The following is a 123150-nucleotide window of genomic DNA, read 5'->3' on the forward strand; positions in this document are numbered from 1 at the left end:
ACTGGTACGCAAGATTACAAACTTAATATAAATATAACCTTTGAATTCTACAAACTTGGAAAGTGCTAATTTAAGTATTTCAGGAAGTGGTAGGAAATAAGTCTTCGTTTGAAGTCAGGGGCTCTGCTGTACAGACTTCTAAGGGAAGTTCATTCCACCACCTCAGTGCCAGAACAGAGAAGAGCCTTGAAGTGTACTTAACTCTCATTCTGAGAGAAGGTGGTACCAGTCGAGCAGTGCTGAAGGATTTCAGACAGCGTGGTGCAGTGCAAGATGTGATGAGGTCACTGAGGTAAGATGGTGCTTGTCCATTTTTGGCCTTGTAGGGAAGCATCAGTGTTTTGAATCTGATACGTGCAGCTACTGGAAGCCAGTGAAGGGAGCGCAACAGTGGGGTGGTGTGGGAGAACTTGGGCAGATTGAACACAAGTTGTGCAGCTGCTTTTTGGATCATTTGCAGTGGACAAATAGCGTTCAGGGGAAGACCTGCCAGCAGAGAGTTGCAGTACTCAAGTCTTGAAATGACAAGAGATTGAACAAGTACCTGGGCAGCCTGTGTGGACTGAAATGGTCGAATCCTTCAGATGTTATAGACAAGAAATCGACAAGAACGAGCAACATTAGTGACATGTGGAAAGAAGGACAGTTCATTGTCCATAGTTACCCCAAGGTTACGAGCAGTGGCTGAAGGGGAGAGCAGAGAGTCATGAAGTGTTATTTGGAGATCTTGACCTGGAGATGAATCACCTGGGATGACCAGCAGTTCTGTTTTGCTGGGGTTGAGTTTTATTTGGTAAATACTCATCTATGAAGATATGTCTGTCAAGCATGCTGAGATCCGAGCGGAAGCTGTGGTATCTGATGGAGGGAAAGAAAAGATTAGTTGAGTGTCATCTGCATAACAGTGATAAAAAAAACCATGTGAGGATATAACTTGACCAATGGAGTGGGTATAGAGGGAGAAAAGGAGGGGACCAAGTACCAAGCCTTGTGGGACACCAGTGGTGAGTGTGCATGGAGCAGATGTGGATCCCCTCCATGTTACCTGGTATAAGCGACCTTCCAGGTAGGAAGCAAACCATTCCCATGCTGTTCCGCAGATACTAAGGCTCATGAGGGTTGACAAAAGTGTCTTGTGGTTGACTGTGCCAAATGCTGCTGAAAGGTCCAGGAAGATAAGAACAGATGACAGCTTGGCTGACCGAGCAGCATGCAGTTTCTGAGAAACAGCAAAAAGGCTGTCTCTGTGGAATGTGCCACTTTGAATCCAGACTGGTTAGGATCATGGAGTTTGTTCTGTGAGAGATAGACAGACAGTTGGTTAAAAACAGTGTGTTCCAGAGATTTAGAAAGAAAGGAGAGAAGTGATACCGGTCTGTAGTTGTTGATGTCTGATGGATCCAGAGCAGGTTTCTTCAAGATGGGAATGACCCTTGCTTGCTTGAAGGTAGTTGGTACATAGCCAGATGTTAATGACCCATTGATGATTGTGGAGATGAGGGGCAGGAGATCCTGTGTGATGGTCTGAAGCATAGTTGAAGGGATTGGATCCAGAGGACAGGTGGTGGGATTGCAAGTTTGGATGACATGCAGTGTCTCCTCTTCTGTTAAGGTTGAGAAGCTTGAAAGAGACGTAGTGGATTGTCGGCTGTGTTGTGTAGTCATTGTTGGGGAGGAAGTGAAGGTCTGGCAGATTTTCTTAATCTTCTCATCAGAGAAGGAAGAAAAGTCATTAGCTCTAAGCCCAAGATGGAGCAGGCTGACCCGAGGGTCACCCTCGCCTCCAACAAACGGGCTGTGGTGCGTAGGTCCTGAAGGCCTACGGTTGGGGGGACGGTGAACACCTCATGCTACAGTGCCCGTCCCTCCCCCGCACCAACAGGAGGCCAGGCTGTTGACTCTGCCACAAGTTGTGCTTTAGAGCATGGCCCCCCTCCAGCAGATGTCTCCCTCCACTTCCGCCCAAAGTCTCGGTACGGATGGGGGAGACCCGCCGCTCTCAGGAGGTGTCAACGGCCGCAGTACACTGCTCCGGCCGTTCGGGTCCAGGCGGCTGGTCTGTTAGCCCTGCCACGCGATGTGTTTCAGGGCACAGCCTCCCTTTAGCGGTTCGCTCCTTGTCTTTCCACCTGAAAGATTGTCGCGGATGGGGGAGATCCGCCAGCTCTTGCGAGGTGTCATCGGCTGCTGCGGGACACTGCCCCAGCTGCTCTCAGTGGGTCAGAGGCCAGCCGAGGGGTTGGTTCCCCTGAGGAACCTTCTGTGAGAACCCAGTGGGTTCTGCATACTGTAGAGAAGGGCTACGCGATTCAGTTCGTGTCTTCTCCTCCCTGGTTCAACGGGTTGTGTCCCACCCTGGTGGGACCCAAGCATGCTCTGGACCGGGAACAGGAGGTGCACACTCTCCTGGGGAAACGGTCCATCAAGGTGGTTCCCCATCAGGTTCAATAGTCAGGCTACTACAGCCCGTACTTTGTTATTCCGAAGAAGGATGGCGGGTTGCGTCCCATTCTGGATCTTCGCTCCTTGAACCGCTCACTTATGAGGCTCAGGTTCAGGATGCTTACTCTCAAAGAGGACGTGACTCAGGTCAGGTCCAAGGACTGGTTTGACACGATAGATCTAAAGGACGCATATTTCCACATTGCTATCCTTATCGCACATAGGAGGTTCCTGAGGTTTGCTTTCGGGTGCAAAGCTTAGCAATATCAGGTCCTCCCGTTTGGCCTAGCACTCTCCTTGGCCTAGTACTGTCACGAAATGCGTGGATGCATCACTGACCCTGCTGTGGCTCCAGGGCATCCGCATTTTAAATTATATCAATGATTGGTTGATATTGGCTTATTCAGAGCACCAGGCAGTTCGGCATAGAGATGTCGTTCTCGCCTGCATGAAGGAACTGGGGTTCAGATTGAACATCGGGAAGAGTGTACTTTCTTCAGTACAGAGAACCACTTTTCTGGGCGTGGTGTGGGACTCCACCAGGTTGCGGGCATGGTTGTGAGGAGGGTAAGAGAAGGCCAGCCACTCACTGTAAAGCAGTGCCAGAGGCTGCTGGGTCTCATGGCAGCAGCGTCCAGTGTAATCCCACTCTGCCTCCTCCACATGAGGCCCCTCTAGTGGTGGCTCTGTGGCAGAGGGTTCTCCCCCCTCAGAGGGAATCCGTATCGTACCATCAAGGTCTCGCGGCGTACACTTCGAGCCTTGGATGTATGGAAGGACCCAACGTTTCTGTCCCGAGGCCCTGTCTTAGAAACTCCTTGTCATCACGTAACGCTTATGACGGATGCTTCCCTCACGGGGTGCGGAGCGGTCATGAGTGGCCACTCCGCCCAAGGTCTGTGGAGTGGCCCACATCTTTCGTGGCACATAAATTTACTGGAGATGATGCCGGTGATTTTGGGGTTGAAACACTTCCTCCCAGACTTAAGGGGCCACCATGTGTTTGTCCGCACGGACAATAGAGCAGTGGTCTCATAAAACAACCACCAGGGGGGCCTCTGGTCTCGCCCCTTGAACAAACTGGCACGAATGGTCCTCCTGTGGTCCCAGGACAAACACCTCTAATTGAGAGCCATTTACATCCCGGGACAGTTGAATGTCAGAGAAGACGCCCTGTCGAGACAATGACCGAGGCCTGGGGAATGGCGACTCCACCCTGAGGTAGTGGAGCAGGTCCACTCCAGGACATCTGTGATGCTGCGGGTTGGTCCAGCCCGCTAACCATCGTTAAGGTTTTATGACCTTGACCTTAGAGCCACTCTGGGCTCCTCTGGCCTACGTGCAGGTGCGGGGTCCTCACACATTAGGCAGGGTCTGGTTAGTGTGGCGTGGTTGGACACTTGTTCCCAAAGTGAGTTCTTCTCTCTGTACAGATGCCAGCTTCGCTACCACCGCAGAGACATTTTGTAGCTTCCTGGTTTACGCGACGTCGCCGCCAATGACGTCACGACTTGCCTATTGGTCAGATAGTTCAGAGTGCGGACAACGCAGGGGCGTTCCCAAAGCATTACGACGCAGCGTCTCGTTCTTTCTGGGAACTAGGGTTATATTCGTAACCTAGAGAAGTTGTCTAGCCATCATAATTTTTTTATGCCAGTCCATATTTTTGCTATTCGTTAAGTCATGGGGTTTCCAGACCAACAAAACATGATGAAAAGTAATTTCCTGTTTTTCGTCACTAAAACAATTAGAAAGTATTAAAAAAAATAATTTTCAGCATAATTATTCCTCATCTGGTCCCGATTACTAAATTCAGATTAATATTATGGGAAGGTGATAGATAAGTGGTTAAGGCATTGGATACCAAATTGTCACTTCTTAACCCTAGAGCATGGCCCTTAACTCTATAGCTTCTCAGTCGAATAGATAAATGTAACTCTGGATGAGGGCATCTAAGCAGCTTTAGTTGTATTAAGAAATGTTTTATGCTTTTGGCATTTTGGGTGATTGTGTTGTGCCTATGAAATAAAATATAATAGAATCAGGCACATTGCCTATGTAGATAAAATGGTACTGTCCTAAATGAAATCCTGGTATAGCACTTTATACCCACTTCATGTTACTTAAATTTATTCAGTTAACTAATTAAGTTCAATCAAATTCAAGTTTGCAATAAATATATACAAAAGCAGTAAAAATTTTATTTGTTTCCTATTATGGTTATGACATCTAACTGCCACAATAAAAAGATCTGTTTAGCACTAACTACAGTAACAAAAAAAGTTCACACAAACCATAATTTTAGCTTTATTTTAATAACATTGGTTTATTAAATAAAAATAAATAAATTGTAATAAGCATAATTACTGGTTACACTTAGGGCTAATTGCACATTAAATACATATTTTGAAATAGTGGTGTGCTTTAACATTGTTAATGCTTTAACATTGTTAATGCTTTCCCATACTCTTTTACAAAGCCTGACATTTGGCATATTGTCATCATTTGCATTCTATATCGCATTATATTACATTGGATTCTTTGCATTAGTTGTGTTCCTGTCATTCCAACAGAATTTAGTGTTTGTTTGAAAATTATTACCAATAGCAATGGAATGAGTATCTGATATTGTTGCCCGATCTGCAAACCTGCAGGATAAATTATTTCACTGGCCATATGATGTAAAATTACCAATAAATCAATTAAATACGTCAAACATATGCTCACTTTACTTGTGCTTTACCCATCATTTGCCTTTTAGTGTTTTTTTCTGGCTTTAGTATAATGATATAACACTTTGGAAGAAATATGCAAAACAATAACCCAAAGCTTGAGGCCAAAATGGCAAAGATCTCTACAGCAACAGTGAACTTTCCAGGAGAGCTGACATAAGCCGGAATAAAAGTGATCCATACTGCACAGAATATAAGCATACTGAATGTGATGAATTTGGCTTCATTAAAGTTATCAGGCAGCTTTCGTGCCAGAAAAGCCAAAACAAAACATAAAAGAGCCAAAAATCCTATATAACCCAGCACAGCCCAGAAACCTATAGGTGAACCCAAATTACATTCTAGAATAATTTTTTCTTTGTAGCTGATTAGATTTTTGAAAGGGAAAGGAGGGGATATTGTTAACCAAAGCACACAAATAAGAACCTGTATTAAAGTGAATACAACTACACTGAGTCTCTGTTGTAAAGGACCAAACCATTTCATGATATTACTTCCTGGAAGTGTAGCCCTGAAGGCCATTAAGACAACTATGGTTTTCCCCAGAACACAGGAGATGCAGAGGACGAAGGTGATCCCGAACACTGTGTGCCGCAGCATACAGGACCACTCAGAGGGCTGACCAATAAAAGTAAGTGAACAGAGGAAACACAGAGTCAGTGAGAAGAGCAGCAGGAAGCTCAGTTCAGAGTTGTTGGCTTTGACTATTGGGGTATTTTTATGTCTAAAGAATATTACTGATATTACCATTGTTAGAAATGCACCAATAATAGAAACAGCTGTTAGCAAAATTCCCATGGTTTCTTCGTAGGAAAAATATTCAATTTCCTTCTTTACACATTCAACTCTTTGAGAATTTGACCAGTAATCTTGGGAGCATTGCTCACATTCAATGGAATCTGTCCGATACATTGAAGGGAAATAAACCATAAAAAACACATTAGATGTACAAGGAAAATATCAGCAGCAAAGTATACTAAACCTTCCTAGACACCATTTGAAGAATCTCTACTGACAAAAGTAATTCCAATATATTTTGCAGTTATTTCCTTTTTCTTTATTTTTGTACCTGTCATATTGCTGATCTCTCCTTCGGCACATGGTATGCAGTCAAAGCAACAGATAGGCTTTCCTTTCTGTACAGCCTTCCTCGTACCTGGAGGGCAGTTCTCACTGCATATAGATATAGGTACCTATGATTTAGAAAAATATTAATTTGCTTAAAAGGTATAGACAACAGAAATAAAAAAAATAAGCATTGGAAATTTAAATTTAATACAAAAAAAGAAACTAATTCTTCCTTCACTTACCTGATTGGTATTTTGTGCCCACACTATAGAGGCCATATTTATTGTTAATTGATCATTATGTAAACTGGAGTCATAAAGTCCAACAGTAATAAATTCATGTTGATCATGTTTATTTCTTTGCCAGTTTATTATCTCATATTTAGCAGGAGGGTCACCGTTTTTATCAAAATAAACTTCTTCCCCTTCTTTGGTTTTGAAATATACTTTTTTGAGGTGTTCTAGAAACTGAAGAAATGTACGCATATTACTCATAAATATGTAATTTACACATTTACCCTGAACTACCTAACTAAATATATATACGTATATATTTACTTACTGTGAGAGGATCGGGCTGTTGTTTTGTATTACATGTTTTTTCGCACCCAAGAAGGCTGTGTAGTGTATGAGCAATGGCATAAACACCTTTATACACGTTACCAAAAAATGGCATTAGGGACATGTCAGTGAAAGTGTTTTCCACTTCAGACAGCTGCTCTTCTCCTGTGCACACTGGCAAACCTTTTGAATTGTTCTGCATTGTATATTCACAGTCAAACAAAGCTCTCCAGAATTCAGGAAAAATAGCACTGCCTACAGATTTTAATGGTTTTACATCTAGAATAAAATCCTGCAGACCCGTCACCTTTGTTTTAGGGATTGCGAGACCTATAGCTCCTTGCAGAATATTGTACTTGTCCAAATTAGCAAGCATTGGGTCGAAGATCCAGCCCTCTGTGCCAACCCACTGATATCCAGTTATGTTATGCTCAAAAAATATATGCAGCAGACTCTCTAAATCCCAGGTGTCGAGAAATCCAACTATTACACGAGAAGTGGAGATTTTGATCTGTTCGATTATTCTCAACACTCTGTCATTTGAGTATGTTCGAAAATATGGAAGGGAATATTCTAAGCAGATTCCCAACTGTACTGCAATTTCAGTAAATGCAGCCATTCCACTGTTCCCATAGTCGTCATCTCTTCGTATTGCTCCCACCCAGGTCCAGCCAAAGTGTTTAACCATCTCTGCAAGAGCTCTGCTCTGGTAATAATCACTGGGGATAGTGCGCAGAAATGAGGGATATTTCTTCTTGTCACTGAGACATTCACAGGTGGCACAGTGACTGATCTGAAAAAAAAAGGACCACATTGCTCTATTATTGATTATAACATAAAATTTGTTAAAATAGTGGGTGCATACTATTTTCCATCAATAACCACTTAAACAAATACTTACTATAGGAACACTGAAAGGCCCAATACTGTTTGCAATTGCCATAGACACTGATGAGTATGTTTCACCTATTATGGCTTGGACCTGGGCTGGTTTTGTACAACGATCATTTGAAGCATTGTTTTCATTGTTCTCATTGCCGTTAACAAGTGCCATGGCTATTCTAATCCCTTGAGCCGCAAAACCACAAGTATCATAGATCTTGTATCCGAGAGAAACACCTGGCAGTAATGAAGAACTGTTGTTTATCTCCTCTACTGCAAAGATCAGTGTCTGGGAAAACTGCAGTGCTCTCAAATCAAGGCTGAGCAGGAAAGTAAGAGAAGCAAACTTCAAACATACTAAGTCTAAATCATATTACTTTTCAGTATGATTCTAAATGTGTGCTAATTGTTTCTCTTTCCTATGCTGCTTACCTTATGCACTTTAATGGTGGTGGCATGACCACATAGGATAAGTCAATGGCCTCCCAAATACTATGGAAGGGAAAAGCCCCTCCAATAATGACATCACCATCCTTCCAGATCTGTGGGTATGCAGGCTCTCCTTGTTGGATACATGTGGTCCCATTTGCTCTGGAAAAACTTATAATTGCCAATACTACATGCAAGAGTGTAAAGACAGGCTCCATCAACCTCTTTAGATGTAAAATATTAAGAATGTTTAGCTGAAAGTATAATGTGATGTTTTGTCTGGTTGATCGGAAAAGATTCCTGGTATTTATACAGCTATAATGAAAATTCTCTACGGTAAAATTACACATGCTCAAAAAAGGAGGTGTGACTTTTAAACCTGAGCAGCTTCAATCTAAAAGAAGTTTGCCTCTGTATATGGTTTTGGGGCTGGCAGGGGGAAGGGCATTAGTTTCAAGTTTCTTTTTTGTGTAGTTGATAAAGAAAGCAAGCCACAATGCTAGGTATTCACAACATAAATCCTTTAACACTGCTGCAAGACCTGGATCAGACGATTTCAATTTGCAAAAGGTTTTTATTACAATCTTTGAAGTTGTTGTGCCAGGAAATTTGCTAAGAAAATGAATACACACCAATCAGCCATAACGTAAAAAAACAACTTGTGTAGGCCCCACTTGCATAATACCACTGCCAATAAGCAATACTGTTGCTATGTAGGCTTTTTAACAGGAATTTTACATTTAGGGCCCAGCATTGACTTGCATCAACTTGCTGGTGCTGGGATTTAATCTTATGACCTTCCGATCCAGATACCAACACCTTAAAAGCACTAACTTACAACTGAGCATTTGAGAGTTAAGGTCCTTGATCAATGCCTTAACCACTAAGCTACCACCTCCTACATGAACAAATCTTAATTACATTTTTTTTGCATTTACATTTCTGGCATTTGGAATATGTCCTTATCCAAAGTGACCTACATTCATCTCATTTATACAACTGATTCAAAACCATTTCACAGGGGCCCAGGAGTGGCAGCTTAGTGTGAATGGAATTAGAGTTTTTGTTGGTAGACAAGTGTAGCTGCAGCTGCCCAGATCCATACACAGTAGGCTGCAATGTGCCTTGTGTTCTGACACCTTTCTGTCATAGACAGCATTCGCAAATTCAACGCCAGAGTAGCTGTTCTATGGCATTGGAACAGATTGAGTAGTCTTCACCTAGTCTTCACACATGAATAAGGAAGCCTTGTGCACCTATTGAACTGTCCGTGTTTACTGTGATCACCTCTAGTGGACCACTTTTAAATGTAACCCTTATGACCTGACATTTTTGGAGATGATGGCTGCACGGTGGTAGCGACGCGTGCTTCTGGTCGTTCAGGTAAGCGCTGTCTAGCTGTTTTTCTGACTGAGTAATAGCTAGCAAACAAAAATATCGGAAGTGTGTTCATCCGTGTGACCGTTTCATTACGGGGAAGGATACGCACGATCAGTGTGTTTGCTTGGAAGTGGAGCATGCTCAATCGGCTCTCGAGGGAGACGATTGCTCGCATTGTAGCCACATGGCTATGCACACGCTTCGCTCTCGAAAAAGAGCGCTCTCCCTTGTGGCTCCGGTCCCGCTCATGACACGGGCCGTATCCAAGCTGGATCTAGCTTGGCCGGTTGAGAAGCAGAAGCAGCGCGCACCCAGTAAGGTGGATGAGTGCTTCCTGCGCCCCCTGTCACTGCCTCTGCTTTCCGTTCTTTCCTGACCTGTGCACTGAGGTGTCCAGGTCCTAGGAGACCCCGTATGCTGCTCGCACCTTTTCTTAACAGTCCTTGCTCTACGCGAATGTAGTTGGGGCTAAGGAGTGCGGCTACGGGACGATGCCATGTGTGAAATAGACACTAGCCAGCTATCACTCCCCTAGCATTGCATCATTGCTAAAGGCCTCAGTATTCCCTACTAAGCCATTGCGTGCAACATCAGCCTTTGTGTGGAAGGCTTTCTCGGCAGCAGGCCAGGCTGCGGGTTGCCTCCACACCATAGGTGTGTTGCAGGCATACCAGGCTGACCTGCTACTAGATTTGGATGAGGGACTTATGTCCAGGGCCGGCAATATTAAGCAGTTGCGTCACGCTGCCGCCCTGACCCTTCGGACCACCAAGCACATGGCGTGGGCCGTTGGTCGGTCCATGGCGGCCCTGGTATCTGATCTCCCAGATAAGGATAGAGCTGTGCTGTTGAATTCACAGATGACTCCTCCTGGGCTGTTTGGCGACACTGTAACGGCGGTCGTGAAGAGGTTCCAGCAGTCTAAAAAGCTGCATTTCAGCAGGACCTCCCTCGCCAATCTCATGGGGCTGTTTGGCGGCAGCCCCAGCCCGGTCCTTCTGGGCACCGCAAAGCCCAGAAACAGAGCGTTGCCACCCGATCTTTGCGGGCCGGGCCTAAGGGCCCCCAGCGACGCCTTTACATTTACATTTGCAGCATTTAGCAGACGCCCTTATCCAGAGGGACGTACAAAAGTGCTTTGAGTCTCTAATAATGAATAAATCTACACTGGTATGCAAGATTACAAACTTAATATAAATATAACCCTTAAATTCTACAAACTTGGAAAGTGATAATTTAAGTATTTCAGGAAGTGGTAGGTCTTAAGTCTTCGCTTGAAGATAGTCAGGGATAATCTAGGGGAAGTTCATTCCACCACCTCGGTGCCAGAACAGAGAAGAGCCTTGAAGTGTACTTAACTCTCATTCTGATAGAAGGTGGTACCAGTCGAGCAGTGCTGAAGGATCTCAGACAGCGTGGTGCAGTGCAAGATGTGATGAGGTCACTGAGGTAAGATGGTGCTTGTCCATTTTTGGCCTTGTAGGCAAGCATCAGTGTTTTGAATCTGATACGTGCAGCTACTGGAAGCCAGTGAAGGGAGCGCAGCAGTGGGGTGGTGTGGGAGAACTTGGGCAGATTGAACACAAGTTGTGCAGCTGCTTTTTGGATCATTTGCAGTGGACAAATAGCGTTCAGGGGAAGACCTGCCAGCAGAGAGTTGCAGTACTCAAGTCTTGAAATGACAAGAGATTGAACAACTGTGTGGACAGAAATGGTCGAATCCTTCGGATGTTATAGACAAGAAATCGTTAAGAACGAGCAACATTAGCGACATGTGGAAAGAAGGACAGTTCATTGTTCATAGTTACCCCAAAGTTACGAGCAGTGGCTGAAGGGGAGAGCACAGAGTCATGAAGTGTTATTTGAAGATCTTGACCTGGGATGACCAGCAGTTCTGTTTTGCTGGGGTTGAGTTTTATTTGGTGAGTACTCATCCATGAAGATATATCTGTCAAGCATGCTGAGATCCGAGCGGAAGCTGAGGTATCTGATGGAGGGAAAGAGAAGATTAGTTGAGTGTCATCTGCATAACAGTGATAAGAAAACCCATGTGAGGATATAACTTGACCAATGGAGTGGGTATAGAGGGAGAAAAGGAGGGGACCAAGTACCGAGTCTTGTGGGACACCAGTGGTGAGTGTGCATGGAGCAGATGTGGATCCCCTCCATGTTACCTGGTATAAGCGACCTTCCAGGTAGGAAGCAAACCATTCCCATGCTGTTCCGCAGATACCGAGGCTCATGAGGGTTGAAAAAAGTGTCTTGTGGTTGATTGTGCCAAATGCTGCTGAAAGGTCCAGGAAGATAAGAACAGATGACAGCTTGGCTGACCGAGCAGCATGCAGTTTCTGAGAAACAGCAAAAGGCCGTCTTTGTGGAATGTGCCACATTGAATCCAGACTGGTTAGGATCATGGAGTTTGTTCTGTGAGAGATAGACAGACAGATGGTTAAAAACAGTGCGTTCCAGAGATTTAGAAAGAAAGGAGAGAAGTGATACCGGTCTGTAGTTGTTGATGTCTGATGGATCCAGAGCAGGTTTCTTCAAGATGGGAATGACCCTTGCTTGCTTGAAGGTAGTTGGTACATAGCCAGATGTTGATGACCCATTGATGATTGTGGAGATGAAGGGCAGGAGATCCTGTGTGATGGTCTGAAGCATAGTTGAAGGGATTGGATCCAGAGGACAGGTGGTGGGATTGCAAGTTTGGATGACATGCAGTATCTCCTCTTCTGTAAAGGTTGAGAAACTTGAAAGAGACGTAGTGGATTGTCAGCTGTGTTGTGTAGTCATTGTTGGGGAGGAAGTAAAGGTCTGGCAGATTTTATTAATCTTCTCATCATAGAAGGAAGCAAAGTCATTAGCTCTAAGCCTAAGATGGAGCAGGCTGACCCGAGGGTCAACCTCGCCTCCAACAAACGGGCTGTGGTGCGTAGGTCCTGACGGCCTCCGTTTGGGGGGATGGTGTACACCTCATGCTACAGTGCCCGTCCCTCCCCCAGCAGGCCAGGCTGTTGACTCTGCCACAAGTTGTGCTTTAGAGCACGGCCCCCCTCCAGCAGATGTCTTCCTCCACTTCTGCCCAAGGTCTCGGTACAGATGGGGGAGACCTGCCACTCTCAGGAGGTGTCAACAGCCAAAGTACACTGCTCCGGCCGTTCGGGTCCAGGAGGCTGGTCTGTTAGCCCTGCCACGCGATGTGTTTCAGGGCACAGCCTCCCTTTAGCAGTTCGCTCCCTGTCTTTCCACCCGAAAGATTGTTGCGGATGGGGGAGATCCCCCACCTCTTGGGAGGTGTCATTGGCTGCTGCAGGGCACTGCCCCAGCCACTCTCAGTGGGTCAGAGGCCAGCCGAGGGGTTGGTTCCCTGAGGAACTTTCTGTGAGAACCCAGTGGGTTCTGCATACTGTAGAGAAGGGCTACGCGATTCAGTTCGCGTCTTCTCCTCCCTGGTTCAACGGGTTGTGTCCCACCCTGGTTTTATGACCTTGACCTTAGAGCCCAAAGTGGCTCTAAGGTCAAGGTTTTATGACCTTTACCTTAGAGCCACCTTGGGGTCCTCTGGCCTACGTGCAGGTGCCAAGGACATTAGGCAGGGTCTGGTTAGTGTGGCGTGATTGGACACTCGTTCCCAAAGCGTTACAACTCAGCTCGAAGTTCCCGAATCGGGAACGTCTCCAGGTTACGAATGTAACACTGATTCCCCCAAGGAACGAGATGCTGCGTCTCCATGGTACACTTCCTGCATCCCTGCGGCACTTACCTTCTCTCTGTACAGAAGCCAGCATCGCTACCACCGCGCATACATTTTGTAGCTTTCTGGTTTACGCGACGTCGCCGCCAATTACGTTACGACTCGCCTATTGGTCAGATAGTTCAGAACGCGGACAACGCAGGGGCGTTCCCAAAGCATTATGACGCAGCGTCTAGTTCCTTTGGAGAACGTCTCTATGATACAACTGTAACCATAGTTCCCCGAGGGAACGAGACGCTGCGTCGAAACGCTATGGGAACGCCCCTGCGTGACCACGCTCTGAACCACGTGTGAAATCTAGCCAATAGGCAAGCCGTGACGTCATAGACAGGCGACGTCGCGTAAACCAGGAAGCTACAAGATGGCTGTGCGGTGGTAGCGACATAAGCTTCTGCAAAGAGAGAAGGTAAGCGCCGCAGGGATGCAGGGAGTGTGGCACGGAGACGCAGCGTCTCGTTCCCTCGGGGAACTATGGTTACGGTCGTAACCTAGAGACGTTCCCCTTCAGGAACTCGAGCTGCGTCGAAACGCTATGGGAACGAGTGTCCAATCACGCCACACTGACAAGACCCTGCCGAAAGAGTGAGGGCCTCGGCACCACCACGCAGAACAGAGGAGCCCAGGGTGGCTCTGAGGTCAAGGCCATAAAACCAGACAAAGGTCAGCGGGGTGGACCAACCCGCAGCATCACAGTTCCGGAGTGACACTTCAGTGGATCCGGCCGCAGAGGCCGCCACACTCCGGCGGAGCGAGCCCTGACCGCGATCGGAGCGGGGACCAGGACTCGCAGCCAAACAACTGCACCCAGAACCTCCAAGGACTCGTCCTGTGGAGATAAGCACCCAGTGCTCGCACTGGACACAGCCGGGTCTCGTAACCCCTGGTCGGGGGCTATAAACAGAGGAGGGCAGAATGCCTGTAACACGACAGTCGCCATCGTGGGAGGGAGCACTGGAGTGGAGAAGGGCCTCTACTACCTCGTTAGAGAGAACAGCCGCCATGAACTGTGCCCCCTTAGGGGCCACAGCCTCCACAACCCCGGGCGGGGGCGAACCAGGGTTCCGCCCACCCTTGAGGTGCCACCAGGAGGAGAAGACTTCCTCCCGGCGAACTCATACCAGAACTCCCGAGAGCAGCGCGACTGGGTGGAAAGGCGTACAGGCGTAGCCTCGCCAAGATCGTCCCATGGCAGCCACTGTCTCGACAGGGCGTCTGCTCAGACATCCAACCGACCCGGGTCGTAAACGGCTCTAAATGAGAGGAGTTCGTCCCGGGACCACAAGAGGACCCCCTGCACCAGCTGATTGCAGGGGCAAGACCGGAGGCCCCCCTGGTGGTAGATGTACGAGACCACCGCAGTATCGTCTGCGCGGACCAACACATAGTGATCTCTAAGGACTGGGAGAAAGTGTTGTAACCCCAACAACACTGCCAGCATCTCTCGGCAACCTACGTGCCACAAGAGACGCGGGCCGCTCCACAGACCCCGGGCGGAGTGGCCACTCATGACCACCCCCCACCCCGTGAGGGAAGCGTCCGTCGTTAGCATTACGCAACGACAAGGAGTCCCTAAAACGGGGCCTCGGGACAGAACGTAGGGTCCTACCATGCAACCAAGGCTCAAAGGGCACACCGTGAGACCTTGATGGTACGATACAGACTCCCTAAGGGGGAGAACCCTCCTGCCCCGGAGCCACCACTGGAGGGGCCACATGCGGAGAAGGCCGAGTGGAAAAACACTGGACGCTGCCGACATGAGACCCAGCAGCCTCTGGAACTGCCTCACAGTGACTGGCTGGCCTGCTCCTACCCACCTGACTGCAGTGAGGATGACTACAAACCGGGCGGGAGACCGTGCCCGTAACCCGGCCGAGTCCCACACCACGCCGAGAAAGCAGTCCTCCGCGCTGGGGAAAGTACACGTTACCCGGCGTTTCAGTCTGAACCCCAGGACCTTCATGCAGGCGAGAACAGCATCTCAACGCCAAACCGCCTGGCGCTCTAACGAGCCAACATCAACCAATCGTCGATATAATACAAAATGCGGATGCCCTAAAGCTGCAGCGGGGTCAGTGCCGCGTTCACGCACTCTGTGAAGGCACGGGGTGAGAGCGCTAGGCCGAACGGAAGGACCGATATTGGTAAGCTTCGCCCCGAAAGCAACCTCAGGAACCTCCCGTGTGCGGTGAAGGACGGCGGCATGGGAGCATGCAACCACCAGATCTAACGTATGACAAATCAGTCCTCGGACTCGACCTGAGACACGACCTCTCTAAACGAGAAACCTGAACCCGAGCCTCAAAAGTGAGTGGTTCAAGGAGTGGAGATCCAGAATGGGATGCAACCCACCGTCCTTCTTCGGAACAACGAAGCACGGGCTGTAGCAGCCTGACTCTCTGAACAAGGAGGAGGGAACCACCTCGATGGCCCGTTTCCTCAGGAGAGCACGCACCACCTGTCCCAGGACCAGAGCCTGCACGGGTCCCACCAGGGTGGGACACACCCCGTTTAACCGGGGAGGAGAAGACGCGAACCGAATGTACGCAGCCGAATGGCCCTTCTCCACAGTACGCAGGACCCCCGAGAGACTCCAGGCAGCCCTCCAGACTGACAGAAAGTCTCCACAGGGAGAACCAACCCCTTTGGGGCCGGCCCCTGACCCACTCAGAGCGGCTGGAGCGCCGCACTGCAGCTGACTACACCTCCTGCGAGGCGACGGATCCCCCCCATCCACAGCGACCATACGGGCGGAATACGGGGAGCAAACCGCTGGAGAACGCTGCGCAGGAAATGCACAACCAGCTCACTGGGTGCGCGCTGCTTTTGCCACACGACCGGCAAGCTAAATCCAAGCTAAATCCGGCCCGTGCCACGACCTCAAGGAGCCCCACATACAGCACAGGCTGTGAGGAGTCCGCAGGCTCGCTAGCATCCATCATCTCATCCTCCTTGGAGAGAGAGACATGCAATGCTGCGCCGCCCGCACCGGGAGAAGAAGCAGCCGCCAAGCATGCTTCCCCCTATTTCCCGAAATTTCATCCACCTCGGAGGAAGAAATACGGAGCACCGCGTCACACACACCGGGAAAGAACCGATTCCAAACGAGCGCTCTCCCCGGGGAACGGGAGCTCACTAGCAGCCGAGAGCGCATAGCCACACGGCTAATGCTAACAGCCGATACCATCGAGAGCCGAAGCTTCGAGGGAGAGCGCCCACCTCGGAGAGCGCTCTCCGAAATTCTCCCACCTCGGAGGAAGAATACGGAGCACCGCGTCACATGCACCGGGAAAAGAACCGTTTCCAAACGAGCGCAATTCCGGGGGACGGGAGCTCGGCTAGCAGCCGGGAGCGCATAGCCACACGGCTAAAATGCTAACAGCCGATACCATCGAGAGCCGAAGCCGCGAGGGAGAGCGCTCACCTCGGAGAGCGCTCCCTGAAATTCCCCCACCTCGGAGGAAGAATACGGAGCACCGCGTCACACACACCGGAGAAGGAACCGCAAAACGAGCGCAATCCCCGGGGAACGGGAGCTCGCCTCGCAGCCGGGAGCGCATAGCCGTACGGCTAAAATGCTAACAACCGATACCCTCGAGAGCCGACTAAGCACGCTCCTAAGCTAAGCAAACAACACATCGGCTGCGTGTCACCCCCCCCGAAATGAATCGGGGCAAGCAGGAAACACGCAGACGGAATTCTGCCTGCATATAAGCTCATGACTGCACAGATAACACACTCAAAGCGCTTACCTGAACGAGCAGAAGCTAATGTCGCTACCACCGCACAGCCATCTTGTAGCTTCCTGGTTTACGCGACGTCGCCTGTCTATGACGTCACGGCTTGCCTATTGGCTAGATTTCACACGTGGTTCAGAGCGTGGTCACGCAGGGGCGTTCCCATAGCGTTTCGACGCAGCTCGAGTTCCTGAAGGGGAACTAGGGTTATATTCATAACCTAGAAAAGTTGTCTAGCCATCATAATTTTTTTATGCCAGTCCATGTTTTTGCTATTCGTTAACTCATGGGGTTTCCAGACCAACAAAACATGATGTAAAGTAATTTCCTGTTTTTCGTCACCAAAACAATTAGAAAGTATTTAAAAATTTTTTTTTTTGCAAAATTATTCCTCATCTGGTCCCGATTACTAAATTCATATTAATAATATGGGAAGGTGATAGATAAGTGGTTAAGGCATTGCACACCAAACTGTCACTTCTTGGCCCTAGAGCATGGCCCTTAACTCTATAGCTTCTCAGTCGAATAGATAAATGTAACTCTGGATGAGGGCATCTAAGCAGCTTTAGTTGTATTAAGAAATGTCTTATGCTTTTGGCATTTTGGGTGATTGTGTTGTGCCTATCAAATCAAATAAAATAGAATCAGGCACATTGCCTTCGTCGAGAAATTGATACTGTCCTAAATGAAATCCTGGTATAGCACTTTATACCCACTTCATGTTACTTAAATTTATTCAGTTAACTAATTAAGTTCTATCAAATTCAAGTTTGCAATAAATATATACAAAAGCAGTAAACATTTTATTTGTTTCCTAACATGTTTATGACATCTAACTGCCACAATAAAAAGAACTACAGTAACAAGAAAGTTCACACAAACCATAATTTTAGCTTTATTTTAATAACATTGGTTTATTAAATAAAAATAAATTAATTGTAATAAGCATAATTACTGGTTACACTTAGGGCTAATTGCACATTAAATATATATTTTGAAATAGTGGTGTGGTTTAACATTGTTAATGCTTTCCCATACTCTTATACAAAGCCTGACATTTTGCATATTGTCATCATTGGCATTCTATATCGCATTACATTACATTGGATTCTTTGCATTAGTTGTGTTCCTGTCATTCCAACAGAACTTTAGTGTTTGTTTGAAAATTATTAACAATAGCAGTGGAATGAGTATCTGATATTGTTGCCCGATCTGCAAACCTGCAGGATAAATTATATCATTGGCCATATGATGTAAAATTACCATTAAATACGTTAAATACGTCAAACATATGCTCACTTTACTTGTGCTTTACCCATCATTTGCTTTTTAGTGTTTTTTAATGGCTTTAGTATAATGATATAACACTTTGGAAGAAATATGCAAAACAATAACCCAAAGCTTGAGGCCAAAATGGCAAAGATCTCTACAGCAACAGTGAACTTTCCAGGAGAGCTGACATAAGCCGGAATAAAAGTGATCCATACTGCACAGAATATAAGCATACTGAATGTGATGAATTTGGCTTCATTAAAGTTATCAGGCAGCTTTCGTGCCAGAAAAGCCAAAACAAAACATAAAAGAGCCAAAAATCCTATATAACCCAGCACGGCCCAGAAACCTATAGGTGAACCCAAATTACATTCTAGAATAATTTTTTCTTTGTAGCTGATTAGATTTTTGAAAGGGAAAGGAGGGGATATTGTTAACCAAAGCACACAAATAAGAACCTGCATTAAAGTGAATACAACTACACTGAGTCTCTGTTGTAAAGGACCAAACCATTTCATGATATTACTTCCTGGAAGTGTAGCCCTGAAGGCCATTAAGACAACTATGGTTTTCCCCAGAACACAGGAGATGCAGAGGACGAAGGTGATCCCAAACGCTGTGTGCCGCAGCATACAGGACCACTCAGAGGGCTGACCAATAAAAGTTAGTGAACAGAGGAAACACAGAGTCAGTGAGAAGAGCAGCAGGAAGCTCAGTTCAGAGTTGTTGGCTTTGACTATTGGGGTATTTTTATGTCTAAAGAATATTACTGATATTACCATTGTTAGAAATGCACCAATAATAGAAACAGCTGTTAGCAAAATTCCCATGGTTTCTTCATAGGAAAAATATTCAATTTCCTTCTTTACACATTCAACTCTTTGTGAATTTGACCAGTAATCTTGGGAGCATTGCTCACATTCAATGGAATCTGTCCGATACATTGAAGGGAAATAAACCATAAAAAACACATTAGATGTACAAGGAAAATATCAGCAGCAAAGTATACTAAACCTTCCTAGACACCATTTGAAGAATCTCTACTGACAAAAGTAATTCCAATATATTGTGCAGTTATTTTCATTTTCTTTATTTTTGTACCTGTCATATTGCTGATCTCTCCTTCGGCACATGGTATGCAGTCAAAGCAACAGATAGGCTTTCCTTTCTGTACAGCCTTCCTCGTACCTGGAGGGCAGTTCTCACTGCATATAGATATAGGTACCTATGATTTAGAAAAATATTAATTTGCCTAAAAGGTTTAGACAACAGAAATAAAAAAATAAGCATTGGAAATGTAAATTTAAGACACAAAAAGTAAACTAATTCTTCCTTCACTTACCTGATTGGTATTTTGTGCCCACACTATAGAGGTCATATTTATTGTTAATTGATCATTATGTAAACTGGAGTCATAAAGTCCAACAGTAATAAATTCATGTTGATCATGTTTATTTCTTTGCCAGTTTATTATCTCATATTTAGCAGGAGGGTCACCGTTTTTATCAAAATAAACTTCTTCCCCTTCTTTGGTTTTGAAATATACCTTTTTGAGGTGTTCTAGAAACTGAAGAAATGTATGCATATTACTCATAAATATGTAATTTACACATTTACCCTGAACTACCTAACTAAATATATATATATATATATATATATATATATATATATATATATATATATATATATATATATATATATATATATATATATATATATATATATATTTACTTACTGTGAGAGGATCGGGCTGTTGTTTTGTATTACATGTTTTTTCGCACCCAAGAAGGCTGTGTAGTGTATGAGCAATGGCATAAACTCCTTTATACACGTTAATAAAAATGGGCATTAGGGACATGTCAGTGAAAGTGTTTTCCACTTCAGACAGCTGCTCTTCTCCTGTGCACACTGGCAAACCTTTCGAATTGTTCTGCATTGTATATTCACAGTCAAACAAAGCCCTCCAGAGTTCAGGAAAAATGGCACTGCCTACAGATTTTAATGGTTTTACATCTAGAATGAAATCCTGCAGACCCGTCACCTTTGCTTTAGGGATTGCGAGACCTATAGCTCCTTGCAGTATATTGTACTTGTCCAAATTAGCAAGCACTGGGTCGGATATCCAGCCCTCTGTGCCAACCCACTGATATCCAGTTATGTTATGTTCAACAAATATATGCAGCAGACTCTCTAAATCCCAGGTGTCGAGAAATCCAACTATTACACGAGAAGTGGAGATTTTGATCTGTTCGATGATTCTCAACACTCTGTCTTTTGAGTATGTTCGAAAATATGGAAGGGAATATTCTAAGCAGATTCCCAACTGTACTGCAATTTCAGTAAATGCAGCCATTCCACTGTTCCCATAGTCGTCATCTCTTCGTATTGCTCCCACCCAGGTCCAGCCAAAGTGTTTAACCATCTCTGCAAGAGCTCTGCTCTGGTAATAATCACTGGGGATAGTGCGCAGAAATGAGGGATATTTCTTTTTGTCACTGAGACATTCACAGGTGGCACAGTGACTGATCTGAAAAAAAAAAGGACCACATTGCTCTATTATTGATTATAACAAAATTTGTTAAAATAGTGGGTGCATACTATTTTCCATGAATACCCACTTAAACAAATACTTACTATAGGAACACTGAACGGCCCAATACTGTTTGCAATTGCCATAGACACTGATGAGTATGTTTCACCTATTATGGCTTGGACCTGGGCTGGTTTTGTACAACGATCATTTGAAGCATTGTTTTCATTGTTCTCATTGCCGTTAACAAGTGCCATGGCCATTCTAATCCCTTGTGCCGCAAAACCACAAGTATCATAGATCTTGTATCCGAGAGAAACACCTGGCAGTAATAAAGAACTGTTGTTTATCTCCTCTACTGCAAAGATCAGTGTCTGGGAAAACTGCAGTGATCTCAAATCAAGGCTGAGCAGAAAAGTAAGAGAAGCAAACTTCAAACATACTAAATCTAAATCATATTACTTTTCAGTATGATTCTAAATGTGTGCTAATTGTTTCTCTTTCCTATGCTGCTTACCTTGTGCACTTTACTGGTGGTGGCATGACCACATAGGATAAGTCAATGGCCTCCCAAATACTATGGAAGGGAAAAGCCCCTCCAATAATGATATCACCATCCTTCCAGATCTGTGGGTATGCAGGCTCTCCTTGTTGGATACATGTGGTCCCATTTGCTCTGGAAAAACTTATAAATGCCAATACTACATGCAAGAGTGTAAAGACAGGATCCATCAACCTCTTTTAGATGTAAAATATTAAGAATGTTTAGCTGAAAGTATGCTGTGATGTTTTGTCTGGTTGATCGGAAAAGATTCCTCGTATTTATACAGCTATAATAAATTCTCTACGGTAAAATTACACATGCTCAAAAAAGGAGGTGTGACTTTTAAACCTGAGCAGCTTCAATCTAAAAGAAGTTTGCCTCTGTGTATGGTTTGAGGGCCGTCAGGGGGAAGGGCATTAGTTTCAAGTTTCTTTTTTGTGTAGTTGATAAAGATAGCAAGCCACAATGCTAGGTAATATTCGGAACAGAAATCCTATAACAGTGCTGCAAGACCTGGATCAGACGATTTCAATATGCAGAAGGTTTTTAGCATAATCTTTGAAGTTGTTGTGCCAGGAAATTGGCTAAGAAAATGAATACACACCAATCAGCCATAACATCAAAACAACTTGTGTAGGCCCCACTTGCATAATACCACTGCCAATAAGCAATACTGTTGCTATGTAGGCTATTTAACAGCAATTTTACATTTAGGGCCCAGCATTGACAACTTTTTGACAACAAAGTTTAACATTTTTCAACTTGCTGGTGCTGGGATTTAATCTTGTGACCTTCTGATCCAGATGCCAACACCTTAAAAGCACTAACTTACAACTCAGCATTTGAGAGTTAAGGTCCTTTATCAATGCATTAACCACTAAGCACCTCCTACATGAACAAATCTTAATTGCATTATTTTTCATTTACATTTCTGGCATTTGGGATATGTCCTTATCCAAAGTGACCTACATCTATTTTATTTATACAACTGATTCAAGACCATTTCACAGGGGCCCAGGAGTGGCAGCTTAGTGTGAATGGAATTAAAGAGGATTTGTTGGTAGACAAGTGTAGCTGCAGCTGCACAGATCCATACACAGTAGGCTGCATGTGCTTTGTGTCCTCACACCTTTCTGTCATAGACAGCATTCGCTAATTCAGCACTTTATTCCAGAGCAGCTGTTCCTTTTCAGGAACTCGAGCTGCGTCGAAACGCTTTGGGAATGCGCCTGAGTGTTCACGCTCTGAAATAATGTGTTTAATCAGTCAAAAATTTTATGCTGGCCATCACTGATAAGGTGACATCACAACCAGGAGTATAAAGCGCATATGAGCGAGGGCAGCGGCAGCTTCTGTTGTTCAGAATGCGCTCAGTGTGTTGTGTTGTCTGTCAAATTGTTTGTCAGATTGTTTGTCAAAAACATATATGTTCCTGTGATTGGACCCCGCTAGTCGGTTCTCGAGAGAGCCGGCTGCATGTCAACTGCCAACAGCAGCAGTTCCTGGGCTCGCAAATAGACCTCACAAAGGCTTTTGAGACAGGCTTGTCCCTTTCTTCAACCTTACCTGCTTACCTGCCTTTTGGCGGATTCTTCCCCTTGCTACGAGAGCATTAGCTCCGCCTCTCTTACTCTGAGGATGAGGGGTGTGTGTTTTGCAAGCTAGGCTAAAAAAATAAAAGTAAAATAATAATAATAATAATAATAATAATAATAATAATAATAATAATAATAATAATAATGCAGTAACCAACCTCCATGTCGGGATCTCCCGTTCTTTCCAGATCGGTACAGATCGGTATTTACACGTTTGGGGCGTAAAGTGCATGGGTATGGATCGATGCTGTGGGTTGAAGAGAAGCTTGCGAGCTATCTCTTCCGGGATCACTTCCTCCATCAAGACCCCGACATGAGTGGGAGGTGCCCCGGGCAGCCATTTTGTTGAGCTTCACCATATGGTGGATCTGGCTCTCAGGACCCCTTTAAATGGCCCCTTTAGGGCCATTAGCTGGTCTATGGCTGCCCTGGTGTCCACCCACACCGCTCACATGCAACCCACAACCGCAACCCACACCTCCCACTGGGAGGTGCAGGAACGCAGCATCACGTCTCGCTCCCCCCCTGTGAGGGATCCTGTGGGGCACTCGGAATCTGAGTCTCATGAGGTGACAGATCTAAGGATTGTCATCTTCAATAGGAAGGCTCCGACGGGAAAGTCCTTACACGGGACTTTTTGCGGATCTGGCTGTGGAGGGGTGTGCCTCACCGCTCTATCTGGTTCCCGCCCTGTTCCGGCCCACTCAGGGACCTGGTACGTTAACCCTGCCACCCTCGGTGCTTCAGGGCACGGCCAGCTCCAGCGAGCTCTCTCCTTGGTCTCCACCCGGCATCGTTGTGGTCCAGGAGATTTTGCCACCCCTAGAGCTGTCCCAGGGCACTGCCCCAGCTCTAGGCACACCAGAGGGCAGTCTTGAGAGACTGATACCCCTAGGGCACTTTCTGGCAGCTTGAAAAGCTTTTCCAGATGTGTCTCAGTGGGTCCTGCACAAGCCATAGAGCTAGGCTACTCGATTCAGTTCAGGTCTCCTCTGCCTCGTTTTCACGGAGTTCTTCCCACCCTGGTGGGAGGCCAGCATGCTCTGGTCATCTAACAGAAGTAAACTGTTAAACCTCCTGAGGACAGAGGCCATCAAGGTGGTCCCTCCATCAGAATGAGAGTCCGGGTTATACAACCGGTACTTCATAGTTTCCAAAAAGGATGGAGTGTTGCATCCTATCTTAGCTCTACATCAGCTGAACTCTCTGTCAAGAGACTCAGGTTCAAGTTGCTGACCCTCAAGCAGGTCGTGCTTCAAATCAGATCCAAGGACTGGTTTGTCACAGTAGATCTAATGAATACATACGTTCATGTATCCATCCTACCTTCTCACAGGAAGTCCCCTAGGCTCGCTTTCGAGGCCGAAGCTTACCAATACCGGATTTTCCGTTTGGCCTTGCCCTTTCACCCCGTACCTTCACAAAATGGGTGGATGCGGCTCTGGTTCCCCTGAGGTCTCAAGGCATTTGCATCCTCAACTTCATCGATGATTGGTTGATCCTAGCTCAATCAGAGCAGTTGGCAGTCCGGCATCGAGATGTTGTTCTCCCACATGAAGGCGTTGAGGTTTTGCCTAAATGCCAGGAAGAGTGTGCTTTATTCATTACAGAAAAACACCTATCTCAGTGTCATATGGGATTTAACTACTTTGCGTGCGCAGCTTTTCCATGCCCGCATTGTGGCCATCCTTTCGGCCATCAGGAAGGTCAGAGAAGGGCAGCCTCTGACTGTAAAGCAGTTCCAGAAACTGTTAGGGCTTATGGCAGCTGCGTCCAGTGTGATTCCACTTGGCCTGCTGTACATGAGACCCCTTCAGTGGTGGCTCAGGACCCGCGGGTTCTCACAGAGAGGCAACCCCCTATGCACCATCAAGGTCACGCGGCGATGCCTACGTGCCTTAGATGTTTTGAGAGATCCCTGGTTCTTATCTCTAGGCCCTGTGCTGGAAGTCCCTGGTCATCGCTCTGCCAGAGGTCTGTGGGAGGGGCCCCATCTACAATGGCACATCAATTGCCTAGAGATGCTGGCCGTGCTTCTAGCACTGAAGCATTGCCTTTTAGACCTCAGAGGTCACCACGTGTTGGTCTGTATAGACAAATCTGCGCTGGTCTCCTACATCAATAATCAAGGAGGTCTGCGTATGCGCCCACTGTTCAGGCTGGCCATCCTCCTTTGGGCCCAGGGGAAACTCCTCTCATTGAGGGCGGTTTACATCCCGGGCCGGTTGATTGAGGCAGCAGACACCCGGTCGAGGCAGGGGTTAAGACCTGGGGAATGGTGGCTCCACCCCGATGTGGTGGAGGAGGTTTGGGAGAAATTTGGAAGAGCCCAGGTGGATCTGTTCGCATCTAAAGAGATGTCAGACTGTCCCCTCTGGGTTCAGGGTTCTCCAGGACGGAGTCAGTCTCCTCCAGGTAGCTTCAAGGTGGCCACGCAAACCATGGTTCGCGGACCTGGTAACTCCCCTCGAGCACCCTCCGTGGGAGATTCCTCTAAGGAGGGATCCCCTTTCCCAGCTAGGGGGTGCCATATTTCACACCCGCCCAGAGCTGTGGAGGCTGAGGCTGTGGCCCCTGAGGGGGCACGGCTCTGAGGTTCTGGTCTCTCCACCAAGGGGAGGTCATTTGCTGCAGGTGGCGTCTGTTCTGCTCGTGGTGTGAGCACCAACTGCTGGATCCAGTCCACTGCCCGGATGGTTCAGTGCTGGATTCCTTCTTTGACAGTTCACCAAGGGGTTGGCTCTGTCCACCCTAAGTCTACGTGTCCGCCATTTTTGGCTTATCATGCCCATGGCCGGGCACTCTCTGGCAGAGTCCAGATAGTAAAGCGTTTTTTCCATGGCTGAGGCCCCCGGTATGACCTAGAGTGCCTGGGTGGGACCTGACTGTCGTTTTGGGAGCTCTGTCTGAAGCCACACCTCTGGCGTCCCTGCAGCGATTCCTTCTCTCTTACAGAAGCTGCCACTGTCCTCACTCATATGCGTTTTATACTCCTGGTCGTGACATCACCTCATCGGTGACGGCCAGCGTCCAATTTTTGACCGATTACACACATTATTTCAGAGCGTGAACACTCAGGCGCATTCCCAAAATGTTTCAACGCAGCGTCTCATTCCCTCAGAGAACTAGGGTTAGATACGCAACCCAGAGACGTTCTATGGCATTGAAACAGATTGACTAGTCTTCACCTAGTTTTCATACATGCATCAGGAAGCCTTGTGCACCTATTGACCTGTCCGTGTTTACCATGTTCACCTCTAGTGGACCACTTTTAAAAGTATCCACTGCATATTGGGAACGTCCCTGGAGACCTGACATTTTTGCAGATGTTATAACTCAGTTGTCTAGCCATCATATTTTTCTTATGCCTGTCCATGTTTTTGCTCTTCGTTAATTCACAGAGTTTCCAGACCCACAAAACATGATGGAAAGTAATCATCGAGTAAATTGAACGAGGCAGAACAAATGAACAAATGCAGATTGATTAAAAACTAAATATAGTCATGTAAAAATACAAACCACATTTTATTTTTCATATCACAGATTTATTTATGTAACATTTACAACCACGCAATTTAACTTTTGTCAGTTTACTTGTGTAGATAACAATTATTTCCTGTGTTTCGTCACCAAAACAATTAGTAAGTATTTAAAAAATGTATTTTCAGGATAATTATTCCTCATCTGGTCCCGATTCCTAAATTCATATTTATATTTTGGGGAGGTGATAGATATGTGGTTAAGGCATTGAACCCCAAAATGCCACTTTTTGGCCCTAGAGCATGGCCCTTAACCCTATAGCTTCTCAGTCGAATAAATAAATGTAACTCTGGATGAGGGCATCTAAGCAGCTTTAGTTGAATTAATAAATGTCTTATGCTTTTGGCATTTTGGGTGACTGTGTTGTGCCTATCAAATAAAATAAAAAACATTTAGGCACATTGCCTTTGTAGATAAAATGGTACTGTCCTAAATGAAATCCTGGTATAGCACTTTATACCCACTTTATGTTACTTACATTTATTCAGTTAATTAATTAAGTTCTATCAAATTCACATTTGCAATAAATATATACAAATGCAGTAAACATATTATTTGTTTCTTATCATGTTTATGACTTCGAACAGTAACAATATAAAGATCGGTTTAGCACTAACTACAGTAACAAAAAGTTCACACAAATCCTAATTTTAGCTTTATTTTAATAACATTGGTTTATTAAATAAGTAAATTAATTGTAATAAGCATAATTACTGGTTACACTTAGGGCTAATTGCACATTAAAAACATATTTTGAAATAGTGGTTTGCTTTAACATTGATTGTTAATGCTTTCCCATACCCTTTTACAAAGCCTGACATTTGGCGTATTGTCATCATTGGCATTCTATATCGCATTACATTACATTGGATTCTTTGCATTAGTTGTGTTCCTGTCATTCCAACAGAACTTTGGTGTTTGTTTGAAAATTATTAACAATAGCAATGGAATGAGTATCTAATATTGTTGCCCGATCTGCAAACCTGCAGGATAAATTATTTCACTGGCCATATGATGTAAAATTACCATTAAATCCATTAAATACGTCAAACATATGCTCACTTTACTTGTACTTTAACCATCATTTGCTTTTTAGTGTTTTTTTCTGGTTTAAGTATAATGATATAACACTTTGGAAGAAATATGCAAAACAATAACCCAAAGCTCGAGGCCAAAATGGCAAAGATCTCTACAGCAACAGTGAACTTTCCAGGAGAGCTGACATAAGCCGGAATAAAAGTGATCCATACTGCACAGAATATAAGCATACTGAATGTGATGAATTTGGCTTCATTAAAGTTATCAGGCAGCTTTCGTGCCAGAAAAGCCAAAACAAAACATAAAAGAGCCAAAAATCCTATATAACCCAGCACGGCCCAGAAACCTATAGGTGAACCCAAATTACATTCTAGAATAATTTTTTCATTGTAGCTGATTAGATTTTTGAAAGGGAAAGGAGGGGATATTGTTAACCAAAGCACACAAATAAGAACCTGTATTAAAGTGAATACAACTACACTGAGTCTCTGTTGTAAAGGACCAAACCATTTTATGATATTACTTCCTGGAAGTGTAGCCCTGAAGGCCATTAACACAACTATGGTTTTCCCCAGAACACAGGAGATGCAGAGGACGAAGGTGATCCCGAACACTGTGTGGCGCAGCATACAGGACCACTCAGAGGGCTGACCAATAAAAGTAAGTGAACAGAGGAAACACAGAGTCAGTGAGAAGAGCAGCAGGAAGCTCAGTTCAGAGTTGTTGGCTTTGACTATTGGGGTATTTTTATGTCTAAAGAATATTACTGATATTACCATTGTTAGAAATGCACCAATAATAGAAACAGCTGTTAGCAAAATTCCCATGGTTTCTTCATAAGAAAAATATTCAATTTCCTTCTTTACACATTCAACTCTTAGTGAATTTGACCAGTAATCTTGGGAGCATTGCTCACATTCAATGGAATCTGTCCGATACATTGAAGGGAAATAAACCATAAAAAACACATTAGATGTACAAGGAAAATATCAGCAGCAAAGTATACTAAACCTTCCTAGACACCATTTGAAGAATATCTACTGACAAAAGTAATTCCAATATATTGTGCAGTTATTTCCTTTTTCTTTATTTTTTGTACCTGTCATATTGCTGATCTCTCCTTCGGCACATGGTATGCAGTCAAAGCAACAGATAGGCTTTCCTTTCTGTACAGCCTTCCTCGTACCTGGAGGGCAGTTCTCACTGCATATAGATATAGGTACCTATGATTTAGAAAAATATTAATTTGCCTAAAAGGTATAGACAACAGAAATAAAAAAATAAGCATTGGAAATTTAAATTTAATACAAAAAAGTAAACTAATTCTTCCTTTACTTACCTGATTGGTATTTTGTGCCCACACTATAGAGGCCATATTTATTGTTAATTGATCATTATGTAAACTGGAGTCATAAAGTCCAACAGTAATAAATTCATGTTGATCATGTTTATTTCTTTGCCAGTTTATTATCTCATATTTAGCAGGAGGGTCACCGTTTTTATCAAAATAAACTTCTTCCCCTTCTTTGGTTTTGAAATATACCTTTTTGAGGTGTTCTAGAAACTGAAGAAATGTATGCATATTACTCATAAATATGTAATTTACACATTTACCCTAAACTACCTAACTAAATATATATATATATATATATATATATATATATATATATATATATATATATATATATATATATATATATATATATATATATATATATATATATATATATATATATATATATATATATATATATATATATATATATATATATATATATATATTTACTTACTGTGAGAGGATCGGGCTGTTGTTTTGTATTACATGTTTTTTCGCACCCAAGAAGGCTGTGTAGTGTATGAGCAATGGCATAAACTCCCTTATACACGTTACTAAAAATGGGCATTAGGGACATGTCAGTGAAAGTGTTTTCCACTTCAGACAGCTGCTCTTCTCCTGTGCACACTGGCAAACCTTTCGAATTGTTCTGCATTGTATATTCACAGTCAAACAAAGTCCTCCAGAATTCAGGAAAAATGGCACTGCCTACAGATTTTAATGGTTTTACATCTAGAATGAAATCCTGCAGACCCGTCACCTTTGCTTTAGGGATTGCGAGACCTATAGCTCCTTGCAGTATATTGTACTTGTCCAAATTAGCAAGCTCTCGGTCAAAGATCCAGGCCTCTGTGCCAACCCACTGATTTCCAGTTATGTTATGCTCAAAAAATATATGCAGCAGACTCTCTAAATCCCAGGTGTCGAGAAATCCAACTATTACACGAGAAGTGGAGATTTTGATCTGTTCGATGATTCTCAACACTCTGTCTTTTGAGTATGTTCGAGAATATGGAAGGGAATATTCTAAGCAGATTCCCAACTGTACTGCAATTTCAGTAAATGCAGCCATTCCACTGTTCCCATAGTCGTCATCTTTTCGTATAGCTCCCACCCAGGTCCAGCCAAAGTGTTTAACCATCTCTGCAAGAGCTCTGCTCTGGTAATAATCACTGGGGATAGTGCGCAGAAATGAGGGATATTTCTTCTTGTCACTGAGACATTCACAGGTGGCATAGTGACTGATCTGAAAAAAAAAGGCCACATTGCTCTATTATTGATTATAACATAAAATTTGTTAAAATAGTGGGTGCATACTATTTTCCATCAATAACCACTTAAACAAATACTTACTATAGGAACACTGAACGGCCCAATACTGTTTGCAATTGCCATAGACACTGATGAGTATGTTTCACCTATTATGGCTTGGACCTGGGCTGGTTTTGTACAACGATCATTTGAAGCATTGTTTTCATTGTTCTCATTGCCGTTAACAAGTGCCATGGCCATTCTAATCCCTTGTGCCGCAAAACCACAAGTATCATAGATCTTGTATCCGAGAGAAACACCTGGCAGTAATGAAGAACTGTTGTTTATCTCCTCTACTGCAAAGATCAGTGTCTGGGAAAACTGCAGTCCTCTCAAATCAAGGCTGAGCAGGAAAGTAAGAGAAGCAAAATTCAAACACACTAAATCTAAATCATATTACTTTTCAGTATGATTCTAAATGTGTGCTAATTGTTTCTCTTTCCTATGCTGCTTACCTTATGCACTTTACTGGTGGTGGCATGACCACATAGGATAAGTCAATGGCCTCCCAAATACTATGGAAGGGAAAAGCCCCTCCAATAATGATATCACCATCCTTCCAGATCTGTGGGTATGCAGGCTCTCCTTGTAGGCTACATGTGGTCCCATTTGCTCTGGAAAAACTTATAATTGCCAATAATACATGCAAGAGTGTAAAGACAGGCTCCATCAACCTCTTTAGATGTAAAATATTAAGAATGTTTAGCTGAAAGTATGCTGTGATGTTTTGTCTGGTTGATCGGAAAAGATTCCTGGTATTTATACAGCTATAATAAATTCTCTACGGTAAAATTACACATGCTCAAAAAAGGAGGTGTGACTTTTAAACCTGAGCAGCTTCAATCTGAAAGAAGTTTGCCTCTGTGTATGGTTTTGGGGGTGGTAGGGGGAAGGGCATTAGTTTCAAGTTTCTTTTTTGTGTAGTTGATAGAGAGAGAGAATGCCTTAGTGCTAGGTAATATTCAGAACAGAAATCCTATAACAGTGCTGCAAGACCTGGATAAGACTATTCCAATTTGCAGAAGGTTTTTAGTAAAATTTTTGAATTTGTTGTGCCAGGAAATTGGCTCAGAAAATTAATACACACCAATCAGCCATAACATCAAAACTAATTGTGTATGCCCCACTTGCATAATACCACTGCCAATAAGCAATACTGTTGCTATGTAGGCCAAAATAACAGGAATTTTACATTTAGGGCCCAGCATTTGAGAGTTAAGGTCCTTGATCAATGCCTTAACCACTAAGCTACCACCTGCTTCATGAACAAATCTTAATTGCATTATTTTTGCATTTACATTTCTGGCATTTGGAATATGCCCTTATCCAAAGTGACCTACATTTATCTTATTTATACAACTGATTCAAGACCGTTTCACAGGGGCCCAGGAGTGGCAGCTTAGTGTAAAGAGGATTAGAGTTTTTGTTGGTAGACAAGTGTAGCTACAGCTGCACAGATCCATACACAGTAGGCTGCAATGTGCTTTGTGTTCTGACACCTTTCTGTCATAGACAGCATTCACAAATTCAGCACTTTATGCCAGAGTAGCTGTTCTATGGCATTGGAACAGATTGATTAGTCTTCACCTAGTCTTCACAAATGCATCAGGAAGCCTTGTGCACCTATTGACTTGTCCGTGTTCTGGTATGAGCGACAGGTAACATGGAAGGGATCCACATCTGCCCTGTGCAGACTCACCACTGGTGTCCCACATGGCTCAGTACTTGGTTCCTCCTTTTCTCCCTCTATACCCACTAAATTGTTGAAGTCATATCCTCACATGGGTTTTCTTACCACTGCTATGCAGATGACACTCAACTAATCTTTTCTTTCCCTACATCAGATACCACAGCTTCCGCTCGAATCTTGGCATGCTTGACAGACATATCTTCGTGGATGAGTGTTTACCAACTTAAACTCAACCCCAGCAAACAAAACTGCTGGTCATCCCAGGTGATTCACCTCCAGTTCAAGATCTCCAAATAACACTTCATGACTCTCTGCTCTCCGCTTCCGCCACTGCTCATAAACTTGGGGTAACTATGGACAATGAACTGTCCTTCCTCCCACAAGTCGCTAATGTGGCTCGCTGCTGTCGATTTCTTCTCTACAACAGCCGAAGGATTCGACCATTTCTGTTCACATAGGCTGCCCAGGTGTTTGTTCTGTCTCTTGTCATTTCAAGACTCGTCTACTGCAACTCTCTCAGGTCTTGCCTTGAACGCTATTCGGCCACTTCAAATGATCCAATACGCAGCTGCACGGCTTTTGTTCAATCTGCCCAAGTTCTCCCACACCAACCCACTGCTGTACGCACTTCACTGGCTTCCAGTAGCTGCACGTATCAGATTCAAAGCAGTGAGGCTTACCTACAAGGTCAAAAATGGACCAGCGTCATCCTACCTCAAAAACATAATCACATCTTGCACTGCACCACGCTGTCTGAGATCCTACAGCACTGCTCGACTGGTACCACCTTCTCTTAAAATGAGAGGTAAGCATACATCAAGGCTCTTCTCTGTTCTGGCACCGAGGTGGTGGAATGAACTTCCCCTAGATGTCTGTACAGCGGAGTCCCTGACTATCTTCAAGCGACGACTGAAGACCTACCTCTTCCTTAAATTAGCACTTTCCAAGTTTGCTTTGTAGAATTCAAGAGTTATATTTATATTAGGTTTGTAATCTGGTGTACCAGTGTAGATTTATTCATTGCTATAGACTCAAAGCACTTTTGTACATCGTGGAAAAGGGCGTCTGCTAAATGTATGTCGCAAATTTAAATGTAAATGTGTTTACCATGTTCACTTCTAGTGGACCACTTTTAAATGTAACCACTGCATATTGGGAATGTCCCTTGAGACCTGACATTTTTGGAGACGTTATAACTCAGTTGTCTAGCCATCATAATTTTCTTATACCTGTCTATGTTTTTGCTCTTCATTAAGTCACTGTGTTTTTATTATTGAGTAAATTGAATGAGGCAGAACAAATAAACAAATGCAGATTGATTAAAAACTAAATATAGTCATGTAAAAATACAAACAACAATTTTATTGTTCATATCACAGATTTATTTATGTAACATTTACAACCACACAATTTAATTTTTGCCAGTGTATTTGTGTAGATAACAGTCATTTTCTGTGTTTCGTTACCAAAACAATTAGAAAGTATTCAAAAAATGTATTTTCTGCATAATTATTCCTTGTCTGGTCCCGATTCCTAAATTCATATTTAGATTTTGGTGAGGTGATAGATAAGTGGTTAAGGCATTGCACACCAAACTGCCACTTCTTGGACCTAGAGCATGGCCCTTAACTTTATAACTTCTCAGTCGAATAGATGAGATAAATGTAACTTTCACTCTGAATGAGGGCATCTCAGCAGCTTTGGTTGTATTAAAAAAATTTCTTATGCTTTGGGCATTTTGGGTGACTGTGTTGTGCCTATCAAATAAAATAATAATACAAATATATATATTCCATTTGGATTTAGGTGTGCATTCATTTTTTCTTCTTTGGGCATCCAAAAGACGGATAGGAAGATGGACGTACAATTGCATATTTTAATAAATGTATTATAAACATTATCGAGCACATCATTATTCATGATTCTTAAGACATATTCCTATTATGCAGACAATTAAATAATATACAATTATTAAAGAAAAAAACATTTAGCAACTATTGGTTTTGTGTTGCTCGACTCATGATGGCCTTTTTGGTGTTCCGTTCAGGATGTAAGAGTATAATGTAGCACTTTGGAACAAATATGGCTACCAGCAGGCCAAAACTAGATGCTAAGATAGCAAAGACCTCTACAGCCACAGAGTACTTCCCTGGAGAGCTGACGTATGCAGGCACAAAAGTGATCCAAACGGCACAGAATATCAACATGCTAAATGTGATGAATTTGGCCTCGTTAAAATTATCTGGCAGGTTCCTTGCTAAGAAGGCCAGAAGAAAGCTGACAGCAGCCAGCAGGCCAATGTAACCTAATAGAGCTGCAAACCCCATCACAGAGCCCAAAGCACATTCAAACACTATTTTTGAACTGATGTAGCGAGTGTTTTTGTGAGGGGTGGGAGATCCTGTAGTCAGCCAGACTGTACATATGACCACCTGGAGGGCTGTAAGGACTAACACTGTACCTCGCTGTTGGGCCACTCCAAACCACTTCATGGAATTTCGACTTTCTGGCCGAGAGGACTTAAACACTGCTACAACCACCATGGTTTTGACCAGGATGCTGGAGACACTCAATACAAAACTTATACCAAATACCACATGCCTTAGCTGGCATGTCCACAGTTGAGGCTGGCCAATGAACAGTAACACACATAGGAAGCACAGTTTGAGTGACAGGAGCAGCAGGAAACTCAGCTCAGAGTTGTTGGCCCGGACCACAGGGGTGTGGCGATGATGCACAAAAACACCCAGAACCCCAGTGCAGAAACAAGTGCCAAAAAGGGAAGCTGTTGTTAAGGAGATGCCCAGTGGCTCTTTGTAGGACAGGAACTCCACCTCCTTTGGGACACAATGGTCCTTCTCTGGGCTGGACCAGAACTCATCAGGGCATGCAGTGCATTCTAAAGAATCTGTGTGAAAAAGTGATATAGAGAAAGGACGAGATAGGACAAAGAAGATGGCGCAGGAAAGATTAACAAAGATGAAAAACACATTTTAATGTTATGCTCTACCATTTACAAAATTCTCACCTGTTGTGTTGCTGATCTCTCCATCAGCACAGGGCAGACAGTCAAAGCAGCAGATGGGCATGCCTTTCTTTCTGGCTCTCCTGGTGCCCAAGGGGCAGCTTTCACTGCACACAGACCTGGGTGGCTGAAGAATCGAGAGTGTCCATATTTACTTCTTAAAAGTTACTCATCACTTATAAGTTACTTCTACTGTATTTTAACTGTCCTTTGACTAGTGTGATAGTGATTTTTATATGCAACACAAAGATTAAATGATTTCAAATATTGTATAGTGTATTTTTTCTGTGCATTGTGTAAATGATTTACTTTCTTTGTATCAAAATTCCAGTAGAGTTCATCCTCATTCAATGCAAGGACATGGTCTGTCTGCGCAGCTTCATCCACCACACCGACCGTGTGCACCCCGATCGACTCATCCTGGCTTGGCTGCCAATTCATGACATCATAGATAGCCAAGGGATCGCCATTCTTGTCAAAGGATACATGGTCCCCAAATCCAGTGGTGAAATTCACTCTCTGTAGGTAATGGACAACCTGTATTAGTGATCAAAAGCGACAAGTGGAGAGAATAAGTGTTAGATATGTCTTTGATGAGAATTTTCAACCTTTGAGAATTTTATTTCAGGACAATGCTTCACACTCAGATCTGATGGAATCACATAGAGCAAAAACATGAAGCAAGTCTAAACATTAAGACATGCCATTACAAATTATCCTTACAAACAAGTTTTTTTTTCACTGTTTTGCAATAGTAATTGGTTTAATAATGAAATGATGATACGATATTCTTAATTGTGAGTTTTAAAACCATACATCTAAATCTATATACACATACAATTGTTCTCACTGCAGTTTGTGTTGCACAGTACTTTAATTAATAACCATGTGTGTATTAATCAGTTTCACCTGCCAGGGCTGTAAGGTGACTATTTTAGCACAGCTGTGACCATTAAAAGGCCCTTTGCCATCCTGACACTGTGTCAGGTCATGCAGGGCATGAGCAAGCGCATAAACTGCTTTATATACATTATAGGATGCTCTTAATTCAGACATATCACTGTATGCTGTTTTTGTGCTGCTCAGATCTTCATTCCCTGTGCACAACATTCTTTCATCTTTCATGGCAGTCTGCATGTTTTCTGAATCAAACCTGCATCCGAACATTTCCTCCCAAAAGTTCCGGACCATATTGTTTGCTGGCTTTGTGTCAGGGCGCAGACGCAGCAGGAAATCCCGAAGGCCTGCAATCTCCCCACGCCGGATAGCAATGCCTAGAGTTCCTCCAAGGAACGGTAGCAGGCGTGGGGTGAGGAAGACGGGTGAAGTAGCCCAGGCCTCGCTAGCAATCCACTGTTTTCCAGTGACATTTCTGAGAGACACTTCATCCATTAGTGGCAACAAGTATGCCTCAGTAGAGATCACCACCACCACCTTAGCTGTGGAGGTTTTGATCACTCTGACAATACGCTCCACATCTCTGCGGTTGTTGTCCCTGGGCAGCATCTCAGAATAAGCCACACAGCCGCCAAGCTGTTCCTGAACATCCTGGTGGAAGGAGTAGGCAGCATAGATCCCATAGTCATCGTTGCTGTACACCAGGCCCACCCAGGTCCAACTGAAGTGCTTCAGGATTTGGACGATAGCACGAACCTGGAAGGCATCACTGGGGATTGTCCTGAAAAACGAGGGGAACTGATGCCGGTCAGTGAGACAGGAGCAAGTGGCAAAGTAGCTCACCTGATGAAAAGTTAGACAAAAAAGATGAGAGAGTGAGAGCAAAAGAAAAAAACTGCCATAAAACACAAAATTAATTTCCTAATGCTTAGAATTAAACTTCTGTCACATAATTAGTAGAAAAATACTAACAACAGATTTACAGACATAACCTTAATCTTCTTTTCCCTTAATTCTCAGTAGCATACTGAACTTTCCCTGCATCTTTACCATGGGCACTCGAAACAACCCCAGCACACTAGAGATCGCAATAGAATGAGTGGAACCCGGGTCCCCCACTATCCCAATCACCGGAGGAGGACTGGTGCAGTTCAAGCTGGAGGCAAGTTCATCAGTCCCACTGATCAGGGCTGTGGCTGCCCGGAAGGCTACAGCAAGCTTCACACAGTTATCATACAGATAGTAGCCCAGTGTGACGTTAGGAAGCAGGTTGGGATTTCTATTAATCTCTTCTATAGCAAAAACCATTGTCATCGCCTGCTGGAAGCTTGCCATGTCGAACCTGTCGCAATATAAGAAACAAAGATATTTCATGTGAGTGTATAGGATGTTTTGAGTCAATTGTGTAATTCTGCTGTGTTCTGCTTTTTTGATGTACAAAATTTACATTTTTACAAATATACACATTAAGTTTTTGCAAGTGCACAGCAAGTTTGTGCAAGTTCATCTAAGCTGGTAGCAGATCATTAATTTCAACCATCTCATTTAGTGAATTCACTAAATGAGTTCCTTATTTGCAATTTCTCTCTGTATTATCCTCTGCTGAACCCACTCACTGTTCACAGTAAGGCTGTTTCGGCTCACTCGTGAAGCTCAACTCTGGAAACACGGTAAGAAAATGAACCTCAAAAAGGCCTCCCAGGACAAGGTCCCCATTCTGGTGCATCCCAGTTAGTGAATTGAAGTGGCCTCTGAGCTGACAGGTTCCTGAGTCAAGATCCAAGCCAATGGCTGAAGATGTGGAAAAGAAGAGACCAAATAATGTTCTCCAAGTAATACACAGATACAAAAATGAAACAGGCCACATTCTCTCTCTAGGCTTCTCCATCTCTGCTTTTGGTTTCTCTCCTGGTGGGTAATGTGTGGTTGAGTATTATATAGCTTGTGAGGTCACATGGGCCTCTGTGGAAAATAATGACATCATACAGTATTTTTTACTGTATTTAATATAATGATTGACTGTTATAGTTTGGGTATTTAGTTTTCTTAATATATCTAGATACTAATACTGCATGAATGTTTATCCAACATGGATTGCCCTTGGTAATTTTTGTCATTTGTAAGAAGTGATTTTGGCATTTATTTGCAGATATTTTAATATTTTTTTTTACCACATTGATTCTCTTACGTACTGTAGTTTATCTTCTGTTGTTCCAGAACATTTTTTACATACAGTAATGTATTTTGAGTAGTGAAATATTTGTGTAATGGTAGTAATAACAGTACTTATATGTTTTTTCAATATTTTTTTCTTCCTTGAATTTTTCCCAATTTATGATAATTTTCCCAAATTATCATAAAACATCTACACATTTTTTTTTAAATACATATTTTCACAATTCATTATTCTATGTAAACATGCAAAAAAAACAACAACGAGATAACAAAGCCCAGACTTACCATGTGTTGCAAAGTGTCATTGTTTCCAAAAAAAACACTCGCTAATGCATAAGAAATCTACACTAATTGGCAAATCTTAGTGAACTAATACATTTAAATACTCCTTCCCACTAAACCCATTGTTATACATTCTACCTGCTCACTTTGCATATATAAAAAAAGCCATTGAATTGTTCAGTCAAAAACAATTTAGAGTAATTACATCTAAGAAATGAGAAAAATGGAAAGTATTCCTGTTATTTAAATGCTGTTAAACTGAATTCGAATATACAAATTAAGTCAAGCACAAGTAAGAAAACAAGACATAACAAGCAAATGCTATAGACAAGCAGTCTTCAAATGTCTGTAAAGGGTCAGGGTGGCTGCACATTTGCATTCCATGCATATATTAGACATATCTAACAGTATCCTATGTCCAGTGGAATTCCTCGACTTGCATATGCAAATGAGAAAATATAAGATTTTAAATAACAGTTAAATAGACAAGCTGTTTTATAGTTTTGGGAAACAGCAATAATTTTGTCACTTTGATTCATAGAATGGTACGAGCTTACTGATTGTAAAGGTGGTTTGTAGAACATAAACACAAAGATGGAGACTTAGGCCATGCAATATAGTTTATTATTTGTTGTGCCATAGAGTATGATATTTACTTGCCTTTGAAATATGTCGTAGGTGAATGTAAGTTCCATCAGATCCTGCAGATGGCAATATTGGACCTGTCTTCGCATCTAATGTATAAAAATTAAGACTAACATTTGCTTCTGCATCTACTGTATCTGAGTGTTCCCCCCACACACAGCAAATTGTAACTGTAATTGCTTCTGGAACTTCATTTAAACTTTTTCCCTCTTATTCTTTTAAAATTCTTCTTCTTATTGATTGCAGTAATTGCCACCTTTCATTGATTCGACTCTGTCTATAATTAATGTCTGTTCTGTGCTCAAGTCATTGTTTTCTTCCTCCTAATCTTTCATTCCTCCTCATTGGCCTGTGCAGATGTCAATCACCTCTGAAAATAGATGACATGAATTATTTTATAAAGCATCATCCATCAGTCCTTTATTCACTCTGCCAGGAACATCCATGCCCATGAATTCGTCCAGGAGTCTTTGTGACACTTAGGAATATGCCAGTCAGTGAGCAGGCACTGTTGGTCATTTTTCTGCTCCTCTGGTCCAACATTCAGTCATCAGAATCAAGCGGAGGCTGTCAGAGAATAGGGGAATTTTATCCTCATGCGCTGGAGATGGATGGAGATGTTATTCTTGGAGGGCTCTTTCCTCTGCATTACATAGCTCCAAAACCTGATTATGTTTTTAACGACCGACCACAGGTTCAGAGGTGTAGTGGGTGAGTATACCACTCGTTCATTTGTAGATACACAGACATCAGTCTCTGGATATGAGACATCCAAATGAAAGAAACATGAGTTTCAAATACAGTAAATTTCTGAATGGAAAATGTACTGTAAATTGATAATTTTCTATATGGTATGGTATGGTACTTTTCCAAGATTTTCTTACACAAATATCTCTTTTATCATTTTTCTTTCAGGTTTGACCTGAGGGCTTTCCGCTGGGTCCAGACTATGGTGTTTGCCATTGAGGAGATAAACAGAAACCCCATGCTTTTACCAGGTGTGAGATTGGGTTATCGGATACTGGACAGCTGTGATCACGTGCATACTAGTCTACAGAGTGCCTTCTCTCTGGTCAATGGATCTTCTCTCCCACAGACAGAGGACTCTGTAGCCAAAAATCGTTCCTGCCTCTCTAAAGCGCCTGTTCCTGCAATCATAGGATTGGCATCATCTACCCCAACCCGAGCTGTAGCCAACACATTTGGGCCTTTTGAGATCCCCATGGTGAGCGTGGGCTTAAAAGCTAATGAGAGTAAAAAAAAGAAGCTTAACACTATATACACTTTTTTTTATTACATCACTGCAAAAAAAAAATTATTATGAATACATATACAATTTGAAATGTGTAAATTAGTTTACAAATTCATTATAGAAGCAGCTGTTACTGGTTCTTTATCACATTCATGCCTTCTGACAAGGACAAGAAATTTAGGCAATTTTCCTTTTGTTTTTCTGCCATGTCTCCTTTATCAATAGATTTAATGGTCCTTTTAGTGTATAATAATATAATATCAATTAAATTAAACTGAATATAATATTTATATATCTATCTGTTACTAGATGCATAATTAGTTTTTTAGTGATTGTAGGATATCATTTCTATCATGGTGTGTATAGAACAAATAGTATGCACAAAATATATAGTATAGTTTGAGATATAGTTTGAGATGAAAGAAGTTGTACTGATTAGAAAAATATCATTCAGTTTATGAAAATAACTATTATAGGCATTACATAAAGGCAATTTTTTATTCTCTATAATAAAGCATATGAGTATTTTGGAAAGACAATTTAGTTAATGTAAGTCTCTGTCTTTGACTCAGTGATTTGTCTCATTAAAAATCAATTTCCTATTCCTATTTGTCATTTTATTATAGTTTACAGCTTCTGATTATGTACCTCTGGAAAGCCCTATAGTGATAATTGTTAATCTACTTGCACATATAATCACGATATTTAAGTCTGATGTTTTACATATGTAAAGATATAATTGATCGTTGTTTATGGTTGGTTAGCATGGCTTTAGAAATTCTACTGAAAAGTATTGCTTACACGACACATACTGTACATGTGCCAGGTACAAAAATGACTGTTGAAGTACATTTTTGTCCAGGAAAAAGAAACTTTATTTCTCTTCCTCTCTTATTACCTATTTTTCTTGTAATTACTTGCAGATTAGCTACTTTGCGACCTGCACATGTCTGAACGATAAGAAGGTGTACCCATCCTTCCTCCGCACTGTTCCCAGCGATGTTTTCCAGGTGCAGGCTCTGGTGCAGTTGATGGCCCATTTTGGCTGGCGGTGGGTGGGTACAATTGGTACAGAGGATGACTATAGCCGCTACGGAATCCAAGCCTTTACTGAGCAGTTTGAAGAATGGGGTGGTTGTGTGGCTTTTCACCGCACAATCCCCAAAGTGCCCACTCCAAAACAGATCAGTGCCATTACTGATGCACTGGAGGCCTCTACAGCAAGAGTGATTGTGGTATTTGCCACTGAAGGCCAACTTTTGGAGCTGCTATCAGAGGTGGCACAGAGAAATCTGACAGGCTGGCAGTGGGTGGCTAGTGAAGCCTGGGTAACTGCCAGTATTCTTACAGCCCCAGTGTTTCAGCATGTGTTAACTGGAACTTTGGGTTTTTCCTTTAGAGGTGCAAATATTTCAGGGCTGTATGAGTTTCTTATGAGAGTACAGCCCTCGGATAACTTAAGATCATTCTTCACTAACATGTTTTGGGAGGAACAGTTTAATTGCCGGCTGGATTATTTCAGTGGTGAGGGGATAGACAGACCACTCTGTTCTGGTTTGGAGAATCTAACACAAGTTAAAAGCAGTTACACAATCGTGACTCCAGTGCGCGTTTCCTATAATGTGTATAAAGCGGTATATGCCATTTCTCATGCACTACACCACCTACTACTGTGCACATCTATAGCACAGGATTTAAACAAGAGAAGCTGTAACACTGGGGCAGAAATCACACCTGGGCAGGTGATAGAATCAGTCAGTTTTCTACTAATATATTGCAATATATTACTGTTGTATTATGCATATGTATTAAAATCATAAGTATTATCATTCATTTTTATTTTGCATTTTTATTTACAGTTGCTTGATCATCTGAGGAGAGTGAACTTCACAAACCAGTTTGGAGAAAAGGTGTATTTTGATGAAAATGGTGAGCCAGTACCGCTCTACGACATCATAAACTGGCAGAAAGATGGGAGAGGTGGAATCAGGTTTCAAAAAGTGGGCAGCTATGATGGGTCAGCGCCCCTTTGGCAGCAGCTCAAGATGGACATGGAGTTGATAAAGTTCACAGGAGGGCAGAGCCAGGTGTTCAGTCCAAAAGAAAACAAAATGAAACAACTAATTATTTTATTTTTAGTGAACAGCATGATTTAATTCAGTATAATTCATACAGGTGTATGGGATAGATAAGTATGACAAAAAATATAAGCCTGGCTTTAAATTATGTTTCATACAACATCTTTAAATGATTTATTATAAACAAGGACTTATTTTACAATACACACTTTTGCTTATTGGTTATTTTACTTCCTTGTAAAATTTGACATCTAATTCCTGTGTACTTTGTCCTGCAGGTGCCATTGTCTCTATGCACAGCCCCTTGTCCTCCTGGGACTCGACAGGCCACACGACCAGGCCAACCTATTTGCTGTTTTGATTGTCTGCCTTGCACTGAGGGAGAGTTCACCAATACATCAGGTAAGAAGAAATAAATTCACTATATAACTGTGTAGGCACAAACATATATTTAGTCAGTTTTTACTGACAAAACATACAGTACAAGACTAAGCACATAATGTTGCCTGGTTCAATCATTCTTTTGGTACTTTTCAATATACTGTATGTGCCTTTTTGCAGGAGCCACAGAATGCACCCGGTGTCCTCTGTACTACTGGTCCAATGCTGAGCGTGTGGCATGTGTGGCAGGCATAGAAGAATTCCTTTCCTTTCAGGAGATCATGGGTATCATCCTTGTTATCTTGTCACTCCTGGGAGTTGCTGCAGCCACTGCTGTTTCCGTAATCTTCTTCCTCTTCAGATCTACACCGATAGTCAAAGCCAATAATTCCGAGCTCAGTTTCCTGCTTTTACTGTCACTGAAACTCTGCTTTCTTTGTTCGCTGGTTTTTCTGGGCCGGCCTTCAATGTGGTCCTGCCAGGCCCGTCAGGCAGCATTTGGCATCAGTTTTGTTCTTTGCATTTCCTGCATCCTGGTCAAAACCATCGTGGTGCTGCTGGCTTTTCACTCCACCATGCCTGGCTCCATTTCCCTCAAACGATTCGGCCCTCCACAGCAAAGAGCATTTATTGTCAGTTGCACTGCAGGCCAAGCCATACTGTGTATTAGTTGGTTGGCATTAGCACCCCCTTACCCTTTTAAGAACACATCTTACCAAGGTGGAAGGATCCTACTCGAGTGCAAAGATGTCTGGCCTTTGGGATTCTATTTGGTGCTTGGTTATATTGGTCTCCTCTCCTGTGTGTGTTTCATTCTGGCTTTTCTGGGGCGTAAACTTCCAGGCACATTTAACGAAGCCAAGTTAATCACGTTCAGTATGCTGATATTTTTTGCCGTTTGGATCTCATTCATACCTGCATACAACAGCACTCCAGGGAAATACACAGTAGCAGTAGAGATATTTGCCATTCTGGCCTCCACTTTTGGCTTGCTTTTCTGTATCTTTGCTCCTAAATGTTACATTATTTTGCTGAGGCCTGAACTTAATACCAAAAAAGGATTGACTGGAAAATCCACAAAATGAACTGTTCATACAATTGCAAAATACATGGGCTTGTGCTGTCCTATCAGCTGAGACAATAATTCCATCCTTTTATCCATCTTTTATAAACTATTCACAAAAAGGAGGAGCAGTATAGATCTAGTATTTCACTGTATTGGAATTTATAATACAATACATTACTAGATCAATTTAACAATCGTTATTATTGCTCATGTGAATCAATTGTAAGCTGATGTGCAATAAAGTTTATTTTATGCAACAGTTGCAACTCTTTGATAGTTTCCTTCTTAAATTAGAATTTTGTTCAAAAATATCTCTTAATGTACATTTAATTAAATGTGTTGGACAAATGTCTAATATTTCATGCATTTCCTGGTCTAGTATATACACCTTATATGCATCTTATAATCTTTAATTTACTGGTCACTCCAACTTTGTTACTGTTTATTAAGTGTGCTGAACAAATCTTAATGATCTAATCTGAGAAATTATGTTAATTAACTTACAGTATGTTCAATAAAAAATGTATTCAGAATAGTTTTATGTTTTTGAAACTATAAAACATATATAAATATAATAAATCATTAATATGCTTTTTTTTTTGCTAGTAATAAACACCTATTTTATTTTAGCAGGAATTTTTTTTTAATAAAGACAAACATACCTTCAACATGATGAAGATAATAGGTATTATAGGTATAATATAGAAATGACTGATCATTATCATTAATATCATTCTGCATATTAATGTTTAGGTTTAATCAAAGAACCCATACTGAAATCAGAAATATAGCAATATATATGCAAAACATATATAGCATGCATGTTCATGTTTGGAATTCACAGATATAGAAATATGTCAAATACGTATTCATATATGCCACATTTATTTCAAAATATTACAAAAATGTACGTTTTTATATATGTAATATGTATTTTCCCCAACACACAAAAATATTTTCATACATATATCTATATCTATATATATTACTCCATATATAATAAAGTGTGTGTGTGTGTGTATATATATAAATAAAGTCATATCTTTTTAAGAGCATATCCAAATAAGCTATAAATCTATTGACTTTTTAATAGTTAAAATTAAGATATGTAAAAAGCATCTCTTGGACTTTGTTATATATATCTATAAAAGAAATTCCCTTTGGGATGAATGAAGTAATGTATTTATTATCTGTCTTTTGACATTACTGGTAAATTAGATATATATTTTCCTATCAAGAAAAATAATAATACACCAACTGAAATGCCTTTATTTTTTATTCTTTGTGTCAAACTTGAGTCGTCAACGTCTACCAGCCATATTTCAAATGTTCCAGTAAATGCTTCCATAAAGCTTTACAAATATGCAATAAGTCATTATTCTGTACATGTCATATAGACAGATAGTTAAAAATAATTTAACAATTCGTATTTTGTAACTATTGGTTTTGTGTTGCTCGACTCATGATGGCCTTTTTGGTGTTCCGTTCAGGATGTAAGAGTATAATGTAGCACTTTGGAGCAAATATGGCTACCAGCAGGCCAAAACTAGATGCTAATATAGCAAAGACCTCTACAGCCACAGAGTACTTCCCTGGAGAGCTGACGTATGCAGGCACAAAAGTGATCCAAACGGCACAGAATATCAGCATGCTAAATGTGATGAATTTGGCCTCGTTAAAATTATCTGGCAGGTTCCTTGCTAAGAAGGCCAGAAGAAAGCTGACAGCAGCCAGCAGGCCAATGTAACCTAATAGAGCTGCAAACCCCATCACAGAGCCTAAAGCACATTCAAACACTATTTTTGAACTGATGTAGCGAGTGTTTTTGTGAGGGGTGGGAGATGCTGTAGTCAGCCAGACTGTGCATATGACCACCTGGAGGGCTGTAAGGACTAACACTGTACCTCGCTGTTGGGCCACTCCAAACCACTTTATAGCATTTTGACTTTCCGGGCGAGAGGACTTAAACACTGCTACAACCACCATGGTTTTGACCAGGATGCTGGAGACGCTCAATACAAAACTTATACCAAATACCACATGCCTTAGCTGGCATGTCCACAGTTGAGGCTGGCCAATGAACAGCAACACACATAGGAAGCACAGTTTGAGTGACAGGAGCAGCAGGAAACTCAGCTCAGAGTTGTTGGCCCGGACCACAGGAGTGTGGCGATGATGCACAAACACAATCAAAACCCCAGTGCAGAAACAAGTGCCAAAAAGGGAAGCTGTTGTTAAGGAGATGCCCAGTGGCTCTTCATAGGACAGGAACTCCACCTCCTTTGGGACACAACGGTCCTTCTCTGGGCTGGACCAGAACTCATCAGGGCATGAAGTGCATTCTAAAGAATCTGAATTTAAAAAAAGAGAACAAAAAAAAGATTATAAATAAATGAACAGGAGACGTTTGAATAATCTTTGAGAATATTTATAATATATTAATGTCAAGTTCACCTGTTGTGTTGCTGATCTCTCCATCAGCACAGGGCAGACAGTCAAAGCAGCAGATAGGCATGCCTTTCTTTCTGGCTCTCCTGGTGCCCATGGGGCAGCTTTCACTGCACACAGACCTGGGTGGCTGAAGAATCAAGAGTGTAGGTTCATCAGTTCATCAGCGATGCATTGCTTTTGCAGAATCTTTTTTATACATGTACAGTTCATGATATTCCTGTGTATGGCACTGTGTTAAATGTGGCATTCGATAGTCTTAGAAATCAAATATGATTTAACGTAATGTATAAAGACATTTTTCTTTGTAATATACAAACAGTTTTTCTTTCTGTATTATATGTGAATGCTGTTATACTTTATTGGTATTAAAGTTCCAGTACAGAGCATCCTTATTCAATGTAAGGACATGGTTTCTTTGTGCAGCTTCATCCACCACACCAACTGTCTGGAGCCTCATCGAACCATCCGAGTTTGGCTGCCAGTTCATAATATCATAGATAGCCAAGGGATTGCCATTTATGTCAAAAGACACATGATCCCCAAAGCCAGTGGTGAAATTCACTCTTTGTAGGTAATGGACAACCTGTAGTAGTGTTTATAAGAGAAATAGCAGGCAGAGAGGACAGGTGTTATTCAATAATCAGAAAAAAAAAATAAAAATCATCACACATAGTGATTTAAAATTAAAAACTGAACAAATATCACTAATTCCCCTATATTTAAACATGTACTGTTACAATTGAGCTTTGTTACAGATAAGTTTCAAATGATTAACACATTTCCAGAATAAGGACCACTAAATTCAATGACTATGTGTGTATTAATCAGTTTCACCTGCCAGGGCTGTAAGGTGACTATTTTAGCACAGCTGTGACCATTGAAAGGCCCTTTGCCATCCTGACACTGTGTCAGGTCATGCAGGGCATGAGCAAGCGCATAAACTGCTTTATATACATTATAGGATGCTCTTAATTCAGACATATCACTGTATGCTGTTTTTGTGCTGCTCAGATCTTCATTCCCTGTGCACAATATTCTTTCATCTTTCATGGCAGTCTGCATGTTTTCTGAATCAAACCTGCATCCGAACATTTCCTCCCAAAAGTTCCGGACCATATTGTTTGCTGGCTTCGTGTCAGGGCGCAGACGCAGCAGGAAATCCCGAAGGCCTGCAATCTCTCCACGCCGGATAGCAATGCCTAGAGTTCCTCCAAGGAACGGTAGCAGGTGTGGTGAGAGGAAGACGGATGAAGTAGCCCAGGCCTCGCTAGCAATCCACTGTTTTCCAGTGACATTTCTGAGAGACACTTCGTGTATTAATGAAACCAAGTATGCATCAGTAGAAATCACCACCACCACCTTAGCTGTGGAGGTTTTGATCACTCTGACAATACGCTCCACATCTTTGAGGTTGTTGTCCCTGGGCAGCATCTCAGAATAAGCCACACAGCCGCCAAGCTGTTCCTGAACATCCTGGTGGAAGGAGTAGGCAGCATAGATCCCATAGTCATCGTTGCTGTACACCAGGCCCACCCAGGTCCATCCGAAGTGCTTCAAGATTAGGATGATAGCACGAACCTGGAAGGCATCACTGGGGATTGTCCTGAAAAACGAGGGGAACTGATGCCGGTCAGTGAGACAGGAGCAAGTGGCAAAGTAGCTCACCTGATGAAGAGTAAGACAGAAATGGAAAAAGTAATCAGGGATAGAGAATGAACAAAAAAAAAAGCAGGTATGAAATGACAGAATTTGCGGAAATACATGGCTTTTCTTGATGCAAATCATTACATAAACAATCTGTAGCCACAATTTAATACAAAGAAAATTCAAATGACAAAAAAAGTTTCTTAAAAGCCATCAGAACTTTCCCTGCATCTGTACCATGGGCACTCGAAACAGCCCCAGCACACTAGAGATAGCAATAGAATGAGTGGAACCCGGATCTCCCACTATTCCGATCACCGGAGGAGGACTGGTGCAGTTCAGACCTGAGGCAAGTTCATCAGTCCCACTGATCAGAGCTGTGGCTGCACGAAATGCTACCGCAAGCTTCACGCAGTTATCATATAAATGATATCCCAGTGTGATGTTAGGAAGCAGGTTGGGATTTCTATTGATCTCATCTATAGCAAAAACCATTGTCATCGCCTGCTGGAAGTTTGCCATGTCGAACCTGTCGCAATACCACAAAGAGATAAATCATGTGAGTGAAGTTAAATTTATTAAAATAAATTGTGTAATTTTGGTAGTCAAACCCACTCACTGTTCACAATAAGGTTGCTCCGGCGCACTTGTGAAGCTCAACTCTGGAAAAACAGTAATAAAGTGGATTGCAAATAGGCCTCCTAGAATAAAATCTCCATCCTGCTGCATCCCATTTAGCCTGAAGTGCCCCCTGAGCTGACAGGTTCCTGAGTCTAGATCCAAACATGTGACTAAAGATGCAGAGAAGAGGGCTAATGATGAGATCCAAGCTATGCACAGATACCGGTATAAAAAAGACCACATCTTTCTTTATCTCTGCCTGGTTCTGTCTCCTTCTCCAACAGTTTTTGGAGTTCAGTTTTATATACTGTATCTGTTGAGGCTCTGTGGGTCCTTTGGGAAATTATGACTTCACATTTCTTTTGGCTGTTACTTTTATTATACTCTTTCTAATTTTTGTAATAATTTTACACAATTTTACAATAATTTTTTTATTATTTACTTTATCCTACAGAAGATATATAAATATATGTATATATAATAAGATATGTGAAGTTAGTACCATTTAGTTTAACCTCAGAAAAGCTGTATGCATATTTCTTTAACATGGATTGGTTTATGTTATTTGTAAATATTTATTATTTTGAATACTTATAGTATTAATTAATTAATTTTTACAATGCTATTTCTAGAGTGGACCCTCAGAATAAAAAGAATAGAGACATCCTGTAATTTCACTTTGGGTTGGTTTACTATTTTGCCATTGTGATGGTAATAAATCTATTGTTCCAGAATTTGTGACAACATTTGTTTTTGCAATTTTTTTATTCATTGTAAAAATGCATTGTAAAAGTAGAAAGGAAAATTAATCTAAGGTTATAGTCCTTTTGAATTTGAATGCACTACTGGTGACAATCATAATAAAAAATCAAAAATAATTAAATGTTGTTGACCAGGGGGTCTTCATTCTTATCTGCAAATTGTCATTATCACTGCATGTTTCCACGCTACTCATTAGGCAATTAAATGTAGTTTTCTTTCTCTAGCTGTTTGCTTAACAAAGAATATTGCTGTAAAGTTAAGAATGTATATGCCTGGAAGAATACATTTGACTTGGGTATAAAAATGAATAACATTTCCATAGTCTTTGGATAGCAGTAATAATGGCATAGTCAATTCAATTCCAGATTTAATTAACAATAGACATTGTCTCAGAGAGTCCATTTCGAATCTCATCCAGAACCATAGAATAGCAACTAAGGAGGTCATATAGAGCAAATGTGGAAAACCTGTTTTTATATTGTTTTTTTTATATATATTTTTAACAGTTTAAAAATATACCATATATTGACTCTCAGTATTAAATCCTGCAGATGGCAATATTGGACCAGTCCTTACATCTGTTGTACATAAACACCTTGAAACACCAACAACAAAAAAAGGGCCACACTATTGCGTTTTAATTTTAATTTAATGCATACGTTTCAATTAATTGTAAGCTATGCACTTTTATTTATATACATATAGGAATTTTTTTTATTTAATTGTTTGTTTGAATTGTAACATTTACCATTCATTTCTTTAACACTGTAAAATAAAATAAAAATCCGAGTCTGCTTAGTGATCAAATTGTTGTTTTCTTCCTCCCAATCTTCCTTCCACCCCATTGGTTCAAGTAGATGTCAATCACCTATGAATCCATATGACATAATGATTTTTTTTTTTTTTAATAAAGCGGATTCCTTCTCTTTGTCATATGCCAATGAATTTGCCTAGGACCCTCTGTGTACTGGTACTGTTGATTTGTTTTGTACCAGTAGGTGTCAGACAATGGAGGAATTTTACTGGATGTGCTGGGGAAGGATGGAGGCGATATCTGTGGAGGGCTCAACCATCCTAAAGCTGTAGTATATTATTAAGTTCTCTCAAGGCCACAGTTTAGAAGTGTAATTGGTGGACAAATTGCATATTCTGATAGAGATCTGGCAATGAATGCATGTTAATGGAAGATATCTATGTGCCATATATACTGATATGAAAATGCATAAATAAATGAGTAAATTAGCAAAAATAGGGGTTTGGCTGCAGGTAACATAGCTGATTTTCTTTTCCCCACCTTGTTTAAGTTAATCTCAGTATTACAGTTTTTGAATATTTTCCCCTAACATTCTTAGATAACTTTGTTTTCTTCTTTTCAACTCTCTTTAGGACCTGTGTGGGTCTGGTATCTTTCTGCTTGGTCCAGTCTATGGTACCCCAGGCTTTCACCAGCTGTGAAATTATATTACTTATAGTCAGTGGATCTTCTCATCTGCAAAGGTCTCTGCAGCAAAGAGTTCTTCTTACCTTTCTAAAGCTCATCTTCCTGTAATCACAGGCTTATTATTTACTATAACCTGAGCTGTACACATTTTATAATGCTAGATCTATTTTTAAATTTTAAATCTATTTTAAATCTATTTTTTCTACTTTGCTTATCCACAAAGCCCTTACTATTTATGTTCTGATGCATGGTGTACTGAAATTCTGAAGAAAATGAACTGTTCGAGTTTGTTCAATATTGTGTTTCATTACATTACATGATCTATTTAATGCGCATTACAATATTCAATAATGATGTAAAAATCTTCCAACAAGATTTGTTTGATTGAAGGTACACATGGTTCTTTATCAAATTAATTTTTGCTGATTAGAAGGATTTTTTTTTTCTCTCTCATTCATATATAAAATATAATATTTAATAAAATGTATATAATTAGTTGATAGATATCTAATTATCTTTCACATATTTCCTGATAAAGTTTCAGCATGCATACTGAAAGCCTGAATAATATACATCTAAAAACACTCTTACAAATGCAGTTGATTAAAAAAGTGCAATATGACTTTTTTTTTGGTGTTTGGATCTCATTCATAACTGCATACAGCATTACAGGGAAATACACAGTTGCAGCGAGGGTATAGAGGCCATGCTAGACTCCACTTTTGGATTGTTTTTCTGATTTTTTGGTCCTAAATGTTACATTATTTTTGCTGAGAACTAACCTGGATAAATGAGTGGAAAATGAGTGGATAAAACATAAAAAATTGACCATTGACTATTTTTTCTAATTGCAGTTTAATCAGTATACGGTTGGCCGTGCTGTCCTATAAAGAGCAATAATTAAATGCCGTAATTAAATCTATACCATAATTTACAAATAAATCGGACATACACAGAAAGTAGGAACATCAGATCTGGCACTTCACAAAACTTAATAAATCATATTCATATGTAATTCATAAATTATTAATAATTAATAATAAAAAAAAATAAAAATACAATTCAGCACCAAACATTTAAGAATAATGATGTCCAATAAATGCAAACTGATAGCAGTAAATTTAATTTTTGTGAAATAAAATGTGCAGCATTTTTTATTTCAAAAGTCACAAAAAGTCACTTTTTAAAGGATGTTCATTACTACGTTCCCACATATGCAAAAATATATTTATAAATGTTTCATGACTTTGTATATTCACCATAAGCTTTCACATACTTATCACTCAATTACTGTTTATTAAGACTGATGTACACATGAGTAGCTAACTGAACATGGAAAGAGGGCATACAATACCCTTGTTTGAATGGTATGATTTTATTTTGTTATATAAAAATATTAAAATCGGTCCCCTGGTGGTCTAGTGGTTAAGATGCAGCGCTGCGACCCGGGTTCGATTCCCGGTCAGGGAACCATCCCCAGGCACTCTTAGTGCCGGTCCCAAGCCCGGATAAATTGGGGAGGGTTGCGTTAGGAAGGGCATCCAGCGTAAAACATGTGCCAAATTAATGTGGCGACCCCTAACGGGAGAAGCCGAAAAGAAAGTTATATAAAAATATTAAAATCGAAAAATGCTTGTGGTAATTGAAATTCCATTTTAAGGGATTATTGCAATAATAATGTGAATGTAAAAAAACTCTATGCATATTAAAATAAACAGCTAATCAGTAAACCGGAGTCCAATGCAAGCAAAACATTTTTTTTTTTAACTGTACAACTTTATATTTTAGATGAGTACAACTGGTACATAGAAAAGATATATAAAAAAAAAAAAAAGAATATTGATGAGATTTGAAGACTATGCATATATAAACATTATACATTGTGACAAATTTCCAGTTCATCATGTCTACTTTGCTTTTTTCAAAGCTCTCAAAGTGCCTTAGAGGGCACTTTACCCATAAGGTGCTTTTTCGTATTCTGGTCTGGTCTAAATACAATTATAAAGCATTTGGGAGCAAAAATACAAATAATCAAACCAAAGCTTGAAGCCAATATTGCAAAGATCTCCACAGCTACAGTAAATTTTCCAGGAGAGCTGACATAAGCTGGAATAAAGGTGATCCAAACTGCACAGAATATCAGCATGCTGAATGTGATGAATTTGGCTTCATTGAAATTGTCAGGAAGCTTCCGTGCTAGAAAAGCCAAAATAAAACATAAAAGCGCCAGGAGTCCTATATAACCCAGCACAGCCCAGAAACCTATAGTGGAACCTAAACCACATTCCAAAATTATTCTTTCCTTGTACTGTTTTATGTTTTTAAAAGGGAAAGGAGGGGATATTGTTAACCAAAGCACACAAATAAGAACCTGTATTAGAGTGAATGCCAGTACACTGAGTCTCTGTTGTGGAGGCCCAAACCATTTCATGACATTGCTACCTGGAAGTGTAGCCCTGAAAGCCATTAACACAACTAATGTTTTTCCCAGAACACAAGAAATGCAAAGCACAAAAGTGATCCCAAACGCTGTGTGGCGCAGCATACAGGACCAATCCGAAGGCTGCCCAATGAAAGTAAGTGAACAGAGGAAGCACAGTGTCAGAGAGAAAAGCAGCAGAAAGCTCAGTTCAGAGTTGTTCGCCCTGACTATAGGAGACGCCCTGTGCTTGTAAAAGACTACAGCTACACAAACAGCCATGAAGGCCCCAGCAATGGAGAACACTGTTAGGATGATGCCCAAAGTTTCATCCCAGGAGAGAAACTCAACAGGCTTTGGGAGGCAGCTGTCTTGCTGGGTGTTGGGCCAAAACTCCGGAGGGCAGCGCAAACAGTCCAATGAGTCTAGAAGCAAAATCACAATCGTTTATTATGTCAAGAGCACATTTGATAGATTACAGTAATATAAGAGAATAAGAACACTAGGCTATGATTGCTGTTGAACAGTTCCTTTGTTTTTGTTTTATGTTATTCTTGAAGATCAATCTTTTTAGCAGGAATAATAAATACTTCAAGATCAATTCCATGTCCATGCATGTGACCTGCCATGTCATAAACCAGGCCAAAATATCGCTATTGGATAGACACCTGACCAATAACTGACCAGTCTTATTATAAGCTTCTCTGCAAAAGCTTTCCAAAAGATTTCAAAGTGTGTCAGCGATGATTTGTGCCTATTTAGCCACAATATCATACGCAAGGTCAGGCACTGTTGCTGGGAGTGAATGCCAGGGGCACCGTCGGTGCAATAATTTTTCTATGGGGTTGAGGTCAGGATTTTGTGCAGGCCATCCCAGGTCTTCTAGTGCTCACTTTAAATACAGGGGAATTTCAATGCTTGTACAGGTTCTGGCCTCTTATTTCCAGTGCAGAAAATAACAACTATGCGTCTTAAGCTTTGTGAAACCATTTAGAGAAGACCCATATATGGTCATGATAATCAGGTGTTCTTGTACATAGTTTACTCTTTCAAATAATCAAATATTTGAAATATAGTCGAAATAGAAATGGATTTATGACCTGTTTTGTTACTTATTTCTCCTTCAGCACATGGAATACAGTCATAGCAGCAGACAGGCCTTCCCTTCTGCATGGCTTTCCTAGTGCCTGGGGTACAGCTCTTGCTGCACACAGACTCTGGTACCTATTTTAAACATATGTAATACATATATATAGAGCTCAGTACACTATTAATCATACTGCATGATGAAAAATAAGCTGTTTTGAATGCTGGAAATGCAACAAAACTACACCTTTGTCTGTCCTCCAACCCAACTGATATTTCTGCTCATTCTGAACTCCTGTCCTCTTGGTTTAGATGAATCATATTGGCCCACTGTTATTAAAGCCAAAGCGCCATCCGTGTCAAACTGCCAGTTTATAAGCTCATAATCGCCTGCCGGGTCTCCATTAGAATCAAACGAGACCTGATAGCCATTTCTTGTAGTGAAGTTCAGTGTTTTGAGCTGGTTCCGTATCTGTAGTGACAGACAAAATTTCAGGAATGGTTCAGTAGTTTGAAGTGTGAGGGTTTTTTCCTCTTTATTTTAGTTGCATGGATTACTTTAACATAGATTTGTTTCGGAAATTCAAATTAGAAGCCAATATCACTCTGAACAGTTAAGAAGAAGTATAGCATAAAGTAAATATATTTTTGAACATATTTCATTGGATATATATATATATATATATATATATATCTCCAGTATATGTCGAATACCTGCCATGGGGAAAATTTAATGTTCTTGTTGCATTGGTTGTTATTGCAAATTAATCCGTGGATGGCATATGCTATGGCATAGGTTGCTTTGTACACCATATTAGTCACGCGTAACTGAGACGTGTCTGTGTATGCGTTATGGAGCGTGCCAATGTCCTCGGTGCCGTCACACTCTCTTACACCATCACTGACAGCTGCTCGGCCCTTCAGCCTGCAAGTGAACGAGCTTTCCCAAAACTCTGTTAGCATAGGCGACTTCAGAGCTTCATCTGAAGTCAGGTTTAGGAGAAACTCACGAAAGCCAGGAATAACTGACCGGGGAATCCCGAATCCTATTGCACCAGCGCACATGTTAAAGCGCAACAACTCTGGCTCAATGATCCACGTTTCGCTTCCGATCCACTGAAGTGGAGGCGGCGGATTTCGTGCCAGTTCCTCCAAGAGAAACCTCATGTCTCCAGACGCAATAAACGCCACTATAACTCGAGCTGTGGAGCTCCGGATCACGTTTGCGACTCGCTCTAGTTTACTGCGCGGCTGCGTCCTGTAGTAGGACTCGGAGTATTCCACGCAGATCCCCTCCGCCTGCGCAGCCTTTAGGAATGATGCCATTCCGTAATTGCCATAATCCGAGTCGCTGCGCACTGCTCCAATCCATGTCCAACCAAAATGCTTGACCAACCGTGCCAGTGCGGCTGCTTGATGTTGGTCACTAGGAATGGTCCTAAAGAATGCAGGATACTGATGCTTATCACTCAGACATGCACAGGTCGCATAGTGACTCACCTGGAATTGAAAGCGCAAAAACGTCTCCATGAATAAACTTTTTTTACACTGGTGCGTATTTTTACCTGTAGCTTCAACACATGCACCTGCATGCATGCATAAAACTTTAGACTTGGCCTAAAAACGCATGCATGCATGTATAAAACTTTAGACTTACCTAAAAAAGCACATTTTATTTTATTTATATCATGCAAAAAAATTGTGTAATAGCCTGTAATGTTGTAATAACCTGCGGAATTCCAAAAAGCCCCAGAGTCCTTGCCATGCTTATAGACGGTGTGGACGCAGATTCTCCCACGATTGCAGACACACCTGCAGATTTGGAACAAATATCTGTATCATTAAACGCTGAATCTACACCGTTTGCAAACTGAAACGCAACTTTTATTGACATGGGCACAGAGGAGCATGAATCATGTATCAGGTATCCTAAATTGACGCCTGGAAGAAGATCTGTCCTGTTATTGATATCATGGATGCTGAACTGCAAGGCGCGGGCGAAGCGCATTTCTCTGAAATCCATGCTGTTAGGAGACAGAAAAAAAAAGAAAGAAATTTGTCATATTTTGTGTCTTCTACAATATCAATCAATAATTACATAATGAGTTTCTGTTGAGTCCACACCTTCCAGAGCACTGCAGCTGTGGTGGCTGAAAGGTAAAATTGCTCTGCTCTAATCTGGTGTAGTAATGAATGGAGAAAATCCCCCCAATCACGAAATCTCCATTCATAAAAATGCCAGGTATCTGAGGATCAGTCCAGAGTCTGCAACTAGCTGTACATATTGCAGGTTTGGGCACAGTTATCCAAAGAATAAAGGGAATCTGGCTGAAAATGAGCTGCATTGCAGAATCAGTGGAACACAAAGCACAATGAAGGACAAGATGCTTGGTCACATTTCTTTAAATGACCCTCTTGTTATGATGCATCAGGTTTTTTTGGTGGTGGGGTGGATGTGATTGGGCAAAAAAGGGGCTGATGATTCAGTATTCAGAATTGAGTTCCTGTCTTTTTTTTTTTACCATATATACATACTTACATACATATACAGAACACAACAATATGAAAAAGCTCATATGCATATTTAAAGTACCTGTAAATGTAAAAGTTTCTAATCCATAATTTAATCATTTCTACACAAAAGCATATTCTATAAAATTCTACATTTCATAAAAAAAAAAAGCAGTGCAATATTGGTTAACAAAGACACATTTGCATTTAAAGAAAAAACAAAAATGCATCAGTTACACACTCAGTTATACTTTATCCAGTTATGAATGGAAATTTGCTGGTGAGTTTTTGAGAACCACATTTCCTCTAGAGATTTTTTTTTTTATTTTTTTATTTTTTTTATTTTTTATAAATCAGTTTAGCCTGTTTCGGCAGGAAGACTGCCTCATTACACATGTTTCACACATATGTTCCTAATGAGTGAATAGTTTTATTTCATTATTGTTAAGTGCTTTACAGACTTCCTTATGTGTAAAAAGTTGTTTTTTTATATTTATGTATAAATCCAATGACAAATTTATTTATACTTTATGACCTGACACTCCACATTTAAAAAAAAAAAAACATTTAAAACATAGCATTATTAATATTGTGTTTTATTTCTGTAAGAAGACGTTTATTTAAGGAGGCTTTATCAATGTTTTTTTACAGTGAGACCTAAAGATTTACATTTTCTTATTAAGAGAGTGATCAATCAATCAATCAATCAATCAAACTTTATTTATAAAGCGCATTACAACCACCAACAGGAGCACAAGGCACTTTCCAGTAAAGCATCAGAAAGGCTGGTGAGAAAAGGGGTATTTAAATCTGTTTTCACAAAAGATAAGATAACAGGAGATGCTCTTCAATTAAAATGGGCAAATATTCATTTGAAATTGACTGTGGTATAAGAAGAATAAAGCAGTTTTAGATATGCTTTTATGGGTAAATTATCATCTTTAGGTTGCTGATAGACTCTGCAGTGGTAGCATGGCCGCAGGAAGTGGGGGTGCTGAGGGTGCTGCAGCACCCCCTATTGGCGAGAGAGAGATTTTTAAAAAATGAAGGCCTATTAAAAATATTTTGCACAATTTATAAATTCCTTATGAATATTTTAGGAAATGATTTTGACACACGTAGGCTATTAAGTGTATTTTGGATTTTAATTTAATTATTTTGATTATTTTAATTATATAGATTTTTCAAGTTAATTTGTAAAGCGCGTTTCACACGCGCGGGTGATTTTAGTTTGGCTTTCTCTGGCAGCGCGCAAACATAGCCTAAATGCCTTGCCCTCGTGAAAGATAAAATTAGCTCTTCATACCTTTTACAACAACATGAAGATATCAGAAAAAGAGATCGGTGGTCTCTTTCCTGCTCGTGTTCCACATCCCTCTCGAAGCGCAGAGCGGGAGGCTATAACGCGTCTTTGTGTGGAAATATAAAACTGTTTTTTTTTTTTTTTTTAATGGATTCAACTTTATTATATTATGTAAGTTACCAGTATTTACTGATATTTATTTCAATGCTTTACAGGCTTTAGTGTGTTGTTTCTTTGTTTGTTTTTTTTTTATTATTATTTCAAAACAACCCCCCAACCACCGCAACACCGCCGGTATTTGGTCCACTACCACCGCGGTGGTAAAAAAAAAAAAGTGCCATTGTCACAGCCCTATGTTATTTTTTAATGTATTCTAAATAGGCCCATAGGCTCATAGGTTTTTTTGTCCAAAAAAAATAAAATTAAATTCACAGCACCCCCTGTTCAAAATTACTTCCAGCGGCCCTGAGTGGTAGTGTAGGTTATGCTACTCTACAGAGCAACAATGATCTCTATGGTGTTCATTTGAATAAAAATAAATAAATAAATACTATTTAACAATGAAATTAAATATCTAACAAAATAAAATATATTTACATGCAGTTTCATTTAGATACTGGATATTAATGTGGACATAGAGGAAGTTCTTATATAAACAAGTATTATGTATTCAATTTGTCAATGTTTTTAATGATATACTGTATGATAACCATTTATATGCATGCATGGAACAAAAAATCAATCAACCACAGAATAGTTTACATATTTACACAAGTAATAAGATTGTACTAATTTTTTGTCATTTTTATTCAAGGTTCAGGGTCATAATGTTCCAATTGCTATTTAATTACAGCTTTTAAAGAGCTTTAGAGGGCACTTTACCCATAAGGTGCTTCTTGGTATTCTCCTCAGGCCTAAAAATGATAATGAAACATTTAGGAGCAAAAATACAAATAGTTAAACCAAAACTTGAAGCCAAAATGGCAAAGATCTCCACAGCTACAGTGAATTTTCCAGGAGAGCTGACATAAGCTGGAATAAAGGTGATCCAAACTGCACAGAATATCAGCATGCTGAATGTGATGAATTTGGCTTCATTGAAATTATCAGGCAGCTTCCGGGCCAGAAAAGCCAAAATAAAACATAAAAGTGCCAGAACTCCTATATAACCCAGCACAGCCCAGAAACCTATAGCTGAACCTAAACCACATTCCAAGATTATTCTTTCCTTGTAGTGTTTTAAATTTTTAAAGGGGAAAGGAGGGGATATTTTCAACCACAGCACACAAATAAGAACCTGCACAAGAGTGAACACAAGAACACTAAGTCTCTGTTGTGGAGGCCCAAACCATTTCATGACATTGCTACCTGGAAGTGTAGCCCTGAAAGCCATTAGCACGACTAAAGTTTTCCCCAGAACACAAGAAATGCAAAGCACAAAAGTGATCCCAAACGCTGTGTGGCGCAGCATACAGGACCACTCAGAGGGCTGACCAATGAATGTTAGTGAACAAAGGAAACACAGGGTCAGTGAGAAGAGCAGCAGGAAACTTAGTTCAGAGTTGTTCGCCCTGACTATAGGAGAGGCCCTGTGCTTGTAAAAGACTGCAGCTACACAAACAGCCATGAAGGCCCCACCGATGGAGAACACTGTTAGGATGATGCTTAGAGTGTCGTCCCAGGAGAGGAACTCAACAGGTTTGGGAAGGCAGCTCTCTCGTTTCAGGTTGGGCCAAAACTCAGGGGGGCAGCGTATACAATCCAACGAGTCTAAAAAAAATAGAACCAAGTTATATATACATGATGATGGACATTCAAGTAGCAAAAATTCAAGCTGGAAACAACTATATGTATATAAATATACAGTGAGGAAAATAAGTATTTGAACACCCTGCTATTTTGCAAGTTCTCCCACTTAGAAATCATGGAGGGGTCTGAAATTGTCATCATAGGTGCATGTCCACTGTGAGAGACATAACCAAAAAAAAAAATCCAGAAATCACAATGTATGATTTTTAAACTATTTATTTGTATGATACAGCTGCAAATAAGTATTTGAACACCTGTTTATCAGCTAGAATTCTGACCCTCAAAGACCTGTTAGTCTGCCTTTAAAATGTCCACCTCCACTACATTTATTATCCTAAATTAGATGCACCTGTTTGAGGTCGTTAGCTGCATAAAGACACCTGTCCACCCCATACAATCAGTAAGAATCCAACTACTAACATGGCCAAGACCAAAGAGCTGTCCAAAGACACTAGAGACAAAATTGTACACCTTCACAAGTCTGGAAAGGGCTACGGGGAAATTGCCAAGCAGCTTGGTGAAAAAAGGTCCACTGTTGGAGCAATCATTAGAAAATGGAAGAAGCTAAACATGACTGTCAATCTCCCTCGGACTGGGGCTCCATGCAAGATCTCACCTCGTGGGGTCTCAATGATCCTAAGGAAGGTGAGAAATCAGCCCAGAACTACACAGGAGGAGCTGGTCAATGACCTGAAAAGAGCTGGGACCACCGTTTCCAAGGTTACTGTTGGTAATACACTAAGACGTCATGGTTTGAAATCATGCATGGCACGGAAGGTTCCCCTGCTTAAACCAGCACATGTCCAGGCACGTCTTAAGTTTGCCAATGACCATTTGGATGATCCAGAGGAGTCATGGGAGAAAGTCATGTGGTCAGATGAGACCAAAATAGAACTTTTGGGTCATAATTCCACTAAACGTGTTTGGAGGAAGAAGAATGATGAGTACCATCCCAAGAACACCATCCCTACTGTGAAGCATGGGGGTGGTGGCATCATGCTTTGGGGGTGTTTTTCTGCACATGGGACAGGGTGACTGCACTTTATTAAGGAGAGGATGACCGGAGCCATGTATTGCGAGATTTTGGGGAACAACCTCCTTCCCTCAGTTAGAGCATTGAAGATGGTTCCAACATGACAATGACCCGAAGCACACAGCCAGGATAACCAAGGAGTGGTTCTGTAAGAAGCATATCAAGGTTCTGGTGTGGCCTAGCCAGTCTCCAGACCTAAACCCAATAGAGAATCTTTGGAGGGAGCTCAAACTCCATGTTTCTCAGCGACAGGCCAGGAACCTGACTGATCTAGAGAAGATCTGTGTGGAGAACTGGGCCAAAATCCCCCCTGCAGTGTGTGCAAACCTGGTGAAAAACTACAGGAAACGTTTGCCCTCTGTAATTGCAAACAAAGGCTCCTGTACCATCATTAACATTGCCTTTCTCAGGTGTTCAAATACTTATTTGCAGCTGAATCATACAAATAAATTTTTTTTAGATTATGTCTCTCCCAGTGGACATGCACCTACGATGACAATTTCAGACCCCTCCATGATTTCTAAGTGGGAGAACTTGCAAAATAGCAGGGTGTTCAAATACTTATTTTACTCACTGTATGTGATAGGCTTCTCTCACTTCATTATATTATTATAAAGGGCTTTTTTTCTTATTACCTCTAGCTTGCTTACAAGTATTTTGAATGATGTAAAGGTTTATTTTTTTGGATTGCCTAGCTCTTTGCTTACTGATAACTGCAAGTCAGTTGCAGTTAAAGCCAGTTGAAGATCCAGCTAGAGGAATTTCAACCTTGTTACTCTTGGCAGGAACAATCATTGATATTTAAGGGGTATACAGGGCTGCCCCTAAATTATATACTGCACTAGATCTCTTAATACAACCCTGCTGTTACTATATAAAGCAGAAAATAAGAGAATAGAGACATAATGAAGCTTATGCTGATCCATGCCATGACAAATACTTCACAGATATGTTATGCCAGAAAGCCGTCAGTTAAAACGTAGTGTGCAATGATTGTATATCATGGCATTAGGATTAAACATAAAAACGAAATAGAACTATACTTAAAGATAATGTGTAGTTAAGTAGTTAAATTCTTTTTCTTTTCTCCCTCTGTCTTCTTTACTATATACAAATCTTCTGCACCCACTACCTCCCTTATTATCTTATTTAAACAACTAAAAATCTTTTGTGAAGAGTGACAAAGAGTGACCGTTTTACAGTCAGGGTTCATGTCATAACAGTATATATTATGATATATAACCTGTGCTGTTACTGATCTCGCCTTCAGCACAGGGTATACAGTCAAAACAGCAGACAGGCCTCCGCTTCTGTACCGCTTTCCTGGTGCCTGGGGGGCAGCTCTCACTGCACACAGACACTGGTACCTAGCAGTACAAACAGACACATATGTAGATTCTATAGTATATTGTAAACCAATAACAGCAGTGTATTTTTTTATTTTTTATTTAAATGAATCAATGATTAACATTTTTGACATCAATGAGGCTGTACCTCTTTCTGTCCTCCACCCCAGCTGATGTTTTTGCTCATTCTGAACTCCTGTCCTCTTGGTCTGGATGAGTCATACTGACCCACTGTCACAAAATCCAAATTCCCATCCGTCTTAAACTGCCAGTTTATAAGTTCATAGACAGCTGGGGGGTCTCCATTAGAATCAAATGAGACCTGGAAGCCATTTTTTGTGGTAAAGTTCACTTGTTTGAGCTGATTGAGCATCTGCACAAAATAATTTCATCAGATGTCATGGAACAGTGTCTTTTTCTAAATATTGAATATTACTTGAAAACCAAAACTTCAGTTGAATATACTGATGGAAACAAGCATATAAAAATAAATAAATAGTAATATCATTATAATTGATCAATTTTATACCTGCCATGGTGTAAATGTAATATTCTTGTCACACTGTGAGCGATTGCAGATAAGTTCATGAATGGCATACGCTATAGCGTATGTCGCTTTGTACACCATGTTAGTGACACGTAGCTGAGACGTGTCCAAATATGGGTTCTGGAGCGTGTGAATGTCTTCACTGCCGTTACATTCTCGCAAGCCTTCTATCATGTCTGTTTGCTCTTTAAGGTAACAGTTAAATGAGCTTTCCCAAAATTCTTTTAACAGAGGTGATTTCAGTGCTTGGGCTGGAGTGAGGTCTAAAAGAAACTCACGAAGACCAGGAATAACCGACCGGGGAACACCAAACCCTATAGCACCGGCACATATGTTATACCGCAGAAAATCAGGATCTATGATCCACGTTTCGCTCCCAATCCACTGAATCGGAGGTGGTGGTTGTCGTGCCAGTTCTTCTAAGAGAAACCTCATCTCCCCTGTGTGCATGAATGCAACTAGAACCCGGGCTGTTGAGCTGCGGATTACATTTGCTACTCTCTTCAATTTACTGGCTGACTGTGTCCGGTAATAGACTTCAGAATACTCCACACATATACCTTCCTCTTGGGCAGCTTTTAGGAATGACGCCATTCCGTAATTTCCATAATCTGTGTCGCTGCGCACTGCTCCAATCCACGTCCAACCGAAATGTTTGACCAGTCTTGCAAGTGCGGCTGCTTGGTGGTGGTCACTAGGAATGGTCCTAAAGAAGGCAGGATACTGATGCTTATCACTCAGACAGGCACAGGTTGCATAATGACTCACCTGGAATTCAGACAGTGTAAGAAAAAAAGAGAGAAAATGGAGTCATTATAGTTTGCATTTTCATATGTATTTGCCTGCATATGTAAATACACGTCATGGTTTTAACCTGGGGAATTCCAAAAAGACCGAGCATTCTGGCTATACTGATTGATGGTGTTGAAGCAGAATCTCCTATGACAGCAGTTACAGCAGCCACTGATGATTTTGAACAGGAATTCGTGTTATTGAAATCTGTCCCCAAACCGTTTGCAAGCTGAAATGCAACTTTGATGGCCATTGGCACAGTGGAGCAAGAATCATATATCTGGTATCCTAAAGTGATGTTTGGTAGGAGATCGGTTCTTTTGTTGATCTCATGGATGGTGAACTCCAAAGCACGGGCAAAGCGCAGTTCTCTAAAATCCATGCTGATAAGACAAAGTAAGATATAAAACCAATACAATATACTTTTTGGTTGATCACAGAATTAATTCATTAATAACACAATCTTAAAAAGTTCAAATAAAACCTAAACAAAATGTGATAAATACTATATATATAAAATTATTATAATTCTTTAACAAAATCCAACACACCGACCTCCCAGAGCACTGGAGCTGTGATGGCAGCCTGGTGTAAGTCATTTGTTCTGATTTAGTATAGTAATGAATAGTAAAAATCCCTCCAATTACAAAGTCTCCATTCATAAATATACCAGGCTGTTGAGGAAGAGTCAAGAGTCGGCAGCTGACTGTATTAACTTGACATGCAGCTGGCTCGATCACAGTTATCCACAGAACTGGAAGGAATGGCATCAGAATATAAAAGACCTGCATGGCTGAGTCCATGGTCTTCGGTATTCTAAAGGCCAGGAAACTGCTTCCCATTGCTTTAAATAGTCATCTTGCTATGATGCACTGGGAGTGGGGGAGTGGTTATGTAGGTTTTGATTAAAATAATGAAGACTTTTATGTTATATTCATGCGGGATATAGTAGGGTGTCACTAAAGGAAATATTCAAATTTGCTATAGAATCAGAGATTAAGGGGAGTAAGGGCAGGGTTGCCAGATTCTAGCTGCCAAAATGGTATAGTGCAACAGAAAGAGCAAATACATTGTTCATGTTTGTGAATGTGTCCAAGTGTAGTGTAGGTCTGGACCAAGATCTGAATTTGTGAATGGGTGAAATGTTTTTTTTTTTTCTTCTTTTTTTAGCCTACAATTGTGAAAAGATACTTGATATATGTAATTCAAGAGAGAATATGAACAATTGGATCATTAAGATTTAAATATGATGTATTATTATTATTATTATTATTATTATTATTATTATTATTATTATTATTATTATTATTATTATTAATAAGTCCAAGTTCATTTCTATAGCGAATTTCACAAAGGATATTGTCTCAAAGCAGCTTCGCAGAATTCAAGAATTATAGAACAACAAATTAAAATATAAGTGAATTATGTGTATTTGTCTCCAATAAGAAAGCCTGGGGCGACTATGGCAAGGAAAAACTCTGATGGTATGAAGAAGAAACCTTGAGAGGAACCAGACTCAAAAGGGAAAAACCATCCTCATATTAAGTGTGATTGTACTTTATAAAAACAATACAACGAAGAGTGAGAAATACCACGAGCACAGTAGTGTGTGATTATAAATCATGTCATTTCTACAATTTTATACTGTCAGTTCAAGTTGTAGCTCCTTTACAACTCATCAAATAGCATCAACATCTGAGATCAGATTATAGAGATGACAACCCCAACTCCTCCATGTTATTATTTTTAATAATATTATTATTATTATTATTATTATTATTATTATTATTATTATTATTATTATTATTAATATTATTATTATTTGAATTATTAATTACTTTATTAATTCTTTAAAAAAAATAATTTTTGCTAAAGCTGATTTCTTGTGTCTATTGGTTTTAAACCACTGGCTATGAAGCTTCATTTCTGTCCGAGCCACATCAGCATTTCTGAGTGCTTTAGGCCACAAATTAAGGAGGTTATGTTGATTTTGTAAACACTTTTAATATATTTTACTTCCATCCACAACTTACAGTATATGACCCTTTACAAGCTTCCTGTCTTTTCCTGTTGAATTCTGTTTAAAAATACTTTGTAAGTAACTATATGGATGATTTGGGCTTTTGCCAGTTCATTAAATCAGAGGCCGTTTAACAACAGAATTGCTTCCAAAGTTTAATCAGCTCACCTGCACAAGTGCATAAGTTATAACTGTTACTGTCTCTAGCCTCACTAACATCAACCTGAAACATCGTCTTTAAGACCCTTTACCTTCTAATGCTAACACCATGCACCCCAGGGCCTGGATATAACCCCCCCACTGCTGTGGGCGTCATCGTGCTTTCTGTCCTTCTGCCAGCAGATGTCGCCACACGTCCAGTTCAAAACGTTCATTCTGTTAACGCGTCTTCCTCCTTCATTCCATAAGAAATGTGGGTTATGAATGAGGTTTTGTCACGATGTACCCCTGTGCTGACATGAATATATATATATAAATATGTAACATATGTAGTCTACACTTAAACCATTAGGCTTCTATAGCAAGTTTTTCTATTGTGTTTTTATCCAGCTATACATTTTGCAAAGTCTACATGTTGCATTGTTGAATATGTGTTTTGAAATTGTATTCGTCTTTTCTGGTTTGATTCAAAGTAAAAGAGCTTAATGTATGCTGTTAGAGCATTAATGTAGAGAAAATACTATGCAGTTATTCTCCCTGGCTAAAATTTAAAACTGAAGTGTTTTATCTTATATCTCATAATGAAGCAGTAGTTTAAATGAAACTATTCAGAAAAGTTGTGTAAAAGATTTTAAAAAATAAAATAAAAAAAAGTTATGTATAAAAAGACCACCAAAATCATACAGATGAAGAGGATGCAGTGAAAGCTCAATAAATATAACATTGGTTTTACTAAAACACAAGAAGCAAAAGAATGATGCAGAGATGGTTAAATAATTTATTAGAGACGTCGTTGATACATTGTTGAATGTGAAAAAAAAAAAAAGATTAACTCAAAGATAAAATAAAAAAAATCCTAATATTAGCTAATGTTACTAATAACATCTTGAAATATTTTTATTCTTGGAAATCTTATTTTATTTTTTTGTCTTCATTCTTATTATTAAATAAATAATGAATTATTAGATGAGAAATTAGAAATCAGGGTGATGCAAGCTCATTTTTTAAACAATTATTTGGCTAGAATAGCTAAGCTTGGATTTTAGAAAGAATAGCTGCAATTCTGTTAAATCAAATATATTTCATATTTTTTTTAATTATTATCTGTTTCCATTGTAAAAATTTCAGAGAGCTTTAGAGGGCACTTTACCCATAAGATGTTTCTTGGTATTCTCCTCTGGCCGGAAAATAATGATAAAACATTTGGGAGCAAAAATACAAATAGTCAAACCAAAGCTTGAAGCTAAAATGGCAAAGATCTCTACAGCTACAGTGAATTTTCCAGGAGAGCTGACATAAGCTGGAATAAAGGTGATCCAAACTGCACAGAATATCAGCATGCTGAATGTGATGAATTTTGCTTCGTTGAAATTGTCAGGTAGCTTCCGGGCCAGAAAAGCCAAAATAAAACATAAAAGAGCCAGAAGTCCTATATAACCCAGCACAGCCCAGAAACCTATAGCTGAACCTAAACCACATTCCAAGATTATTCTTTCCTTGTAGTGTTTTAAATTTTTAAAGGGGAAAGGAGGGGATATTTTCAACCAGACCACACAAATAATCACTTGTATGAGAGTAAATGAGATCACACTGAGTCTCTGTTGTGGAGGCCCAAACCATTTCATGACATTGCTGCCTGGAAGTGTAGCTCTGAAGGCCATTAAGACCACTAAGGTTTTTCCTAGAACACAGGAGATACAGAGGACGAAAGTGATCCCAAAAGCTGTGTGGCGCAGCATACAGGACCACTCAGAGGGCCGTCCAATGAAAGTAAGTGAACAGAGGAAACACAGTGTCAGAGAGAAAAGCAGCAGGAAGCTCAGCTCAGAGTTGTTGGCCCTAACAATAGGAGACGCCCTGTGCTTGTAAAAGACTGCAGCTACACACACAGCCGTGAAGGCCCCTGCTATGGAGAACACTGTTAGGATGATGCCCAGAGTTTCATCCCAGGAGAGGAACTCAACAGGTTTGGGAAGGCAGCGGTCTTGCTTTGTGTTGGGCCAAAACTCAGGAAGACAATAGAAACAATCCAATGAGTCTACAAGGTTTAAAAAAAAGAGAAAACATAAAAAAAAATAAATGTTTGTGCTTTTAGGGGACAGAACATTACATGGAATCATTATGGCATTATGATTAAACATAAAAACGAAATAGAACTACACTTAAAGATAATTACTTTTTTGTAAGGCAAAAGAAATTATAGTGTGAAATTAAGTAGTTAAATTCTTTTTCTTTTCTCCCTCTGTCTTCTTTATTATATACAAATCTTCTGCACCCACTACCTCCCTTATTCTCTTATTCAAACAACTAAAAATCTTTTGTGAAGAGTGACAAAGAGTGACAGTTTTACAATCAGGGTTCATGTCATAACAGTATATATTATGATACACAACCTGTGTGGTTACTGATCTCGCCTTCAGCACATGTTATACAGTCAAAACAGCAGACAGGCCTTCGCTTCTGTACCGCTTTCCTGGTGCCTGGAGGACAGCTTTCACTGCACACAGACACTGGTACCTAAAAAGGACAGCAGAGGAACCTCAAGTGCAAATGCTTGATTATAATAATCCTTTTTAAACTAGATTTTATGTTTCTACTAAAAATATATTCGTCTATCTATCTATCTATCTATCTATCTATCTATCTATCTATCTATCTATCTATCTATCTATCTATCTATCTATCTATCTATCTATCTATCTATCTATCTATCTATCTATCTATCTATCTATTATATCAAAAGTGTATGTACAGTGACAAGGACTACAAAGTTTCTCCAATTACAACCTCAAAATGTGTTTGTGTGTTTTCTTTTGTTTTTTGACACATGCATGAAGAAACAGTAGTAGATATATGAACAAATTGACTGTACCTTTTTCTGTCCTCCAACCCAGCTGATATTTTTGCTCATTCTAAACTCTTGACCTCTTGGTCTGAGCGAGTCATACTGGCCCACTGTGACGAAATCTAAAGCAACATCGTTCTTAAATTGCCAGTTTATGAGTTCATAGACAGCTGGAGGGTCTCCATTAGAGTCAAATGAGACCTGAAATCCGTTATTTGTAGTGATGTTTACTTTTTTAAGCTGGTCAAATATCTGAAGGAAACATTTCATAAAAATAAATAACAAATAAATAATAATAATAAAAAAAATGTTAATTCATATATTCAAATGTGTTTATTTCATCAGTCTAAACAAAAAGTAATAATAATAATAATAATAAACTAGAGCTTTATTAAAAAAAGCTTTTCTTTGTACCTGCCATGGTAACATTTTTATATTTTTGTCGCACTTTGTCTCATTACAAATGAGTCCATGGATTGCATGTGCTATGGCGTATGTAGCTTTGTACACCATGTTCGTGATGCGCAACTGAGATGTGTCCAAGTACGCGTTCTGGAGCGTGTGAATGTCCTCGTTTCCATCACATTCCCGTGCGCCTTCTGTGTTTTCTGGTCTCCTTTTAAGGTAACAGCTGAACGAGTTTTCCCAAAACTCTGTAAACAGAGATGACTCTAACACTTTAGCTGGAGTCAGATCTAAAAGAAACTCACGAAGGCCAGGAATAACTGATCGGGGAACACCAAACCCTATGGCGCCGGCACACATGTTATAGCGCAGAAAATCAGGATCGGTGATCCACGTTTCGCTTCCAATCCACTGAAGTGGAGGTGGTGGCTGCCGTGAAAGCTCTTCTAAAAGAAGCCTCATGTCTCCTGATGCCATAAATGCCACTATAACTCGAGCTGTGGAGCTTCGGATCACGTTTGCAATTCGCTCCAGTTTACTGCGCGGCTGCGTCCTGTAGTAGGCCTCGGAGTATTCCACGCAGATCCCCTCCGCCTGCGCAGCATTTAGGAATGATGCCATTCCGTAATTGCCATAATCTGTGTCGCTGCGCACTGCTCCAATCCATGTCCAACCAAAATGCTTGACCAACCGTGCCAGTGCGGCTGCTTGATGTTGGTCACTAGGAATGGTCCTAAAGAAGGTGGGATACTGAAGCTTATCACTCAGACATGAGCAGGTCGCATAGTGACTCACCTGGAATTCAGGCAGTGCAAGAAATTAAAACAATATTAGGTTCATAGCCTGATTCATTTACTCCTATTTTTATTATCATTATTATTATTATTTGCTTTTCATAGCTACAACTTTTAGACCATAATTATGTGGCCGTGGCAGCAATTCGAAAAAATATTATGATTGCAGACATTGTTAGAATAAAAACCTTCACCTGTGGAATCCCAAACAGACCAAGCACCCTGGCTATGCTGATCGATTGTGTTGAAGCAGAATCTCCTATTACAGCTGTTACAGCGGCAACTGCAGATTTTGAACAGGAATTCGTGTTATTGAAATCCGTCTCCAAACCATTCGCAAGCTGAAATGCAACTTTGATGGCCATTGGCACAGTGGAGCAAGAATCATATATCTGATATCCTAATGTGATGCCCGGGAGGAGATCTGTTCTGTTGTTGATCTCATGGATGGTGAACTCCATGGCACGGGCAAAGCGCACTTCTCTAAAATCCATGCTGTCAGAAAACAGGAAGGCAGGAAAAAAAAAGAAAAAAAAAAGATATATAGATAAACAGACAGACAAACTAAACTAAAACAAAATGATACCTTTTTATGTTCAGCTATAGTAAAAAAGTAATAAAGAAATAATTATAGAAATAACTTTTCACGTACAGAATGATAAAAAAAGATCATTAAAAATAGCTTTCAATAAAACAGAATTTAAAGTCTAGTAAACATAATAATAATAATAATAATAATAATAATAATAATAATAATAATAGAAAGAAGAGCTTTTAAACCCATGCTGTCTTTTCAGAGCATTTCACACATACCCAGAGCACTTTCTCTGTGATGGCAACCCGGTGTAAGATATTTGATCTAATCTTACAGAATCATGGATGGCAAAAATTCCTCCAAGCATAAAGTCCCCATTCATAAATATATCTGGTAACTTGGGGTCAGTCCACAACCTGCAGCTAACTGGGTTAGCCTTACATGCCTCAGGTATGAGCACGATTATTTGCGTAGTATTAATAACAAGTAATAACATCAGATTGGAAATGAGCTGCATTGTAGTATCTGTAAGGCCCAGCACAGTGTAGGCCAGGGCAGCTTCCTGACGGTGCTTTAAATAGCTACAGTATCTTGCTTCTGTGCACTGAAAGAGGGGGTGTGAACTGGTCATAAGGGGGTGTGGTTATAACAATGATGACAGCAAAATTAATTTATTCCACAGAAAAATGAAACAATAAAAAAAATTATAAATAATTTATTTTTCTTTCTTTCTTTCTTTCTTTCTTTCTTTCTTTCTTTCTTTCTTTCTTTCTTTCTTTCTTTCTTTCTTTCTTTCTTTCTTTCTTATGTTTTAATAAAATTGTCCAACTCACCATGCTGCATTATGAAAGCATATGTATAATCATTACAGCGAAACTCACCAGAAGAAGCAAATTGAAAATAACTTGATTATTAATTATTACATTAATTTGAATTGTTTTTTTAAATTTGTTTTTCCTTTTCTGATTCTACAATTTTGGCTTAAATATCTGGGATTTTTCTGACTGTGGTCTACGTGTTACTGGACAGAGTTAGTTTTAGTCACACAGTGGTTTGGGGAACTCAAGTATGGACTACTGCAAACAGATATGGAAACACCCAGCAGATTTATTTCATTCAAATGTAAAAAGAGGAAGCCCCATTGACCTTGGCAAAGATCAAAGAAATAGTATATTGAGACATCTAATTTAAAAGGGGGCTTTTAGATCATGGAATTGTCAGTACTGTGGAGGTCTGGGGATACTTTCAGGCATCCACTCCCGTTACTTGATGGTGGAGTGAATGTCCCTTCGTGTTCATGTCTGTGTTACCTTCTGGCTCTCCCTTTTAATATTGACATCATAGCTAATTTTGTCAGAATTCTTCCTTAGACACAATTCTGCACAATGTATCTCTTCCTAAATAAATACACCATGACAATGACTTATAGTCTAAACCCTGGTCTCTATATTTGAACATTACAAATAAAATTGTATGTCTGTGTAAATATCTGTGTTTCTTTGTAAATCTGTCATGTCTGTGTAAATGGAAGTATGACTGGGCTTTTATCAGCACCAGTTATGTGCAGAATCATATGTTGCAGTGCCACACTTCACAAAAAAGCTAAATAACATGATATTGTGACAGCTAAGCTATGTAGTTTATTTAAAAAATTATAAAAATAAATACAATACAATAAATTACGCTATAGTGCTTTCTTTACAATTAAAAAAAAAAAAAAACATATTGGGGGAGTCAATCTAACCTTTAGGCTGTGCTTCTGTCATAAATGAGGTTATATTTAAGTGTTTAGTTTTTGAATAGGTGTAAACCAAACATCAAGCCACATAATAGCGATGACTATTGAAGGATTATACAAAACATACATTAAGTGTAAATATGTTTTATGGTTTCAAGATGGAAAAGTATTGTGATTGAAAGGACCACACTTGCAGCCCCTTGGATCTGCTTATGCTTGATTCAGTAATACATACACAAAAATGTTAATGACATAATTTAAAAGACCACACCCCTTCATATCCATGGTTTCTTATGAAGGCAACAAATCAAGGTGCATATTTAAAGCATTGTTGGGCACCTGCCCTGGTCTTCAGAGTGCTGGGAGCCTCTGCTCTTGTCATGCAGCTATTTTTAAGTATGATGCCTTTTCTATCAGCTCTGTGGATAACTGGGGTTAGTAGTGCTACAAGTAAAACCACTCCAATCAGCTGCAGGTTATGGACTGACCCTCAGTTACCAGGGATATTCATGAATGGAGACTTTGTGATCGGAGGGATTTTTACATTTCATCATTACACAGCAACACAGCAAATGACTTACACCAGGCTTCCATCCCCAACACAGTGCTATGGGTATGTGTGGAGTGGATAGCACAGAAAGAAGGGGATTTTGTTAGAAATGGACATGAATTGAAACCAGGAATTGTTTTTTTTTTTAAACCTAAAATGTTCAGCAGAAAAACAAAACCTGTAACTTTTATTTCATGCTGATTTCTCTTTGTGTATTGTTTCCAAACAGCATTGACTTCAGAGAAGTGCGTTTTGCCCGTGCCATGGAGTTTACCATCCATGAGATCAACAATAGAACAGATCTCCTCCCGGGTATTACCTTAGGTTATCAGATACATGACTCGTGTGCTACTGTGCCGTTGGCAATCAGAGTTGCGTTTCAGCTTGCTAATGGTTTTGAGCCAGTTTTCAATAATACTTCTTCTTGTTCTGAATATGCAACTGCAACTGTACCTGCTGTCATAGGAGATTCTACTTCCACACAGTCAATCAGCATTGCCAGAATGCTTGGTCTTTTTGGAATTCCACAGGTAAAAATGAGCTTTGCCTAATACTCATATATTAATATAATCTTTATCTTTGGGTTATTGAATTTGGAGGAAGAAGAATTTAGGGATTATAAAGTACGTACAGGCTGTTAAATCATTGTCAGCAAAATTTGCACATACAGTACAGACCAAAAGTTTGGACACACCTTCTCATTCAAAGAGTTTTCTTTATTTTCATGACTATGAAAATTGTAGATTCACACTGAAGGCATCAAAACTATGAATTAACACATGTGGAATTATATATGGAATTATATACATAACAAAAAAGTGTGAAACAACTGAAAAATGTCATATTGTAGGTTCTTCAAAGTAGCCACCTTTTGCTTTGATTACTGCTTTGCACACTCTTGGCATTCTCTTGATGAGCTTCAAGAGGTAGTCACCTGAAATGGACTTCCAACAGTCTTGAAGGAGTTTCCCGAGAGATGCTTGACACTTGTTGGCCCTTTTGCCTTCACTCTGCGGTCCAGCTCACCCCTAAACCATCTCGATTGGGTTCAGGTACGGTGACTGTGGAGGCCAGGTCACCTGGCGCAGCACCCCATCACTTTCCTTCTTGGTCAAATAGCCCTTGATGCCTTCAGTGTGAATCTACAATTTACATAGTCATGAAAATAAAGAAAACTCTTTGAATGAGAAGGTGTGTCCAAACTTTTGGTCTGTAATGTAAATGCTAATTTAGTTTGTCTTTGTTGTAATTCCAGGTGAGTCACTATGCGACCTGTGCATGTCTGAGTGATAAGAGTCAGTATCCCACCTTCTTTAGGACCATTCCTAGTGACCAACACCAGGCAGCAGCACTGGCACGAATGGTCAAGCACTTTGGCTGGACGTGGATTGGAGCAGTTCGTAGTGACTCAGATTATGGAAACTATGGAATGGCATCATTTTTGAAGGCTGCACAGGTGGAGGGGATCTGCGTGGAATATTCCGAGTCTTACTACAGGACGCAGCCACGCAGTAAACTGGAGCATGTAGCAAATGTCATCCGTAGATCCACAGCCCGGGTTATAATAACGTTTATGGCATCAGGCGACATAAAGATTCTTTTACAAGAGCTTTCACAACAGCCAACACCCCCACTTCAGTGGATTGGAAGCGAAACATGGATCACTGATCCTGATATTTTGAAGTATAACATGTGTGCTGCTGCAATAGGGTTTGGGGTTCCCCGGTCAGTTATTCCTGGCTTTCGTGAGTTTCTCCTAGACCTGACTCCAAGCAAAGCATTACAATCACCCTTATTAACAGAATTCTGGGAAAGTTCTTTCAACTGTTACCTTAAAGGTAGAACAGGTGTCTTAGAAGGTGTGCAAGAATGTGATGGCACCGAGGACATTTCCACGCTGCAGAACCCGTATTTAGACACGTCCCAGCTGCGCATCACGAACATGGTGTACAAAGCAACATATGCCATAGCACATGCCATCCATGGTCTGATTTGTAGTGGCACACAATGCGATAAGAGCATAAAATATTCACCATGGCAGGTATAAAGTAGCTTTATTAACACATATGTAGGTTAATGTAACTTAATAATATCAAGTGTTTGCTTGCATATGTTAAATTTCGACTACTATCAGAAAAAAAAAATTGATCATTACATGATGTTTTTCTATATACGTACCAGCTGTGAGCTACATGTGAACTGTATTGTCTATTCTGAAAAATTTCAGTGTATTTGTTAACTTTATTTAATTATTTTTAATAATTTGTCTGCAGATACTCAATCAGCTGAAACTAGTGAACTTCACTACAAATAACGGGTTTCAGGTCACGTTTGATTCTAATGGAGACCCTCCAGCCGTCTATGAACTCATAAACTGGCAGTATACGAAAAATGGTGCTTTGGATTTTGTGACAGTGGGTCAGTATGACTCATCCAGACCAAGAGGACAGGAGTTCAGAATGAGCAAAAACATCAGCTGGGTTGGAGGACAGACTGAGGTACTACAGTATATAACAATACAATCCAGCTGACTAAAAAACAGGAGTTTCGAAATTTTAGTGTGCAAAGAAAGACATTTAATTGTTTTTCACACACCTGATTTTACATTAAAAAAATAAAAATAAAATGTATTTCATGTCAAACAATAGAATGCATTGAATTGCAGAACTGACATAAGTCATGGATAGAATATGAAACATTTTCATGTATTTCAGGTACCAGTGTCTGTGTGTAGTGAAAGCTGTCCTCCAGGAACCAGGAAAGCTGTACAGAAAGGAAGGCCTGTCTGCTGTTATGACTGTATACCATGTGCTGAAGGAGAGATCAGTAACAGAACGGGTTAAGTATCTGTACATACTAATAATAAGCCCTCAGTTATTACTTTAATTATCCAACTGCACAAATATGAATATGCCACATAAACCATCTAATAACGAAGGGGTTATGCAGAAGCAACCCATTTAAGACAAGTACATATGTCTGTAATCCCTTTAAAACTAAAACACATTTAATTCATACTATTAAAATTGTATTAAATAATTATGTGCAAGAAACAATAAAAATACTCATTCAGATGTACAGTACAGTATATTTAAAAAATATGCCTGAGTCCTGAAAGGTGCATCATTAGATAAAGCTCCAGTTCTCTTTATGTCCTACAATTATGAGCTTTTAATTTTTTCTTTTTAACCTCCTAGACTCATTGGATTGTTTGCGCTGCCCTCCTGAGTTTTGGCCCAACACCAAGCGAGACAGCTGCCTTCCCAAACCTGTTGAATTCTTGTCCTGGGATGAAACTCTGGGCATCATCCTAACAGTGTTTTCTATTACTGGGGCCTTCATGGCTGTGTGTGTGGGAGCTGTGTTTTACAAGCACAGGGCCTCTCCTATAGTTAGAGCTAACAATTCTGAACTGAGCTTTCTGTTGCTCTTCTCTTTAACTCTGTGTTTCCTCTGTTCACTTACATTCATTGGTCAGCCTTCTGAGTGGTCCTGTATATTGCGCCACACAGCGTTTGGGATCACTTTTGTCCTTTGCATCTCCTGTGTTCTTGGAAAAACTATAGTGGTCTTAATGGCCTTCAGAGCTACACTTCCAGGTAGTAATGTCATGAAATGGTTTGGGCCTCCACAACAGAGAATCAGTGTGATTTCTTTTACTTTAATACAAATCCTTATTTGTGTGCTGTGGTTAAAAATTTCACCTCCTTTTCCTTTTAAAAATATAAAACACTACAAGGAAAAAATAATCCTAGAATGTGGTTTAGGATCAGCTATGGGATTTTGGGCTGTACTGGGATATATAGGTTTCCTTGCACTTCTGTGTTTTATTTTGGCTTTTCTAGCCCGGAAGCTGCCTGACCAGTTCAATGAAGCGAAATTCATCACTTTCAGCATGCTGATATTCTGTGCTGTTTGGATCACCTTTATTCCAGCTTATGTCAGCTCTCCTGGAAAATTCACTGTAGCTGTGGAGATTTTTGCAATTCTAGCCTCAAGCTTTGGATTGATTATTTGCATTTTCGCTCCCAAATGTTTCATTATTATTTTTCGGCCTGATCAAAATACCAAGAAACACCTTATGGGAAAGGCACAGTCGAAGGATCTCTAAACCCATTGTATAAATAGTAAAGATAACACGAAAATCCAGTTTTTACACTTGGTCCATATCAACGTTTCAAGTAGTCTCACATGGATGATTTAGTATTGTTTTGTGCATAGGTTAAAAAATAATTAGTAATTAGAACTGTTAATTTAAGGTACATTTCATGGTAGATTTGTCTCAGTATACTTTATATTTTACTTGATAGATAAAGGTTTTATACCTATAAATCATTAGTGTGTCAACTAAAAGAAACAACTCAGTTGGTGTTCTGGTTGTGCTTTCTTGCAATAAGGACGGTATTTTTGCTAGATAGCGTCAGCACAAAGGCAGATGGGCTCATAGAGCTAGTGTGGCAGTAGCAATTATGCTAGCATAAATTGTTAGCCAGCAGTAATAATAGTATTGTATCAGTGACAAAAACAGTAGTTACTGTATAATAATATTTGTAACAAGTATGTGTGTAATAAATTAAGTGTGTGAATGTATTTTATCTACCCTAACCACTCAGTCAGTAACTTTATGATATGAAGCATGAGTTGATTTTTTTGGGTTTAGCATAAACTAAATGTTTAAAAAATATAACAGAGTCCTTTTTTTGAGTTCACTTGTACTATGCTGAGGCCATAACAGTATGTTATGTATCTAACATCAGCTATGTGAAAGCACACATAAGTAAAACAATGCGTAAATAAATAAAATACACATGCATGAGTTATGATTAATAATAAATACTATATACAATGTAATCCTTGTGCATGGCATGTCATGTATAGTGTCAGAAATGTTCACACACCTTTTATATTTTTTTATTTACTAATTAGTTTACTATACACACTTATCTTTACACTTTACACTTGTGCAGATTAGCTTTCTCTATTTTTGCAGCATTCGTCTCTGCCCACTTTATCCCTGCTGAAGCTTATTAGTACACAGAATAGATGAATAATGAAGTCTTTAACCCTCTGTAGTCTGAGGGTGTTTTTGGCCCCTAAAGAGAGTTTGACATGCTCTTACATTTGGTTCTTTTTAGTTGCTTTTAAAATATATTATTGACAAAAGACTTATTACACTGTATTCAGCACAAACTGGGCTACCATAATATGTAAGCAACTTATATGTGTGTGTTTGTATTTTTGACAAAATAAGGTTTATGCGTGGTTTTTGAAAAAGCTAAAAAAAAATAAAATCACTGAAATAAGGCCACAAAACCTATAGTATACATGTTTTCCCAAGACTTTTTGAGAACAGAGCTTCTAATGTATTTTATTTTTATTTTTTAATCATGTAAAAATCATCCTGCCTGCTCATACACATTAAACAATACTTTGATTTAAAATTTAAAAGACACTTTCTACTTTGAAAGGCCATATGCGAAGAGGCATCGACATGCTGTGACTGACAGCTTCGTAGACAATGGGTCGCATAATGAGCTGTCGATTACATAATGAGCTGTGGATCATTGAGTTAGGATCTGAGTGAGACTTTAAAGGCAACGATACGGACTCCCTCAGGGGGAGAACCCTTCTGCCCTGGAGCCACCACTGGAGGGGTCTCATGTGGAGGAGGCCGAGTGGAATTACACTGGACGCTGCCGCCATGAGACCCAGCAGCCTCTGGAACTGCCTCACAGTGAGTGCCTGGCCTGCCCCTACCCTCCTGACTACGGTGAGGATGACTTTGATCCGGGCGGGAGATAACCGTGCCCGCAACCTGGCCGAAACCCACACCATGCCGAGAAAAGTGGTTGTCTGCGCTGGAGAAAGTACACTCTACTCGGCGTTTCAGTCTGAACCCCAGTCCCTTCATGCAGGCGAGAATGAAATCTCGATGCCGAACTGCCTGGTGCTCGGAACGAGCCAATATCAATCAATCATTGATATCATTCAAAATGCGGACACCCTGAAGCCGCAGCGGGGTCAGTGCTGTGTTCACGCAATTTGTGAAGGTACGGGGTGAGAGTGCTAGGCCAAACGGGAGGACCGATATTGCTAAGCTTCGCCCTGAAAGCAACCTCAGGAACCTTCTGTGTGTGGGAAGGACGGCCACGTGGGAGCATGCGACCTCCAGATCTAACGTGACAAATCAGTCCTTGGACTTGATCTGAGACACGACCTCTCTGAGAGCAAGTATCCTGAACCCGGGCCTCATAAGTGAGTGGTTCAAGGAGTGGAGATCCTGGGCGTAGTAGCCTGACTCTCTGACTGAGAAGAATGGGACCACCTCGATGGCCCGTTTCCTCAATAGAGTACGCACCTCCTGTCCCAGGACCAGAGCCTGCACGGGTCCCACCAGGGTGGGACACATCCCATTGAACCGGGGAGGAGAAGACGCAAACTTATTCGTGCATTATAGCCTCTGTCCACAGTGCGCAGGACCCACCAAGACACGTCTGGCAGAGCCTGCCATGCCACCAGATCTCTTAAGGGAATATAGCTAGCTATAGCTAGCTAGCGTCTCTTCAATCCGGGGCATTGCCCCATAGCCACACTCCTTCAGTCCTACTATAATCAAATATAGTGACACCTTGGGACTAAATAGTTGGGAGAAATAAAGCATTTGCCCATGACCTGGACACCTCGGTCAAGGTTTAGGATCTGTGTGCCTACTTCCAAGAGGTTCTTATTTAGTTTAATTACCTGGGACCTAGAGATATGAGGAGAAAGAGGGAGGAAGAGATAACAACCAGGACTGAGAACTGCTGTCAAATTAACCTCTGTCAGCTGCACACATTCATCCAAGGACACTTATACAGGGCATACTTTGGCATTCAAGTTGAGAGTTGCACAATTAATTGCATCTATAACGCCAGCTCAATGACCCAGCTCCACACCCCGTTTCTCTACCATAAATCACCAGCAACAGCAGTCACTTAGCTGCTGGAGGTGAAAAAAAAACCAACCTTAATGAGCAGCAACAAATAGAAGCACTGGTGGTACTCTATGGGGTGCAGCCCAAGCAATGAAGGACCATCCACTTCATGCTGGAATACTGAAGCTGTGTCCATGGTGGCAGCTCCTGGGCAGCCAGAAGCTTCTGGGTATTAATGGATATATGGCTGAATTAATGTATCTTAAAAAATAGTGGCTTTTAATTATATTAATTAATCATTAGTAACTAGTCATTACTTTAACCAGGTCAGTGTATAGTTTTGAAGGATCCTGAGGACACCTTGTGTACATTAATTGTATGGCATGTAATTACATTTATTTTATAAAAAATAAAAAATAATTATTATAATTTTATAGTTTAGGACAACATGGAGAATTGCATAAGAACAAAAGCATTATGAATATTCTGTAGTGCACAAAAAGGCATTCAAACGTTAATAATAAGAAGGCATAGTAGGTGGCGAATTCCTCACCTCTAAGGAAAAGTCAATATGAGAAAAAAGTTGACACACCTCTAAGAACCAACCCACTCTATGTACACTAAGCATTGATGTTGCCTATAAAAAAAGAGTAGACCTTATTGTCTTCTTAAATTAGCAGACTCAACATGAGTATATCTGCTATATTCTATCTGTGTTTTCTGCTCGGTACTCAGGCAGGCTTTGCATGTAAGCTGCTAGCTAAATTTGAAATCCAAAGCATGTTGAAGGAAGGGGACATTATGATAGGAGGCATTTTCCCAATTTATTCCAAACAGGAGAATATGCTTTTTTCATTTAATATCAAACCAAAAATGATCGAATGTAATGGGTAAGTTAAAACCTTATTATGCTGTAATTTATTAATTTTTTGCTGTGGCTGCTTTTGTTTGGAACAATTTGCTTTTTTTTTACTGTAAGGTCAGTCCTCAAATCGGGCTACTTTTGAATCTCTGTTGAAAAAAATATATATTTTTTTCCTTTGGCTTTTATTTTCTAAAGAATATTGTTTCTTCTGATGCTTGTTTGTGAGTGCTGTATTTTTATTAATTTTTTATCTTAAAGCACTTTACTGATGGCTCGTTATAAAAGGTGCTATATGAACTTTTGATCGATTGATTCATTAATAATATAACTGAAATGCAATTATAAGCAATATCTTTACATTTTAATTTTCAATTTTGTTCCACAGATTTGGATTACAAGCCTTTAGCTGGATGAGTGCTATGGTTTTTGCAATAGATGAAATAAACCAAGATAATACATTGCTTCCAAATATTTCTCTGGGATATATAATTGTGGATTCTTGTTCCTCTCCTACTCAAGTTTTAAGATCTGCACTTACTTTGATGAGCACATCGGAACAAGGGTTCTCTCAATGTCATCCACCTCCTATTGTGGCTCTTATAGCTGAATCAGGATCTACTCAGTCATTAGTTGTGGCCGGAGCAGTTGGGCCGTTTAACATACCAATGGTAATACAAAACTATATATACACAAGCTTTGTTTTATTTTTAAATGTATATTTCTACTATACCTTGTTTGTCCCCAACTAGGTGAGCTACTTTTCAACATGTGCATGCTTGAGTGACAAAACAAAATATCCTGCATTTTTCCGAACAATACCAAGTGATTACTATCAAGCAAAGGCTATGGCTTTCCTGGTCAGACGATACGGGTGGACCTGGATTGGAGTTATACAGTCTGACAATGATTACGGACGAAATGGGATATCAGCATTCAGACAGGAAGTGGAGGCTTATGGGATTTGTATTGCATTTGTTGGCACAATTTTGCGCACATACCCCCATAGTAAAATTCTTGAAGCTGTTGATCTGATAAAACAATCAACTGTCAAGGTGATTCTTGCATTTGTGCCAGAAAGAGATATTGATCCTTTAATGAAAGAAGTGGTAAAACAGAACATTTCAGGAATACAGTGGATTGGAAGTGAATCCTGGGTAAATGCAGAGAGTCTTTCTACACCAGAAATGTTTACACTTTTTGGAGGAACAGTAGGACTTGCGATCCGAAAGATGGCCATGCCAAAAATGGAACCGGTCTTTAAAGATATCAGCCCTTACAATAATCCAGAGTTCCCCTTTGTCACTGAATTCTGGGAAACATTGGTCGGCTGTAGACCACCATCTTCAGTAAATAATTTACTAAATACTACAAAAGTATGCTCAGGAACAGAAAAAGTTGATTACACAAACAAATTTTTTGATGTCACTCAACTTAGAGTTGCGTATAACGTCTATCAGGGGGTGTATGCACTCGCGCATGCCCTACACCAAGGAATGTTTTGTGAAAAGCCTGAAAGCAGTGTGTCAGCACTGTGTCTTAACGCTTCACAGATTACCCCCAAACTGGTAAGTTTTAACTACACTAAAGCATTTATAAGTCTTAAAACCAGACACTTATCATTGATTGTTTTATATATTTTGTTTGTAAGGTAACTGAGCAATTAAAAAAAGTGCATTTTGTAGATGCATTTGGAGAGGTTGTGTACTTTGACAACAGTGGAGATCCTCCTGCTACATATGAAGTCATAAACTGGCAGATGAGAGATGGGCAAGTGCAGCATATAGTAGTTGGTCATTTTAGGCCCTCTGCAAATGGAAAATATGCACTCATGATTTATGAAGACAAGATTATCTGGAGCACAGGAAATTTGGTATTGTAAAAACAATAGCTAAAATATATATATATATATTTAAATTATTTTTTATCTAATTTTTATTAGTCATCTAACATGTCCTCTATTGTTTCAGACACCAAAATCTGTTTGCTCAGAAATCTGTCCACAAGGCACAAGGAAAGCACAAATTAAAGGTTTACCTCTGTGCTGCTTTGACTGTATTCCATGTGCTGATGGTTCTATATCAAACACAACAGGTGAAGTGACCTGCTTACTAATACTGGCAAAATAATTACACATTATATTGATAAATCATTTACTAATCCTGTTTTTCTACTTTAGGAGCAACTGATTGCATCAACTGCCCTGAGGAGTACTGGTCTAATGAAAGAAAAGACAGCTGCATCATGAAATTAATCGAGTTCTTATCATACATTGAAACAATGGGCATAATTCTTATGGTTTTATCACTAATGGGTGCCTGTTTAACATTTTCTACTTTGGTGGTGTTCATTCACTTTAGAGACACACCAATTGTAAAAGCAAATAATTCAGAACTGAGTTTACTTTTACTTCTTTCTCTTATATTTTGCTTCCTCTGTCCTCTCACATTTATTGGAATGCCAACAGTCTGGTCCTGCATGTTGCGTCACACAGCATTTGGTATTGCTTTTGCCCTCTGCATTTCCTGTATGTTGGGGAAAACTATAGTTGTGGTAACTGCCTTTAGAGCAACTTTACCGGGGAACAATGTGGCCCAAAATTTTGGCCCACCTCAACAAAGGGCCATTGTGTGTTCATGCACTGCAGTTCAAATAGTTATTTGTGTTATTTGGCTAAATGTTGCACCACCATTCCCCAATAAAGTCTTTGAACAACGCAGTAAGAAAATAATTTTAGAGTGTAACACAGGTTCAGATGCTGCCTTTTATGCTGTTCTCGGTTACATTGGTCTTCTTGCCATAGTGTGTTTGGTTCTGGCATTTTTAGCCAGAAAGCTACCTGATAATTTCAATGAAGCCAAATTCATCACATTTAGTTTGCTTATATTCTGTGCAGTTTGGATCACATTTATTCCAGCTTATGTCAGCTCTCCTGGGAAGTATACAGTAGCTGTAGAAATATTTGCAATTTTGTCTTCAGCTTTTGGCCTGTTGTTATGCATTTTTGTACCAAAGTGTTATGTTATTTTAATTAAACCAGAGAGAAACACAAGAAAACATATCATGGGAAATAATCTGAAGGTTAATTAATTGCAGGATTTACACAGAGTTTCATACAATACTTGTTTTAAATTTAATATATTATATTTATAGGAATGTATAGTCTATATTATGATAAAATTATATTATAAAGATTATAAAGATGGATGGTAAGGTTTAGTGCAATTTTCCTATGAAGGGAAACTAGTTAACTTTTGTTAACTAAGAAAAGTGAACAATTTTGCAAATAACGATGCTATAAAACCTCACCATATTTATTGAAATAAAAAATATAGTTCTATATAGTTTCTTGATTGTTTGTGTTTTTACTTCTTTTAGTGCCTTTTAAAGCAACTTTTAAACTGATTCAAAAATTACAGATAGTACAGTGCAAACGTTTTAGGCAGCTGTAAAGAAATGCTTATATACTGTATATATATATATATATATATATATATATATATATATATATATATATATATATATATATATATATATATATATATATATATATATATATATATATATTAGTACAGACCAAAAGTTTGGACACACCTGCTCATTCAAAGAGTTTTCTTTATTTTCATGACTATGAAAATTGTAGAGTCACACTAAAGGCATCAAAACTATGAATTAACACATGTGGAATTATATACATAACAAAAAAGTGAACTGAAAATATGTCATATTGTAGGTTCTTCAAAGTAGGCATCAAGAGAATGCCAAGAGTGTGCAAAGCAGTAATCTAAGCAAAAGGTGGCTACTTTGAAGAACCTACAATATGACATTTTCAGTTGTTTCACACTTTTTTGTTATGTATATAATTCCACATGTGTTAATTCATAGTTTTGATGCCTTCAGTGTGACTCTACAATTTTCATAGTCATGAAAATAAAGAAAACTCTTTGAATGAGAAGGTGTGTCCAAATTTTTGGTCTGTACTGTATATATATATATATATATATATATATATATATATATATATATATATATATATATATATATATATATATATATATATATATATATAAAATACAGTGAAACCCACTTATCTCGACCTTGATTAACTCGACAACCCTATTAAGTCGACGTTTTTGAAGTGGAACCGCCAAATTCTCTGAATTGCTGAGTTGCTGAGGCAGGCAGCGTCAGATGTCCTAGGGCTCCTAGGCAGATATGGCAAAGGGCTTGAAGTTGTCCCTTTCTCCTGCCTCACCTGCCGGGTCCAGCGCTCTCTATCTGGTTTAGAAGCACACGGTTCGGTGTTTTCTTCCCCAGTAAAAGCAGCGCTGTGAGTCTCCTCCTCTGAGGAGGGGGACAGTATGGAAACTAGCAAGCCCACGGACTTCTCCCAGCCTGTGCTGTATGAGCAACTTCTGGAGGTATGGACTTGTGATGTTGTCCAAGCTCACATTGGCTTGGCCAGACAAGAAGCAGAAGCAGCACCCACCTAGTACCTAGGTAACACCGAGCACTACCTCCATGCCAGGTCTGCCTTTTTCCCTGACCTGCACACTGAGGTGTCCGGATCCTGGGAGAGCTCATATGCAGCCTACGTCCTAACCCCACGTTTTGCTGTATACGAATGTAATGGGGATGAAAGTTAAGTCAAGTCAAGTCAAGTTTATTTCTATAGCGCTTTTCACAACAGACATTGTCTTAAAGCAGCTTTACAGAAATCAACAGTCAAGGTGCATGGTGTGCATTTAACCCTGATGAGCAAGCCATGGCAACTGTGGCAAGGAAAAACGCCCTTAGATGTTATGAGGAAGAAACCTTGAGAGGAACCAGACCCAAAAAGGGGAACCCATCCTCATTTGGGTGGCATCAAGAGTTTGATCATAAATCTTTCAACAATACAGAACACTGGAGAGTGAGAACTAACATGAGTACTGGAGTATAAGATTATAATTAAATGTTCTTTCTACAGTCTTTGGTATAAAAGTAGGAGCTACTGAGCTCAACATTTGTGATCATCACAGATCCAGCAACAGCTTCTCCTGACCAGAGACTTGAAAGGGAGAAGCATAGAATGCCTGCAGCATGACATGTCATGGGGGAACCAATGCCCCCTTAGGTACATACCCTTGTCTGGGGTAAAGAAAGGCACTGGCCCTGCCAGGGGTAAGGTCCAGGAGAGATGAGGCCATGGCGAGAGACTTTAGGTCCCTGGCCCTGTTCAGGGAGAATCAAGCCAGAAGGAAAGCCTCTGGGTGCCGCACAGGAAACAAGGTTACCCAGCGACTGCTTAGCAAGTGGAGCACAATAAGCTGCGATAGCACACACATAATCAAGGTGCCCCCTACCTGGGAGAAAAGATACCTCCTAGGAGGAATTTTTTTAAAGAGGTTCTACCAGAAGGGAACACCAGGTCAGCAAATTATGGTCTGCCCGGCCATCGAGGGGCCACCAGGAGGAGACAGACTCCATCCTGGCAAAGTTTTTCCAGATCTCCTGGGTGCAGCGCAATAGTGGGGAAAGGCAGACAGGCGTAGCCTTGGCCATGTCTGCATCATGGTGTCCATCCCAAAGGGGAGCACACTAATTAAGGTACCCAGGGATGTAGGCAGCCTTCAATGAGAGCAGTCTTCCCTGGGTCTACAAAAGGATCTGCCATGCCAGTCTGTATAGGGGCAACATCGCAGAACGCCCTAATGTTTGATGTAAGAGACCACCAATGTGTTGTACATACGGACCAGCACATGGTGATCTATCGGGTGTGTTTCAGAGCCAGAGATACAGCTAGCATCCCCAAGCAGTTTATGTGCCACATGAGATGGAGCCTGCTCCACCGACCATGGGCATAGCAGTCACTCATGGCCGCAAACACTTTGTAAAGGTGCTCAGAACCATCTATACTTTTTGTGACGGTGCATGGTTAGAGCGCAAGGCCGAATTAGAGGACCTTATATTGGTAAGCTTCGGGGGCTTATTGGTAAGCCCCCGAAAGCAAACCTCAAAAATCTCCTGTGAGCCAGAAGGATGGATATGTGGAAGTATGTATCCTTTAGATCGATCTTGACAAACCAGTCCACGGACCTGATCCGAGACACGACCTGCTTAAGGGTAAGCATCCTGAACCTGAGCCTCATTAGTGAGCAGTTGAAGAAGCGCAGATCTAGAATCAGACACAACCCCCCATCCTTCTTTAAAACCACGAAATACCGGCTGTAAAAGCCAGACACTCTGTTTAAAGAAGGGACCACCTCAATGGCCACCTTCCTTAAGAGAGTGAGTACTTCTTGTTCCAGGACCAGAGCCTGCTCAGGTCCCACCAGAGGAGGACGCACCCTGTTGAAGTAGGGAGAAGAGGATCCAAGCGAATTGAGTAGCCCCTCTCTACCATGGGCAGGACCCACTGAGACATAGCTGGCAGGCTTTCCCAGGCTGCCAGGAAATCTCATAAGGGAACCAGTCTTTTAGGACTGGTCTCTGGCCCATTCAGAGCGTCTGGAGCAATGCCCTGCAGCTGTTGGGGCCTCCGGAGAGGTGGCAAAAAGTGGAGGGAGACCCCCGCTGGAGGTGGCTTGCACTAGCACCAGCTGTATCTAGTGCAAGCACTGAACACATAAATCCACAGGACTGTGAGTCTGTAGAGGAAGTCAGAGCAGCTGTTTGTCTGCTTTGGTCTCTATAAAAAAGGACTACCTCTCATCAAACAGACTCTCAGTAGGTGGACTTTGGATGCTATGTCCTCATCTTATGAGTCCTCTGGTCTCCCGCAAAAAAGGCCTCTTCCACTGGAGTACCGCTCCAGGACATTTGCAACGCTGCAGGCTAGTCCACCCTGCTGACCTTCATCAGGTTCAATAACCTTGACTTTAGAGCCACTCCCAGCCCCTCTGTCCTGTACTTTGGCTGTTCACACTCTTACACATTAGGCTGGGACTTGTCAGTGTGGCTTGATTGGACTCTCGTACAAAGCGTTTTGGTTCACCCGTGGACCAAGAGTCGCAAACCAGAATAAGGTTAAACTTTATTATTCGAAATTCACAAGGCAGAGGCTTGAGGAAAAGCACAAACCCGGAGAGTGGGTATAATCCGTAATGCAGGTAGTCCAGGGATGATCGCCAGTCTGAACCGTTAAAGGCAAACCTTCCTCCGAAGCGCTCAAGCCAGGAGCATGGAAGTACGGGAAATACTAGTGGTAGGAAGTCCCGTAGGTCCATCATGGCAATGAGTAGATCCGACAGTGAATGAGGTGGAATCTGGACCTTGTAAAGGGGAAAGGTAACGGTGGAACAGATTCTTTTGAGCGTTATTTAGAGCAGGGAGAGGCTGAGTGAGAGTTAGAGCCTTGGAGGGAGGCATGGCTGGTGGTTCCCTGATATATATATATATATATATATATATATATATATATATATATATATATATATATATATATATATATATATATATATATATATATACAGTGAAGAAAATAAGTATTTGAACACCCTGCTATTTTGCAAGTTCTTCCACTTAGAAATCATGGAGGGGTCTGAAATTGTCATCGTAGGTGCATGTCCACTGTGAGAGACATAATCTAAAAAATAAAATCCAGAAATCACAATGTATGATTCTTTAACTATTTATTTGTATGATACAGCTGCAAATAAGTATTTGAACACCTGAGAAAGTCAATGTTAATATTTGGTACAGTAGCCTTTGTTTGCAATTACAGAGGTCAAATGTTTCCTGTAGTTTTTCACCAGGTTTGCACACACTGCAGGGGGGATTTTGACCCACTCCTCCACACAGATCTTCTCTAGATCAGTCAGGTTTCTGGCCTGTCGCTGAGAAACACAGAGTTTGAGCTCCCTCCAAAGATTCTCTATTGGGTTTAGGTCTGGAGACTGGCTAGGCCACGCTAGAACCTTGATATGCTTCTTACAGAGCCACTCCTTGGTTATCCTGGCTGTGTGCTTCGGGTCATTGTCATGTTGGAAGACCCAGCCTCGACCCATCTTCAATGCTCTAACTGAGGGGGTTGTTCCCCAAAATTTCGCAATACATGGCCCCGGTCATCCTCTCCCTAATACAGTGCAGTCGCCCTGTCCCATGTGCAGAAAAACACCCCCAAAGCATGATGCTACCACCCCCATGCTTCACAGTAGGGATGGTATTCTTCGAATGGTACTCATCATTCTTCTTCCTCCAAACACGTTTTGTGGAATTATGACCCAAAAGTTCTATTTTGGTCTCATCTGACCACATGACTTTCTCCCATGACTCCTCTGGATCATCCAAATGGTCATTGGCAAACTTAAGACGTGCCTGGACATGTGCTGGTTTAAGCAGGTGAACCTTCCGTGCCATGCATGATTTCAAACCATGACGTCTTAGTGTATTACCAACAGTAACCTTGGAAATGGTGGTCCCAGCTCTTTTCAGGTCATTGATCAGCTCCTCCCATGTAGTTCTGGGCTGATTTCTCACCTTCCTCAGGATCATTGAGACCCCACGAGGTGAGACCTTGCATGGAGCCCCAGTCCGAGGGAGATTGACAGTCATGTTTAGCTTCTTCCATTTTCTAATGATTGCTCTAACAGTGGACCTTTTTTCACAAAGCTGCTTGGCAATTTCCCCGTAGCCCTTTCCAGCCTTGTGGAGGTGTACAATTTTGTCTCCAGTGTCTTTGGACAGCTCTTTGGTCTTGGCCATGTTAGTAGTTGGATTCTTACTGATTGTATGGGGTGGACAGGTGTCTTTATGCAGCTAATGACCTCAAACAGGTGCATCTAATTTAGGATAATAAATGTGGTGGAGGTGGGCATTTTAAAGGCAGACTAACAGGTCTTTGAGGTTCAGAATTCTAGCTGATAGACAGGTGTTCAAATACTTATTTGCAGCTGTATCATACAAATAAATAGTTTAAAAATCATATATTGTGATTTCTGGATTTTTTTTTTTAGATTATGTCCCTCACAGTGGACATGCACCTACGATGACAATTTCAGACCCCTCTATGATTTCTAAGTGGGAGAACTTGCAAAATAGCAGGGTGTTCAAAAACTTATTTTCCACACTGTATATATATATATATATATATATATATATATATATATATATATATATATATATATATATATATATATATATATATATACTTTGTTCAAATGAATCTCAAATGAAATGGCTGAGGATGGGCAAATTAAATCAATGCATTTCAAATCTTGGATAACATACAGTATATATAGACACAAAATACATGTATTTAGTTGTTTATTTATTTTGTTTATTTGTAATCATTATTTATAGATGCTCAGGTATATATTCTAAATATAACTTGGGCCCAAAAATATGTTTAAAGACTTTATTCTGTGTTCTAATAAGCTTTAGCAGGGATAAAGTGGGCAAAGACAAATGCTGCAAAGATAGAGAAAGCTAACCTGCACAAGTGTAAAGTGTAAAGATAAGTGTGTATAGTAAACTAAATAGTAAACTAAAAAGTATAAAAGGTGTGTGAACATTTCTGACACTATACATGACATGCCATGTACAAGGATGACATAGTATATAGTAAATATTATTAATCATAACTCATGAATGTGTATTTTATTTATTTAAGCATTGTTTTACTTATGTGTGCTTTCACACAATACTAAATCATCCATGTGAGACTACTTGAAACGTTGATATGGACCAAGTGTAAAAACTGGATTTTCGTGTTATCTTTACTATTTATATGATGCGTTTAGAGGTCCTTCGACTGTGCCTTTCCCATAAGGTGTTTCTTGGTATTTTGATCAGGCCGAAAAATAATAATGAAACATTTGGGAGCGAAAATACAAATAATCAATCCAAAGCTTGAGGCTAGAATTGCAAAGATCTCCACAGCTACAGTGAATTTTCCAGGAGAGCTGACATAAGCTGGAATAAAGGTGATCCAAACTGCACAGAATATGAACATGCTGAAAGTGATGAATTTCGCTTCATTGAACTGGTCAGGCAGCTTCCGGGCCAGAAAAGCCAAAATAAAACACAAAAGTGCAAGGAAACCTATATATCCCAGTACAGCCCAAAATCCTATAGCTGACCCTAAACCACATTCTAGGATTATTTTTTCCTTGTAGTGTTTTATATTTTTAAAAGGAAAAGGAGGTGAAATTTTTAACCACAGCACACAAATAAGGATTTGTATTAAAGTAAAAGAAATCACACTGACTCTCTGCTGTAGAGGCCCAAACCATTTCATGACATTACTACCTGGAAGTGTAGCTCTAAAGGCCATTAAGACCACTATAGTTTTTCCCAGAACACAGGAGATGCAAAGGACAGAAGTGATCCCAAACGCTGTGTGGCGCAATACACAGGACCACTCAGAAGGCTGACCAATGAATGTAAGTGAACAGAGGAAACACAGAGTTAAAGAGAAGAGCAACAGAAAGCTCAGTTCAGAATTGTTAGCTCTAACTATAGGAGAGGCCCTGTGCTTGTAAAACACAGCTCCCACACACACAGCCATGAAGGCCCCAGTAATAGAAAACACTGTTAGGATGATGCCCAGCGTTTCATCCCAGGACAAGAATTCAACAGGTTTGGGAAGGCAGCTGTCTCGCTTGGTGTTGGGCCAAAACTCAGGAGGGCAGCGCAAACAATCCAATGAGTCTAGGAGGTTAAGAAGAAAAAATTAGCAGCTCATAATTGTAGGACATAAAGAGAAAAGGAGCTTCATCTAATAAAGCACCTTTTAAGACTCAGGCATATTTTTTCAAATATACTGTACTGTACATCTGATTGAGTATTTTCATTGTTTCTTGCACATAATTATTTAATACAATTAAAATAGTATGAATTAAATAAGTGTTTTAATTTTTAAGGGATTACAGACATATGTACTTGTCTTAAATGGGTTGCTTCTGCATAACCCCTTCGTTATTATATGTTTTATGTGGCATATTCATATTTGTGCAGTTGGATAATTAAAGTAATAACTGAGGGCTTATTATTAGTATGTACAGATACTTAACCCGTTCTGTTACTGATCTCTCCTTCAGCACATGGTATACAGTCATAACAGCAGACAGGCCTTCCTTTCTGTACAGCTTTCCTGGTTCCTGGAGGACAGCTTTCACTACACACAGACACTGGTACCTGAAATACATAAAAATGTTTCATATTCTATCCATGACTTATGTCAGTTCTGCAATTCAATGCATTCTATTGTTTGACATGAAATACATTTTATTTTTATTTTTTTAATGTAAAATCAGGTGTGTGAAAAACAATTACATTTCGAAACTCCTGTTTTTTAGTCAGCTGGATTGTATTGTTATATACTGTAGTACCTCAGTCTGTCCTCCAACCCAGCTGATGTTTTTGCTCATTCTGAACTCCTGTCCTCTTGGTCTGGATGAGTCATACTGACCCACTGTCACAAAATCCAAAGCACCATTTTTCGTATACTGCCAGTTTATGAGTTCATAGACGGCTGGAGGGTCTCCATTAGAATCAAACATGACCTGAAACCCGTTATTTGTAGTGAAGTTCACTAGTTTCAGCTGATTGAGTATCTGCAGACAAATTATTAAAAATAATTAAATAAAGTTAACAAATACACTGACATTTTTCAGAATAGACAATACAGTTCACATGTATCTCACAGCTGGTACGTGTATAGAAAAACATCATGTAATGGTCAATGTTTTTTTGTAATATTAGTAGAAATTTACAATAACCTACATATGTGTTAATAAAGCTACTTTATACCTGCCATGGTGAATATTTTATGCTCTTATCGCATTGTGTGCCATTACAAATCAGACCATGGATGGCATGTGCTATGGCATATGTTGCTTTGTACACCATGTTGGTAATGCGCAGCTGGGACGTGTCTAAATACGAGTTCTGGAGCGTGGAAATGTCCTCGGTGCCATCACATTCTTGCACACCTTCTAAGACACCTGTTCTACCTTTAAGGTAACAGTTGAAAGAACTTTCCCAGAATTCTGTTAATAAGGGTGATTGTAATGCTTTGCTTGGAGTCAGGTCTAGGAGAAACTCACGAAAGCCAGGAATAACTGACCGGGGAACCCCAAACCCTATTGCAGCAGCACACATGTTATACTTCAAAATATCAGGATCAGTGATCCATGTTTCGCCCCCAATCCACTGAAGTGGGGGTGTTGGCTTTTGTGAAAGCTCTTGTAAAAGAATCTTTATGTCGCCTGATGACATAAACGCTATTATAACCCGGGCTGTGGATCTACGGATGACATTTGCTACATGCTCCAGTTTACTGCGTGGCTGCGTCCTGTAGTAAGACTCTGAATATTCCACGCAGATCCCCTCCACCTGTGCAGCCTTCAAAAATGATACCATTCCATAGTTTCCATAATCTGAGTCACTACGAACTGCTCCAATCCACGTCCAGCCAAAGTGCTTGACCATTCGTACCAGTGCTGCTGCCTGGTGTTGGTCACTAGGAATGGTCCTAAAGAAGGTGGGATACTGACTCTTATCACTCAGACATGCACAGGTCGCATAGTGACTCACCTGGAATTACAACAAAGACAAAACGAAATTAGCATTTATATGCAAATTTTGCTGACATTATTACTTTATACAGCTGAATGATTTAACAGCCTGTACATACTTTATAATCCCTAAATTCTTCTCCGTCCAAATTCAATAACACAAAGATAAAGATTATAATAATATATGAGTATTAGGCAAAGATCATTTTTACCTGTGGAATTCCAAAAAGACCAAGCATTCTGGCAATGCTGATTGACTGTGTGGAAGTAGAATCTCCTATGACAGCAGGTACAGTTGCAGTTGCATATTCAGGACAAGAAGAAGTATTATTAAAAACTGGCTCAAAACCATTAGCAAGCTGAAACGCAACTCTGATTGCCAATGGCACATTAGCACACGAGTCATGTATCTGATAACCTAAGGTAATACCCGGGAGGAGATCTGTTCTATTGTTGATCTCATGGATGGTAAACTCCATGGCACGGGCAAAACGCACTTCTCTGAAGTCAATGCTGTTTGGAAACAATACACAAAGAGAAATCAGCATGAAATAAAAGTTACAGGTTTTGTTTTTCTGCTGAACATTTTAGGTTTAAAAAAAAAAAACAATTCCTGGTTTCAATTCATGTCCATTTCTAACAAAATCCCCTTCTTTCTGTGCTATCCACTCCACACATACCCATAGCACTGTGTTGGGGATGGAAGCCTGGTGTAAGTCATTTGCTGTGTTGCTGTGTAATGATGAAATGTAAAAATCCCTCCGATCACAAAGTCTCCATTCATGAATATCCCTGGTAACTGAGGGTCAGTCCATAACCTGCAGCTGATTGGAGTGGTTTTACTTGTAGCACTACTAACCCCAGTTATCCACAGAGCTGATAGAAAAGGCATCATACTTGAAAATAGCTGCATGACAAGAGCAGAGGCTCCCAGCACTCTGAAGACCAGGGCAGGTGCCTAACAATGCTTTAAATATGCACCTTGCTTTGTTGCCTTCATGAGAAACCATGGATATGAAGGGGTGTGGTCTTTTAAATGATGTCATTAACATTTTTGTGTATGTATTACTGAATCAAGCATAAGCAGATCCAAGGGGCTGCAAGTGTGGTCCTTTTAATCACAATACTTTTCCATCTTGAAACCATAAAACATATTTACACTTAATGTATGTTTTGTATAATCCTTCAATAGTCATCGCTATTATGTGGCTTGATGTTTGGTTTACACCTATTCAAAAACTAAACACTTAAATATAACCTCAATTATGACAGAAGCACAGCCTAAAGGTTAGATTGACTCCCCCAATATGTTTTTTTTTTTTTATTGTAAAGAAAGCACTATAGCGTAATTTATTGTATTGTATTTATTTTTATTATTTTTTAAATAAACTACATAGCTTAGCTGTCACAATATCATTATTTAGCTTTTGTGAAGTGTGGCACTGCAACATATGACTCATATACACAGACTGAAAGATTTACAAAGAAACACAGATATTTACACAGACATACAAATTTAATTGTAATGTTCAAATATAGAGACCAGGGTTTAGAATATAAGTCATTGTCATGGTGTAATTATTTGGGAAGTGATACATTGTGCAGAATTGTGTCTAAGAAAGAATTTGGACAAAATTAGCTATGATGTCATAAATAAAAGGGAGAGCCAGAAGTTAACACAGACATTAACACAAAGGTACACTCACTCCACTATCAAGAAGTAACCCCAGACCTCCACAGTACTGAAATTTCCATGATCTAAAAGCCCCCTTTTAAATTAGATGTCTCAATATACAATTTCTCTGATCTTTGTCAAAGTCACTGGGGCTTCCTCTTTCTACATTTGACTAAAATAAATCTGCTGGTTGTTTCCATATCTTTTTGCAGTATTCCATGCTTGAGTTCCCCAAACCACTGTGTGACCACGGGACGTGCCACGGGACGTGTTAAGGCGCGGCTTGCCTCCAGCGGTTTGCTCTCCTTTCCCCCCTCCGTAAGATCGCTGCGGATGGTGGGGGGGATTCGCTGCCTCCCAGGAGGTGTAGTCAGGTTGCATGCTCCCACGTAGCCGTCCTTCCCACACATGGGGGGTTCCTGAGGTTGCTTTCGGGGCAAAGCTTACCAATATCGGTCCTCCCATTCGGCCTAGCACTCTCACCCCATACCTTCACAAAGTGCGTGAACACAGCACTGACCTAAATTATATCAACAATTGGTTGATATTGGCTCATTCAGAGCACTAGGCAGTTTGGCATCGAGATGTCGTTCTCGCCTGCATGAAGGGACTGGGGTTCAGACTGAAACGCCGGGTAGAGTGTAGTTTCTCCAGCTCAGAGAACCACTTTTCTTGGGGTGGTGTGGGATTCGGCCCGGTTGCGGGCACGGTTGTCTCCCACCCGGATCGAAGTCATCCTCACCGCAGTTGGGAGTGTAGGGGAAGGCCAGCCACTCACTGTGGGGCAGTTCCAGAGGCTGCTGGGTCTCATGGCGACAGCGTTCAGTTTAATTCCACTCGGCCTTCTCCACATGAGGCCCCTCCAGTGGTGGCTCTGGGGCAGAAGGGTTTTCCCCTGAGGGAGTCCATATCATACCATCAAGGTCTTGCGGTGTGCCCTTCAAGCCTTGGATGCATTGAGGGACCCAACGTTTCTGTCCCAAGGCCCCGTTTTAGAGACTCCTTGTTGTCGCATAAAGCTCACGGGGTGGGGGAGCGGTCATGAGTGGCCACTCCGCCCAGGGTCTGTGGAGTGGCCCACGTCTCTTGTGGCACTTAAATTGCTTGGAGATGTTTGCAGTGTTTTGGTGTTGAAACACTTCCTCCCAGGCCCTGGGGACCACCATGTGTTGTCCCGCATGGACAATACTGCGGTGGTCTCGTACATCTACCACCAGGGGGGCCTTCGGTCTCACGCCTTGCAAACAACTGGCATGGGAGGTTCTCTTGTGGTCCCAGGACAAACTCCTCTAATTAAAAGTCGTTTACATCCAGGGATGGTTGGATGTCAGAGCAGATGCCCTGTCAAGACAGTGGCTGCTATGGTACGGTCATGGCCGAGGCTATGCCTGTACGCTCTTCCCCCGATCATGCTGCTCTTGGGAGTTCTGGAAAGAGTTTGCTGGGAGGGAGTCTGTCTCCTCCTGGTAGCACCTCATTGTCTGGGCAAGCCATGTTTTGCAGACCTGGTATCCCTACTCAAGGGCACTCTATGGGAAATCTCTTCTCTGCAGTTAACCCAGTTAACCCAGTTAACTGCCCGGTCGGTTCAGTTCTGGAGTTTTTACAGGAACAGTTTGCCACAGGTTTAACCATCGCAACATATATCACCTCGCCTGCGGGGCAGTCGCTGGGTAGGCACCCTCTGGTGACACGTTTCCTCCACGGCGCCTGGAGGCTGAGGCCCGGGACACGACCCAGACTGACTGTCTGGGACTTGGCAGTTGCCCCATCGTGCCTGGAGTTTGCCCCTCTGGCATGGCCACAGTGTTTTTACACAGTTTCGACGCAGCGTCTCATTCCCTCGGGGAACTAGGGTTACGTTCTTAACCTAGAGACGGTTTTGATTACCTCTGGTATTACCTGTATTACTCAAAGAAAATTTTAATGCAAGATACGTTAATAGAAACATTTATACAAACCATTTAAAGTGTAAGGAAATAAAATAAACAAGAATATAGAAGGAAATAAATGAAATTTGGACAATGTATGATTTTCACATTTTTATTCGTAAACATCCACTATATTTAGAGCTTCATGGAAGTAATTAGTCATATTTTATAATATTTATCATGTTTTTCTATGCACCATATTTTACATAAATATATTTTTCAAATTATATTTTAAACAGCTCTCTGTCAATCCTGCAATTAATTAACCTTTACATTTTTCCCCATTACATGCTTTTTTGTATTTCTCTCTGGTTTGATTAAAATTATGTAACATTTTGGTACAAAAATGCATACCAGTAGGCCAAAGGCTGAAGACAAAATTGCGAATATTTCTACAGCTACTGTATACTTTCCAGGAGAGCTGACATAAGCTGGAATAAATGTGATCCAAACTGCACAGAATATAAGCAAACTAAATGTGATGAATTTGGCTTCATTAAAATTATCAGGTAGCTTTCTGACTAAAAAGGATCTCCATTGTTGTCAAAGTACACAACCTCTCCAAATGCATCCACAAAATGCACTTTTTTCAATTGCTCAGTTACCTTACGAACAAAAGGTATAAAATAATCAATAAAAGGTTTTCCATTATGAACCCATTTAATGTTTCAATGCAGTAAACACTCACTAATTTCGGGGTAATTTGTGAAGCATTAAGACACGGTGCTGACACTCTGCTTTCAGGCTTTTCACAAAACATTCCTTGGTGTAGGGCATGCGCGAGTGCATACACCCCCTGATAGACATTATATGCAATTCTAAGTTGTGTTACATCAAAAAATTTGTTTGTGTAATCAACTTTTTCTGTTCCTGAGCATACTTTTGTGCTGTTACGCAAATAATTTACTGGAGATGGAGGCTTACAGCCTACCACTGTTTCCCAGAAATCACTGACAAAAACAGATTCTGGATCATTATAAGGATTGATTTCTTTGAGAAGTGGCCCTAGTTTGGGTATAGCCATCTTTCGGACTACAAATCCTATTGTTCCTCCAAAATATTTGAACATTTCCGGGGTGGAAAGACTGTCTGCAGTTACCCAGGCTTCACTTCCAACCCACTGTAGTCCCGAAATGTTTTGTTTTACCACTTCTTTCATTAAAGGATAGAAATCTCTTTCTGGCACAAATGCAAGAATCACTTTGACAGTTGATTGTTTTATCAGTTCAACCATTTGAATGATTTTACTTTGGGAGTATGTGCGCAGAATTGTGCCAACAAATGCAATACAAACCCCATGAGGCTCCAGTTCCTTTCTGAATGCTGATATCCCATTTTGCCCATAATCATTATCAGACTGAATGACTCCAATCCAGGTCCAACCATATCGTCTGACAAGGAAAGCCAAAGCTTTTGCTTGATAGTAATCACTTGGAATTGTTCGGAAAAATGTCGGATAGTTTGTTTTGTCGACTAAACATGTACATGTTGAAAAGTAGCTCACCTAGTCAGGTTTAAAAAAGGCACATTTATCAACACAGCACATTTATTTACATGGATTTACATTAAATAATATTTTTTGCATGAATATTGTTTTGTATTACCATTGGAATATTGAATGGTCCAACTGCTCCAGCCACAACTAAAGATTGAGTAGATCCTGATTCAGCTATAAGACCTAAAACAGGAGGTGGATGACACTGAGAAAGCTTTTGCTCTGATGTGCTCATTAAAGTAAGTGCAGCTCGCAAAACATTAGTAGGAGAGGAGCAAGAATCCACAATTATATATCCCAGAGAAATGTTAGGAAGCAAACGATCATCTTGGTTTATTTCATCTATTGCCAACATCATGATCCTCGTCCAGCGGAAAGCTCGTAAGCCAAGTCTGTGTGGAACATCAATTCAAAGATCAATACAAAAGTAAAAATAGGTTTTGAAATTAACCATGTATATTCAAACTTACCCTGTACATTCTGCAACTGGTGGTTTGGTATTAAATGACAATGGCAAATTCTCCAGTTTGGAATAAATTGGAAAAATACCTCCAATCATAAGGTCGCCTTCCTTCAATATGCTTGGCAGTTCAAATTTAGCGAGGAACTTACATCCAAAGCCTGTTTGTGTACAGAGCAGAAAACACAGATACACTGTATTAGGTATACACATGTTTGGCCAGCTCATTAAAGGAGACAAGACTGAGCAGTCATTGTTTTTATAGCCAATGTCTGTGTTTACTGTGCAGTGCGTGGCTTGGTTTTAGAGGTGTGTCAAATTTTGACATTGTAAGCATGACAGCTACAGTATTAGACATGGTGAAAAAAAAATTAGTTTAACCCTGATTATCATTTGGAGAATTTTTTATTATTTAAGTAATACTAGTTAATTTAATTGTATCATTGTTTAGATTCAGTTGTTGTTTTTATTTTAAATATTTAAGATTTTTATGAACCTATTTTTGGTTTGTTAAATCAAAATATCTAACATATAGTGAGTGTAGCACATGCTTGCATTGTGGTGAAACGTGAATTAAAATCACTACCAAAAAAGGCACAATTATAGAATTATGTATAAAAGATTGAGAGGAACCAGACTCAAAGGGGAACCCATCCTCATATGGGTGATCAGGAACAGGTGCTTGGCCCCCTCAAGCTAGGGTTACATTCCTGTAATATTATACATTATATAATTTAGCTCTGCTAAGAAAAGTTTTCATGAAAAGAATGCAACATTCATTTTAAATTTCTCTCTAAACTTCTGTAACAGTACACCTATGACGGGGTCTCAAAAGCATCTACACCCACTACAAACTGCTTTAAGAAGTCTGGATGATTAAGTTTTGGGGCTGTGGCTATGATTTTTAACTGGAGTTTTAAACTGGAATGCAGTTCAATCCATTACTGGATTCCAGGTAAGAAATATGGGTTTACCTCACAGCAGGGACATAAGTGGTTGGCAATGTGGTGGGGAAGCACTCAAAAATGTGTTAGGAACCTTTGCAAATTCTTGACCAATCTAGCAATAGGCCATTGTACCACCATAGTCACTGGGTGCTACAGAGCACATATTGCATGACCAGGTATTTCCTCTTATTAAAAACAACAAAAAGCTTATCCATGGTCTGGGTGATGAACTATATTATAATAGAAATAAATAGAATTTAATCATTTTATCTTTTTCACAATTTTATTTGTCACTTTTTGGTTTTATCATTTAATGGTAAGCTACACAGAACATTTCAGAAACATTTATGTAAACTGTTTTAAGCGTGAAAAAATATTATGAACAATATCATAAAACAAGAAAACATTACTTTAATTTCTATGAATTATCCATGATTTGTAGACTTTCGATTTGTAAACTTCCATTGTGGTAAAAGCCTCCTAGAAGTAATCTGTCATATATTATAATATTTATCATATTTTTCTTTGCAATATAGTTTTACATAAATAGATTATATTTTATTATAATTCTTAACAGCTTTAAGTAAAGTGCATTTAAGTAACCTTTGGATTCTTTCCCATTACATGTTTTTTTGTATTTCTCTCTGGTTTGATTAAAATTATGTAACATTTTGGTACAAAAATGCATACCAGTAGGCCAAAGGCTGAAGACAAAATTGCGAATATTTCTTCAGCTACTGTATACTTCCCAGGAGAGCTGACATAAGCTGGAATAAATGTGATCCAAACTGCACAGAATATAAGCAAACTAAATGTGATGAATTTGGCTTCATTAAAATTATCAGGTAGCTTTCTGACTAAAAATGCCAGAACCAAACACACTATGGCAAGAAGACCAATGTAACCTAGAACAGCATAAAAGGCAGCATCTGAACCTGTGTTACACTCTAAAATTATTTTCTTACTGCGTTGTTCAAAGACTTTATTGGGGAATGGTGGTGCAACATTTAGCCAAAGAATACAAATAACGATTTGAACTGCAGTGCATGAACACACAATGGCTCTTTGCTGAGTTGGGCCAAACTTTCCTGCCACATTATTTCCAGGTAAAGTTGCTCTAAAGGCAGTTACCACAACAATAGTTTTCCCCAACATACAGGAAATGCAGAGGGCAAAAGCAATACCAAATGCTGTGTGACGCAACATGCAGGACCAGACTGTCAGCTCACCAATAAATGTGAGAGGACAAAGGAAGCAAAATATAAGAGAAAGAAGTAAAAGTAAACTCAGTTCTGAATTATTTGCTTTTACAATTGGTGTGTCTCTAAAGTGAATGAACACCACCAAAGTAGAAAATGTTAAACAGGCACCCATTAGTGATAAAACCATAAGAATTATGCCCATTGTTTCAGTGTATGATAAGAACTCGATTAATTTCATGATGCAGCTGTCTTTTCTTTCATTAGACCAGTACTCCTCAGGGCAGTTGATGCAATCAGTTGCTCCTAAAGTAGAAAAACAGGATTGTAAAATGATTTATCAATTTAATGTGTAATTATTTTGCCAGTATTAGTAAGCAGGTCACTTCACCTGTTGTGTTTGATATAGAACCATCAGCACATGGAATACAGTCAAAGCAGCACAGAGGTAAACCTTTAATTTGTGCTTTCCTTGTGCCTTGTGGACAGATTTCTGAGCAAACAGATTTTGGTGTCTAAAACAATAGAGGACATGTTAGATGACTAATAGTATAAAAATAATACTATTTAATTATAAAACATTTATTCTACCAAATTTCCTGTGCTCCAGATTATCTTTTCTTCATTAATCATGAGTGCATATTTTCCATTTGCAGAGGTGCTGAAACGCCCAACTCCTACATGCTGCACTTGCCCATCTCTCATCTGCCAGTTTATAACTTCATATGAAGCAGGAGGATCTCCATTGTTGTCAAAGTACACAACCTCTCCAAATGCATCCACAAAATGCACTTTTTTCAATTGCTCAGTTACCTTACGAACAAAAGGTATAAAATAATCAATAAAAGGTTTTCCATTATGAACCCATTTAATGTTTCAATGCAGTAAACACTCACTAATTTCGGGGTAATTTGTGAAGCATTAAGACACGGTGCTGACACTCTGCTTTCAGGCTTTTCACAAAACATTCCTTGGTGTAGGGCATGCGCGAGTGCATACACCCCCTGATAGACATTATATGCAATTCTAAGTTGTGTTACATCAAAAAATTTGTTTGTGTAATCAACTTTTTCTGTTCCTGAGCATACTTTTGTGCTGTTACGCAAATAATTTACTGGAGATGGAGGCTTACAGCCTACCACTGTTTCCCAGAAATCACTGACAAAAACAGATTCTGGATCATTATAAGGATTGATTTCTTTGAGAAGTGGCCCTAGTTTGGGTATAGCCATCTTTCGGACCACAAATCCTATTGTTCCTCCAAAATATTTGAACATTTCCGGGGTGGAAAGACTGTCTGCAGTTACCCAGGCTTCACTTCCAACCCACTGTAGTCCCGAAATGTTTTGTTTTACCACTTCTTTCATTAAAGGATAGAAATCTCTTTCTGGCACAAATGCAAGAATCACTTTGACAGTTGATTGTTTTATCAGTTCAACCATTTGAATGATTTTACTTTGGGAGTATGTGCGCAGAATTGTGCCAACAAATGCAATACAAACCCCATGAGGCTCCAGTTCCTTTCTGAATGCTGATATCCCATTTTGCCCATAATCATTATCAGACTGAATGACTCCAATCCAGGTCCAACCATATCGTCTGACAAGGAAAGCCAAAGCTTTTGCTTGATAGTAATCACTTGGAATTGTTCGGAAAAATGTCGGATAGTTTGTTTTGTTGACTAAACATGTACATGTTGAAAAGTAGCTCACCTAGTCAGGTTTAAAAAAGGCACATTTATCAACACAGCACATTTATTTACATGGATTTACATTAAATAATATTTTTTGCATGAATATTGTTTTGTATTACAATTGGAATATTGAATGGTCCAACTGCTCCAGCCACAACTAAAGATTGAGTAGATCCTGATTCAGCTATAAGACCTAAAACAGGAGGTGGATGACACTGAGAAAGCTTTTGCTCTGATGTGCTCATTAAAGTAAGTGCAGCTCGCAAAACATTAGTAGGAGAGGAGCAAGAATCCACAATTATATATCCCAGAGAAATGTTAGGAAGCAAACGATCATCTTGGTTTATTTCATCTATTGCCAACATCATGATCCTCGTCCAGCGGAAAGCTCGTAAGCCAAGTCTGTGTGGAACATCAATTTAAAGATCAATACAAAAGTAAAAATAGGTTTTGAAATGAACCATGTATATTCAAACTTACCCTGTACATTCTGCAACTGGTGGTTTGGTATTAAATGACAATGGCAAATTCTCCAGTTTGGAATAAATTGGAAAAATACCTCCAATCATAAGGTCACCTTCCTTCAATATGCTTGGCAGTTCAAATTTAGCGAGGAACTTACATCCAAAGCCTGTTTGTGTACAGAGCAGAAAACACAGATACACTGTATTAGGTATACACATGTTTGGCCAGCTCATTTAAGGAAACAAGACTGAGCAGTCATTGTTTTTATAGCCAATGTCTGTGTTTACTGTGCAGTGCGTGGCTTGGTTTTAGAGGTTTGTCAAATTTTGACATTGTAAGCATGACAGCTACAGTATTAGACCTGGTGAAAAAAAAATTAGTTTAACCCTGATTATCATTTGGAGATTTTTTTATTATTTAAGTAATACTAATTAATTTAATTGTATCATTGTATAGATTCAGTTGTTGTTTTTATTTTAAATATTTAAGATTTTTATGAACCTATTTTTGGTTTGTTAAATCAAAATATCTAACATATAGTGAGTGTAGCACATGCTTGCATTGTAGTGAAACGTGAATTAAAATCACTACCAAAAAAGGCACAATTATAGAATTATGTATAAAAGATTGAGAGGAACCAGACTCAAAGGGGAACCCATCCTCATATGGGTGATCAGGAACAGGTGCTTGGCCCCCTCAAGCTAGGGTTACATTCCTGTAATATTATACATTATATAATTTAGCTCTGCTAAGAAAAGTTTTCATGAAAAGAATGCAACATTCATTTTAAATTTCTCTCTAAACTTCTGTAACAGTACACCTATGACGGGGTCTCAAAAGCATCTACACCCACTACAAACTGCTTTAAGAAGTCTGGATGATTAAGTTTTGGGGCTGTGCCTATGATTTTTAACTGGAGTTTTAAACTGGAATGCAGTTCAATCCATTACTGGATTCCAGGTAAGAAATATGGGTTTACCTCACAGCAGGGACATAAGTGGTTGGCAATGTGGTGGGGAAGCACTCAAAAATGTGTTAGGAACCTTTGCAAATTCTTGACCAATCTAGCAATAGGCCATTGTACCACCATAGTCACTGGGTGCTACAGAGCACATATTGCATGACCAGGTATTTCCTCTTATTAAAAACAACAAAAAGCTTATCCATGGTCTGGGTGATGAACTATATTATAATAGAAATAAATAGAATTTAATCATTTTATCTTTTTCACAATTTTATTTGTCACTTTTTGGTTTTATCATTTAATGGTAAGCTACACAGAACATTTCAGAAACATTTATGTAAACTGTTTTAAGCGTGAAAAAATATTATGAACAATATCATAAAACAAGAAAACATTACTTTAATTTCTATGAATTATCCATGATTTGTAGACTTTCGATTTGTAAACTTCCATTGTGGTAAAAGCCTCCTAGAAGTAATCTGTCATATATTATAATATTTATCATATTTTTCTTTGCAATATAGTTTTACATAAATAGATTATATTTTATTATAATTCTTAACAGCTTTAAGTAAAGTGCATTTAAGTAACCTTTGGATTCTTTCCCATTACATGTTTTTTTGTATTTCTCTCTGGTTTGATTAAAATTATGTAACATTTTGGTACAAAAATGCATACCAGTAGGCCAAAGGCTGAAGACAAAATTGCGAATATTTCTACAGCTACTGTATACTTCCCAGGAGAGCTGACATAAGCTGGAATAAATGTGATCCAAACTGCACAGAATATAAGCAAACTAAATGTGATGAATTTGGCTTCATTAAAATTATCAGGTAGCTTTCTGGCTAAAAATGCCAGAACCAAACACACTATGGCAAGAAGACCAATGTAACCGAGAACAGCATAAAAGGCAGCATCTGAACCTGTGTTACACTCTAAAATTATTTTCTTACTGCGTTGTTCAAAGACTTTATTGGGGAATGGTGGTGCAACATTTAGCCAAAGAATACAAATAACGATTTGAACTGCAGTGCATGAACACACAATGGCTCTTTGCTGAGTTGGGCCAAACTTTCCTGCCACATTATTTCCAGGTAAAGTTGCTCTAAAGGCAGTTACCACAACAATAGTTTTCCCCAACATACAGGAAATGCAGAGGGCAAAAGCAATACCAAATGCTGTGTGACGCAACATGCAGGACCAGACTGTCAGCTCACCAATAAATGTGAGAGGACAAAGGAAGCAAAATATAAGAGAAAGAAGTAAAAGTAAACTCAGTTCTGAATTATTTGCTTTTACAATTGGTGTGTCTCTAAAGTGAATGAACACCACCAAAGTAGAAAATGTTAAACAGGCACCCATTAGTGATAAAACCATAAGAATTATGCCCATTGTTTCAGTGTATGATAAGAACTCGATTAATTTCATGATGCAGCTGTCTTTTCTTTCATTAGACCAGTACTCCTCAGGGCAGTTGATGCAATCAGTTGCTCCTAAAGTAGAAAAACAGGATTGTAAAATGATTTATCAATTTAATGTGTAATTATTTTGCCAGTATTAGTAAGCAGGTCACTTCACCTGTTGTGTTTGATATAGAACCATCAGCACATGGAATACAGTCAAAGCAGCACAGAGGTAAACCTTTAATTTGTGCTTTCCTTGTGCCTTGTGGACAGATTTCTGAGCAAACAGATTTTGGTGTCTAAAACAATAGAGGACATGTTAGATGACTAATAGTATAAAAATAATACTATTTAATTATAAAACATTTATTCTACCAAATTTCCTGTGCTCCAGATTATCTTTTCTTCATTAATCATGAGTGCATATTTTCCATTTGCAGAGGTGCTGAAACGCCCAACTCCTACATGCTGCACTTGCCCATCTCTCATCTGCCAGTTTATAACTTCATATGAAGCAGGAGGATCTCCATTGTTGTCAAAGTACACAACCTCTCCAAATGCATCCACAAAATGCACTTTTTTCAATTGCTCAGTTACCTTACGAACAAAAGGTATAAAATAATCAATAAAAGGTTTTCCATTATGAACCCATTTAATGTTTCAATGCAGTAAACACTCACTAATTTCGGGGTAATTTGTGAAGCATTAAGACACGGTGCTGACACTCTGCTTTCAGGCTTTTCACAAAACATTCCTTGGTGTAGGGCATGCGCGAGTGCATACACCCCCTGATAGACATTATATGCAATTCTAAGTTGTGTTACATCAAAAAATTTGTTTGTGTAATCAACTTTTTCTGTTCCTGAGCATACTTTTGTGCTGTTACGCAAATAATTTACTGGAGATGGAGGCTTACAGCCTACCACTGTTTCCCAGAAATCACTGACAAAAACAGATTCTGGATCATTATAAGGATTGATTTCTTTGAGAAGTGGCCCTAGTTTGGGTATAGCCATCTTTCGGACCACAAATCCTATTGTTCCTCCAAAATATTTGAACATTTCCGGGGTGGAAAGACTGTCTGCAGTTACCCAGGCTTCACTTCCAACCCACTGTAGTCCCGAAATGTTTTGTTTTACCACTTCTTTCATTAAAGGATAGAAATCTCTTTCTGGCACAAATGCAAGAATCACTTTGACAGTTGATTGTTTTATCAGTTCAACCATTTGAATGATTTTACTTTGGGAGTATGTGCGCAGAATTGTGCCAACAAATGCAATACAAACCCCATGAGGCTCCAGTTCCTTTCTGAATGCTGATATCCCATTTTGCCCATAATCATTATCAGACTGAATGACTCCAATCCAGGTCCAACCATATCGTCTGACAAGGAAAGCCAAAGCTTTTGCTTGATAGTAATCACTTGGAATTGTTCGGAAAAATGTCGGATAGTTTGTTTTGTCGACTAAACATGTACATGTTGAAAAGTAGCTCACCTAGTCAGGTTTAAAAAAGGCACATTTATCAACACAGCACATTTATTTACATGGATTTACATTAAATAATATTTTTTGCATGAATATTGTTTTGTATTACCATTGGAATATTGAATGGTCCAACTGCTCCAGCCACAACTAAAGATTGAGTAGATCCTGATTCAGCTATAAGACCTAAAACAGGAGGTGGATGACACTGAGAAAGCTTTTGCTCTGATGTGCTCATTAAAGTAAGTGCAGCTCGCAAAACATTAGTAGGAGAGGAGCAAGAATCCACAATTATATATCCCAGAGAAATGTTAGGAAGCAAACGATCATCTTGGTTTATTTCATCTATTGCCAACATCATGATCCTCGTCCAGCGGAAAGCTCGTAAGCCAAGTCTGTGTGGAACATCAATTTAAAGATCAATACAAAAGTAAAAATAGGTTTTGAAATGAACCATGTATATTCAAACTTACCCTGTACATTCTGCAACTGGTGGTTTGGTATTAAATGACAATGGCAAATTCTCCAGTTTGGAATAAATTGGAAAAATACCTCCAATCATAAGGTCACCTTCCTTCAATATGCTTGGCAGTTCAAATTTAGCGAGGAACTTACATCCAAAGCCTGTTTGTGTACAGAGCAGAAAACACAGATACACTGTATTAGGTATACACATGTTTGGCCAGCTCATTAAAGGAGACAAGACTGAGCAGTCATTGTTTTTATAGCCAATGTCTGTGTTTACTGTGCAGTGCGTGGCTTGGTTTTAGAGGTTTGTCAAATTTTGACATTGTAAGCATGACAGCTACAGTATTAGACCTGGTGAAAAAAAAATTAGTTTAACCCTGATTATCATTTGGAGATTTTTTTATTATTTAAGTAATACTAATTAATTTAATTGTATCATTGTATAGATTCAGTTGTTGTTTTTATTTTAAATATTTAAGATTTTTATGAACCTATTTTTGGTTTGTTAAATCAAAATATCTAACATATAGTGAGTGTAGCACATGCTTGCATTGTAGTGAAACGTGAATTAAAATCACTACCAAAAAAGGCACAATTATAGAATTATGTATAAAAGATTGAGAGGAACCAGACTCAAAGGGGAACCCATCCTCATATGGGTGATCAGGAACAGGTGCTTGGCCCCCTCAAGCTAGGGTTACATTCCTGTAATATTATACATTATATAATTTAGCTCTGCTAAGAAAAGTTTTCATGAAAAGAATGCAACATTCATTTTAAATTTCTCTCTAAACTTCTGTAACAGTACACCTATGACGGGGTCTCAAAAGCATCTACACCCACTACAAACTGCTTTAAGAAGTCTGGATGATTAAGTTTTGGGGCTGTGCCTATGATTTTTAACTGGAGTTTTAAACTGGAATGCAGTTCAATCCATTACTGGATTCCAGGTAAGAAATATGGGTTTACCTCACAGCAGGGACATAAGTGGTTGGCAATGTGGTGGGGAAGCACTCAAAAATGTGTTAGGAACCTTTGCAAATTCTTGACCAATCTAGCAATAGGCCATTGTACCACCATAGTCACTGGGTGCTACAGAGCACATATTGCATGACCAGGTATTTCCTCTTATTAAAAACAACAAAAAGCTTATCCATGGTCTGGGTGATGAACTATATTATAATAGAAATAAATAGAATTTAATCATTTTATCTTTTTCACAATTTTATTTGTCACTTTTTGGTTTTATCATTTAATGGTAAGCTACACAGAACATTTCAGAAACATTTATGTAAACTGTTTTAAGCGTGAAAAAATATTATGAACAATATCATAAAACAAGAAAACATTACTTTAATTTCTATGAATTATCCATGATTTGTAGACTTTCGATTTGTAAACTTCCATTGTGGTAAAAGCCTCCTAGAAGTAATCTGTCATATATTATAATATTTATCATATTTTTCTTTGCAATATAGTTTTACATAAATAGATTATATTTTATTATAATTCTTAACAGCTTTAAGTAAAGTGCATTTAAGTAACCTTTGGATTCTTTCCCATTACATGTTTTTTTGTATTTCTCTCTGGTTTGATTAAAATTATGTAACATTTTGGTACAAAAATGCATACCAGTAGGCCAAAGGCTGAAGACAAAATTGCGAATATTTCTACAGCTACTGTATACTTCCCAGGAGAGCTGACATAAGCTGGAATAAATGTGATCCAAACTGCACAGAATATAAGCAAACTAAATGTGATGAATTTGGCTTCATTAAAATTATCAGGTAGCTTTCTGGCTAAAAATGCCAGAACCAAACACACTATGGCAAGAAGACCAATGTAACCGAGAACAGCATAAAAGGCAGCATCTGAACCTGTGTTACACTCTAAAATTATTTTCTTACTGCGTTGTTCAAAGACTTTATTGGGGAATGGTGGTGCAACATTTAGCCAAAGAATACAAATAACGATTTGAACTGCAGTGCATGAACACACAATGGCTCTTTGCTGAGTTGGGCCAAACTTTCCTGCCACATTATTTCCAGGTAAAGTTGCTCTAAAGGCAGTTACCACAACAATAGTTTTCCCCAACATACAGGAAATGCAGAGGGCAAAAGCAATACCAAATGCTGTGTGACGCAACATGCAGGACCAGACTGTCAGCTCACCAATAAATGTGAGAGGACAAAGGAAGCAAAATATAAGAGAAAGAAGTAAAAGTAAACTCAGTTCTGAATTATTTGCTTTTACAATTGGTGTGTCTCTAAAGTGAATGAACACCACCAAAGTAGAAAATGTTAAACAGGCACCCATTAGTGATAAAACCATAAGAATTATGCCCATTGTTTCAGTGTATGATAAGAACTCGATTAATTTCATGATGCAGCTGTCTTTTCTTTCATTAGACCAGTACTCCTCAGGGCAGTTGATGCAATCAGTTGCTCCTAAAGTAGAAAAACAGGATTGTAAAATGATTTATCAATTTAATGTGTAATTATTTTGCCAGTATTAGTAAGCAGGTCACTTCACCTGTTGTGTTTGATATAGAACCATCAGCACATGGAATACAGTCAAAGCAGCACAGAGGTAAACCTTTAATTTGTGCTTTCCTTGTGCCTTGTGGACAGATTTCTGAGCAAACAGATTTTGGTGTCTAAAACAATAGAGGACATGTTAGATGACTAATAGTATAAAAATAATACTATTTAATTATAAAACATTTATTCTACCAAATTTCCTGTGCTCCAGATTATCTTTTCTTCATTAATCATGAGTGCATATTTTCCATTTGCAGAGGTGCTGAAACGCCCAACTCCTACATGCTGCACTTGCCCATCTCTCATCTGCCAGTTTATAACTTCATATGAAGCAGGAGGATCTCCATTGTTGTCAAAGTACACAACCTCTCCAAATGCATCCACAAAATGCACTTTTTTCAATTGCTCAGTTACCTTACGAACAAAAGGTATAAAATAATCAATAAAAGGTTTTCCATTATGAACCCATTTAATGTTTCAATGCAGTAAACACTCACTAATTTCGGGGTAATTTGTGAAGCATTAAGACACGGTGCTGACACTCTGCTTTCAGGCTTTTCACAAAACATTCCTTGGTGTAGGGCATGCGCGAGTGCATACACCCCCTGATAGACATTATATGCAATTCTAAGTTGTGTTACATCAAAAAATTTGTTTGTGTAATCAACTTTTTCTGTTCCTGAGCATACTTTTGTGCTGTTACGCAAATAATTTACTGGAGATGGAGGCTTACAGCCTACCACTGTTTCCCAGAAATCACTGACAAAAACAGATTCTGGATCATTATAAGGATTGATTTCTTTGAGAAGTGGCCCTAGTTTGGGTATAGCCATCTTTCGGACCACAAATCCTATTGTTCCTCCAAAATATTTGAACATTTCCGGGGTGGAAAGACTGTCTGCAGTTACCCAGGCTTCACTTCCAACCCACTGTAGTCCCGAAATGTTTTGTTTTACCACTTCTTTCATTAAAGGATAGAAATCTCTTTCTGGCACAAATGCAAGAATCACTTTGACAGTTGATTGTTTTATCAGTTCAACCATTTGAATGATTTTACTTTGGGAGTATGTGCGCAGAATTGTGCCAACAAATGCAATACAAACCCCATGAGGCTCCAGTTCCTTTCTGAATGCTGATATCCCATTTTGCCCATAATCATTATCAGACTGAATGACTCCAATCCAGGTCCAACCATATCGTCTGACAAGGAAAGCCAAAGCTTTTGCTTGATAGTAATCACTTGGAATTGTTCGGAAAAATGTCGGATAGTTTGTTTTGTCGACTAAACATGTACATGTTGAAAAGTAGCTCACCTAGTCAGGTTTAAAAAAGGCACATTTATCAACACAGCACATTTATTTACATGGATTTACATTAAATAATATTTTTTGCATGAATATTGTTTTGTATTACCATTGGAATATTGAATGGTCCAACTGCTCCAGCCACAACTAAAGATTGAGTAGATCCTGATTCAGCTATAAGACCTAAAACAGGAGGTGGATGACACTGAGAAAGCTTTTGCTCTGATGTGCTCATTAAAGTAAGTGCAGCTCGCAAAACATTAGTAGGAGAGGAGCAAGAATCCACAATTATATATCCCAGAGAAATGTTAGGAAGCAAACGATCATCTTGGTTTATTTCATCTATTGCCAACATCATGATCCTCGTCCAGCGGAAAGCTCGTAAGCCAAGTCTGTGTGGAACATCAATTTAAAGATCAATACAAAAGTAAAAATAGGTTTTGAAATGAACCATGTATATTCAAACTTACCCTGTACATTCTGCAACTGGTGGTTTGGTATTAAATGACAATGGCAAATTCTCCAGTTTGGAATAAATTGGAAAAATACCTCCAATCATAAGGTCACCTTCCTTCAATATGCTTGGCAGTTCAAATTTAGCGAGGAACTTACATCCAAAGCCTGTTTGTGTACAGAGCAGAAAACACAGATACACTGTATTAGGTATACACATGTTTGGCCAGCTCATTAAAGGAGACAAGACTGAGCAGTCATTGTTTTTATAGCCAATGTCTGTGTTTACTGTGCAGTGCGTGGCTTGGTTTTAGAGGTGTGTCAAATTTTGACATTGTAAGCATGACAGCTACAGTATTAGACCTGGTGAAAAAAAAATTAGTTTAACCCTGATTATCATTTGGAGAATTTTTTATTATTTAAGTAATACTAATTAATTTAATTGTATCATTGTTTAGATTCAGTTGTTGTTTTTATTTTAAATATTTAAGATTTTTATGAACCTATTTTTGGTTTGTTAAATCAAAATATCTAACATATAGTGAGTGTAGCACATGCTTGCATTGTGGTGAAACGTGAATTAAAATCACTACCAAAAAAGGCACAATTATAGAATTATGTATAAAAGATTGAGAGGAACCAGACTCAAAGGGGAACCCATCCTCATATGGGTGATCAGGAACAGGTGCTTGGCCCCCTCAAGCTAGGGTTACATTCCTGTAATATTATACATTATATAATTTAGCTCTGCTAAGAAAAGTTTTCATGAAAAGAATGCAACATTCATTTTAAATTTCTCTCTAAACTTCTGTAACAGTACACCTATGACGGGGTCTCAAAAGCATCTACACCCACTACAAACTGCTTTAAGAAGTCTGGATGATTAAGTTTTGGGGCTGTGCCTATGATTTTTAACTGGAGTTTTAAACTGGAATGCAGTTCAATCCATTACTGGATTCCAGGTAAGAAATATGGGTTTACCTCACAGCAGGGACATAAGTGGTTGGCAATGTGGTGGGGAAGCACTCAAAAATGTGTTAGGAACCTTTGCAAATTCTTGACCAATCTAGCAATAGGCCATTGTACCACCATAGTCACTGGGTGCTACAGAGCACATATTGCATGACCAGGTATTTCCTCTTATTAAAAACAACAAAAAGCTTATCCATGGTCTGGGTGATGAACTATATTATAATAGAAATAAATAGAATTTAATCATTTTATCTTTTTCACAATTTTATTTGTCACTTTTTGGTTTTATCATTTAATGGTAAGCTACACAGAACATTTCAGAAACATTTATGTAAACTGTTTTAAGCGTGAAAAAATATTATGAACAATATCATAAAACAAGAAAACATTACTTTAATTTCTATGAATTATCCATGATTTGTAGACTTTCGATTTGTAAACTTCCATTGTGGTAAAAGCCTCCTAGAAGTAATCTGTCATATATTATAATATTTATCATATTTTTCTTTGCAATATAGTTTTACATAAATAGATTATATTTTATTATAATTCTTAACAGCTTTAAGTAAAGTGCATTTAAGTAACCTTTGGATTCTTTCCCATTACATGTTTTTTTGTATTTCTCTCTGGTTTGATTAAAATTATGTAACATTTTGGTACAAAAATGCATACCAGTAGGCCAAAGGCTGAAGACAAAATTGCGAATATTTCTACAGCTACTGTATACTTCCCAGGAGAGCTGACATAAGCTGGAATAAATGTGATCCAAACTGCACAGAATATAAGCAAACTAAATGTGATGAATTTGGCTTCATTAAAATTATCAGGTAGCTTTCTGGCTAAAAATGCCAGAACCAAACACACTATGGCAAGAAGACCAATGTAACCTAGAACAGCATAAAAGGCAGCATCTGAACCTGTGTTACACTCTAAAATTATTTTCTTACTGCGTTGTTCAAAGACTTTATTGGGGAATGGTGGTGCAACATTTAGCCAAAGAATACAAATTACGATTTGAACTGCGGTGCATGAACACACAATGGCTCTTTGCTGAGTTGGGCCAAACTTTCCTGCCACATTATTTCCAGGTAAAGTTGCTCTAAAGGCAGTTACCACAACAATAGTTTTCCCCAACATACAGGAAATGCAGAGGGCAAAAGCAATACCAAATGCTGTGTGACGCAACATGCAGGACCAGACTGTCAGCTCACCAATAAATGTGAGAGGACAGAGGAAGCAAAATATAAGAGAAAGAAGTAAAAGTAAACTCAGTTCTGAATTATTTGCTTTTACAATTGGTGTGTCTCTAAAGTGAATGAACACCACCAAAGTAGAAAATGTTAAACAGGCACCCAGTAGTGATAAAACCATAAGAATTATGCCCATTGTTTCAGTGTATGATAAGAACTCGATTAATTTCATGATGCAGCTGTCTTTTCTTTCATTAGACCAGTACTCCTCAGGGCAGTTGATGCAATCAGTTGCTCCTAAAGTAGAAAAACAGGATTGTAAAATGATTTATCAATTTAATGTGTAATTATTTTGCCAGTATTAGTAAGCAGGTCACTTCACCTGTTGTGTTTGATATAGAACCATCAGCACATGGAATACAGTCAAAGCAGCACAGAGGTAAACCTTTAATTTGTGCTTTCCTTGTGCCTTGTGGACAGATTTCTGAGCAAACAGATTTTGGTGTCTAAAACAATAGAGGACATGTTAGATGACTAATAGTATAAAAATAATACTATTTAATTATAAAACATTTATTCTACCAAATTTCCTGTGCTCCAGATTATCTTTTCTTCATTAATCATGAGTGCATATTTTCCATTTGCAGAGGTGCTGAAACGCCCAACTCCTACATGCTGCACTTGCCCATCTCTCATCTGCCAGTTTATAACTTCATATGAAGCAGGAGGATCTCCATTGTTGTCAAAGTACACAACCTCTCCAAATGCATCCACAAAATGCACTTTTTTCAATTGTTTAGTTACCTTACGAACAAAAGGTATAAAATAATCAATAAAAGGTTTTCCATTATGAACCCATTTAATGTTTCAATGCAGTAAACACTCACTAATTTCGGGGTAATTTGTGAAGCATTAAGACACGGTGCTGACACTCTGCTTTCAGGCTTTTCACAAAACATTCCTTGGTGTAGGGCATGCGCGAGTGCATACACCCCCTGATAGACATTATATGCGATTCTAAGTTGTGTTACATCAAAAAATTTGTTTGTGTAATCAACTTTTTCTGTTCCTGAGCATACTTTTGTGCTGTTACGCAAATAATTTACTGGAGATGGAGGCTTACAGCCTACCACTGTTTCCCAGAAATTACTAACAAAAACAGATTCTGGATCATTATAAGGATTGATTTCTTTGAGAAGTGGCCCTAGTTTGGGTATAGCCATCTTTCGGACCACAAATCCTATTGTTCCTCCAAAATATTTGAACATTTCCGGGGTGGAAAGACTGTCTGCAGTTACCCAGGCTTCACTTCCAACCCACTGTAGTCCCGAAATGTTTTGTTTAACCACTTCGTCCATTAAAGGATAGAAATCTCTTTCTGGCACAAATGCAAGAATCACTTTAACAGTTGATTGTTTTATCAATTCAACCACCTCTAGGATTTTATTTTGGGGGTATGTACGCAAAACTGTCCCAACAAATGCAATACACACCCCATGAGCCTCCAGTTCCTTTGTAAACGCTGATATCCCATTTCGTCCGTAATCATTATCAGACTGAATGACTCCAATCCAGGTCCACCCGTATCGTCTGACAAGGAAAGCCAAAGCTTTTGCTTGATAGTAATCACTTGGTATTGTTCGAAAAAATGTAGGATTTTTTGTTTTGTCACTCAAGCATGCACATGTTGAAAAATAGCTCACCTAGTCAAAGACGTTACACATCAGTACAATTGCTGCATTTTTGCATTAAAGAGTTTTGCACAAGATTTGTATTGTATTACCAGAGGTATGTTGAATGGTCCAACTGCTCCAGCCACAGCTAATGACTGAGTAGATCCTGATTCAGCTATAAGACCTAAAACAGGAGGTGGATGACACTGAGAAAGCTTTTGCTCTGATGTGCTCATTAAAGTAAGTGCAGCTCGCAAAACATTAGTAGGAGAGGAGCAAGAATCCACAATTATATATCCCAGAGAAATGTTAGGAAGCAAACGATCATCTTGATTAATTTCATCTATTGCCAACATCATGATCCTCGTCCAGCGGAAAGCTCGTAGGTCAAATCTGTGGGGGACATTAAGTCAAAAAACAATAGAAAAGTAACCTTCCTTCACAATTTTCACCTAATTTCAGAATTTTTTTCAAACTTACCCTTTACATTCTGGCATTGGTGGTTTGGTATCAAATGAAAAAAATATATTCTCCTGTCTTGAATAAACAGGGAAAATTCCACCTATCATAATGTCTCCTTCCTTTAATATACTTTGGATTTCAAACTTAGCGAGCAGTTTACATGCAAATCCTGTTTGTATACAAAGCAGAAAATGCAGATGAAATATATTAGGCTTACACATGTTTGGTTGGCATTTAAAGAGGACAGAAATGAGCACTCCTTATTTTATAGGCAAAGTCTCTGCTGACCCCTGGTTGGTTTAGAGGTGTGTCAACCTTTACTTTGACTTACCTTTACAACCTTTTGCCTCTCTCTCTCTCTCTCTCTCTCTCTCTCTCTCTCTCTCTCTCTCTCTCTCTCTCTCTCTTCACATATATATATATATAATGTGTATACATGCATATAAAACTTGAAAAGTATCAATTTTAGGTACATTTAGTAGAGATAAAAATGTGCAATTAAGATGTGATTAATGGCAATTAAATACTTACCTAGATTGACCCCCCTAATATATATATATATATTGTCACGATCTTCCGGGCACACGGCGCTCACTTCCGGTTCGGTGGTCATCTTGCCATTTTTCCCGCACCTCCCGGTATTTAAAGACACCCAACACTTTAGCTCGGGCCCAGATGATCTCACCGGCTTCCAAAGTAAATTTTTTCCTTTTCCTTTTCCTGTTTCTGTCCCTGTTCCTGTTCTGATCCCTGCTATGCTCTGCCTCCATAGTACCTGGTTTGGACTTTTTTTTTTGCCCTGCCTATATTGTTCTGTTTGCCGGCTTTGGATTTTTTTTTACTGTTTTTGGCTTTGTTTTTTTTCTTTCCTGCATTGCCCTGTTTGCCTTTGTTTCAGACCCTGGACTGTTTTTTGGACTGTGTTTTTGCCCCAAGTGTTTCTTTATTAAAGCCTGTTTTCTGCTTAACCCTGTCACATACTGCATTGGGGTCCTCACTCACCCACTTACACGTCACTATCTTTCTCAGTAAATATATTTCTAAAGAAGCTATTGACAATTTTCACCAGATGTTGGTAACAACTCATGCAATTCAAGAAATCAAACAATACATTTCCACAAATGAAGTTATGTATAAAAATATGAAATGACACAGGGAAAAGTATTGAACACAATGTATTTAATTCTTCGTACAAAATATTGGTAATAACAGCTTCAAGATGCCTCCTGTATAGAGAAGTTACATGCATTGCTCATGTGTGATTTGGCCCATTCTTCTACACCATTGGTCTCCAAACCTTTTAGTCCGAGGGCCACATTAACTATCAAACATCAGTTTGAGGGCTGACTACGCACTCGAGGTCCAAATAAAAAAGAATCAAAACATGGATGTTGTTTTTGATCATTTATTTAATATTATTTTATTCAGTTATTTTTTAATAACACATTGATACACTACAGATGAAAACCTGTATTAGTGGGAATGGTGAAATTGTTTCCTGGATGCCAAAATAGCAGACATTTCTGGCTTTAGATTTGATGTCCCTAACATCAACAGTGACCCAAGATTATCATCAGAAGTTTGTTCTCAAATTGTTCTTTACGTATTTCATTCTTGAAAATGTTTGTTCATACAGGTATGTTGTTCCAAATATTGAAAGGTACCTTGATGCAAAAGTTTTGACGTGAGGAAAGTCTTTCTTGGGCAAAAACTGGTAAAAACCTACCAGTCCTTCTTTGAACTTGTCCCTAAGGAGGTCATTTGCTTGCAACTCAATTTAAAAACTCAGCCACTAGATGGCGTTATATCATCTCATTGACTGTGAACGAAAGTAGAAAAAGTAAGCAGCGAATAAGTTTTTGCAATGTAGTGATCGGTTGGAAAACATAACGCACTACTGCGCGCCTCTATTTTAATTCGGTAAAAACATAACGTCCGCGTAAGGGGCGGCTGATCTTGGCAGGATACACATAAATTTCCGTAATTTATTTTCCATGGACAAAATGGTCTCCAGGGGCCGGATGAGAGTGCCTAAACTATGGTAGTTTGGAGACCCCTGTTCTACACAAACAAATCGTCAAAAAAGTCATCAAATCTTGAAGGCTCTGTTGCCTCTTCTATGACTTTTGATCTTTCTTTCTTTCTTTTTTTTCTCAATGGGATTCAAGTCAGGTGATTGGATCATTCTAGCAGCTTTATTTTCTTTCTTTGAAACCAATTGAGAGTTTCCTCTGCAGTGTTTAGGATCATTGTCTTGCTGAAATGTCCACCCTCATTGCATCTTCATTATCTTGGTGGATAGCAGCAGATTTTTATCAAGAATGTCTCTGTACATTTTTCCATTCATCTTCTTCTTCTTTTGGCTGCTCCCATTAGGGTCGCCACAGCGGATGATCTGTCTCCAAGCCCCCTGTCCTCTACATCATCTGCCTCTTTTAAACCAACTACCGGCATGTCTTCCTTCACCACATCCATAAACCTCCTTCTTGGTCTTCCTCTTCTCTTCCTTCCTAGTGGCTCCATCCTCGCTTTATTCCCAAAACATCCTACATGCGTGGTCCCTATAAAGAAACTTGTTTCTAATCATGTTTATTGTCATCAATCCCAAGGAAAATTTCAACATCTTCAGCTCTGCTACCTCCTGTTGTGTATTGTGTTAACGCTGTTTACTTAACTACATTTCCCACAATGCACTTTGTTACACGTGTTTCCGGATGTACATGTTCCGGTGTCATTCTCTTTACGCATGTGAGTAAACAAACAGTCACGCTAAGTCCGTGTGTGTGTCATCCTTGACTGAATGTGTTGTTATAATCTCCCAAAAAGACACAATAAAGTGGCGACGAGGATCTCGTTATCCCGTGTGTGTTTAAAGGGGGGGAAATTAAGCGGCTTGACGGCGAGTTTGCTGAAAAACGCGAATATTTGTCTGCTGCAAGTTCACGTCTTGGCTGATAAGCGGGGAGGAGACAACGATTCAGATAAGTGACTGAATTGATTGTTAAACGACAGAGAACGGCTAAAATGGCATCAGTTTTTGGAAATGTGGGTCCTTTTGAGGAAAGCAGTGAGCAGTGGTGTTCTTACACAGAGAGATTTGAGTACTTTGTAGCAGCGAATGCTATTACTGAAGATAAAGTTGTACCCACATTTTTAAGTGTAATGGGTCCAAAGACATATACACTACTGCATAACCTCCTGCAGCCAGAGAAACCTGGAGAGAAAACGTATGCTCAAATAGTGAACACTCTTAAAGCACATTTCTCACCAAAACCCTTAGTGATAGCAGAGCGATTTCGGTTCCACAGACGAAATCAGCTAGAAGGGGAATCTGTGGCAGTGTTTGTGGCAGTGCTAAAAAAATTAGCTGAACACTGTGAATTTGGTGATGTGCTCAATGATACACTTGAGGGCATACAGAAAAGACTGTTAACAGAGAGCAACCTGACACTACAAAGAGCAATTGAGTTAAGTGTGTCTATGGAATTGGCTGCAAAGGAAGCCCAGCAATTGAGCTCTAACAGTAAAGTGTACAAGATGGAGACAGAAAAACAAACTGAAATTAAAAACCCATGTTTCCGTTGTGGTAAGACTGGGAACTCACCTGTTTCATGCTGGTTTAAGGATATAGAGTGCCGCAGCTGTAAGAAAAAGGGACACATTGAGCGTGCGTGTAGGAATAAAACGAAAAAAGAAAAAATGCATCAGAAACCAGTTTTCAGAAGGAAACAAAAGAAGCGCATATTTACAGTCAGACAGGAGAATAAAGAGAGTACTGACACATCTGATGCGGAATTTCCTTTGCATGTGCTCACTATCGCAGGTGAAACCAAGGCTTATAAAGTCACCTCGCTGCTGGAAGGACAGCCAGTGAAAATGGAAATTGACACTGGTGCTGCTGTATCGCTGGTGTCGGATGCGGTATACAGTGAAATACTCAGCCACCTGCCACTCAAACCACCTGATGTTGTCCTTAAAACTTATACTGGGGAATCAGTGACAATGAAAGGACTCACCCAAGTAACAGTTGAACTGAATGGACAAATAAAAAAAACTGCCATTGTATGTGGTCGCGGGTGATTACCCCTCGTTGATGGGACGTTCCTGGCTGGAGCAACTCAAAGTGGACTGGCCGACCATACATATGATGAAACCTAAAACCCTGGACCTTCAAGGTGTTCTTGAAAAACACAGTGAAGTTTTTAAACAGGAATTAGGCAGTATGGAAGGCATCACAGTAAAATTGACTGTGGAGCAGGGAAGCCAGCCAAAGTTCTTAAAGTCCCGGCCCCTGCCATATGCACTCAAACCTAAAGTAGAGGCGAGCTTGGATGAACTTGTGAAGAATGGTGTGCTGGAACCAGTCAATGTGAGTAAATGGGCAACACCTATTGTTCCAGTTATAAAGAAGGATGGAGGCATAAGGATCTGTGGGGACTTTAAATTTACTGTAAATCCAGTGTTGTCAGCAGAACAATACCCCTTGCCTCACATTAATGACCTTTTTGCTGGGTTGACTGGAGGACAAAGATTCAGCAAAATCGACCTCAACCAGGCATACCTACAGATGCATGTTGAGGAACAGTCCGGAGAACTTCTCACCATTAACACACACAAAGGCCTATTTCGGTACAAACGTTTACCATTTGGAATTACTTCGGCTCCATCCGTTTTTCAGCGAGCGATGGATCTGATTTTTGCCGGGCTTCCTGGAGTTGTGTGTTATTTAGATGACATTCTGGTGACTGGCACAGATGAACAGTCGCATTTACAACACCTGGATGCTACCCTTGAGAGACTGAAAGAGTATGGATTAAGAGTGCGCAAGAATAAATGTGAATTTTTCCAGTTTGCATTCGAGTACTTAGGGCACGTCATTGATGCATCTGGTCTGCATACGTCCCCATCCAAGGTTAAGGCTATTGTTGATGCTCCAGTACCCAAAAATGTTAGCCAGTTGCGGTCTTTCCTCGGCTTACTGAACTATTATGGGCGTTTCATTCCAAACATCGCTACGCTGTTGAAACCTCTGCACAAATTGTTATGCCATGAGAATATTTGGAAGTGGACCTCTGAATGCCAGGAGTCATTCAGAAAAGCAAAGGAGACACTTTTAGGGTCAAACGCACTCACTCATTTTGACCCTGCTTTTCCTATTCAGCTGGCCTGCGATACTTCTCCATATGGTGTGGGAGCTGTCTTGTCCCACATCATGCCCAATGGTCAAGAGAGGCCAATCGCGTTTGCTTCCAGGAGTCTGAGCAAAGCAGAAGCAAACTATGCTCAGATTAAGCGAGAAGCATTGAGCATTGTGTTTGGAGTGCGTAAGTTTTATCAGTATATTTTTGGAAGGAAGTTCACACTGCTGACCGATCATCGCCCACTCACTGCAATTTTTGGTCCACACCATGGCATTCCCGCTCTTGCTGCAAGTAGGATGCAAAGGTGGGCTTTGTTGCTATCTGCTCACACCTATGACATCAACTACCGAAAGTCAGAATTGCACGGGAATGCGGACGGACTGTCCAGGTTGCCTCTCGCTGACAGGGTAAAGAAAGCAAAGGTGGCTGAAATTTTCTATTTCAGCTAGGTGGAACGGGCTCCTATAACGGCCGCACAAGTGCGCATGGGCACATATAATGACCCTGCCCTGTCAAGAGTCGTGGATATTGTCATGACCGGTAAAGGGGAGAACGATGGCCTGGAGCTAAAACCTTAAAATCTCTTGACGTCATGAACTTTCGGTGCAGTCCGGCTGCTTGTTGTGGGGGAGGAGAGTGGTTATTCCCCCGGCTTTACTCAAGCCAGTGTTAAAACAGCTGCATGTGGGACACTGTGGAATGGTCCGCATGAAGGAGATTGCCAGGAGCTACTTCTGGTGGCCAGGAGTAGATGGCCAAAGTGAGGAAAAAGCTAGGACGTGTACCTCATGCCAGCGCATTCGTAACACACCACAACTTGCACCTCTGCACCCGTGGAAATATCTTGAAAAACCATGGCATCGCATTCATATTGATTTTTCTGGCCCAGTCGAGGACAAAATGCTGTTGGTGGTCATGGATGCACACAGTAAGTGGCCTGAGGTGGCCATTATGAAATCTACTTCAGCTGAAAAGACAATTGAGAAACTGGGAGAAATGTTCAGTAGGTTTGGATCACCAGTGAAACTTGTCTCAGATAATGGCCCCCAATTTACATCTCATGAGATGGCCACATTTCTACAAGCAAATGGTGTGCAACATATAACGTCATCACCTTACCATCCTGCAACTAATGGATTAGCCGGAAGGTTTGTCCAAACCATTAAACATGCATTTCATCAACGTCTGCACAGCTTCTTGCTCTTCTATCGTAGTACTCCGCATGCGACCACCAAAGTATCACCAGCGTTTTTGTTGTTCAGCAGAGATCTCAGGACAAGGTTTGAGCTGATTAAACCAGCTACACTCAAAGAAACTGTCCAACGGCAACAAGACCATCAAGTACAGCGACGGAATCTGCGAGCCAAGGACAGAATCTTTGCAACAGGCTCATCAGTGCTTGCTCGGAACTATGGTAGTGATCTGAAATGGGTTCCGGCTACTGTGGAGGCCCAAACAGGTCCAGTGTCATATAAGGTCAAGAATGCTGAAAATCTTTCCTGGAGGAGACATACTGATCAGTTGCTTGGTGGAGCCAGCACCATTACAGATCTTCCTGAGGTCACTGATGCCACTGATCAAATATATGACAATTCTCCAACTTCAGTATTCTCCACAAAGGAGCCTATAATGACCACAAATAGTCCTTTTGCTAACGAACAATCATCTTCTCCAGCAGGAAATGGAAACCAAATAGGCCGCCGGTATCCAGCAAGGGAGCGGCGTCCTCGTCAGCGTTTACTGGACTACACTTAGTTAGGGGCTACCCTTATTGCTTCGGGGCAGAATAATCCCCTAAGGGTAAGCTAGGGTTTGAGGTAGTCTACTCTCATTCCCAGGATATAGTTGTGTCACTTTACAACAGGATTCAACATAAAGACTCAATGTTCATGTTTACAAAAAAAAAAAAAAGAAAAAAAAAAGAAAAGGTCTATGTTAATAGATATGTTGATAAAAGAAACAAAATTGTAAAATTTAAGTGGTACAGTTTAATTTGTAATCTTTGTGTTATACCTCAAAGAGTAATAGGGAAGGAAATGTTGTGTATTGTGTTATTGCTGTTTACTTAACTACATTTCCCACAATGCACGTTGTTACACGTGTTTACGGATGTACATGTTCCGGTGTCATTCTCTCTACGCATGTGAGTAAACACACAGTCACGCTAAGTCCGTGTGTGTGTCATCCTTGACTGAATGCCTTGTTATAATCTCCCAAAAAGACACAATACCTCCCGTCTTTTAGTCTCAAGAGTTTTAGTAGTTTTACTCTCTCTTACTCCTACTGACTTTCATTCCCCTTCTTTGCAGCGCGTACCACCACCTCTCCAGGGTCTTCTCCACCTGCTCCCTACTCTCACCACAAATTACAATATAATCCACAAACACCATAGTACACGGAGACTCCTGTCTGACCTTGTTTGTCAACCTGTCCATCATCATTGCAAACAGGAAAGAGCTCAGAGCCGATCCTTGATGCAGTCCAACCTCCACCTTAAACCAGTTTGT

At 40.0% G+C, this 123150-nt stretch overlaps 16 protein-coding genes across 16 annotated transcripts; 3 read left to right on the forward strand and 13 right to left on the reverse strand.

Moving 5' to 3' along the window:
• Positions 1-5165: 5165 nt before the first annotated feature.
• On the reverse strand, positions 5166-8331 carry LOC310732064 (extracellular calcium-sensing receptor-like; the record flags this gene model as incomplete). Its single annotated transcript, XM_083552303.1, has 6 exons — positions 5166-6073; positions 6244-6367; positions 6485-6709; positions 6804-7595; positions 7704-8004; positions 8117-8331. The coding sequence occupies 6 exons, from the start codon at positions 8329-8331 to the stop codon at positions 5166-5168; spliced, it is 2565 nt and encodes an 854-aa protein (XP_083408429.1).
• A 6121-nt stretch (positions 8332-14452) lies between these two features.
• LOC310732166 (uncharacterized protein) lies at positions 14453-78802 on the reverse strand. Its single transcript, XM_083552508.1, has 2 exons — positions 78775-78802; positions 14453-15666 (listed from the first exon to the last, which is right to left on the reverse strand). The coding sequence occupies exon 2, from the start codon at positions 15205-15207 to the stop codon at positions 14464-14466; it is 744 nt and encodes a 247-aa protein (XP_083408634.1). The 5' UTR covers positions 15208-15666; positions 78775-78802; the 3' UTR covers positions 14453-14463.
• Positions 18277-21515, reverse strand: LOC310732065 (extracellular calcium-sensing receptor-like; the record flags this gene model as incomplete). Its single annotated transcript, XM_083552304.1, has 6 exons — positions 18277-19184; positions 19355-19478; positions 19596-19820; positions 19989-20780; positions 20888-21188; positions 21301-21515. The coding sequence occupies 6 exons, from the start codon at positions 21513-21515 to the stop codon at positions 18277-18279; spliced, it is 2565 nt and encodes an 854-aa protein (XP_083408430.1).
• On the reverse strand, positions 27521-37600 carry LOC310732649 (uncharacterized protein; the record flags this gene model as incomplete). Its single annotated transcript, XM_083553267.1, has 13 exons — positions 37376-37600; positions 36810-37101; positions 35772-36602; positions 35172-35399; positions 34866-34989; positions 33833-34745; positions 32402-32483; positions 30603-30823; positions 30190-30490; positions 29291-30082; positions 28840-29064; positions 28600-28723; positions 27521-28428 (listed from the first exon to the last, which is right to left on the reverse strand). Exons 1-13 carry the CDS (start codon positions 37483-37485, stop codon positions 27521-27523), a joined length of 5151 nt encoding a protein of 1716 aa, XP_083409393.1. The 5' UTR covers positions 37486-37600.
• olfcu1 (olfactory receptor C family, u1) lies at positions 39349-43710 on the forward strand (the record flags this gene model as incomplete). Its single annotated transcript, XM_083553268.1, has 6 exons — positions 39349-39572; positions 39777-40086; positions 41037-41855; positions 41973-42200; positions 42470-42593; positions 42753-43710. The coding sequence occupies 6 exons, from the start codon at positions 39349-39351 to the stop codon at positions 43655-43657; spliced, it is 2610 nt and encodes an 869-aa protein (XP_083409394.1). The 3' UTR covers positions 43658-43710.
• On the reverse strand, positions 45076-48462 carry LOC310732651 (extracellular calcium-sensing receptor-like; the record flags this gene model as incomplete). Its single annotated transcript, XM_083553269.1, has 6 exons — positions 45076-45989; positions 46093-46216; positions 46445-46672; positions 46924-47754; positions 47971-48262; positions 48353-48462. 6 exons carry the CDS (start codon positions 48460-48462, stop codon positions 45076-45078), a joined length of 2499 nt encoding a protein of 832 aa, XP_083409395.1.
• Positions 52488-56085, reverse strand: LOC310732089 (extracellular calcium-sensing receptor-like; the record flags this gene model as incomplete). The annotated part of the gene is made up of 5 exons (XM_083552380.1): positions 52488-53401; positions 54077-54200; positions 54310-54534; positions 54777-55562; positions 55792-56085. 5 exons carry the CDS (start codon positions 56083-56085, stop codon positions 52488-52490), a joined length of 2343 nt encoding a protein of 780 aa, XP_083408506.1.
• On the reverse strand, positions 58733-70698 carry LOC310732652 (uncharacterized protein; the record flags this gene model as incomplete). Its single annotated transcript, XM_083553270.1, has 12 exons — positions 70440-70698; positions 69821-70121; positions 68842-69627; positions 68455-68679; positions 67976-68099; positions 66716-67620; positions 63959-64077; positions 63486-63786; positions 62594-63379; positions 62213-62437; positions 61962-62085; positions 58733-59646 (listed from the first exon to the last, which is right to left on the reverse strand). The coding sequence occupies exons 1-12, from the start codon at positions 70676-70678 to the stop codon at positions 58733-58735; spliced, it is 5049 nt and encodes a 1682-aa protein (XP_083409396.1). The 5' UTR covers positions 70679-70698.
• LOC310732101 (extracellular calcium-sensing receptor-like) lies at positions 72373-76560 on the forward strand (the record flags this gene model as incomplete). The annotated part of the gene is made up of 6 exons (XM_083552400.1): positions 72373-72518; positions 72679-72979; positions 73705-74490; positions 74723-74947; positions 75164-75287; positions 75647-76560. Exons 1-6 carry the CDS (start codon positions 72409-72411, stop codon positions 76558-76560), a joined length of 2460 nt encoding a protein of 819 aa, XP_083408526.1. The 5' UTR covers positions 72373-72408.
• A 1247-nt stretch (positions 78803-80049) lies between the features above and the next one.
• On the forward strand, positions 80050-83314 carry LOC310732653 (extracellular calcium-sensing receptor-like; the record flags this gene model as incomplete). The annotated part of the gene is made up of 6 exons (XM_083553271.1): positions 80050-80252; positions 80613-80895; positions 80977-81792; positions 81876-82097; positions 82195-82318; positions 82404-83314. The coding sequence occupies 6 exons, from the start codon at positions 80050-80052 to the stop codon at positions 83312-83314; spliced, it is 2559 nt and encodes an 852-aa protein (XP_083409397.1).
• A 6628-nt stretch (positions 83315-89942) lies between these two features.
• LOC310732102 (extracellular calcium-sensing receptor-like) lies at positions 89943-93544 on the reverse strand (the record flags this gene model as incomplete). The annotated part of the gene is made up of 6 exons (XM_083552401.1): positions 93399-93544; positions 92937-93237; positions 91958-92743; positions 91537-91761; positions 91219-91342; positions 89943-90856 (listed from the first exon to the last, which is right to left on the reverse strand). Exons 1-6 carry the CDS (start codon positions 93506-93508, stop codon positions 89943-89945), a joined length of 2460 nt encoding a protein of 819 aa, XP_083408527.1. The 5' UTR covers positions 93509-93544.
• A 1510-nt stretch (positions 93545-95054) lies between these two features.
• Positions 95055-98498, reverse strand: LOC310732654 (extracellular calcium-sensing receptor-like; the record flags this gene model as incomplete). Its single annotated transcript, XM_083553272.1, has 6 exons — positions 95055-95294; positions 96050-96191; positions 96883-96935; positions 97019-97834; positions 97935-98217; positions 98296-98498. 6 exons carry the CDS (start codon positions 98496-98498, stop codon positions 95055-95057), a joined length of 1737 nt encoding a protein of 578 aa, XP_083409398.1.
• A 1328-nt stretch (positions 98499-99826) lies between these two features.
• LOC310732655 (extracellular calcium-sensing receptor-like) lies at positions 99827-102807 on the reverse strand (the record flags this gene model as incomplete). The annotated part of the gene is made up of 6 exons (XM_083553273.1): positions 99827-100737; positions 100823-100946; positions 101023-101244; positions 101328-102143; positions 102244-102526; positions 102605-102807. The coding sequence occupies 6 exons, from the start codon at positions 102805-102807 to the stop codon at positions 99827-99829; spliced, it is 2559 nt and encodes an 852-aa protein (XP_083409399.1).
• A 1328-nt stretch (positions 102808-104135) lies between these two features.
• On the reverse strand, positions 104136-107116 carry LOC310732656 (extracellular calcium-sensing receptor-like; the record flags this gene model as incomplete). The annotated part of the gene is made up of 6 exons (XM_083553274.1): positions 104136-105046; positions 105132-105255; positions 105332-105553; positions 105637-106452; positions 106553-106835; positions 106914-107116. 6 exons carry the CDS (start codon positions 107114-107116, stop codon positions 104136-104138), a joined length of 2559 nt encoding a protein of 852 aa, XP_083409400.1.
• A 1328-nt stretch (positions 107117-108444) lies between these two features.
• Positions 108445-111425, reverse strand: LOC310732657 (extracellular calcium-sensing receptor-like; the record flags this gene model as incomplete). The annotated part of the gene is made up of 6 exons (XM_083553275.1): positions 108445-109355; positions 109441-109564; positions 109641-109862; positions 109946-110761; positions 110862-111144; positions 111223-111425. The coding sequence occupies 6 exons, from the start codon at positions 111423-111425 to the stop codon at positions 108445-108447; spliced, it is 2559 nt and encodes an 852-aa protein (XP_083409401.1).
• Positions 111426-112753: 1328 nt separating this feature from the next.
• Positions 112754-115723, reverse strand: LOC310732658 (extracellular calcium-sensing receptor-like; the record flags this gene model as incomplete). The annotated part of the gene is made up of 6 exons (XM_083553276.1): positions 112754-113664; positions 113750-113873; positions 113950-114171; positions 114255-115070; positions 115151-115433; positions 115521-115723. The coding sequence occupies 6 exons, from the start codon at positions 115721-115723 to the stop codon at positions 112754-112756; spliced, it is 2559 nt and encodes an 852-aa protein (XP_083409402.1).
• Between the last annotated feature and the right edge of the window lie 7427 nt (positions 115724-123150).

This window comes from Silurus aristotelis (genome assembly GCF_946808225.1).
Source record: "Silurus aristotelis genome assembly, chromosome: 10".
Lineage (NCBI taxonomy): Eukaryota > Metazoa > Chordata > Actinopteri > Siluriformes > Siluridae > Silurus > Silurus aristotelis.

Excerpts from the sequence above, each read along its gene's own strand:
- LOC310732166 (XM_083552508.1), bottom strand. The coding sequence starts at position 15,207 with ATGAAGGTCCTGGGGTTCAGACTGAAACGCCGGGTAACGTGTACTTTC.